Below are 144,179 nucleotides of genomic sequence, written 5' to 3'. Positions count from 1 at the left end.
ACACCAATTTGGAGTGGGCAGGTCTACTGTTGGATCCATCCTGATGGAGGTAAGTCATTGTCTGGGGACAGTCACAGTTTGGGGTGGGGGGAAGGGAGACTGTCAGGAAGGGCAAAGTGGAGTGGGAGTGGGAGGGAGCTCCTCCACTCACCCTGAATTGTTGGGGGGGGTTCTGAGGAGGGGATTCCCGGGAAGGTGAGAGGGAAGGTGTGTGGTGGGTTCTCCTCCTAAGAGATAAGGCACCCCTTCTAACATTTTGTTGTCTGTCTCATTCTGCAGGTGGTGAGGGCCATCAATTCGGAGCTGCTCAACAGGCTCATCTGTCTACCAGATCTGGACAGCGTCATGGCCGGCTTTGCTGCCCTTGGCTTCCCAAATTGTGGAGGCGCGCTCGATGGGACACACATTCCAATCCGTGCACCGCCTCATTGAGCAGCCCAATTCATTAACAGAAAGGGCTACTTTTCTATGGTCCTCCAGGCCCTGGTCGACCATCGTGGCCAGTTTTCTGACATTTGTGTTGGGTGGTCAGGGCGGGCACATGATGCCCGCATCTTCAGGAACTCGTACCTCTACTGGAGGCTTTAGGCAGGAACATTTTTCCCGCATCACGACTTTGCAGTTGGGGATGTGCACATGCCGGTGTGCATAGTGGCTGATGCGGCCTACCCCCTGATGCCGTGGCTGATGAAGCCCTACACCGGCCACCTGGATGCGAGCAAGGAGCAGTTTAATGCTCACCTTAACCGGGCTCGCAACCAGGTGGAATGTGCGTTTGGACGTTTAAAAGGCAGATTCCGGTGCTTGCTCACACGCCTAGACATGGAGGAGAGCAACATCCCTGAGGTGGTGGCTGTGTGTTGCGTTCTCCTTAACCTGGTGGAGAGGAAAGGGGAGGCCTTCCTACCAGGGTGGGGTACAGGTGCTGATGGCCAGGAGAGGCACTTTGCCCAGCCCCGGACAGCTGCCATCCGCCAGGCTCACCGGTCTGCTGTTTGCATACGGGAGGCCCTACGGGAGCAATTCTCAAGTGGAGGCCACTGACTCTACTGAGGGGCTTCTGCCTGGGGACTGGGCCCTGGCCCAAAAGAAGCTTCCCTCCACAACCCATCTCCTGACCCTGTTTGGAGAAATCATTAACACCAAGGTTTGTCTCAAAATAATAAGTTCTGTTTTATTTTTTTAAATATCACTCAAAAAAATAGTATAACTGTTGCAAACATAAAAAAGCTTTTGTTCATTTTTGATGTAGAAAAAACTATGTACAATAAACATTTTGTTGAATACTTTCTTTGTCATTTAACTGGGGTGATGGGGGTGCTTGAAACCTGGAGGGGGGAAGGGGACTTGAAACCTGGAGGGGGGAAGGGGACTTGAAACCTGGAGGGGGGAAGAGGATCAGGTTGCACGGTGCTTGCCTGATCTCAGTCTCCTGCCTGGGCCTCGTGTTCGGGGTCCACCATGGCCACGGGATCGGGTGGTGCACCTTCTTGGTTGGCTGGATAGGGTGCTCTTGGGACGGGGAGGCCTGGGGGAGAGGAGGGCCAGGGGGAGACAGGGGCTGGGGAACTGGGGGGGCTGGGATAGAGGGAGGTCCAAGGGGGGAAAGGGATGCTATTGTGGAAGGGGGGTTTGGTGGGGCGGGGTCATGGGGTGCTGGAGGAGCAGGACCAGGCACAGGAGCAGGCAAGCCGCAGACCTCTCTGAGAGTGGCAGTCAGGGACATGCGCTGCTGGACCAGCTCCTCCATCAGCAGGTCACGCCACCGATCCTCTGCCTCCGCCCTCTCTCGCAGGATGGAGTTGAGCTCCTGCACGGCCTCCACATGCTGCCTCAGGATGTCCGCATACACACGCCTGTGTCTGCGGCTCCCATGTCCCCGAGATGGAGATGGAGGTGGGGCTGGGGTGCTGCGGCCCTCTTGCACGGCTGGTCCGGCTGTGGAGGAAAAGAAGAAGACACAATCAGTCCTAAAAAACTGGACTCTGTAGCACTTAAAATACTAACAGGATGGTTTATTAGGGGATGAGCTTTCGTGGGCCAGACCCACTTCCTCAGATCAGAGTAACACGGCTACATTTCTATCACAATCAGTCATGTGTGCAACAGCTGTCCAAAAGGGCATGCCCTCTCCTTGAGACAGGGGAATCAGACATTCTGAAGGTAACACTGTGTGTGACCTGGGCATCAGCCTGAGCATGACAGGTTTCCCTTGTGCATCACCCAATGTGCACCCACCTACCTCCCCCCCCCCCCCCCGGTGTTACACAACCTCACTGCACTCACCTGCTGCTTCATCTCCTGCGCCAGATGACACCTGGGAGGCCTCTGGGGTCTGGGTGACTGGCTCCAGGGTGAGGGTCGCCGTCTCCTCACTGTCCTCCTCTGGCACCATGTCCCCGTCTCCTGAGTGCTCTGGGTCCTGCTCTGGCACGTCCACCACAGGGTCTGCCAAGCCTGACTGGACGAAACGCCGTGGTGTGCGTGCTTCACCACCACCACCCAGGATCTGGTCCAGCTCACTGTAGTAAGGGCAGTAGTAGGGGGCTGCACCAGAATGGGAGCTCTCCTCCCTGGCCTTGACATATCCTTGGCGCAGCTCTTTAACTTGGGAGCGCACCTGGTCCTGGGTGCGGGGGTAGTGTCCCTTCTGGGCCAGGGCCTCTGCCATGAGGCCATAAATGTCCGCATTTCGCCGCCTGCTTTTGAGGGCTTGTAAGACCTCCTCCTCTCCCCAGAGCTCGAGAAGGGTCTTGATCTCTGGCCCAGACCATGATGGTGCCCGGCGTTTGGAGCCCCTGGCTAGGTACCCAGAAGGCTCTCTGGAAGGGCCAGGAGGGTCTTGGGGCTGGGACATGCTGCACCTAAGTAGCCGTGTGCTCTGGCTCCTTTGCTGCAACAAGTGGCTGTGAGGGTGCCTGTCCCTTTAAGAAATGGCCGCAGACAGGAACCAGAGACATGCAACCCATGCCCCAGATTGTCCACCAGGGCTTCTTCCTGGAGGCCAGTATTTTCGAAAAAATGGCCTCCCCACGTCCACACTCACTTATTTTCGACGGATCTCTGTCGAAAAAGGCGTTCTTCCTCGTGCAATGAGGTTTACCGCCGTCGAAAGAAAAGCCGTGTTCTTTCGATTTAATTTCGAAAGAACGCGGCTGTAGTCTAGACGCAGGTGAAGTTTTTTCGAAAAAAGGCTACTTTTTTCGAAAAAAAACCCTGAGTCTGGACACAGCCCTACTTAGCTAACACCTCAAAATTATAATGCTTGTTATTGGGAGAAAGGGCTGGTAAGTACATAGACTGGCTTGAACCCATCTCTCTTATCTGGCTCACTTGCACAACTACTCATATATAAAATCCAGAACTACTGACATGGGTAGAGGGCAATGTTCTCTCTAATTTTTTCCATCCTTCTCTCCAACTCCCCTCCCCTATAAGGCCTCCCACTGCATCCTTCTTCACACACACTCCTCCTCTGCAACAACACGCACCTTCTGCTCACCACATTTCTCTTCACTGCTCACTGCATCCCATCAGAAGGAGTGGGGCTGAGGAGAATGCAGCGAGCAATGGGTGGCCTTGCAGTGACTGGAGGAGAGGAGGGATGTCGTGAGTAGGAGGTCTCACAGGGACAAGGCAGAGGTAAGGAGGAATGTGGCGAGTGGTGGGGTTCTCTGGGGGTGGGGTGCTAGACTGAAGGAGAAGAGCAAGGAGGGACTCAACAGTCAAGGGGACTTTGAGGATGGAGCAGAGCCTGAGCACAGGTGGGGCCAGTATGGCCCAGTCTCCAACAGCGGGTTGGCAGCAGCTGTGCCAGGAGAGGCTTAGCCTCCTGGGGCCTATTACAGCTGCCACCCATGTCTGTTGCCCAGCCAGGGGCATTCTGTCTTTCCACAGGAAATCTGTATCTCACCCTCTCCTCTGCTGCTCGCCCTTCAGGAAAGAACTTTAAAAAGGTAGATGGCCATTTTTTAAAACATTTGTTTCCTGGATTTTCCCCCCCTCTTCTGCCCTGTTAATATTTATTATTGTTCTTTACAGGAATGTTAGAAACCATAGTCATAGGCCAGGATGCATACTACCGTGTTTGGCTCATTACTTAGTATTATGCATTTGTAAAGACAGAATTATTAATATTTCTGTATAATTTGGCATGAATTTCATATCTTCTAAATGCAAATGATTGGCCCAGTCACCTTCCTATCTTAGTATGTGTTGCTGATACTTTCCCAAGGAGAGCCAACAACTAATAAAAAGACCAAAAAAGGAAGTAAGAAAGGAAGTAAGTGTGCCCTAATTTTAATACTTTTTATGCATATCTCTTTCATAACAGGACAATGTAATGCAAAATCCTTCCTGTTTTCTTCATGTATATATATTAGTCAAATAGACATATGAACATGTTTCAAGCTACTTATCTGTGGCAGAAGTTCATCACCGGTGCAATGTAGCAATTTAAGAACTTTGACCAACAGAGAGAGTGGAAAAAAACCCCACATTCTTAATGCCAGTGAGTTGTATCAAATGTATATAGGTTTTCTTACTACTGGGGTTGGTTCAAAGAGTACTGCTAAACTTTCAGCCTAAAGGGGTCCCCACCAATGCTACTGAGACATTTGCAGGGTGTATTTTGATACCATATTAAATCTTGGGGAAACTACTCCATCTCTTTACACATCACTCCTCCACATACACTCATTCTGAAGGTTTTTGTACACATTAATCACTTTCTGTGGGACTGAGCTATACACCCTCCTCACGTGACAAATTAAGAGTTTAAAGCTAGTTGTAAAAGCTTTGAATAGGGTCTCAAATTCATCTGAACTGATCCTGCAACCTACTCACTTCAGCCCAGAGATCTGGGACATCAAAGGCAGTGCTATAATACTGTTGAATGGACATGGGTGCTCTGGATAAAGGATTTTATGTTGTAAACGCTCAAGTAGTTTAAAACTGAAACTACTTCAGGTTGTGGTAAAATAAAGATCTAACTCCAGACACACTTTTATTTGGGTAATAGACAGCTGGAATGTGGAGTGTAACTACAAACATTGTTCAAGAACATTTGGTACTATTATATAGTTCGTATGATCTCAACAGCAGTTTTCATACAAGGATAGATAGGGTTGTCAGTTACAAGTTTTTTACCTATATTAGAGATTTACATATATTAGAAATTCCAGAAAACTGGGAAAGGGTAAATATAGTGCCCATCTATAAAAAGGGAAATAAACTCAATTCAGGGAATTACAAACCAGTCAGCTTAAATTCCATACTAGGAAAGATAAAGGACCAAATAATTAAGGAATCCATTTGCAAACATCTGGAAGATAATAAGGTGATAAGTAACAGTCAGCATGGATATGTAAAGAACAAATCATGTCAAACCAACCAGACAGCTTTCTTTGGTAAGACAACAAGGCTACATCTACACTGGCACGATTTTCCGGAAATGCTTTTAATGGAAAAGTTTTCCGTTAAAAGCATTTTCAGAAAAGTGTGTCTAGATTGGCAGGATGCTTTTCCGGAAAAGCACTTTTTCCAGAAAAGCGTCCGTGGCCAATCTAGACGAGCTTTTCCGCAAAAAAGAGCCGATCGTCATGTTTGCGATCGGGGCTTTGTTGCGGAAAACACTACTGTGCTGTCTACACTGGCCCTTTTCCAGAACAGTTTTCCAGAAAAAGACTTTTGACCAAACGGGAGCAGCATAGTTTTTCTGGAAAAGCACTGATGATTTTACATTAGATTGTCAGTGTTTTTCCGGAAATTCAAGCGGCCAGTGTAGACAGCTGGCAAGTTTTTCTGGAAAAACGGCTGATTTTCCGGAATAACTTGCCAGTGTAGACACAGGCCAAGGGTAAACATGGGGGCTGTGTCTACACTGACATGAATTTCCGGAACTGCTTAAAACAGCATAATATTCCGTTTTCAGTTTTTCCGGAAAAGGAGCGTCTACATTGGCAGGCTGCTTTTCCAGAAAAGCCCTTTTTCCGGAAAAGCATCTGTGGCCAATGTAGACACACTTTTCCGGAAAAGAGCCCCAATCGCCATTTTCGCGATCGGGGCTTTTTTCCGGAAAAGACTACTGGGCTGTCTACACTGGCCCTTTTCCGGAACAGTGTTCCAGAATAAGGACTTATGTCCAAGCGGGAGCAGAATAGTTTTTCCGGAATAGCGGCTGATTTTGTACAGTAGAGCGTCGTTGCTTTTCCGGAAATTCAAGGGCCAGTGTAGACAGCTCACAGCTTATTCCGGAAAAGCAGCTGATTTTCCGGAATAAGTGGCCCAGTGTAGACACAGCCTAGATGTGTTACATTTAGACTTTAGTAAGGCATTTAGAATAATAGAATCATAGAATACTAGGACTGGAAGGGACCTCGAGAGATCATCGAGTCCAGTCCCCTGCCCTCATGGCAGGATCCAGTACTGTCTAGACCATCCCTGATAGACATTTATCTAACCTGCCCTTAAATATCTCCAGAGATGGAGATTCCGCCACCACCCTAGGTAATTTACTCCAGTGTTTAACCACCTTGACAGTTAGGAACTTTTTCCTAATGTCCAACCTAAACCTCCCTTGCTGCAGTTTAAGCCCATTGCTTCTTGTTCTATCTTCAAAGGCCAAGAAGAACAAGTTTTCTCCCTCCTCCTTGTGACACCCTTTTAGATACCTGAAAATTGCTATCGTGTCCCCTCTCAATTTGATAAAGTCTCACATGATCTTCTTATTAATAAACTAAGGAAATACAACCTAAAGGAAGATAATATGAAATGGGTATACAACTGATGGGATAACCGTTCCCAGAGAGTAATTATTAATGGTTCACAAAGGTATTCTCTTTAAGCTGAGCACTTGAGTGGTCACACAGGAGAGATTCAAAGAGTATGTCTACACTACAAAGTTAATTTGAACTAACAGACGTTTGTTCGAATTAACTTTGATAGGCGCTACACTAGCGCTCCGCTAGTTCGAACTTAATTCGAACTAGCGGAGCGCTTAATTCGAACTAGGTAAACCTCATTTTATGAGGACTAACGCCTAGTTCGAATTAAGGGCTGTGTAGCCACTTAATTCGAACTAGTGGGAGGCTAGCCCTCCCCAGCTTTCCCTGGTGTCCACTATGGCCAACACCAGGGAAACTCTATTGCCCCCTTCCCGGCCCCGGACCCCTTAAAGGGGCACGGGCTGGCTACGGTGCCCGTGCCAGGTGTAAGCCTGCCAGCATCCAGCCAGCAGACCCTGCACCTGGCACGGCTCGAGCCAGCCACCCGCTGCCACCCAGCCCTCCGCCTCTTCCCGGGACCAGGCTGGGTCCTCATCCACGACCTCCGCACTAGGCACAGGAAAGTGGCTGTCTAGGGCAGGATAGCTGCCAGCCTGGCCACCCAGGAGCAGGTGTGCATGAAAATCAAGGTGGTCCACTGAGACCCCCGACCCTGAGCCCTGAGCTTACAATGGCCGTACTGGATCAGACCAAAGGTCCATCTAGCCCAGTCAACAGCGGCCAACACTAGGGACCCTGGAGGGGATGGACCAAAGACAATGACCAAGCCATTTGTCTCGTGCCATCCATCTCCAGCCTTCCACAAACAGAGGCCAGGGACACCATTTCTACCCCCTGGCTAATAGCACTCCATGGACCCAACCTCCATCACTTTATCTAACTTCTCTTTAAACTCTGTTCTAGTTCTAGCCTTCACAGCCTCCTGCAGCAAGGAGTTCCACAGGTTGACTATTTGCTTTGTGAAGAAGAACTTTCTGTTATTAGTTTGAAGCCTGCTACCTATTCATTTCATTTGGTGTCCTCTAGTCCTTCTATTATGGGAACTAATGAAGAACTTTTCTTGATGCACCCTCTCCACAGCCTCTCTTCATATGGGACCTGTTCCAAACCCCTGATATTGTAGTTGCCCTCCCCTCTCCCACCCTCTCTCTTCCCCTCTCCCACCTCCTTTTCCCAGTCTCCCCGAGTTTTGTTCAATAAAGAGAGTTTCTATTTTTGAACACACGTGTCCTTTATTTTGTACATCAGGAAGGGGGGCTAGGGAGGGGTAAGTGAAAGGAGGTGAGGGAGGAAAGGGGTACGCGCCCCCGATGGGGAGGACTGGGGTGGCTCTGCGGGCTTCTCGGGGTGGAAGCTCTCCTGAAGCCCTTGATTGACCCCCCCTCTCCCTCCTGATGGCAGCCTGCGGCAAGTGCAGCCGGGCTGATGGCCGAGTGCTGTGATGTGCCGAGTGTGGGCACTCAGGGCACTCCAAGCCAGGACTGCTTTGCAAGCGGGGAACCCCTGAGAACTGTCTGTCCGGGGTGGGGGTCGGGTCCCTTTAAGCACAGCCCTCGGCTAGCCTGAGGCAGCAGCTCCACATTCTAAGTCCTAATCTGATGCCCTGCTGGCACTGCTAATTCGAACTAATTTTTTAGTCTAGATGCACTAGTTCGAATTAGCTTAGTTCGAATTAACTAATTCGAATTAAGTTAGTTCGAATTAGCGCTGTAGTGTAGACATACCCAAAGCTACAAGTGCTTTGAAGGATAGAATTATAATTCATAATGATTTACACAAACTGGAGAAATGGTATGCAATAAATAGGGTGGAACTCAGTAAAGTGAAATACTTGGAATTTTTCCTAGGAAGGAATAATCAGTTGCACACATACAAAATGGGAAATGATTATTTAGGAAGAAATATTGCGGAAAAGGACCTTGGGGTCATAGTGGGCCACAAGCTAAATATAAGTCAGCAGTGTGACACTGTTGCAAAAAAGCAAACTTGATTCTGGGATCTATTAGTAGGAATGTTTTAAGTAAGACAAAAGATGTAATTCTTCCGCTATACTTTGCACTGATTAGGCCTCATCTGAAGTATGTGTGTCCAATTCTGGGTCCACATTTCAGGAAAGATGTGGACAAATTGGAGAAGAGCAACAAAAATGATTCATGGTCTAGAAAACATGACCTATGTGAGAAGACTGAAAGAAATAAGTTTGTTTACTCTAGAAAAAAGAAGACTGAGAGGGGACATGATAACAGCTTTCAAGTACCTAAAAGGTTGTTTTAAGGAGGAGAGAGAAAAAATATTCTCCTTCACTCCTGATGATAAGACAAGAAGTTTAAACTGCAGCAAGGGAGGTTTGACTGGACATTAGGAAAAACTTCCTAACTTCAGGGTGATTAAGCACTGGAATAAATTGCCTAGGAAAGTTGTGGAATCTCCATCATTGGAGATTTTTTAGAGCAGGTTAGACAAACACTTGTTAGGGATGGTCTATGGTTCTTAGTCCTTTTGTGAATTCAGGGGACTGGACCTGATGACCTCTCATGGTTCCTTCCAGTTATATTATTCTATTATTCTATTTTTTTTTAAATAATAAAGTATAAACTTTCTGTGACAAGTTAGATTTTTTTCATATTGCAGTGATCAAAAGTCAGTGTACATAAGTAATAATACTTAGCATCTCTATTTCACTCTCCATCAGGGATCTCAAAGTACTATGCAAACACTGATCCACCACATCTGGAAGAGATATTTATTTTCCTATCTGCATTTTACAGGTGGAGAAACTGAGGGACAAGGGATCTCTGGCAGAGCTGGCACTAGAAGTTGAGTCTCTGGATTCCTAGTTCCCTTTTTTTAATGAGTAGGCAGGCTGTGCTGTATCCCAATATATCACATTATTAAGCATTACTTAGACCTGGTCTACACTAGGAAATTAGGTTGGTATAACTATGTTGGTCAGAAGTGTAAAAAAAATTCACATCCCCAAGCAATTCAGTTAATTTGGAAAATTCTCCTGTCAGCCTAGTGACCACAGGCACTGTCTTATTTTTCCTGCTGTATTCTCAACCCCTGCTCCCTCTATCCCCCCCAAACACACACACCCAGAGAGGGCAAGACCATTGCCTCCAGGAAGGGAACCCTAGAGTACAGTTCAATAGCACAGCACAAAGGCAATTTTAGAGACTACCAGACTAGGTAAGGGCTTGAGCCTGGAGAGAATCACAGGGAAAGAGAGGACAAATGAGGAGTACTTAGATAGGGTGCCTGTTGGCTGAGTCACCAAAGACCCACCACAAAGAGAGAGAAAATGCTGGCACATGCACTTGGACATGGGGTGTTAATAAGAGGTGACTGCGTCACAGAGTGATACACCAACTTTCTTGAGTGTTGACCTCCAGTCGGTCACATGGCTCCTTTATCACCTGTGAAGTGAAATTTATCCTTTGGTCTGTCAATATGTCCCTGGGGATCCCCTGATATGATTCACACAGATGTTATTGATTTATGTATTGATCATAATGAATTAATGGGGTAAGAATGAATAAGAATAAGTGTGGATGTGGTATGATTATGGAGTGGACAGAAGAGGCCAAAGGCAAAGAGGCAAAACATCAGGTGACCCGATTGCGCAAAGTGACTATGAAACAAACAACATGAAAAAGGCAAGACTAAGGAGAATGACTGTTTGTGTGATACCCAAAGGAAAGTTCAGTGCAGCAGTTTCGGATAAAAAGTTTTACACAGCAGTTTCTCAGTGAATCATCAACAGAGCTACTGATTAGAAGTGTATAAGGGTCCTTCGCTCCGGGGCATCAGTGGAGACGAATCAACAGAGAAGCTGAGGCAGCACATGCACCCAGCCTCTTCCAGCTACTGTCAGGGCTGGCTACCTGATAAGTACCCATCATGATTATCAAGAAGCTGAAAAAAGAAATCACACAGCCTCCTTTATTGCATTCCAGTCCTTTGGCTTCCAAACAGCATGGAAGTGCAGTAAGGTGAGTAGTTATTTAAAAGCTCTTCTAACTATACAAAATGTTCTTCTGAACAAAGGGCCAACTTCACTGCCACATTGCCAGGTCAATATTAAGTTGGATCTTATCCAAAATATGATGCTGCCAGCAAATCCTTTAGCACCTAAAGCTACAGGTTTATTATAAAGAAAGAAAAAGGAGAGTTGTTGAAAGGTAAAGCAATCACATACACAGAAAGACTTAAAATCCATATATCAGGTTTTTAGTACTGCTGAATTTGCTGGCTTGAAAGTCCCCCAGAACACATCCACAGGTTGGATGGACCATTTAGTCCCTTGTTCAGAGATTCAGTTTGTAGAAAAGTTACTCCAAAGATAAGAAGTGGGAATTAAGACCAAACAGAGATGATACAGCTGTCCTCTATTCAGGCAGTCCCCGAGTTACGCGGATCCGACTTCTGTCGGATCCGTACTTATGAACGGGGCTTTTCTCGCCCCGGAGGACGCGGGCGGCGGGACCGCCCAGATGGGCCGGGGTCCCACCACCCGGGTCCTCCATGGCTTTGCTCCGCGTCTCCCTGGTCTGCTGGGGGGCCCCGCCAGCAGACCAGGGAGATGTGGACCGCCCAGACGTGCCGCAGTCCCGCCGCCCTGGTCCTCCGCGGCCTTGCTCCGCGTCTCCCTGGTCTGCAAACCAGGGAGACGTGGCGCAAAGACGCGGAGGATCCAGGCGGGACTGCGGCGTGTCTGGGCGGTCCCGCCGCCCGCATCCTCCGCGGCTTTGCTCCGCGTCTCCCTGGTGTGCTGGGGCCCCGCCCAGCAGACCAGGGAGACATGGAGCAATGCCGCGAAGGACCCGGGCGGCGGCACCACGGCGCGTCTCGGTCCCGCCGCCCGCGTCTCCATGGTCTGCTGGGGGGGGGGGGGGACCGCCGCAGCTAGTGTGCCCCCCCCAGCAGACCAGTCTTTTCTCATGGATGCCTGTAGTAGAGGAGCGGCACTACTGGACCAACCCAGCAGAACCCCAGCTGCTCTGCCCCAGGCGTCCTGAGTCAGCCGCTGCTGAAACTGACCAGGGCTGACTACAGGAAGCCCAAGGCAGAGTTGCTCTGCCCCAGGCTTCCTGGAATCAGCCGCTGATCAGTTTCAGCAGCAGCTGACTTGGGGACACCTGGGGTAGAGCAGCTAGGGTGCTGCTGGGTTGGTCCCTGCAGCGCCGAGGTGCGACGCTGAGGGGACCTACCCAGCAGCGCCCCAGCTGCTCTGTCCCAGGCGTCCAGATTCAGCTGCTGTTGAAACTGATCAGCGGCTGATTCCAGGAAGTCCGGGGCAGAGAAACTCTGCCTCGGGCTTCCTGTAGTCAGCCGCTGGTCAGTTTCAGCAGCGGCTGAAACTGGACGCAAGTTCCGACTTAAGTACAAATTCAACTTAAGTACAAACCTACAGTCCCTATCTTGTACGTAACCCGGGGACTGCCTGTATTCCTTTTACTATGTGGCTTGTACTTTCTCTGTCTCAAACATAAACTTTACAGCATGACATGAAAAAGCCATAGGCTTCATCTAGACTGTCCCCTCTTGTGCAAGAGAATATGCAAATGAAGCGAAGTGGTGAATATCGCTGCACCTCATTTGCATACTTAATGAGCTGCCATTTTGCGCAAGGGGCTTTTGTGCATAAAGGAGCCGTCTACACAGTTCCTTTTTGCGCAAAACCTCCCTCTTGTGCAAAAGCTGTTCTGCCTGAAAAAAAGCAGCAGAACAGCTCTTGCGCAAGAGGGGCGGTTTGCGCAAAAAAGAGCCATATACATGGCTCCTTTTTGCGCAAAAGCCCCTTGCACAAAATGGCAGCTCATTATGTATGCAAATGAGGCACGGCAATATTCACCGCTTCACTTCAGTTGCATATTCTCTTGTGCAAGAGGGGGCAGTCTAGATGTAGCCATAATGTTCTGGCCATAGGAATGCCCCTATATTTCTCACTGACTCACTAGGTATAGTACCTGTCTTTCAATGCGTTTATTGTACAGCTGATGATCTTTGATGGGCCATCAAACAGGCGAGACATTGATGATGCCAACATTTCTATGGGTGTCACCCAGAAACAGCACAAGTTTGAAAATACACAGATCATAAAATATTATTGTTCAAAGATACCTCAGGAGTTCAGCTAGTCCAACTTCCTGCTCAAAGCAGACCAGCCCCAACTAAATCATCCCAGCCAGGGCTTTGTCAAGCCTTAAAAATCTCTAAGGGTGGAGATTCCATCACCTCCCTAGATAACCCATTCCAGTATTTCACCACCAGTGAAATAGGTTTTTTTCCTAATATCCAACCTAGATCTCCTGCACTGCAACTTGAGACCACTGCTCTTTCTTTTGTGATCTGTCATTATTAAGAATAGCCTGGCTCCATCCTCTTTGGAATCCCCCTTAAGGTAGTTGAAGGCTGCTGTCAAATCTCGCTCGTTCTTCTCTTCTGCAGGCTAAATAAGCTCAGTTTCCCCAGCCTCTTCTGAGAAGTCATGCATACCAGCATCCTAATAATTTTCAGTCCCCTCTGCTAGACTCGCTCCAATTTGTCCACATCCTTTCTGCAGTGGGGGATCTGAAACTGGATACAATATTCCAGATGTGGCCTCACCAGTGCCAAATAAAGGAGAATAATCACCTCCCTTGATCTGCTGGTAATGCTGCTACTAATGCAGCCCAATATGCCATTAGCCTTCTTGGCAACAAGGGCACCCTCTTGACTCATAACCAGCTTCTCATCCACTGTAAATCCCCTTTTTTTGTAGAGCAGCTGCTTAGCCAGTCAGTCCCCAGCCTAAAGCTTTGCATGGGATTCTTCCATCCTAAGTGCAGGACTGAGTGAAGCACTATATTAAGTGGATTGGATGAGATGTTAACCTATGCCATTTTATTATTAAAACATTATACTGATTTTGCAGGTGCAACTTCTGTGTCTTGGAGCAAGTCTAAACTATGGAGCAATGTCAAACAAAAGTACGCAACTCCAGCTATGTGAATAGCATAGCTGGAGTCAATGTACCTTAGGTCGAGTTGCTGGGGGGTCTCCACTGCAGGGAAGAAACTCTCCCATTGCACCAGTCTCCAGGTAAATGTAGACCTGCCCTTAGTCAAAATTCCAATGTGGATAATTCTGGCTACATAAACTCTTCCTATTGCTTAAATTAAAAAGGTTAATTTGTTTCACTTATTTATGGATTTTCTGTCTCAGAATGACTGCTTTGCTTCGACATAGATCTGAGTGCATCTGGGGCCATCTCTATATTGGGAATTTGCCAGATTACAGCCAATCAGAAGCCAGCCACTGCTTTAGCTGCATTGCTACAAACCCCTATGTAGACAGCTGATGTTCATATTGACCATTGTGAGGGTACATGGAACAGGAGGTGTAATTTCCAGATTGGTGAGTGTGCCTGCCCCAGCTTTGACTGAGCTAGCATGTTAAAAATAGTGTAGCTGCACAGGTGGTGGGTCAGCTATGTACATGGGGTTTCAGACAGAACTGCACTCAGAGTGGCTAGCCCATCCCAACGTAGCTACAGCTATATTGCTTTTTTAACTGTGCTAACTGAAATAAAGCTAGCATGAACATATCTACCTTCTGGAAATTTCATCTTCAATGTAGACATTCCCACAGTGACAGACAATAACTGAACAGGCCATTTGTCTGATCTGATGTCAGTTCCTATAACAATGACAGTCACAGATACTATAGGCTGGAGGTGAGGTAAGTTTCAGGCAAAAAGAGAAATCTGGAATAAGAATGCAAATAATAGCAATATTAACAATTAAGAGGTTCTGAAACTAAGAGAACGGATGAAAGGAGAAAGGACAGTGACAAAGACACAGGGTTCTGTGAACAAAGGGGAAGTTTCTGAAGAAAGCAGATGTCAAAAGTAAAATTTTGAGAACCAGCCAGTAAGATCCTCTCTAAAGACTTTTCCAGTTTGTATGTACCGTATTTTCCGGCGTATAGGGTGACTGGGCGTATAAGACGACCCCCTATCTTTTTAATTAAAAGATAGGGTTTCATCTTATACCCCAGCGCCCCTCCGCCTCCTTTGCTCCCGGTGTCCCTGGTCTGCTGGAGATGGTCCCCAGCAGACCAGAGGCACCGGGAGCAAAGCCGCCAGGAGCGCCTGGGCTTCCCCCCCCCCCCCCGCCGGAGTCCCTCCGCGGCTTTGAAAGCCTCGGGGGAAGCCGGCGGGGGGGCATCCTAGGCGCGCATGGGCTGCCCCCCCGCCGGAGCCCCTCCGCGGCTTTGAAAGCCTCGGGGGAAGCCGGCGGGGGGGCATCCCAGGCGCGCATGGGCTGCCCCCCCGCTGCTTTGAAAGCCTCGGGGGAAGCCGGCGGCGGGGCATCCCAGGCGCGCCTGGGATGCCCCGCCGCCGGCTTCCCCCGAGGCTTTCAAAGCCGCGGAGGGGCTCCGGCGGCGGGGCATCCGGCGTACAAGACGACCCCCGATTTTTGGGGGATGTTTTTTAACTTCAGAGGTTGTCTTGTACGCCGGAATATACGGTACTCATTCAGCAAAGATCAGGCCATGAGAAAGAATACAGTTCTGGTGCAGCACACAATTAAGGTTTCCACTTGGCAGCCTTCCGATGAGCTATATTCCATATGTGGATTATATCACTGTTGGAAGTATCCTCTTTACTAGTATGTTTTTCAAGTTGATGGGCCCATTTCCACTTTTGGATATACCCATATGAGTTATAATTAGATCCATGGGAGTTATCTGTATCCTCCCCTTCCCCCTCCCCCCCAAAAAACCCACTCTTTGATTTTAAGAAAATGAGCACAGGTGTAGTGACAGTCAACTGTAAACAAAAAATCTGGAAGAACTATGTCAACAAAAATAACTGTCATTAGTATAATTAGCAAATTATATACCATTCTATTGACTGCATGGGCCTGAATCTGATCCTACTTATGCTTGTTTTACTCTAATTTATATTGGCATAAATCAAATTGGCATAATTCAAAGTAGGAATAAGACCCTCCGGAAAAGGGCACTTTTTCCGGAGGATCGGGGCCAGTGTAGACGCTCTTTTCCGGCTTTTTTAAAAGCCGGAAAAAAGCGGCGGACATTTTTATTTAAATGCCGCGGGGGATATTTAAATCCCCCGCGGATTTCCCTACGACGACTGGTGAAATTTACATGCCCCTTCCGGAAAAGGGGCCAGTGTAGACGTAGCCTTACAGATCTTGCTTTAAAAATTCATACTACTGGTTTGCACAATCACGTTGGGTTTGGGGGAAGGAGGCATGTGGCTTACAAAGAGGGAAAGAAAACAGATCTTCTCCATGCACAGCAAATTAAGAACAAGCCAGACCTCAGAACAGAGGAGGACATTACTGTAAATGTTATTTTGATGTACTAGTAATATATCTAGGCAGCACTATTACAGATGTGCCATAAATGTACACAGAAAAGATATACATGCAGTTGTAAGGACTGATTCTGATATTCCCCCAGATGGCAGGGGGGTTAGGGTCTGCTCAGGCAGGTCTACTTGGGGGGCTGGGACCTGCTCGGGAGGGCCTGATCAGGGGACCAGCTCGGAGTGCTGGTGGCCTGCTTGGAGAGCCAGAGGCCTGCTCGGGCAGCTGGGGCTGGCTTGGGGGCGGGGGAGATGGTGGACGGCTTGGGGGGTCAGGGCTGGCTCAAGGGACTGGGGGCCTACCCTGGCAGCTGGAGCCACATGGTAGGGGTCTGTTCTAGTGGCTTGGGCTGGCTCCAACCCTAGCTCTTCCCCAGGGCTTTAGGGTGCAGGAACAAGGAGTGCAGGCTCTGGGAGGTAGCTTGCCCCATCCTGGAGCCCCCTCCTGCACCCAAACTCTTTCCCAGAGTTTGCACTCACCACCCCCACCCCCAGAGTCTGTGAGGCTGCTTCCAAGAGCAGCATGGGGCCAGGCAGGAAGAGATAGCCTTCCGGAGGATTGTGATCAACTGGCAGAGGCTCCAGGATCTATCTGTCAATCACAATCAATGGGTTGGTGACCACTGCTATATTCTATTCATTTAGAAATCAAAATAAGAATATGAACATTCAGATAAAACTTGTGCTGTAGTAATATTATCTATTTTTTCTTTGAATTCTGTACTATACTGTCAATTATGTTACGAATGAAGCTAGTTACCACTGTGTGCCTAGGAAATACAGATTTACTTCAAAGCAACAATGTACATTACCTATTCTTCATCTAAGGCAGGGGTCTCCAAACTACGGCCCGGGGGCCGGATGCGGCCCGCGAGGCCCTCTCATCCGGCCCGTGGAGACCTTTTTGGATTCAAAGGCAGAAGAAGTGAGATTGTTTCAAAACCCATTTGAAGCAGATGTGGCCAGTTGCCCAGATGAACTGCAGCTGGAAGTCATTGAGTTGCAAGCAAATGACCTCCTTAGGGACAAGTTCAAAATAGGACTGGTGGGTTTTTACCAGTTTTTGCCCAAGGAAGACTTTCCTAATGTCAAAACTTTTGCATCAAGGTACCTTTCAATCTTTGGAACAACATACCTGTGTGAACAAACATTTTCAAGAATGAAATACGTGAAGAACAATTTGAGAACAAACTTGTCCGATGATAATCTCAGGTCACTGTTGATGTTAGGGACAACAAATCTAAAGCCAGAAATGTCTGCTATTTTGGCATCCAGGAAACAATTTCACCATTCACACTAATACAGGTGTTCATGTGTAGTGTATGAATGTGTTATTAAATAATAACTGAATAAAATAATATTAAATAAATAATTAAAAACAACATCCATGTTTTGATTGTTTTTTATTTGGACCTCAAGTGTGTAGTCGGCCCCCGAACTGCTGTTTGATAGTTAATGCGGCCCTCGGGCTGAAAAGTTTGGAGACCCCTGATCTAAGGAATGCCTTGCCTCCTGTGATGTCTGCTGCCAAAAGGCCATTTCCCCTCTAGGAACTATGACGGAAGGAAACTTCAGACCTGATTCTCACTAGCCCATGACAAAGTTTGCAGATCTGAAGTTCAAGCAACAAGACTGAGGTCTCCTATATGGATTAGCCCTAATTTCTCATGGAAGAATCTGAGCAAACTCTTCACATAAAATGCCCATTAGACTATAACTTTAACTGAGTCCAGAAGGACTTTTACAAATCAGCAGCCTCACCATCTCTCCAGAGAAATTGACCTAAGACCTTCTTACATGCAGATATATATAATAATCCTTCAACCATGGTAACTATCTTTTTAAAATAAATCTTAAATTAGTTAATGAACAATTGGCTGTAACTATGTATTTGGGTAAAGTCTTTAAAACATTCATTGACTTGGATAATATGTGCTTACCAGATCTTTGTAGATTTGGGGAAAGATTTTAAGTAATCCTCACTCTCTTTGATTTCACTATTTGACTGGGACACAAAGGCTAGATTGCTTGAAGGGAACTCTCTTTTTGGTTTGCTGATAGCTAACAAGTAGTAAAGTATTAAAGAGCTATTTTGTGACCGTATCTGTGAATCTAATTATAAAAATAACCTATCAGTTTGGGGGGATCTTTTGCCCCGTTCTTTATAGTTTGCCATGAGTGAGCACTCAGTGTGGCCCATCCAGTGACTATGGTCACAGATATCTATACACTACACTTTTAAAATAAAATCTCATTCCATTGCTTTCATTCTTGAAGCTTCACTGATGATAACTACAGTGTAACCTCTAGTGCAGACTATATTTAAGCTCTGTGTCAGTTAACTCTGATCAGAGTAGGTCTGGAGGACCCAGTGATGAAAGACTCTGACTGCTGGAAACTATCTGGACTTTCCTATCGCTACTAGCGGCAGAGTTCCACTTGTGATAGCTATGATGCAAATTCTATGAGAAAGTCTTGTATAGAGAACACCAAAATGATGTGTTCCTGTCCAAAATCAGAATTATACTCTACATTTTTTTATGTAGGAGGGCTAAGGATGGCAGAACACAGTGAGGGTATGTCTACACTACCCTCCTATTTCGAACTAGGAGGGTAATGTAGGCATACCGCACTTGCAAATGAAGCCCGGGATTTGAATTTCCCGGGCTTCATTTGCATAAGAGGGGAGCCGCCATTTTTAAAACCCCGCTGGTTCGAACCATTTCACGAGGAGTAACGGTAGTTCGAACTAGGAAGCCTAGTTCGAACTACCTAGTTCGTGCCCCGTGTAGCCGCGCTGCACGGGGTTCGAACCAGCGGGGTTTTAAAAATGGCGGCTCCCCGCTTATGCAAATGAAGCCCGGTAAATTCAAATCCCGGGCTTCATTTGCAAGTGCGGTATGCCTACATTACCCCGCTTGTTTGAACTAGGAGGGTAGTGTAGACATACCCTAACATCCAAACAGATTCTTAATACTCTGGAATGTTTTCAGCCACTTCCATGTACATAAACATAATAGTGGGTCTTGGTTTAGGGAAATTATTTGAGAACTTACTTTCTAAGATCAGAATGAATAAGGGGAGACTATCAGCCTGATTCTGAATGGTTTTAACTTAGCATAACTCCACTGACTTCAGTACAGCTACTCATAAATGAATGACAATGTAAATAAAACCAAAATAGCCTCTCTTTTAATAAATTTATGATATATCAACTGAGCTACTGAAACCAAAGAACTCTGGAAGACAATTCAGGAAACAAGATATTGTGATTAATGAGAACATGTATGCCTGTGTTTAGGTTACAAGTCAGAAGCAATGATTTCTCCATGGTACAAACCAAATAAGTTTTAAACATACCATCACTGCACAATGAAACTTGGCAATATTTTCATAGACTCATAGGACTCAAAGATCTCAAGAGGTCATCTAGTCCAGTCCCCTGCATTCATGTCATATCTAGACCAACAGTTCTAGAACTATGGATCATGGTCCTCTCTGAACAGGACCTCAAGGATGGGGTTAGATTTCCTGGGATCTGGGGCTGACACTTGAGCCCCACTGCCCAAGGCCAAACCCAAGGGCTTCAACCTCTGAGCACAGGACTCAGAGGGGTGACTCAGGATTTGCCCCCTTCCACCCGGGGCAGTGGGCCTTGGGCAGGCTCACTGTTCAGTCCTCTGTCCTGGGGTTGTAAAATAATTTTTGTTGTCAGAAGGGGGTTGGCGTGTAATGAAGGTTGAGAACCCTTGATCTAGACCAGGGGTGTCCAAAATTTTCTCAAAGAGGGCCAGATTTGATGAAGTGAACATGCGTGAGGGCCGACCATTTTGCCTGACATTCTTTGAACCATTAAAATTAAATGCAAATTAACTATTTTATGCAAAGTTTATTGCAAACGGCATACTTTTCATTTCGTCACATGGATGACAAATCTAAACAGGTGTTAAATCACTCTGCCTTTCATATCTGAAGGCCAGATGAAAAAAAAATCCAGGAAGCTGAAATATATGTCAGGAACATTGTAAAGTACATTACATATTATTGGTAATAAAGGTTGTCTGTCAACTTTTAAGTTAAAAAAATATGAACAGGAACATAACACCAAGTATATGTGTTGTGTCCAAATATATTTATAACTGATTTAGACCAACTGACATTAACTGAGATTTTACAATGTATTCATCTCAATACATATGGATTCGTTGGGGGCCATAAAAGATAGATATTGCCAAATTACCTGTGGGGCCGTATTAAACCGGAACACGGGCCGCAATTGGCCCGTGGGCCGGACTTTGGACATGCCTGATCTAGACCATTTGTGACTTGTATATATGACTCTTTCCTTACCTTGAGTAAACAGCTCTGCCTTTATCAGTATGACAGTATAACACAGCTCACAGTAATAAACTTGGTAATTAACTAGCACTAACATCCTGAGTCATTTCCGTAAGCAGAACACAAGCAGCAATACCACTGAGAAAGACTTTCACAATTTCTTCTAGGGAGTATCAGTTTTAAAATTCTCTTTAAAAGTAACATAACTTTTTAAAAATCATTAGGTGACTGTTTAAAAAACATTTAACTTTCCAGATGGAGGGATGTTTACCTGCAATATATTGATAATATCACATCAGAAAAAGATAACTGGCTTTTTGGCAGAAAGGTTTGAAAGTCAAGAGACCAGCATGAAATTTTATTGATGCCACTGATAAAGGTTGGGATAGGAAAATATTTAAACAGGATATCTGTGTATACTTACATATGCATACATGCAATATAGACCTAATAGTCTCAGTTTTAAACAATTTGAAAGGGATGCTTTACAGAAGGCTCAAGTGTTAGAAATCATCTGTTTTCAGGAATACTTCACTATTACCTACATTAATTAGTGATGTTGAAATACGCTAATACACAAGAAGCAGGCAGGAGGCTCCGCATTTAAAAGCTGGATCCCCATGCGTATCAGCTCCCTCCTGCTCCCCCCTGCTGCCTCTGAAGAGGCAGCAGCGCAGGGGGCAAGGAGAGGATGGCTCCGTGGGAGCCAGCACACATAGGGAGTTGACTTAAAAGCCAGCTGCCCGAGCACACGGGGTCCTGCCTCCCTTCTCTGCTGTCTCTGGGTATGTCTACACTACCCCCCTAGTTCGAACTAGCGGGGGTAATGTAGTCATATGGAGTTGCAAATGAAGCCCGGGATTTGAATTTCCCGGGCTTCATTTGCATGAAGCCGGCCGGCGCCATTTTTAAATGCCGGCTAGTTCGGACTGCGTGCCGCGCGACTACACGCAGCACGAACTAGCTAGTTCAGATTAGGCTTCCTAATCCGAACTAGCTGTACACCTCGACTGGTGTCTCCCCATTGGTGATAACAAAAGCGGGAAGCACAGAAGTGCCAGTGGCCGCTATTGTATTTTTATCATGTCACAAAGACCTGTTGTGACCAGGTTTGGATAACAGAATCCTTACGATGCTACAACCACCTACGGTCCTCTTTACAGGGTCCACACTGCATTGGTGCAGTAGGAAAACTATCACATCCACCAAATAGCTCAAACCTAAAATTCTGGAAAAGTCCTAATTCTCAGATCTTACTAGCCTGGAAGTTACACAGTTTTCTAAGAATTAAACTGCTGATTGGTATAGAAAGTACGCTTATTAAGTTTGCAGATGATACCAAGCTGGGAGAGGTTGTGACTAATCTGGAGGATAGGGTCATAATTCAAAATGACCTGGACAAATTGGAGAAATGGTCTGAGGTAAATAGGATGAGTTTAATAAAGACAAATGCAAAGTGCTCCATTTAGGAAGAAACAATCAGTTTCACACATACAGAATGGGAAGCGACTGTCTGGGAAGGAGTACGGCAGAAAGGGATCTAGGGGTTATAGTGGACCACAAGCTGAATATGAGTCAGCAGTGTGATGCTGTTGCAAAGAAAGCAAACATGATTCTGGGATGCATTAACAGGTGTGTTGTGAGCAAGACATGAGGAGTCATTCTTCCGCTCTACTCTGCGCTGGTTAGGCCTCAATTGGAGTATTGTGGTCAGTTCTGGGCACCGCATTTCAAGAAAGATGTGGAGAAATTGGAGAGGGTCCAGAGAAGAGCAACGAGAATGATTAAAGGCCTAGAGAAAATGACTTATGAGGAAAGGCTGAAGGTATTGGGTTTGTTTAGTTTAGAAATGAGAAGATTGAGGGGGGACATGATAGCAATTTTCAGATATCACGTAATGTTTTGCCAGTTTCGCACTCTGTGGCAGCTACTGTCTTTGCAAATGTGTTGTGAAGATAATATGCTTTGAAAGCAGCTATGGTCCCCTTGTCCATGGGTTGGAGAATAGATGTGGTGTTGGGAGGCAGAAACACCACTTTCACGTCGGAATGTAAGTCATTTAGGTACTGAGGGTGACCTGGAGCATTATCCAAAATAAGCAAAATTTGGAAAGGAATTCCTTTCTCCAGAAAATATTACTTGACTTCAGGGATGAAGCAGTTCATGAATCAATCTTCAAAAAGTGCAGGCGTCATCCAGGCTTTCTTATTAGCGCGATAATGGACTGGTAAAGTAGCCTTGCTGATATTCTTGAAGGTTCTAGACTCGAAGCATAACCAAGTACCAACAACACAGCAATCAACAACGAAAAATAGAAACACATGAAAAAAACCACTACTGCAGCAACAGCAAACTTTATTTAACAAACATGAACATGAAATACAAAACACAATGCAGTAATTTAAATACAGTAATGTGAATTGAATTAATTGGATGAGGAATGGGAGGAGTAAAAAACTACAGTAAGAACATCATCAACATCATCAACAGATTCTATTTCAGCAGTTCCTGTGCTTGTAGAAGGCATTGGTTCAGTATGGGAGGCAGCACTGCTGGGGGTTTTCTTTAAAAAAAATATCCATTTTGGACTGGACAATTTGTTTTTTCTTCTCGTTATAAATTTCCTTATAGCAAGCTAGGGCGTCCTGAATTAAATGATCCACATTTGAGGATCTCGCAACATTAGGGTCCATTTTTTCAAACATTTGCATTCCTTCATTTATTTTGCTGAAAGCTACAGCCATTTCTTTCATCACAAAGTTTTTGGGGGCTTCTTCTTCTTCTTGGGCTGTTTCTCTCTCTTCCTCTGCTACCCTCTCCACCTGAAGTTGCATTAAATCTTCATTGCTCAGCTCCTCCCCAACATCCTTAACCAATTGGTGTATGTCTTCATTATCCATTTCCAGATCCACTTTTCGCCAGCTGTACAATGTTATTAGAAATGTCTTCCAGTTCCTTTTCTTTTTCAAACCCTTTGAAACAGTTCACAAATCTTTTTAGGATTTTCTTCCATATGCCATTCGTACATTGTGGAGTGACTTCTTCCCACCCTGCAGCAATGTTCCTTATGAAATGCCAATGAGGGCACCATGCGCTCCTGGCAGGGTGGGAGACTTCATTCACTCCCCTTCCCCAAATCCTGATTGGCCTGGAGGCAGAAGGGGAAGCGCACAAAGTCTCCTCCCACCACCAAGGGCATGGGCGTCTAGGGGGAACCTCAGGGGGGAGCAATGGCACTCCCCTATCCCCAGACCAGTCATGGTCTGTGGGTGGGGAAGCAGGGAAGTACCCTGGTGCCACCCCTTCTGCTGTGGTCTGGGACCACTTCAAAAATTTCTCAAGTGGCCCCCAGCAAAAAATTATTGCCCACCCCTGGGCAACTACAATGAGATCCTAATGTTGATTAAGGCCTTAGGGATCTATGGCAATGAAAGTAGCTGTTGTAAGTGTGTGAATGTGAGAAGAGGTAGCTGTAATAACATTTAAATTTAGTCTTTTACCATACCCTACATTTCCTATTGGAAAGGAGGCTTGAAGGGTCAACCAGTGCTAAGAGGCGATTCTGGAGAAAACCCAAAATGTACAAGTTATACATGCTATGCCGATCTGCAAGGAAAATGTGCTACAACTAAGTGTCAATTTAAAAATTAAAAACAAATCGAGCCCACTTGTAACAGAGTAACACATTTTTCAAAGTCTGAGTTTTCTTTCAGAATTAAAGTGGGATATTTTTCCAGTATAAATTACTCATGAAAAAAAAATCAGGAGAGGTAGTCAAGGATACTAACAATGCCTGCAGTGTTCATGTGGGCTTTTTTCACTCTCCAATGGGGAGTACACATCATTGGGCACTAGCAGAATAACAAAATCAGTCTTTTTTTTATTTTTGGCAGCAAGAAAAAGCCACCATGGCTTAACAACCATGTAAAAGAAGCAGTGAGAGATAAAAAGACACCTTTTAAAAAGTGGAAGTCAGATCCTAGTGAAGTAAATAGAAAGAAGCATAAACACTGCCAAATTCAGTGTAAAAATGTAATAAGAAAAGCCAAAAAGGAGTTTGAAGAACAGCTAGCCAAAAACTCAAAAGGTAATAACAAAATGTTTTTAAAGTACATCAGAAGCAGGAAGCCTGCTAAACAACCAGTGGGGCCCCTGGATGATCGAGATACAAAAGCAGCACTTAAAGACGATAAAATAATTGTGGAGAAATTAAACGCATTCTTTGCTTCAGTCTTCACAGCTGAGGATGTTAGGGAGATTCCCAAACCTGACCCGTCCTTTATAGGTAACAAATCTGAGGACTTGTCACAGATTGAAGTGTCATTAGAGGTGGTTTTGGAATTAATTGATAAACTTAACAGTAACAAGTCACCGGGACCAGATGGCATTCACCCAAGAGTTCTGAAAGAACTCAAATGTGAAATTGCAGAACTATTAACTATGGTTTGTAATCTAACCTTTAAATCAGCTTCTATACCCAATGACTGGAAGATAGCTAATGTAATGCCAATATTTAAAAAGGGCTCTAGAAGCGATCCCGGCAATTACAGTCTAATATCGGTACCGGGCAAATTAGTTGAAACAATAGTAAAGAATAAAATTGTCAGACACATAAAAAGAACATAATTTGTTGGGCAACAGTCAACATGGTTTCTGTAAAGGGAAATCATGTCTTACTAATCTATTAGAATTCTTTGAAGGGGTCAACAAAAATGTAGACAAGGGGGATCCAGTAGAGATAGTGTACTTAGATTTCCAGAAAGCCTTTGACAAAGTTCCTCACTAAAGGCTCTTACGTAAATTAAGATGTCATGGGATAAAAGGGAAGATCCTTTCATGGACTGAGAACTGGTTAAAAGACAGGAAATAAAGGGTAGGAATAAATGGTAAATTTTCAAAACGGAGAGGGGTAACTAGTGGTATTTCCCAAGGGTCAGTCCTAGGACCAATCCTATTCAACATATGCATAAAAGATTTGGAGAAAGGGGTAAACAGTGAGGTAGCAAAGTTTGCAGATGATACTAAACTGCTCACAGTAGTTAAGACCAAAGCAGACTGTGAAGAACTTCAAAAAGATCTCACAAAACTAAGTGATTGGGCAACAAAATGGCAAATGAAATTTAATGTGGATAAATGTAAAGTAATGCATGTTGGAAAAAATAACCCCAACTATACATATAATATGATGCGAGCTAATTTAGCTACAACTAATCAGGAAAGAGATCTTGGAGTCATCATGGATAGTTCTCTGAAGACATCTATGGAGTGTGCAGCGGCAGTCAAAAAAGCAAACAGGATGTTAGGAATCATTAAAAAAGGCATAGAGAATAAGATGGAGAATATCTTATTGCCCTTATATAAAACCATGGTACGCCCACATCTTGAATACTGCATACAGATGTGGTCTCCTCATCTCAAAAAAGATATACATCAGAAAAGGTTCAGAGAAGGGCAACAAAAATGATTAGGGGTTTGGAACAGGTCCCATATGAGGAGAAATTAAAGAGACTAGGACATTTCAGCTTGGAAAGGTGGAGACTAAGGGGAGATATGATAGAGGTATATAAAATCATGAGAAAGTGAATAAGAAAAAGTTATTTACTTGTTCCCATAATATAAGAACTAGGGGCCACCAAATGAAACTAATGGACAGCAGGTTTAAAACAAATAAAAGGAAGTTCTTCTTCACACAGCACATAGTCATTTTGTGGAACTTCTTGCCTGAGGAAGTTGTGAAAGCTAGGACTTTAACAGGGTTTAAAAGAGAAATAAATAAATTCATGGAGGTTAAGTCCATAAATGGCTATTGGCCAGTATGGGTAAGGAATGGTGTCCCCAGCCTCTGTTTGTCAGAGGGTGGAGATGTATGGCAGGAGAGAGATCGATTGATCATTACCTGTTCAGTTCACTACCTCTGGGGCACCTGGCATTGGCTACTGTCGGCAGACAGGGTACTGGGCTGGATGGACCTTTGGTCTGACCCAGTATGGCCGTTCTTATGTTATGTTCTTAAGAAACTGTGAATTATCCATACTCAGTGAATGATTTTTAGTTCCACTAGGTGCCTACTTTTGTGTCATCATGACCAGGAAAAGTGATGTCTGGTCTCACCCATTCTTGAAAAATACTGTGGTGTGTTAGATGTGAGATCTGAATGGACCAGTGAGTGATGCATTTGGAATTTCTGGATAAAATGTGAAGTATCTATTCTAAGAGGGTCCCTGTTCCTCATGTCTTGGGTCTACTACTTTATACATTCAAATTACATCCAAGATGAAAGGATCATGTTTGTTCATCTGTTGCATGTAAACATTTAGGAATCAAAAGCAGTTCTGGGAAAGGTAATGCTCAATGTCTCTGTAAACACACAACAGTTCAAAGCACACAGCTGAAGAAACAGAACTATTAGCTGACTATTTTCTATTCACCTCCATGCCGGATTTTCCAATTAGCACAGGAAGTCTTTTCATAAACTCTCATTGAACTTTTAAACTAAATGTTCTCTGCACAAGAAACCACAAAGCATTTGAAAGTACAATAAAACACTCATGAAAGCACATAAGAATTAGAACTGGCAGAAAAGATTTCCTTGTGGGGGGCAGACAATTTTGGAACAGACATTGGACAACGAGCCTGGACATGAGTAGAATTGTGTTGCAAGAGAGAGACAGGACTGTGAAAGGAGTTTTGAAATCTCATTTACTCATAGAAAAGGAATTCCAGTCTTCCTTGCAGTGACCATCCCTGACTGGCAGTAATAGTATTAAGTCAATAATATTGGCGTAGGACTTGTCTCCATTTTGAGTGATCCTGGGCAAGTGTCTCCCAAGTGTCAATGTCAATGTTGCACTTCTTTAAGTTATTCTTTAGCAGATCCTTATAATGCTTCTTCTGTCCTCCCATGTTACAGTATCCTTCTTTCAGCTGAGAAAATTGGACCTGTTTTAGAAGGCAACAGTCTGGCATCCAAACAAAGTGACCAGTCCAGTGAAATTGCTGACAGATGATCATTGTCTCAATACCAGTGGTCTTTGCCTCTTCCAGAACACTGATGTTAGTGCACCTGTCGTCTCATTTGATCTTTAAGATTTTGCAGAGGCAGAATTCAAGGACTTTCAAGTGATGTCTGTTGGTTGTCCAGGTTTCAGACCCATACAATAGTGTTGGGAGAAAGACGATTTGATAGACAAGAAGTTTGGTGTGTGTTCAAATGTTGTGATCTTCAAAAACCCTGTGCCATAAATGAGCAAAGACTGCACTGGCACTGGCTTCCTGCATTTTGAACTTGCCTGCTGACAAGCTGAGAAGAGGTGCAGGAGGAAGGGGAGACTGGCTTCTAGTCATAGTCAACAGCCTCCTGCTGTACTTGGAAAAATCTGTCCTCACTGTAACAGAACGTGTGGCTCAAGGATTGACCTTATCTGCCACCTGAGGGTCCACAATTCCCATGGAAGATAATCATACTCAGCAACAAGTGATCGCCATCATCATTAAGTAGAAAAACCTTGCTGCTGTCCTAGAGTTAATGTTGCCTCAGTGCTTTTATTGATCGATAGACACCTGAAGACAGAAACAATGGGAATTGCTTTTATGAAAGTATTTTTCTTCCTTCTTCTTAGTGTTTGCATTTGAGGCTGAAAATACACCTGATAAAATTAACCTTTGGACATGGGGAAGGTCTGCGTATAAACCAGTAGAACTACTCTTCAGTTAGGTATCAATAGGTCTGAAATGGAAGTGTCTGGGATATAAATACTCACAGAATTGTCATTTCTGTCTTCAGACACCTTTTTCTTGGATCCCAACACCAAAAAAAATAGTAATCACACACAATATTACAGTATGAAACATCAATCATGAGTTGATTCTTCATGGAATATGTAATTTTCCAGATTTTGGATATCCCGTAAGCTCTGATTTCATGGGTGTAGGCCTCAGATGTAGTCTAAGACACTGGTAGAACAGCCTCTAAATTCAGTCCTATCACAGAGATGGAGAAGAACAGGTAACAGTAGGGGTGACACCAGCCAGAAGGGGACACTGATTCCGAGTGACCAGTAGGAGGTGCCTGTGGTGGTGAGCCATACCCTGTTACATAACCTATTGTTCTCTTGTTAAATGTCTTAATTGGAAGTTTTTAATATTTTAATCAAACCCAACAAACTGTTTTCTAAATAACATGTAAATTTTAATTGCTAGATTTTTTTAAAATGCTGTTCCTATTGCAAATGCAATATTCTTTATACTAGTTGTGCATTCACAGTGCCATTCATTTGGAAATCTCTGCACCAACACCATTAGAGTCCTCATGCCACCATCTATTTACAGTATCTTCTGTGCTTTTGACCCTCAGCTCAGGATCTAGCACAGGGATGGGCAATAAAATGGTGGCGATTCACCAAGGCTAGCACTTAGCAGGCTGGTTGCTGCTATATTTACCTGTGTCTCCACTGGTACGGGTGACTGCAGCTCCTGTTGGCCCGGATCACCATTCCTAGCCAATGGGAGCTGTGGGAAGTGGCATGGAGCAGGAAACCACTTCACATAGCTCCCAGTGGCTTGGAATAGTGATCTGCTGCCAATGGGAGCTACAATTGCCTGTACCTCTAGAGGCGCAAGTAAATATAGGGATGCTGGCCCACCAGGGGCTAACCCAGATGAACCAGATCTGGCCCATAGGCCAGTATTTGTCCACCCCTAGTCTGAATGTACTCAACTAGCCAGGTTTCTTCCTGACTGACGAACACCTGGCACTTCCTTCCTATACCTCTTTATCAGACTGGACTGGGTGGGATAAAGAACCTATCTGGCCAAAGCCAATCAGCTGCCTCTGAGGAATAAACTGGCATATAAATTATCAGAGTGAAGGCTCACTTGTTCACTCCCTTCACTCTGTACCAGGCCTCCACTGTCATTTTGTGCAGTTTTCTTTAGTCCCCTATTTAAAAGTGGCTTTCAATCACCAGGAATAGCTTGCAGTTGGGTCCTTAATAATGTCCCTTTGAAAAACTGCCAACTCTCTTCAGTTGTTTTTCCCCTTAGTCTTGTTTCCCATGGGATCTTACCTACCAGCTCTCTGAGCTTACCAAAATCTGCCTTCCTGAAATCCATTGTCTCTATTTTGCTCTTCTCTCTTCTACCATTCCTTAGAATCATGAACTCTACGATTTCATGATCACTTTCACCCAAGCTGCCTTCCACTTTTAAATTTTCAACCAGTTCCTCCCTATTTCTATAAGTTCCTAACTGTCAGGGTAGTCAAACCCTGGAATAAATTTCCCAGGGTGGTTGTGGAATCTCCATCTCTGGAAACATTTAATAGTAGGTTAGATAAATGTCTATTAGGGATGGTCTAGACAGCATTTGGTCCTGCCATGAGGGCAAGGGACTGGACTTGATGACTTCTCGAGGTCCCTTCCAGTCCCAGTATTCTATGATTCTATTATTCTATTTGTTAAAATCAAATCTAGAACAGCTTCCCCCCTACTAGCTTTTTCAACCTTCTAAAATAAAAAGTTGTCTTCAATGCAATCCAAGAACTTATTGGATAGTCTGTGCTCCCCTGTGTTACTTTCCCAACATATGTCTGGATAGTTGAAGTCCCCCATCACTACCAAATCCTGTTCTTTGGATGATTGTTAGTTGTTTAAATAAAGCTTTGTCCACGTCTTCTATCTGGGTAGGTGGTCTGTAGTAGACCATAATCCTTGATTTTTACCCCTTTTAACCTAACCCAGGGTATGTCTACACTACCCCGCTAGTTCGAACTAGCGGGGTAATGAATGCATACCGAACGTGCAAATGAAGCCCGGGATTTGAATTTCCCGGGCTTCATTTGCATAAGCCGGCCGGCGCCATTTTTAAATGCCGGCTTGTTCGAACCCCGTGCCGCGCGGCTACACGCGGCACGGGCTAGATAGTTCGAACTAGCAAGCCATTCCGAACTATCTGTACACCTCATTCCACGAGGTGTACAGATAGTTCAGAATGGCTTGCTAGTTCGAACTATCTAGCCCGTGCCGCGTGTAGCCGCGCGGCACGGGGTTCGAACAAGCCGGCATTTAAAAATGGCGCCGGCCGGCTTATGCAAATGAAGCCCGGGAAATTCAAATCCCGGGCTTCATTTGCACGTTCGGTATGCATACATTACCCCGCTAGTTCGAACTCGCGGGGTAGTGTAGACATACCCCCAGAGACTCTCAAAACATCTGTCTCCGACGACCATCTCCACCTCGCTCCATATGTATACATTTTTAATATCTATGGATATGTCTACACTTGCAGCCTAATTTGAATTAGGGCTGCAAATGTAGGCATTCGGAATTGCAAATCAAGCCCAGGATTTAAATATCCCGTGCTTGATTTGCATGTCCCTGGCCGAGCGCCATTTTTGAAATTTACAAGCCCAGACTAACTGCCCGTGTTTACACGTGGCGGGGAAACGGGCGTTCGAAATAATGCCCTATTTCGAACTATCTGTTATTTCTCCTGCAATGAATTTTAACAGGTAGTTCGAAATGGCTTTATTTCGAACGCCTTTTTCCCTGCTGTGTGTAGACGCGGGCAGTTAGTCTGGGCTTGTAAATTTCAAAAATGGCGCTCGGCCAGGAACATGCAAATCAAGCGCAGGATATTTAAATCCCGGGCTTGATTTGCAATTCCGAATGCCTACATTTGCAGCCTAAGGCAACACCTCCCTTTTTTCCCCACCTATCTTTCTTTAGTAAGCTGTACTCTTCTATACCAATATTCCAATTGTGTGTATTATCCCACCAAGTTTCTGTAATACCAATGATGTCATACTTGTGTTTATTTATTATTTCAAGTTCTTCCTGCTTATTACCCATAGTTCTTGCATTTGTACACAGGCATCTAAGATATAGATTTTATTTTGCCTCCCAGTTCTGCCTTGTCCCTCCTTTTTCTCTGCTATTACATCCCACATTCTCTCCCATTTCCAACCCATCCCCCAGGTGTCCATGTTCTTCACTTATCTATGGGCTTTGGTCACCTGCCCCTGTCGAACTTAGTTTAAAGCCCTCCTCACCAGAAGCGGCCCGTCCATATAGGCGAACTAGACGGTCACCTAGGGCGCCAAGTTAAATGGAGTGCCAAATGGTGGTGCAATATCATTGAGGGGTTTGGAGGTGGAAGTGCCAATTGCATGTTTTGCCTAGGGCACCAGTTGCTGGCAGCTAGTCTAGGGCTGCCCCTGCTCCTCACTAGGTTAGCCAATCTGCATCCAAATACCGTCTTCCCCTTCTTTGAAAGGTGAACCCCAACCCTGCTTAGCAGTCCATCTTGGAATAGCATCCTGTGGTCGAGGAAGCCAAAGCCCTCCTGGCGACACAATCTTCACAGCCAGGCATTCACCTCCAGGATGCACCTGTCTCTGCCTGGGCTCCTACCTTTGACAGAAAGGACTGAAGAGAAAACTACCCGTGTTCCAAACTCCTTTGCCCGTACTCCCAGAGCCCTGTAGTCACTCTTGATCCACTGTCACATCTTGCAGTATCATTAGTGCCCACATGGATGAATAGCATGGGGTAGTAGTCAGAGGGCTGGATAATCCTTGACAATGCCTCTGTAACATCTCAGATACGGACCCCTGGCAGGCAGCGTACCCCCCGAGATGACATGTCAGGGAGACAGATGGATGCCTCCATCCCCCTCAGAAGAGAGCCTCAGACCACCACTACCCTACAATTCCTCTTCGCAGTGGTGGCACCAGACCTCCCAGCCTTGGGGGTATGAAGCTTCTCCTCCTCAGGTGTAGGGGGTGATTCCTTATCTCCTGTATCAAAAGAGTGTAATGGTTTTCCAGTACCATGGTGGGAGGGTTGGGAGCAGGGGTGAAGCACTGCCTGCTGCCAGAATTGACCAGCTGCCAGTGTCCCCCCAGAGCCATCTCCTCCTCCACCAGTGGTGTGTCAGCAATGGGACAGCTTTTGTAGTGAAACCGCCACTTCAGCTGTCTCAACATGAATACTGTCCAGGAATTGCTCATGGATTTGGATGCTCCTCAGCCTAGGCACCTCCTTCTATAGCTCTCCCACCTGCTTCATGAGAGATTCCACCAGCAGTCACCTTTCACACTGGATGGTCCCCCCAGCCTGGATTTCAGTAAGTGGGAATTGCAAGCCACGGTCCCTGCAAAACCACACCAGGATCTGGGTAGAGGCATCCATGCTCAGGTGTTTTGTCTGGCTACAGGTGCAAGGGAACAAAGGCTCAAACACTCCCAGACACACAATCCCTACTGCCACAATAACTGAAACCGAAATCATCTGAAATCAGAATCAAAATTCAAACAGTCAAGCAAGCTCACTCACACCAAAAGCTAGTACACTCACCTGCTACCCTGCTCGGCAGCAGGATCTCTTGCTTCCCCTGTCTGCAGCCCCCGTCTAATTCACTCCCCTTGTCGCTCTGCCTCTGGTTTTTAAAGCCCGCTCACCTAGGTTAGGCCTACCCCCTCGTTAGCCACACCGGGGAAGGCGGATCCTGAGGCTGATCAACGGCAATCAGTAGAAGATGTAAATCTTCTATTTATTCTCAAAACAAGATAAGGATGATCAGTGCCAAAATGAGGATGCCATTCATGCACAATGCCTCGTCTTTGATCTGAAATGCAATTTGCTGTACTTGCTTGTTTAATTCTAGACCTCTTTACTAAGACTGCCACCAGAAAGGGAAATGCCACAAGAAAGGGAAATGTGTAAAGGCAACAGCTATGCACATGTAATAGGAATAAGCATTAATGTAAGGAGTAGGTTCTCTATGCCACCAGTCAAACAACAGTTTAGCTTTCAAACCACCATAGTGGAAATAAAAGACCCATTATCAATCCCTTGAGCCATCTAGTCGTCTTCTGTGAGATTCATAGGGTAATAAAAGTAAATTATAAATAGAGTGTGCCGTAGTTCTTGATTAGAGTAATTCAATAAAAGATACAAACTACAACAGTATGGTGGCAGATTCCTAAATATATACTTAATTACATTATAAAATATTGAAGAAACACAACAAACTAATGTCTGGTATCAGAATAAACAGAGTCATAGATGGCTTACATAGTTATTGGTGTATAGATGGCGTATCAAGATTAGAGGATTCTGAAAACTGCTTACATATTTTTCTTTTGTTTCCCATGCTAAACTGGAGAATCTGTGACATTTTTAGAAATATAGGGCTTGGGCTTTGCCATCTTACTGGAGTGTTGAATGAGGAGTGAACTTTGGAAGTGGGGTAATTGCTCTCTAGGGCTATGTCTAGACTGCAGGCTTCTTTCGAAAGAGGCTCTTTCGAAAGCATCTTTCGAAAGAGGCTCTTTCGAAAGAGAGCGTTTAGACTGCACGGAGAAATTTCGAAAAAGCGGCTTGCTTTTTCGAAAGAAAGCATCCAGTGAGTCTGGATGCTCTCTTTGGAAGAAGCCCTATTTACATTGAAGAACGCCTTCTTTCGAAAGAGGAACTTTCGAAAGAAGGCGTTCTTCCTCGTGAAATGAGGTTTACCGCCATCGAAAGAAAAGCTGCGTTCTTTCGAATTAATTTCGAAAGAACGCGGCTTGAGTCTGGACGCAGGGGAAGTTTTTTCGAAAAAAGGCTACTTTTTTCGAAAAAACCCCTGAGTCTGGACACAGCCTAGAATATAGTCACATTTATTCAGAAATAAATGTCCAAAGGAAATGAACATCCCAGAAATGAAACATGCTAGAGAAACACTTAGCCTAGGTTTTGCTGGACGTCTCAGTTATGTTTTTAGTTCTCATTAAATTATCACAAAAGAAAGGGTTATGCTACAAGAGATTTACACATGTCAACAGCCATATTAAACAGAATGGGGTTTAGGTTGCTCTCTTCTACAATTCCCATCTGGGGACTGGATTAGCTCAGATTGAAATGTTGATTATGTCTTCAAGGTCAGACAATTAAATGGGCAAATGAGACAATCATATCAGTCCTTTTAAAAGCTCTGAATTGGGCTGCCTGTGTATTTGTAAAAACAAATGTAAGCCACATACAGCATTTAAAACAAACACCCATTCCTTGTTTTAACAAGCATTGGAGGAAAATGTAATCTTTGTTAGCAGTTGTAATTAATTAACTATTATGCTTATCTGGCAGAGAGGTTGAGCTCTTTGGATTTAGTATCAAAGGAGAAACTGTTCTCAATGCATACCTCTTTTTGTCATCACTTACTATTTTTATTACAATAGTGCCAAGAGGCTCCAGAAAGTATCAGAGACCTACTTTGCTAGATGCCATACAACTGCATACAAAGATACTGTCTCCATCATGAATGGCTTACAATCAAAACTATATGCATTATTGAGGACATGCCATTTAAAGTATAGATGTTAGTCACACTTTAAAAAATACGTTCCCTGTTTCTTTGGGGACATATGTGATTGCCCCTTTTACCACGTTTTCTCTTACGGCCTGATCCAAAGCCAACTGAAGTTAATGGAAACATTGGCAATGGGTTTTGGATCAAGTTTTTAGATATCAAGGACTGAGTAGTAGGGAGATGTTCTTTTTTAAAACTATTAACATTTAGATTTTTCAGAAAAATGCAGTCGTTCTATACAGTGGGCAAAAGCAGCAATAACTTTCTCCAAATATTTGTCAAACTTGAGTAACATAAAAACCTGAAAGTACATTAGGCCTGATTCTGGTGCACTTTCACTGTAAGTTAAGAATAACTCCACTGAAGTAAAAAAAAACAACAACAAATGTTCTGGTAGCACTTTATAGACTAACAAAACATGTAGATGGTCTCATGAGCTTTCATGGGCACAGCCCACTTCTTCAGATGACTGGTCATCTGAAGAAGTGGGCTGTGCCCATGAAAGCTCATGAGACCATCTACATGTGTTGTTAGTCTATAAAGTGCTACCAGACCATTTGTTGGTTTTTTTTCTGTAACAGACTAACTCGGCTACCCCTGAATCCACTGAAGTCAATAGAGTTCCACAGTGTGAGTCTGCACAGAAACACTGACTTTATAAAGGTACCCCTCTACAACAGTGGTTCCCAACTTTTTTATACCGGGGACCAGCAAACCCATTCACAAACTTCTGGCGGACCGGTATCATTTTATTTTCATGTTTGCAATATGCAAACATGCAAATAAAATGTAACCTCTATATCAAAAGCCCCAGCCCCCAGAGCCCCATTGCACCAGCTTCCTGCCCTCAGAGCCCCCCAGTGCCAACTCCCCATCCCAAATGCTCAATGCCAGCCCCCTACCCCTTAGAGCCTCCTCACCACACCCCCCAATGCCAGCCTCCTGTTTCCAGATCCCCACTGCACGCAACTCCCCCAGAGCCCTCCCCAGTGGCAGTCCCCAGATTCCCCCAGTGCCAGCCCTGCCTTCACAGCTCCCCACTACTAGCCCTGCCCCTAGAGCCCCCCAGTGCCAGCTCCCAACCCCAGACACCGCAGTGCTCCCCAATGTCAACCCCCATCTCTTGGAGTCCCCCATCCCTTAGAGCTCCCTAGTACTAGTCCTGTCCCAAGAGCCTCCACAGTGAGGGCTGGCCCGAGCCCTTTTGGCACCCTAGGCCCTGGGCACGCGATGCCACTCCCAGGCACACAGCACATGTGCGGGCTCACCCATGGGGCACGGGCCCACCCCCCGAGAGTGTGCGGGCCCACCCCTAGGGTGCACGGCGCATATGCGGGCTGGCCACGGCAACTGGCATGCAGCCTGGGGCCTGCCCCTGGGGCGCACGGTGCATGCACTGCCCAGCCCGGCCTGACCACCGCTGCTGGCGTGCATGCCGGGCCATGCAGGGCCCTGCAGCCGTGGGGGGAAGAATGCTGCTGGTTGGCACCGTGGGGCCGGCGCTGTGGGAGCCGGGCGTACGGCACCTGATGGCAGCTGTAAGGGACGCCGTGCGCCCCTTACAACTGCCATCAGGCGCCCCCCATCGGTTGGCGCCCCGGGCAGCAGCCCGGCTCGCCCATGCCTCAGTCCAGCCCTGTCCACAGTATTAGTTTTGCCCCCAGAACCTCACAGTGCCAGCCCTCCTTCTCTTAGAGCCCCCCACTCCCAAAGACCCCCAGCCTACCCCGCCCCCTCACCTAGTAGCCTTGTGCTGACTCCCAGCCGCCAGCTGCGCGCTGCTGCCCAGGTCGCAGCTGCTCTAAAGCTACCATGCCTGGCTCCACACAGCCATCCTGCCATGCAGCGAACCGCTCTTCCACATCTGGGGAGAGACTCCACCCCTGCCCAGCACTTCTTGGTTGAGAGGTGAGGTAGGACACGCCTCTCCCAACAGACGCAGCAGAAGTGGTGTGCTCCAGCCCCGCCCGAGATGCTGCAGCCCAGCAGCAGAGTTGGGAACCACTGCTCTACAACACAAGTTCAGCCAGCAAATGGGTGTGTCTGTTGAAAAACTAGTAATTTATGGACACATTCTGCAACAGAAGTACAAAACTGATACAAAAGAGAAAAGGAGAAAATTGCTATTCTGCTGCGTTGATGTGATCTCTGGTCCTGTTTTTTTCTTCATCCACAACATCTGCTGTGCTTTGATGGCATTTCTTATTATTAGCTATGCAGGATCTCCTGCCAGGTACCAGTGGAGTGGATTAATCATGACAGATATACAGAACTTCACAGGAACTCTAATACTCATCGCAGTATAGTTCTGGTATTGCTATAGCCACTCAAGGTCACGGGCTATTCCCTTCCTGTGAATGTCCATTGGCTCTTAGCACAACTTTAAGCCTGGCAATGCATTTTGTTCCAAATGGTAATTTCTGTGATACTGGGGGTTTTTGGGGTGCCCCCATGAGCATTGGGAAAGAAAGTACTATAGTGAACACAGGGCTGTTTTAGTGAAATGATCCTATTAGTCACTTTGAACTGTGTGACTTCCCTAGAAGAATGTATTAAAATACTGGGCACGCTGCCACACTGAACCTAATACTGCTTTTTTCATATAGGAATGCCTATTGAAAGGGTTTCCACAATCTTACATGTTAAACCAACTATGCAAGAAGCAGTTTCCAATTTCAACTGCCCTCACACAATCCTATTTGTGTTGCTTCTGAGTAAACTATTTCAAAATAAAGGAAACTGAATTAAATGCAAGAACACATGTAGATATAAACTCCTTTGAACCAAGAAGGTAGCAAAAAGCAATCAAACCATCACAGTTCACATCTGTATTGAGAAACAGATAAAAAGTTGGCAGTTTTGAGTTAGAGGAATGTTTGTCAATATGTTCAGTGTCTGAAACTGTCAACAGTTTTTCTAACAGTACAGTTTCTCATGCGAGAAATGCAGAGATGATTACTGTACCAACAGGAGACAAGAGCAAATCCAGATCAGAAAAATCCCCACATAGTTTCTGCCTTGAGGAGTGCCTGGCTTTCAACTACTAAAATAACAACGGATGATATGAAGCTATGTTTTCAAGATTAAAGGAATAGAGGATGAACTTTAAAAACACGGTATCAGAAGTCACATTCTTGAATAATCAGGAATTTATTTAACTTTGGCCTGCTGAGTTTTAACACTGTGTATGACCAGTGCAAATACAACATGAAATACCTTATATTCATTCTGGATGAAACTTACCCCATTGCAAAGCACTAGTGCAAATTGACTATTCAACTTGCTATAGATATTTGAAGAATTACATGAAAAAAATAGTATTATTTTGTGAATGTATCCTTTATCATCATAATAGTACATCCATTTTTTCCAGTGAGTTCAAACTCTGATTTTTTTGCTTTCTTAATGTAACCTAAAGAAGAAGGACAATCTAGTATAAAAGCACAGGAATAGAAGTCAACAAAATCAAGCCAAGGAGGAAATGTAAAATGGGGGTAATACTTCCATGTCACTGAGTGTTGTGAGGCTAAATTAACTGACAGCTGCAAGATCACAACTTATTTTTTAAACATTATGAAATGGCAAATAAAAGTCCTACATACTTGCTAATAGGTGAGATTCCCAGACATATGCAACACAGAATGAGTGTTTGGAGTCTCTACCTGAGTATGCACCAGATTTAGCATACACTCTACGTGCTGAATAGTCCTCATTCCAATGTAAGCATGTAAGAGAGCAAAAGGTCATCCTCCTGATCCGGGGGAGGCAGCTCAGCCATCAGTTATAATAACTGTCTGTGTTTCATCCACATTGAAAAATATAGGTTGAAGTCTAGCCTCATTGAAATCAACTCCCCTGGACTTCAAGGGGGCCAGAATTTCTTTCACAGAATTTAATAGCTGGCAGTACTGCCAAACCTCAGGCTTTCAAAAAACAAGAGATGGGCTTAAAATCATGATGTTTTAAAAATAGATATATTTAGGATTATTTTTATTTGCTCTTTGAGCCTTTAGGATAGAAGTTAGGGTCCAGGGGCAGACCCTTGGGCAGAGGCATAGTTTGACTTCTATTATGGGGGATCAAGGGCTGGTAGAGCTCAGGCCAGATCTGCACAGCGGGGTCCAGGAAGGGAGCACCGCCTCTACCTCCAGATTCACCTCAGTGGGACACTCCAGGTTGGGGGGGCAGCACAGCCAAAAAATATAACTCAAAAGGGGGGACTCAAAACGTTTGAAAACCGCTCAGGATGCAGGGAAGGAGTAGCTAGGGACCGTGTGCGGGCTGGGAAGTTGCTGTAGGAGCAAGCAAGGGGTAGCTAGGGGCTTTGTAAGGGCAGGGAAGTAGCTCAGGGTGCAGGTAATGGGTGCTTGGGAATGCATGGGCTGGGGACACATAGTTCAGGATGCAAGGAAAAGAACAGCTAAGGGCTGTGTGCTAGGAGGGTTCGCCTGTTGTGGCTGCTACCTGAGGGCCCTGCCAAACTAGAGCTGGGTTCCCCTGAGCCAGGTGCCTGATACTGGTTATGTGAGCAGTTAAACTGGCTGGGAACTGATGAGGAGCCTCAACCCTGGACATCAGCAGCAGGTGGGTGACTGCCACAGCTACCTGCTCTATGGTACCACCAGCTAGGAGAGCAGCTGCCTTGCACAGCCTACTTCCAGCTTTCCACCTACAACCTTGCCAGAAAGGGATGGGGGAGAGGAGGAGGAGAGTTGGGATGGCTTTGCCCACAAACTTCCCCGTTCTGGGTAACGCCCTTGTGGCCCTCCCTCCCTCAATTCTGCCTAGGAGCTCATGGCTTCTACCCATGGGGAGCACCTGGTCTCAGGAATTAACCCCTGTGCAGCTCCCAGCTTGGGCAGCTCCCAGCGAGGGCAGTGGGCTATACCAGCTTCAACCAAGTGCTGCTCCCAGCTTTTTCTGGGGGGATATGTGCCAGCTTGAGCTCCGCGTCACGCCCAGCTTCAGCCCTGCAGCAGGGCACTGGGGCTCAGTGAATCTGGTCTCAGCTATGTGGCCCCACTGTCCTTCTGAAAGGGCTTGGGGACCCCCAGGGGAGCTGAGAAGTGTTGCTTTAGGATACACTCAGGTCATATTTTCAGGCTTTTCTTTGCAAACATACATGACAGCTGGGAACATACTTCCCTTTTTAATGAAAACAGAGATTCCAGGAATTGGAGAGTTAATTAAAAATAATACATTTTGCAAAGCTCATAATAATATTGTAGAAACTGGCAACTAATAGTCGGACACCAGAAATTTTGCTTTTGCCTAACTAGGTGGCCTTTTGCATCCTGTTTCACAGTAGATACAAAGGGCCAAATTTTTGCCTGGCAAGGGGGCAGCAACGGTTGCAGGTCAATATAGAGCCTGGCATGTAGATACACCTTTTAACACATAGGCTACATCTAGACTGGCATGATTTTCCAGAAATGCTTTTAACGGAAAAGTTTTCCGTTAAAAGCATTTTCGGAACGGAGCATCTAGATTGGCACGGACGCTTTTCTGCAAAAGCACTTTTTGCGGAAAAGCGTCCGTGCCAATCTAGAGATGCTTTTCCACAAAAAAGCCCCGATCGCCATTTTTGCAATTAGGGCTTTTTTGCGGAAAACAAATCTGAGCTTTCTACACTGGCTCTTTTGCCTGAACGGGAACAGCATAGTATTTCCACAAGAACACTGACAATCTTACATGAGATCGTCAGTGCTTTTGCGGAAATTCAAGCGGCCAGTGTAGACAGCTGGCAAGTTTTTCCGGAAAAGTGGCTGATTTTCCGGAAAAACTGGCCAGTCTAGACACAGCCATAGGGAAAATTTCTGCCTTAACTTATATGCTTGACTACTCTCCACTGAAAAAGAGGCAGAATTTGACCAAATACAATATTTATGAATAGCTATTGTAGAGTATGTGTCTGCAGAAGGTATCCCTAACCTCTGACTGACAGAAACTGGGATTGGATAAAAGGACCTGTTTTGTTTGTTCCTTCGGAAGTCTCTGGCACCAGTCACTGTCAAAGAAAGGATACTGAGGAATCTAAACCATTGGAATGACCCAGTGTCAGCATTCTTATGTTCTTACTTTTAATTCTTTATAGAAAAACTGTAAGGAAATAAAAATGAAAATAAAATTCTAGAGCATAAAAGCTTTACATAAATGGCTCTTCTCTGTAACCAAAGGGGAAAGATTTCTCCATATAAAGCTCTCTTTAAATGAAGAAACACAGACTGCAGAATTCACAAGGTCATTATCTTGTCATCAAAATATTTACTGCAGAAGACAATCTAATCCCACATATAAAATAAGATTGTTATATAAAGAATGAAAGCTTTCTGCTGGAAAAGTGCAGCTGCATAACGGCATACAATACTGAAATTTAATCTAAAGCAGTGAAGAAAAATTAGAAATTGTGTGGCATATACTGAACCATGATGCAACAAAGGGTTGAATTTAGCTTGGCCTTAAATATTATTTTTAAATGACAAAACAGAACTGACGCTTTAAAAGATTTAATGTGCTGAGCCTGCCAGTAAATGGCAATTAAAACTAATGTGTTTTGTAAACATACAGATACTGACCTGCCCATTCTTCTTGCCATCCTTTTTTCTCCCCTCTTTCTCCTACAGACTCCAAGCACTGGACTTTGTCAAATTCAACTTTGATTCCAGAGGAACAGTCAGCTTCATGCCACAACATATACATGCACATACCCACTCTCATTTTATAGCTTTTTCTATACATAGCGTTGCTGCTATTTGACATTTAGTTGGCACTTTTCAGATCACCAGATATATACAATAGTGAAATACCACAGGCTAAAAGGTCATGCAGACTATTGGAAGGTGGCATGCAGGGAGGAAAGTGCAACAGGGTGTCTAGTAATCACATGCAGCCTAAAGAATTTCTGATTTTTTTTAAGTGAGACTAAGAAGTCCTAATAATAAAAGAGATGGAGAGAAAAGAAGTCAGGGCAACGCAGTGGGGAGATGGATGGGCTTGTGGTTAGGGCTCTAGATGGGGATTCAGAAGATTTTGGTAAAAAGGCTACAGACTTCTTACATAGTTTTGTGCTAGTTACTTATCTTCTCAGCACCTCACCTTTAAAAGTGCTATAATATGTTCTTTCTTTACCATGTTATTATTATGACAATAACTCCAGAAACACTTGAGAAGTATTCAAATACTATGGTGACGAATGATCCATGTCACATTATCATCACAGGAATACAAGAGAGTATGCACAGAAACAGGGATGCTGAACCAATTTGCTAGCGGGAATGCTGAGAGCCTCTGAACCAAACCATGAACTCTTCAGATAATGGAACCCCCATTCAAGGCAGAGGGTAGGTGCAGAAGCATTTCCAGAACCCTTAGTTCCAGAACTTACGCACAGACATTCACCTTCAAAAGTTACACATTTCTAATTTGCTGAACAAAAAACAATTCCTCTAGTTTTGCTGATAATTTATTTGGGCAAGAAATTATTTCCAATAGATGGCATTGGTACACACTAACAAATTAGGGATGTTAAAATTAGATTAATCAACTAATCAAATAGTCAATAGAATTTCCATTAACTATTTGATTAGTCAATAAGGGTACTTCCGCTTTGAAATGTAGCAGGAGTCTGCACAGCTGTTGCTACATTTCAAATGTGGAAGTGCTGCAGGGAGTTCTGCCTTTGAAATATACAAGAACCCATGGGGGGGGACTCTTGTACATTTCAAAGGTGGAACGCCACTGCTGCATCCCTGCCCCCTCCCATGGAGCTGGAACTGGGGGGAACCTGCTTTTAAGCCAGCTCCCTCCAGAGGCCTCTCCTGTTCCCTCCCCTTGCTGCCTCTTTCTGATAGAGGCAGCAAGGGGGGTGGGAAGTGACTAGTTGACTAGTGTGTCAACTATCCAATAAGCTTTTGCTTATCGGATAGTCAACTAGTCGCTAACAGCCTCTCCCCCAGTTACGAACGAGTTACGGACCGAACACTTGGCCATAACTCGATTTGTTTGTAACTTGGACCCCATTGAGTTACATAGCAACCGCACTGTTCGTAAGCGCGTGTTGCGTTCGTAACTCAGGGACCGCCTTTACAGCCGCTCTATGGGAGCTTTGGTCATAAATGTGAACTGTCGTAACTCAACCGTTCGCAACTCAGGGACCGTCTGTACATCCCTATAATGAATTCATTCCAAGTTGTGCACAGCCACAGAATAATGTCATGCAAACCATTTTCTCCAGTTTCATTTTAATGCAGTTTATACTTTCTGCATGTTTGAGTCTGGGGTTTGAATGGACCAAAAATCACAAAAACAGTGAGTAGACCTGTGGCACTTTAGAAACTAACAAAAACATATAGTATCATGAGTTTTCATGGTCAAGATCCACTTCATCAGATGCTCACGTTTTGTTAGTCTCTAAGATGCCACAGGGCTATTATTTTTTTATAGTTACAAACATGGTTTGTAACTCTAATCACAAGAGGATATAAGAAAGAGGAGCAGATCTTTATACAGATATGAGCTACAGGATATATGACAGAGATCGTCAAACTGTGGCTTTGCAGCAACATGCAGCTCTTTTACTGTTAAAACGCAGCTCCTGGAGATCTTTCCCTGCCCCCCTTCACCGACCAGACTGGTTTGGTAGAGTGGGGGCTTTTGCCCATTGCCATGGGGAGAGGGTCCACAGCCCTGAGCCCTAGCAGGTGTGCCCTGCCTCACTATTATATGCAGCTCCCAGGGTCAGTAAGTTTGGCCACTCCAAAATATAACAAGAAAGATATTTCTACCACCTTGGAATCCAGGTACTAACTAGAAGAAAGAAAAAGTTAAAAAAACAAGGAATAGTCTTGCAGCACCATATAAGGGTATGTCTACACTTGCACCCTCTTTTGAGAGAGGGATGCAAATGAAGACATTTGAAATTGCAAATGAAGCCGGGATTTAAATATCCTGCACTTCATTTGCATAGTCGCGTTATGGCGCTATTTCAAAATAGCGCTATTTCGAAATAACAGACGCTGTTAAGACGCGGTTACTTTGAGAGAAAACCCTTCTCTCGAAATAACCCTTATTCCTCATACAGTGAAGTTTACCAATTATTTCAAGAGAAGGATTTTCTCTTGAAGTAACTGCGTCTGTTATTTTGAAATAGCGCTATTTCGAAATAGCGCCATAACGCAATTATGCAAATGAAGTGTGGGATATTTAAATCCTGGCTTCATTTGCAATTTCGAATGTCTTCATTTGCATCCCTCTATTGAAAGAGAGTGCAAGTGTAGACAAACCCTTAGGCTATGTCTAGACTGCAAGCCTCTTTCGAAAGAGGCTTTTTTGAAAGTATCTTTCAAAATAGCCTCTTTCAAAAAAGAACATCTAGACAACAAGCTTTTTCGAAAAAGCGGCTCACTTTTTTGAAAGAGAGTCTAGATGCTCTCTTTCGAAAAAGCGCTGTTTTAATGCAATAGCGCCCGAAAGATGACTTGCAGTAGTCTAGATGCAGGTACAGTTTTTTTTTTAACTTTTTTCCAAAAAAACCTGTAGTTTAGAGATCTTAGAGACTAATAAAACATGTAGGTGGTATCATGAGATTTCGTGGGCACAACCCACTTCTTCAGATGAACTCTTTCTTTAGAAGAAAGAAGACTGCAAAAACAGGCCTCTTCAAATTAACTCTTTTCTCCCCCTGCCCTTTTCTTTGAGGCCGCAAACACTACCTCTGCCCTCTCCCCCCACCCCATAGGATGGGCGCAGGAGCTAAACCACGATGACTGTGCCCCTCTCTAGAACGAAGGTGCTTGGGCGAAGAGGGGTCACCGAAGCGCGGGCTACAGGTTCCCCTGGGAGCCCAGCCTTGCTGAGGACCGAGCCCTCTGCTTGAGGCAGGCAGCTGGCCGGTCTAGAGCAGGGGAAGAGGCTGCGCAGCAGCTCCCCGGAAGGCGCCCTCTTCCGCCAGGCGAGGGAGAAGGGAAGAGCGGGGCAGGGGAGGAGTGTCCCTTCTCCCCCGCCAGGAGCCGGGGTTTTCACTTCTCTGCCGGTGTATAGGCAAAAAGTGAAACCGCTCCGGCCCCGCTCGCTCGTTCCGTTCCCCGGCACCTGGCCGAGGGGAGCGGCGGGGAGCTCCGCACCTCGGCGCGGGACTGAATCACCGCCAGTGACTCAGCCCCAGCCCTCCCCGTCTGCGCCACCCGGCTATAAAGAGCGTCAGTCCCGCCTCCCTGACAAACTTCGCTCGGACAGCGGCAGCGACCGTCCCCTGCAGGCACCTGGACTCGACGCGACGCGAGGGATGGCGAGCGCTTCGGACGCCTTATTCGCAGCCTGGGGCCGGGCGCTGCTCCTGGCCGCGCTGCTCTCCCGGCTGGGTCCCTGCGCAGGTGAGTGTCGCTGCCCAGCGCCGCCCGGTGCCTTCGCCCTCCCTGCCGGGCCAGCAGCTCAGCTGATGCGGCTCGCTCCCCGAGCCCGGGGGCAGTGCCCAGCGGGGCGCCCCGCGGGCCAGTCTGCCCCGCCGCGGAGGGGAGCGGTACAGAGACTTCTGGGGCGCGCCGCTTCCGCGGGGATGCTGTTGGGGTAAAGCCTGGGGGCAATGTCCGGCCCGAGCGCGGGCAGGCGGACGGAGAAACGAGGCTGTAGGAGGGGTTTCGAGGGTAAAAGGCAACATCCAGGAGCCCTCCCTGGGAGCTGCACCTGGGCGCAAGAGCCGTGGCTGGCTTGAGGGCCATAACCCCGCGGCCGAAGGGGCGAGACTGGTGCCATCGGTGTGTCAGAATTCCCAGCGCCACCGAGGCTGGCACGTTTGGCTGGACTTGGGAGCTGTAGAGGTGGGGTCGTGCCGCAAATGGAGCCCGTGGCTCCAGGAAGTACCTATGGAATGAACAGGGCTCTGCTGAAACTTAGACTGACGACAGCAGAGCCCATGAGAGCACCAGGGGGGTTTGCCCATTTCCCTTTCTAGGGAAAGTTACATATTTTGCGCCTCTTTTTCTACAGTTCTAGATTCAGAATTAAGTTTCAGCGTTATAGTTGTTTATGGGTAGGTTGGAGACTGATCTTTTATGTTACTAAATGGTAAAGCGAAGGAGAGAAGGCAGGTAATACATTTATTAAGAATGATGTGCTGTTAGCACCAACATTTTACTGGAATTATTTGGAGTCTCGTTTCAATATCTCCACCTTGGACTGCTCTGATTTTTATATATATATATATTTTAAAAGCATATCAAATGAGTTATATACTTACAGAAGCAAGTGATATTCATACAAGGAAACAGATTATAAAAATTTTAAAACAATTATTTCCATTTTAATATAGTTGTGTGAGGAACGTATGACCTTTTAATGCACTACTCCCTGTGCTTTGACTAGTGTTGTAGGATTTTTCACATACTTCTAGTTCTTTAAACTGAATTTAGACTTCATTAAATTTATGATTGGCAATGTTGAAAATTAATACTAAAGTGTACAATATACATGCACTTTTTCACTTTTATAAAACGAAATTTTGCAGTTATTTGGTGCACAGTTTACTTGTCTCTGTGTGCTTTTTAAAATAAGAAAAAAGTAAGTCAGATCTGCAATTGCTATGGTTGAGAATTCATCTGAATAAGAATCAGGAAACTCAGTTATTGGATTCTATACTATAAATTATTTTTACCTATACTGTATGTAATATATATGAATGGCAAATATGATGCAAAATCTCACATTTCTTTCAAGTCTTTACACGCTCATTATAAAATATGTGTGTTGGCTTAAACTGTAGTAAAACAACAGAAGCAAGCAAAATTCTGAACAGTTCCTAGATGCATCCAGTGGTCTTTCTGCACATTTGGGGCCAACTATGCTGTACTGCAAAAGATTTAGATCATCAAGTGGGAGGAGAGGAACTTTCTTCCCACATTTGCCAATAAAAAAAGAATTTTCCATAGCAGAAGTAAAATGAATATGATGTCTGTGATTTTTTTCTCGCCACAAACCATTATAAATAAAATTTTTACTTCTGCTAAATAGGGAATGTAATAAATCTAGAGCTCTATATAATGTGACTCATCACAACTTTTTTTTCCTGTCTTTAAAGGTAATTCAGAACTGCCAACAGCAGTTAATATAACTTGGTCATCAATCAATTTCAAAACAATACTACAGTGGCAACCCAAGCCAACTAACTATGTCTATACAGTAGAAATATCTGGGTAAGTAGATACAATTATAAGTACCCCTGCCCTTCTGTCCACTGGATTATAATGAATGGCAATTTTAAACAGACATTTGAGATCAAGGCAGAAAAAGTATAGTCATGCTGGCAGAATGATTGAATATCTTGAATCTATTAATGTAATGCACAGAGTCCAAACATGGGAACTTTTAGGAAAGTTATGATCCCTATTTTGGGTTTTGGTTGCTTCCAAATGTATGTGTACCTGATTCCAGTCTCTGAGTCTGCTCATTGTAGAAATGAAATGTATGGATCAGATGCTGGCTCTGGGGTTTCAATACAGGCCACCTGGTACTGGAAAATTTGGCCAAAAATATTTTGCACCGGTTTAGAGCCCTTCATGAAGACTACATTTAAAAAAAATCATAGGTTTCATCTGTTAAAACAGGGGTTCTCAAACTTGTGATACCACTGCTGCATGATACCACCCTCTCAGTTGCTTGTGACCCCCCTCTAAGTTGCTTGCGACCCTCCAGAGGGTTGGGACCCACAGTTTGAGAAACACTGTGTTAAAACAATTCCCTCATTTTAATGCTGAGAGAAAGTAGTTGCAGACATCTCATATATATGACTAATTTTATTCTAATTTAATGATTAATGCATTAGTTAAGTACAGGCAGTCCCCGGGTTACGTACAAGATAGGGACTTAGGTTTGTTCTTAAGTTGAATCTGTATGTAAGTCGGAACTGGCGTGAGCCGCTGCTGAAACTGACCACCAGTTCTGACTTACATACAGAATCAACTTAGAACCCCAAGCGTCCCCAAGTCAGCTGCTGCTGAAACTGATCAGCAGCTGATTCCAGGAAGCCCGGGGCAGAGCAACTCTGCCTCGGGCTTCCAGTAGTCAGCGCTGGTCAGTTTCAGCAGCGGCTAAATCAGGACGCCTGGGGCAGAGCAGCTGGGGTGCTGCTGGGTTGCTCCAGTAGCGCCGCTCCTCGGCACTACTGGACCAACCCAGCAGCACCCCATCTGCTCTGCCCCAGGCGTCCTGATTCAGCCGCTGCTGAAACTGACCAGCAGCGGCTGAATCAGGACCAGAGCAGCTGGGGTGCTCCTGGGTTGGACCAGTAGCGCCCAGAGCAGCGCTGCGGGACCAACCGGCAGCACCCCAGCTGCTCTGCCACAGGTGTCCGGAGAAAAGCCTAGTCTTCTGGGGGGGGGGGGGGGCGTGGCGTACTACCTGCGCACCCCCGCAGACCAGGAAGACACGGGCGGCGGACCGAGACGCACCGCGGTCCCGCCACCTGGGTCCTCCACGGCTTTGCTCCCAGTCTCCCTGGTCTGCTGGAGACCAGCAGACCAGGGAGACGGGGAGCAAAGCCTCTGAGGACGCCAGCAGTGGGACAGCCGCGGGGCGTCTGGGCTGTCCCGCTGCCGGCTTCCCCCGCGGCTTTGCAAAGCCTCGGGGAAGCCGGCAGTGGAGCAGCCCAGGCGCGCCTGGGGTGCCCCGCTGCCCGAGCCCCCCCCTCGGCTTTGCAAAGCCGTGGGGAAGCCGGCAGCGGAGCAGTCCAGGTGCGCCTGGGCTGCCTCGCTGCCCGAGCCCCCCCCCCCCCCCCCCCGGCGGCTTTGCAAGCCGCGGGGGGGGGGGGCTCGGGCAGCGAGGCATCCCAAGCGCACCTGGACTGCTCCGCTGCCGGCTTTCCCGCGGCTTTGCAAAGCTGCGGCTTTGCAAAGTCGGATCCGCGTAAGTTGGGGACTGCCTGTAGTTCAGTGCTATTTAGCCTTGCTGGGTAACTTTAAAAATAATCTCTCCATCTAACTGCCTAAGCTTACTTCAGTTCATGGATTATAGAATTAATAAATGGTCTGGTAGCATTTGACTGGTAAAAACTCCAGTCATCTGAAGAAGTGGGCTGTGCCCACGAAAGCTCATGATACATCTACATGTTTTGTTAGTCTATAAAGTGCTACCAGACCATTTTTTGTTTTTTAAATTTATCCTGACTAACTCGGCTACGCCCTGAAGCTATAGAATTAAGACTATATTAAGATTAATATAGACTTCTTCAAAACACAGGGCTAATAAGAAACAAGCACATATTAAGTGCCTAATTTTATTTTTATTACAAAACTGTGTTGAATATCAAATCTTCACTGTGCATATGGTCTATGAATTATCATGTAAACAATGACTGAACATGCCCCAAAGAGAAAATGAATTATTAACTGTCTGCGCACTAGACTTTTGGAAAGCATTTTATTGTAACAATTTCGGACACGTTCCAGTGTCTACAACTGGAAGCTAAACTTCATGAGCAAAGGGTGAAATATGCAATAACTTTCCTGTATTTTTTTTTCCTGTGAGCTCTGGATGAGGGGCTAAATCAGGAGTGGGCAACAATTTTTGAAGGTGGGAGGTACTTCATGAATTTCAGAAGTGGTTGCAGGACACCCCAGAAGAAGTGGGGCCTCAGGTGGAAGGAATGAAGGCAGAAACTTCACGTGTTCCCCCTCCCACAGACCCTGATTGGCCTGGGGGCGGGGAGCGTATGAAGTCTTTGTCCTCCACCCTGCCAAAGGCGCCCGGTGCCTAGAGAGAACTGCCAGCTGTTTTGAACAGCTAGCAGTTTCCTCTGGTGCTTCCTCCATCCCTAGGTCTTGATTGGCCTGGGGGTGGAGGAGTGGTAGCGCGGCCGTGGGCCAGATCAAAGGGCTTCGCAAGCCAGATCCAGCCTGTGGAGGCTGTCTTGCCCACCCCTGAATTACAAGGTCTGGGAGAGGGTTGTAAACTGGGGCAGGAATTTAGAAGGGGGTGCATGGTCTGAGAGGGGGTTGTAAGCTGGGGCAGGAGTGGGTGCAGGGATTTGGGCTATGACCACGGATAGTGGGATGTGACCTGAGGGTAGCATTGGAGGGTGTACAGTGTCTGGGAAGATGTATGGGGGCTGTAGTGGGGGTGCAGAAGGTTTGGGTTACATGGGATAGGAGTGCAGAAAGGTCCATATGAGCAGCTACAGGGTCCATGAGAGGTGGGGAGGGGTACTTCACATGGTGCCTCTCCTGCAAACAGGCAGCTGCTATTGGCCAGAAACAGAAATTTAGTTAAATTTTTAAAAATAGGAATCAAGCATGTTTGTATGGTATGGATTTTTCCCATCAACTTCACAAAACAGATTACTGGTACAAGCATGATGTGTTCAGAAGAAACTGTAAAAATTGTGGACTTTGATGATTACTAAGAACCATTTTATCCCAGGCATTGTATACAACATGCATGAATGTAGATGCATATGCAGGAAACTTTGTTTAGAAAGTGTTATCAATATTTCATTCTTGGTTCCTTTCAGAATCAACTCAAACTGGGAAAAAGTGTGCATCCACACAGAAGAAACAGAGTGTGATGTTACTGACAAACTGGGGAATGTAAAAGACACCTATACTGCACATATAAAGTCTGAAATGCTTACAAGGTCAGAAAACTTTGAAGAGCCATCTTATGCAATCTCCCCAAAATTCACACCATACAATCAGAGTAAGTAGGATTGTCTAGTAATTCTTTGTTATATCACATCACCTTTTTATATCAGCCCTATCGATTCAGTGGGTCTTGGATTGAGCCTAGAGTTTTTCTATTTAGGTTCTCGTTCTTGTCATTGTGGTGTTTGGCCACCTTCTAGCTATAGCGGAAATCTTTCCCACTCCAGGGGACTTGCACCACTTTATCCCTTAACACCGGATTTTAAGTGGTGCCTAGAGTTTTGTGTGAGCGGTGTACATTGGGTTGAAATGTTAATATGCACATTGCCTGGGCCAGTCACTATGGGTACATCTACACAGCAATGTTATTTTGGATCCGCATCTACACTACAAGCAGTTATTTCAACGTCATAATAATGTCAAGCTGGAGGACTTCTCCGACTCCTGTAACTCTCATTTTACAAGGAGTTAGGGAATTCAAGGAAGAGTGCTCCTTCTCAGATTTCCTGCAGTGTAGAGAGCACCAAAAGTGGAAATAAGCTATTTTGACTTAAGCTACACTATTGATATAGCTCAAGGTGCGTATCTTATTTCAGCTTTAGCTCTGCTGTGTAGAAGTACCATCCGTGACTTAGGCACTGTGTTTAAATCTGGTAAAAGTAGAGAATGTGTATGGATTTTTTTGGGTTTGTTTGGGGGGTTTTTTGGAGAGGCAAAGGTTGAGGTAATAATGGGGAATGTTATGTGAAAATTACCAATAATTTTTTCCTATGCCTGGAATTGAGTCTAAAAATGTTTTTGTATTTGTATTAGCTACAATTGGGAGACCTGGGATTCAAACTTATGAACAAATCAACTCCAAGCTGAAAGTGGTAATTGAAGATCCACTTACACCATACAGATTTTCCAATAAAAGCTTTAAAAGTATCAGAGATATTTTTAAAAATGACCTGGAATACACACTATATTATTGGAAAGATCAAAGTACAGGAAAGGTAAATCCTTATTTTGAACTTCCTATACTTCTAATTTTGTATGTTGTATAGTTACAAATCTTCTGTGCTATTTAAAACTTTTACAAAGAATGTCTTCCTGAAGAAACTGTCATTTTTCCCTTTAAATGCAGAAAGAGGCAACAACAAAAAGTAATCAGTTTGAAATAAATATTGACAAAGGAAAGAACTATTGCTTCAATGTACAGGCAACTGTACTCTCTCGCACAGAGAACCGCAAAAGTCAAGAAAGCAAGGTGAATTGTACCAGTCATCAGAGAGATATCTTGGATGGTATGTATCTGGTGAAACAAGTAAACAGACTATTTGTCTTGCTGTCTCTTGCATTCAACAACTTTTTTGTAATTCTCTGTATAAAGCATTGGGATACATAAGTTTCATTGATTCCAGAAGAAATGGCTTTCTGTTTAAATTACTTTGGGCCCCCTTACCCATTCCATATGAAAAACCCAAGAGAAGAATCTTCATGAGGCAATCATTGAGATTTCTACTGTATCTCAACATTACCATTGACTTCAGTGAGAGAAAGTTAGTTCAACAGTGAGCGCTTTTGAACATCCCACCTTTTCCCACCAACTGCAATTGCCTCTTCACTTAAAAAATGTTTTTCCTCTTTTGGGGGCCGGAACTGATGACTTTTCACTGAGATTTCAGATTTCCTCATCGTTGGGCTTATATTTTTCTTTCCCTTTGATAAATAGTTTACTTATAATGAAAGTTTCCCAGCTAAGCAAGTTTGGTTACAATTTGCAGAAGAATACTTCCCGTTTGTTTACTGTGTTACCTGAAAATGACAACAGGCATTCACATGGCACTGTTATAGCTGGCACTGCAAAACATTTTCTTGCCAGATGCACTAAAGATTTATATGTCCTTTCATATTTCAAATACCACTGCAGAGGACATGTGTCTGTGCTTATGATGGGTTCTGCTTGATAACGATACAAAGCAGTGTGGACTGACGCATGTTCATTTTCACCATTTGAGTCAGATGCCACCAGCAGAATTTGCTTTTTTTGGTGGTTTGGATTCTGTAGCTCCCACAACAGAGTCTCGCTTCTGAAAAGCTTCTGAAAGTGTGCTCCACAACTCTTAGAATTTGGATAACACTTCAGATTCTTAAGCTTTGGTTGCGTGTTGAAGCTATCTTTAGAAATCTCACATTGGTACTTTCTTTGCATTCTGTCAAATCTACTGTGAAATTGTTCTTAAAACAAACATGTACTGGGTCATCATCCGAGATACCTATGGCATGAAATATATGGTAAAGCAGAGCAGAAGTCATACAATTCACCCTCAAGGAGTTCAGTCACAGATTAATACCTTTTTTTTTTTATTTTTTTGTGAAAGAGCATCATCAGCATGGAAGCATGTCTTCTGGGATGGTAGCCAAAGCATGAAGGGGCATACAAATGTTTAGCATATCTGGCAGTAAATACCTTGAAACGCCAGCTACAAAAGCGCCATGTGAATACTTGTTCTCACTTTCTGCTGACATTGTAAATAAGAAGCAGGTAGCTGTATCTCCTGTCAATGTAAACAAACTTATCTGTCTTAGCAATGGCAGAACAAGTAGTAGTATTTAGTAGGCATTTTACTTTGTTTTTTGAGTGCAGTTGTGTAACCAAAAAAAGCCTACATTTTGTGAGTTACACTTTCACAGTAAAGGGACTGCACTTCAGTACTTTAAAGAGATTAAATGAAAAATACTATATCGGTTATCTTTTTACAGTGCATATTTGTAATCAAATATAATATAAAGTGAGCACTGTAACTGTTTGTATTGTGCTGTAATTTAAATCAATATTGAAACTACCCAAAATATCCACAATTATTTAATAAATTTCAGTTGGTATTTTGATCAGTTGGCTGTTTTTAAAAGCATTATTTTCTTCATTGGTATCAAGAGAAACACTTTACTGAAAAAAATATCAGATCGTAATTTAGTGCTGTCTGCTCTCCCTTACAGTCCCTTCTCATTCCCTATAAAGAAAGAATCTGTGCATTTTGTATTCATAAGCAGAAACCATTTCTTTCCCCAAAATTTCATTTCCTCTCCCCATCATACAAAAAACATTCCTGCAATATAGAATATTCAATGTGGTATCACAAAATATTTGAGTTCATTAAATTTTGTCCAAACTGTTTTGGTTTTAACAGTGTAAAACCACAGAATAAGTTTCTGTTAAAGTGTCCAAATCTGTTGCACAATCATTATATTTATGGATATAACTGAATACCTGATCCTTTAAGGTTCAGAGTGCTTCACAGGAAGAGATTGGCTTCAAGGAGACATGAATGGTCTTATCACCTCATGAGAGGTATTCAATACATTTATAGGATTGGGATCCATGTTAGTTACTATGTTAAGATAAAGCAAATAAACATTATATAAAAATCTGTATGCACTGATGAGCTGTTAATTCTTTGCTTGCTTTTTCTCCCCCCTCTCCCCCCAACAGAGTATGGGACCGAAGTTTTTATTATCATAGCAGCTGCAGCCATTGTAATCCTCATTACAATCATTGTCTTGTCTGTGACCCTGTATAAATGCAAGAAAACAAAAGCTGCAAAGGAAAAAGAAACGGTGCCACTTAACGATGTTTAAGGAAAATTACAAGAAGTGTCTTTTGTTACTACTTCAAATGCTGCTGCATACCCAGACAGAAAAGCTTATGGTACTTGGAGGGGGGAAAAAAAACTACTGTCTCTAAATATTAGCCTTTACTTAAGTGTAAAGGAACATTTCCTGTTTCTGTGAAACTTTTTTTATATATTTAAAGCAAAACACTACCCTTTTTAAAACCCTGTTTTGATTTTAATATTAGTAAACGGATGAAATATATATGATGAAATATTAACTCAGAGATGAACACTACGATTCCTTCTGCACTTTTTGGATAAGTCAATTGTAGGTTGGTTTATTCTGTGTATCAGTTGATATAGGTTATAAAAACTAAAAGACTGACTATATGACATCCTAACAAGCGCTCGTGAGGCAGAGAAAGTACCATGTCAAACTAACTTTCAAAACCATAATGCAACAGATCCAAACATCTAATAGTCATTTCAAGAAGAATCTGCTGTCCACAGACACACAGAATTACCTGTCTAGACTTTTGGCCACTCCAGCTGCTAAACTGAGTAGCTTGTTTTATTTGCAATCAATTTAAATCAATAGATAACTAATTTCTTGCACGTATTCAATTGGAAATAGAATTTAGCACTTATACTGATGATTAAACACTTGAGAGAACTATTTTATTTTTATAATGGGGTATATAAATTAACTACTTAGGTGATGTGATTTGGAGATACCACTTGCTATTAGTTTTAATATATTTATGACGTTTTTTTATAAATTGGAATAATATTTATACTGGTGATATTTGTATATATTGTGATAATTTATTTAATATACTTTCTTACTGAAATAAAGGTGAATGGGAAAAGATTCATTTTTGCAGATCAATATTCATTTTCGCAATAAAGATAGACATAGATCTAAGAAATGTGGAGCAGAATTTGGCCTCTTTTAGAAAGCCAGGCCCCAGATTATTGCTTTATAAAACAAAACACAGTCAACTACCCCATAGAAAGGAAAAACACGCCGTGAGAGTCTGTAATTCTTGAACTGAACAAAAAGTCATGAAGTGGCCTAGATTGATATTACTTTTATATTTAATTCCTGAGTAATTCCACTTTGTATGTTACTAGTGTAGCCTGACTTACTCTAGAGCTATAAAAATATATACTGTACTTATGCTTAGTGCTCTTCAGCAATCGATCCCAAAACATTTTAATTGTCCTATTGAATAACTATTAATATCAGTTAATTGAATAGTTGAGTAACCTCATGAATTCTTATCGGTTACTCGACTACAGGCAGTCCCCGGGTTACATACAAGATAGGGACTGTAGGTTTGTTCTTAAGTTGAATCTTAAGTTGAATCTGTATGTAAGTCGGAACTGGCATCCAGATTCAGCCGCTGCTGAAACTGATCAGTTTCAACAGTGGCTGAATCTGGACACCAGTTCTGACTTACAGATTCAACTTAAGAACTCCAGGCATCCCCAAGTCAGCTGCTGCTGAAACTGATCAGCAGCTGATTCCAGGAAGCCCGGGGCCGGGGCTTCCTGTAGTCAGCCACTGGTCAGTTTCAGCAGCGGCTGACTTGGGGACGCCTGGGGCAGAGCAGTTGGGGTGCTGCTGGGTTGGTCCAGTAGCGCCACCGCTCCTCGGCAGACCAGGGACACGGGGAGCAAAGCCGCAGCGGCAAAGCCTCAGAGGCGCGGGACCCCTCTGCCTCCCCGGCTTTGCTCCAGGTGTCCCTAGTCTGCTGGAGACGGTCCCCAGCAGACCAGAGGCACCGGTAGCAAAGCGGCAGCGGAGTCCCGCGAACTCCCTGGCTTTGCCACAGCAAAGCCTCAGAGGCGTGGGACCCCTCCGCCTCCCCCGGCTTTGCTCCGGGTGTCCCTGGTCTGCTGGAGACAGTCCCCAGCAGACCAGGGGCACCCGGAGCAGCTTTTCTCGCCCCGGAGGTCGAGGTGGCAGGACCTCTGCGCTCTGGGCGGTCCCGCTGCCTGCGAGCTCCGGGGTGAGAAAGCCCCGTTTGTAAGTGCGGATCCGACATAAGTCGGATCCGCGTAACTCGGGGACTGCCTGTATTCTATAGTCCCCGGGGACAGGACTGGCAGCTACTGCAGTCCAGCCCCAGCCCCAAGGAGCACCCTCTCACTCTGTGCTGCTGATTCTGATACAGAGGTAGCAGCGCAGGCGTGCCAGGTAGGAGCTGATCTGCAAAGGGAGCCAGTTTAAAAACCAGCTCCCCTCGCAGACCAGTTCCTTGTCGCCCCGTGCTGCTGCCTCTGATGGGCGGCTTTAGACTAGTTGCCAGCAACTGGCGCCCTAGGCGAACCATACAATTGGCGCCCCCACCTCCAAACCCCTCAACGATATTGTGCCACCATTTAGCCCCATTTAACTTGGTGCCCTAGGCGACTGCCTAGTTTGCCTATATGCACGGGCCCCCCCTGCCTCTGATACAGGGGTGGCGGCAGCCCCTTTCTTGGGGGAAGTGTGGGTGGTCTATGCTTCTGGACCCAGCATGAGCCAGAACTGTGCCAGGCTGCCTGCCCGTCTACCACCTAATACACTTTAAAAGCAGAGCCGCAGCAGGGATAGGTCCTGGACCCGTCGAAAGCCAGGACTGAGGTAGGCCAACCTGCTAAAAAATTTACTGGGAGGAGGGGGGGGAGGAAATGCATGTAGTCTATAGCATTAACCTACAAGCTTTTGCTTATAGGTTAATCGACTACACTATTACATCCTTACAACCAAACAGTCCTATTGAATTTATTAGGGAATGAATACTATCCTGAAGCATTTTTATACCAACCTATAGCAGACACATCCCACTCAATTAAATTCTATGAACTTTTAGAGCAATTTATCTAGAACTCTATTGGGATAATCTCTCATAGCAAATCCTGCATAATGCAATAGAGAAGGTAAAGCACTGTTAAGTATCTGTATACCCAGGGCTCAACAAATAATACAATCTACTCACCACGGGCGAGTAGATTGTAACCCGGAAGAGCCGGGTTCGGGCGATCTGCGCATGCGCAGATCGCTGGACAGTGCGGCTGGTGAGCGGGGCTTGCCGCGGTTAGGCGAGCCCTTTGTATACCTATCCTATTCAATAAATGGGACAGATGAATCACTGAGATATTTTATAACTTGGTTAAGCCAACACAGCAAACTAGTGATTAGGAATAAAACCACTTTTCCTACCTTAGTCCTCTAATCTATCCCAATAGAGTGTAAACTCGGGAGGGGGGGAGGATGATACATAATAAGAGTTCACCCCGGAAGTGGTATTGCAGAAGACCATCTCTTCCAGAATTTCATACTCATAGCAATGCCTGACAAACACAATGAGCTGATCCATTTCTTTTCTTGGCACTTTTTATGTCATCATTATCTGTGCACTGCTAATTAGATTGTGCATTCAACCAAACTGAAGGTTATGCCAGAAGGTGGAGGGGAACACAAAGATGAAACTATTCATTCAGTTTAGTGTTACAGCATGACTCACTCAAGATTGCAGGCTCTCAACTCTTACTGTATATGTTGTTGGTTTACTTTTTAATATTAATCAGATGACTTTTCAAATTAATAAGAATCATTAATTTTCAAGGTTGAGAAGACTTACTGTAGTCATAAATGTTATCAAATTGTTGAAAATAAGCCAGCCTGTGTTTTTATTTGTTTTTTTAAACGGGCAAAAGGCCAAAGTTTCACATCCCACCAGAGAAACTCTTATCCCCCAGCCCCAGCCAGGGTGGTTGTCCCCTAGGATGCACACTATTAGTGTAGACAAAGTCTGACATAACTCAGCAAAGCGAAGTGGGGAATATCAGAGTCCTAAATGCATCTCAAAGCTGTGCATGGAGTACTAAAAGGACAGGAACTGATGTGTTAGGCAGAGGATGTAAAAAGAATAGGAGTCCTTGAAGCACAAAGGTCTGAGTTAAAGCATTTCTAGCCCACGTCTAGCCAGCCCTAACATTGCACCATTTTTAATTAAAAAAAATTATCTAGAGAATCCTTCTGTGGGGAAAGATAGGGACACATCCAATATGCCTGTGCTCCTTCAGACATCACTAGTCTCCTCTTATGTATACAGTTCCTTAGGCAATTACTAATGCAACAAGGTTTTTATTGTGATGCCCACTGAAGTCCGTAGTTTATTAAAATATTTTTTGTTTTAAATCCTCTCAATATTATGTACTAGCTGTTAATGACAACATGTACTTAAGTTAGAAATAAAATCAATTTAACATAGCACACTAAAGTCTAATGAAACTTTAGAGATCTATGCTAGGTGCAACAAAAACCAAGCAAAATATACATTTCACTTCTAGTATTGCAAACTCAGCTCTTTGTAATGGCAAGTCTGCTGCTAAGAAAAATAATGAAAGGAAAATAATGTGATTATGAGCTTAGCTTGGATCACTACTCATATGACAACTCTGGACAAACAGCTTATGGCATTGCATAAGTGACAAACTTAGCAAGATTACACAGCTGCATTTTTGTAATACTGATTATTGTTTCGCCTGGTAGCACAATTCCAGAGCCTTGCAACATGAGACTATTATAATTGTACCGAAGAAAATTTCATAGCAGATTAAAATAAGCAGAGGACTACAGTATGTTCTCACTTGTTCCTGCCCAACTGCACTGCTTTCAAGGAGCTTGTCTGGGTATACAGTATCAGAAATTAGGGTTTGGAACATAGTTTTCAATTTAATCAAGTGTGATTGATTAGTTAGGAACATGCACGTAGCCCTCCTTCATGCATGGGTGGTTCACTGAATTAATTAGGATAGAGTGTGTGTAAGCAAGTGAAGTAAGCTGGAGCACACCCAGAAAAAGGTATTGAACACACCTAATTTTATTTAGCATAATTAGCTCAATTAATATCTTCCTTGTCTCATCCTATCAACCTACTCCTTGTGAGTAGTTCAGCACACTCACCCTCTTAATTAATAGCTGTGCAGAAAGAAATACTATCCTTTACTTTTTTGTGATTCATTGTGTACACTTAAAGTATGTCTAGACTGCATCACTCTGTCGGCAGAGGAATGAAGAATTAGGCAGGCCGACATTGCAAATGAGGCAGGGATTTAAATATCCCGTGCCTAATTTGCATAAAATGGCCACCATGTTTGGCCGACTCAGAACTTTGTTGGCAAAAAGCAGCAGTCTAGAGGGGAATCTGTCAAGAAAGCCTTTTTCGACAAATCCCTTATGCCTCCTGCAAGAAGGTTTACAGGAAAGGTTTACAAGCAAGTAAGTGGTCCCCCTCATGCCCAGATGCCCACACTCCTCTCAACCTCCCCCCTCACCAAAATCCTGCACCCCCAGCCCACTCCCCCCCCGTCCCCTGGCCAAACACCCTGCCCCCAGCCTGCTCCTGCCTCCTCCCTTGCTCCTGCCTCCTCCCCCTAGGGGTATGTCTACACTACCCCGCTAGTTCGAACTAGCGGGGTAATGTAGGCATACTGCACTTGCAAATGAAGCCCGGGATTTGAATTTCCCGGGCTTCATTAGCATAAGCGGGGCGCCGCCATTTTTAAAACCCCGCTTGTTCGAACCCCGTGCAGAGCGGCTACATGGGGCACGAACTAGGTAGTTCGAACTAGGCTTCCTAGTTCGAACTACCTAGTTCATACCCCGTGTAGCCGCGCTGCACGGGGTTCGAACGAGCGGGGTTTTAAAAATGGCGGCGCCCCGCTTATGCAAATGAAGCCCAGGAAATTCAAATCCCGGGCTTCATTTGCAAGTGCGGTATACCTACATTACCCTCCTAGTTCGAACTGGGAGGGTAGTGTAGACATACCCTAGCACCCTATTCCCAGCCTGCCCCTGCACCCAAACTCCCACCCAGACCTCGCACTTTCACCCCCTACTACACCTCACTGCGTACCCAGATCCTCGCTCCCATCCCTATCCCACTCATGGCAGCCTTGGTCTTAACCCTTTGTTTTTTGCCTCACCCCAGAGCCTAGGGAGCCCACAAAATCTACTAACCCTGGAGCCCCAGAAGACTCCTGGAGCACCAGGGGAGTGAGGTGTTTCAGTTGGGGATTTGGGGGGGGGGGGTTGTTTTGTATTTTGCTCACTTATGTGGTCCACAACTGATTTTTCTGTGGGTCAGTGGCCCCAACCCAAAAAAGATTCCTCAACCCACCATAAATAAAGACAATGTTGAAACCTTTTCTGCTGGACATATTATTTGACTTTATTTAAAATGAAACCCCTATCTGGCCTCAGTGTCATAGCACTTCTGAACCTCCCCTCATGCACCAACCCTGAGCCCATCATACGCGTGAACTCCCTACCCCTCATATCCTCACATTCCCAAACTCCTGCACTTCCACATCCACAGTTCCCTGCATGTGTTCAACTGCCCCTCCCACCACCTTACTCCATCTTGCAGCAGAGCTGCTCCCAGGACTCTCCTGCTAGTTGTGCAGAGAAGGATTGGGGTGAACAACAAGAGGGGGATACTGATGTCTGGGTGTGTGTCTGTCCCTGTATCCCATCTCCGCAGAGCAGGGGTTGGGAAAGAGACACAAAGAAGCACTTTTCCTAAGATTCCTCCAGCAACCATCTGTCTCTCTCTCATTGGATCCTCCCAAATAAGACACTAGCAGCATTTCCCAGCTTTCTATAGCTTCTCCTGAATGCCCAAATTAAACATTTATACAAAATAATGGCAAATTAACCCTAATTTTCCTTAGACTAAACTTTTACAATAAACCCTACTGAAAGTGGATTATGCTCCGATTTTTTTTAAGTCCCTACTTCAGCATATACAACAGCATTTTCATATGATTATTTCTGATCCATTGTTCACTAGAGCTAATATAACCAACTTAAAACCCAAGAGGACTTGCTTTTCCAGTTCTTTCTTACTCTTGGTGATGTAAATTTCATGCTTGTATTTTATTCAATCATATTACACAGTGAAATATTTAAAACAAATTTACTTGAACATTAGTCATCTTATAAAGAGAATCTGTGCTCACTTTTGCACTCAAATATTTCACCAACAGACCAACTAAATTAAAGCCCTTCTTCACCTTGGTGGAAAAATTAACATTTTCCATTGAGATTGCATAAAACATTTCTCATTCATTCTTTCAAAAGTAAATCATAGTGCCAGAATTAATTTCACAATTTTTAAAATTATGTCAGTACAGTGTACAGTAGTTAAGCAATATCAGAGCGTATGAGAGCATTTTAAAAATATGAACAAAATATTAAATTTATTTAACTTAATAGCTTTTACCCGACGTGATGATGTCCTGCATACTTTTTTCTCTATTCAGATCACATCACAGATACTTTTGTTGCAATAAAAATAGCAGTTGATTTGGTTTCTTGCCTCTCCATTTTATTCACATTTAATTTATTTCTGCATAACATCAAGAGTAGAGCCAGCTCCCTTCCTTGTACGGCCACTTGGGTAACATAGCCATAGATCAGGGCTACTGAACTTTAGAAGCCGCAGGGGCCACAATAATACTCACGCTGTGGTGGGCCAGTTAACTGGTTAACCATATAGTTTAACCAGTTCACATTTTAAACAGGATTTTACATCCATATTGCCTATCCCAACATGGTATAAAAATAATGCAGAGGGGCTGTGATTCACAGATGGCTCTGTTGTACTAATCGATGTGTTACTCAACACTGCTTTACATACAAAGTTGCACCACAAAATAGCTATTCACTTAATCTTTCTGAGCACTGGGAGCTCAATTTGGTACCTTACCAAAGAAACGAATCTAAATGACTTAAAGATTGCTCATTCCTTTCACTGTTAAAATGATACATAATTATAAGTCAAACAAAATATAAGATCCCACTAAGACAGAAATGAAATCCATGAAATATGAAAACATGTTGCTGGGACTGCAGAGGAGGCAATAAAAAAAAATAGTACCACAGTAGTGTAAAATCAAGCTGAACATGATAGCATGTAGATTAGAAAAGCAACAGCATAAAATGTATGAATTAAAGAACAACATTTTCTGGAACACATATAGGCTAGGTCTATACTATACCCCTCTGTCAGCAGAGCTATGTAAATAAAGCATATCGAAAGTGCTAATGAAACGGGGATTTAAATATCCCGTGCTTCATTTGCATAATCATGTTCTGGCGCTGTTTTGAAATGGCGCTTGTTCAAAACTGAAACCATGGTTTAGTCATGGTTCTGCCGACAGCGGGGTGGTTTTTTGACAGATCCTGCCTGTACTCCTCATTTTTTGAGTACAGGCTCTGTGAAAAAATCACCCCACTGTCGGCAGAACCGTGTCTAAACCATGGTTTCAGTTTCGAAATGACGCTTATTCAAAACAGCGCCAGAACGTGATTATGCAAATGAAGCACGGGATATTTAAATCTCTGCTTCATTTGCACTTCCGATGTGTTTTCTTTACATCCCTCTGCCAACAGAGCGGTATAGTGTAGACCTAGCTATACAGTGAGACTTGTCTAGAGTAACAAAAATTGGTTGCTACCTGATGGTGATCTTCTAATACAGATGCAGCAGAACTTGTCTGTTACATTTGAACCAATCTCCTACTATGAGAAGTTGCCTAATCTCTTGAGCCAGTCTCACTATAAACTGAAACATCGAAGATAACAGATTACTTTGAAGATAACAGATTCCATTACTTTGCTAACCTCCAAAATCTGACTATTTTGGGGGAAAAAGTTGTATGGCCCTACTCCTGCACCCAATATATTTTGACAGCAAAATCTCTCATTGAAAACAATTTGCAAAAATCACACTTTAATGTTTGCCTGAACTTCTTACTATAATGCTAAGATTAATGGATTTTTTAAAGATGAGTCAATTTAATAACCATTGTATAAAGAATTCCCTAGAATTCTTCTGAACATACTAATGAAAGTTAATCACCTATTACACAAACTATAACCACACTAGCTACAGCTAGAGGATGTAAGATCCTACTAATCAGTCTTCAATCTCCAGAAAATATCCTGCACTACTTCCTTTATCATAACTTAAAATATTCTATTTGACCATTTGTAAACCTTACATTTGATAAATTTATTTTTAGATAGATAGATAGATTTCACTTTTTAGAGGAATAACTTTTTCCCCCAAGCAAAGTATCCGCTGCCTGCTTAACCTTTTGCCCTCTCAACTAGGATGAGGTCATTACATTTTCAAAACTAATCATTCTTATACTTCTAAGTGCTTTAGTTTTATTAACTATGGAAAAGACAAGTAAAATGTTGTCACTTAGCACCTTAAAATGTGTCCACACTAAGAAGTGGGGCTTTAATTCTCTTTGGAGAAAGTGAAAAATCAACTGAAATATATATTTACAAATAGATTATAAAAAGTTAATAAATTAAGATGTCTGAGCATGCTACAGACATGAGTAATATGTGCTAGAGGTAATTTATCTGCACAGTAGAAGGCATTTCAACAATATGATTTATACACCATTTATAAACAAATTACTGACTTCTGTAGTCAAATCATTTATAACAACTGTTTAACTGCTTACTAAGACATTTATTAATCCTGTATAAGCCATTCATAAATGCACATAAATATAAAAGTATGGTCAATTAATTCTTGGAAGATGTACCAATCACCATGGTATTTAGGCAAATGGCTATCTTGGTTTTGTGATCTACAACCACATAACAGTCATCTGCATAAAAAAATTGTATCAGACATGGAAATTGAAATTAGTATTTAAAACAGTCAAGGGTGCGAAACAATGCTTATTTATCTCCTTAGCACAGCTGTCTGCAACGTGTTAAACAGACCCTGGCTGATATCTTTGGAAAACTTCTACTTGGGTAATTACATGTGCCCAAATCCTAGCTACCTGTACAATACCTGAATAACCAGATCTTGTAAAGCTCAACTCTGCTGACCAGGAGAGGTAGAATTATCTCCTCAGGACGTGAAATATTGTATCAGTAGCTGTAGCTGCTACATTCCTCCTTCCTTTGCTGAGATTTTACATAGGTGGATCATCATACTATAGCTAGTCTCGTTGTGGCCCATTTTCCCACTCTTAAGACTGCTTGGCACTGGTATGAAGAGCTGATTCTCACATGGCTGGTGAGTTACATGGACCTGTGGTGCCCATGCTATATCAATATTCAAACTTTTAGGGTTTTTGCTTCAGATGGTGGAAAAATATACATCTAGCAAGCAAGTTTCTGAGATGGTAGCTTGAAATCGCAGCCAGATCACAAGTCTGGTCTTTGAAAGATATTTTGATTGGAACAGATCTTTCCTTCTCCAAGGTGAGTGTTTTAGGACACCCATATCTTACATTTCATCAGAATATCAATTGTATGAGCACTCTCACACTGCACTATTTCTTACTGAAATACTGGCACCAAATCCTTCCTTTATGAGGAATTTGTACCCACAAAAACGTCACCAGCTCTTTGGAAACAGGGTTTCAGCTTACAGTTGAAATAAAAAAATTGTGTGACTGAGATTCAAGTCTCCTTTGAATCAAGGCCTCCTGCATCTGAGAGCTTTTTGGGTGTTTTATCTGGCTGTACTCCTACTCCAAGCAGAGGATGTTGCAGCGTTTAAAAAAATCACTGGATAGCTTAAGGGATAACATTTATCTAACAGGAAGAAATAAAATGAAATGTAAACACAACATTGCTGTTGATAATATAGCCTGGTTTTATTCCATCTCAGTATCTGCAACTGGCTGTGTGTGTGCTGGAGGCAGAATATGAGCATGTCAACACAAAGTGTACAACACCACATGTTGTTCTACACAAGATGTGTCAGCATTTTTAAATTTCCAGGTGAAGTTTAATGTGACAATCTACTTTTGCGGAGGATGAGTGGGAATCTGTCCTTTTATAAAATCTGTAGAAAAAGAAACAAGTGGCAGACTGCCATTTATTCATTTTAAATAATCTAATAAATAAGGAAATGCTGCACACAGTACATTAAGGTGAACTATTCATTTTAAAGTTATCTGTTAATTATTACAGTCTCACTAGCAGCAACATGTAGAATAATTGCTAAGCACATTCATCTACAGGCAGTCCCCGAGTTACGCGGATCCGACTTATGTCGGATCCGCAGTTACGGACGGGGTTCCTCTCCCTGGTCTCCAGCAGACCAGGGAGAGGAAGCAAAGCAGCGGAACACGTGGGCAGCAGACAGGGCTGTCCGCTGCCCACGCGCTCCGAGGCTTGGCTCTGCTTTGCCCCCCCCCCCCCCCCGTCCCCCTGGTCTGCATCTGGGCTGTCAGCTGATCACGCGCTCCGCGGCTTGGCTCTGCTTGGCTCTGCTTTGCCCCCCCCCTCCCCCTGGTCTGCAGACCAGGGGGACGGGGGGGGGAGGGAACGGGGGCAAAGCAGAGCCAAGCAGAGCCAAGCCGCGGAGCGCATGGTCAGCTGACAGCCCAGACGCGTCTGGGCTGGCAGCTGGCAGCGCGCTCCGCGGCTTGGCTCTGCTTTGCCCCCCCCCCCATCCCCCTGGTCTGCAGACCAGGAGGACGGGGGGGGGGGGGGGGAAACCAGAGCAAAGCTGCGGAGCACGCGGGCAGCGGACAGCCATGGCGCGTCTGGGCTGTCCCGCTGCCTCCGTGCTCCGTGGCTTTGCTCCAGACACCTGTGGTACAGCAGCTGGACACCTGAATCAGCGCCGCTCTGGGCGCTACTGGACCAACCGGGCAGCACCCCAGCTGTTCTGCCCCAGGCGTCCTGATTCAGCCACTGCTGGTCAGATTCAGCAGCGGCTGAATCAGGACGCCTGTGGCAAAGCAGCTTGGGTGCTGCTGGGTTGGTCCAGTAGCGCCGAGGAGCGGCGGCGCTACTGGACCATCCCAGCAGCACCCCAGCTGCTCTGCCCCAGGCATCCCCAAGTCAGCCGCTGCTGAAACTGACCAGTGGCTGACTACAGGAAGCCCCTGCCCCGGGCTTCCTGGAATCAGCCGCTGATCAGTTTCAGCAGCAGCTGACTTGGGGATGCCTGGGGTGCTTACGTTGAATCTGTATGTAAGTCAGAACTGGCGTCCAGATTCAGCCGCTGTTGAAACTGATCAGTTTCAGCAGCGGCTGAATCTGGACGCCAGTTCCGACTTCCACACAGATTCAACTTAAGAACAAACCTACAGTCCCTATCTTGTACGTAACCCGGGGACTGCCTGTATTTTCCAGCATGCTGTCACTGTCTTACAGAGAAGGAGTTCATGTGTCTTCAAAAGCAAGTATGATCCTATGAGCAGGAAGGATAATGTGATCCAGCACAGACAAGCTTTCATCATCGTAGTCCTTCATGCCCACTGGCGTACAGGGCAGCTAGAAAGATCCTCCACTTCTGTCTGTCTCTGGCCAGCTTCTCAGTAGTGCCCCAAGTGTAATTCATGCTCTTCATTTCTACTTCAACGGTCCGGCGCCATGTTGTCTTGGGTCGTCCTCGTTTTTGCTTCCCTTCAGGTGTCCAGTGCACAGCAATCTTTGTGATGGAGCTTCCATCTTTTCATGACGACGGTTGCCATGTCATCTCGTTTACACCACGCAAAAAGGTCCTGATTTGAAATTATTTTTGGCCAAAAATTACGGAGGATCCTCCGAAGACTTCTGGTGTGAAAAGTTGACAATTTATTGAGGTCATACTCTGTCATCCGCCAGCATTCTGATCCATATAATAGTGTTAATAAACCACAGCTCTGATAAAACTTCAGTTTGTTATGGATGCTATATTGTGATGACCTCCATACAGCATTCATACTCATGAAGACATTTCTGGCTTTACTAAGTCTGCTCTGGATATCACTTCTGATGCCTCCATCTTGTCTGATAATACTACCCAAGTATGTAAAGCTCTCTGTGATTGGTAGGTCGTGGCCATCGATCTTAATTGATGCTGGTGCCTCAATATTTAGGGTCATGTCTTCTGTCTTCTTCTGGCTAACTCTTAGTCCAACCTGTTTTCCAAAGGTGCAGAGTCGATTTGTCTTCTCTTGCATATTACGATGCATATGGGAGAGCAGCACGAGGTCATCAGCAAAATCAAGGTCCTCTAATGTGGAGAAGACGGTCCATCTGATGCCTCTTGGCTCATCTTCTGTTGTATGCCACATAACCCAGTCTATGACTAAGTTAAAGAGCATCTGAGACATGACGCATCCCTGCCTTACTCCAGTCTTAACTTTGAAGCCTAGATCATTGTTCCCCAGGCTCCATGTGAAATTGTTATAAAAGCTCTTACTGAGCTGTACTACTTGTTGTGGTATTCCATATGCTCAGAATACGCCAATGACTATCCCTATGAATGCTATCAAGGGCTTTTTCGAAATCAATAAAATCGATGTACAACTACCTCTGCCATTTAATACACTGCTCAATGATGCTACGCAGTACAAAAAATTGATCTATACATCCCCTTCCTTTACGAAAGCCAGCTACAGACAAGCTTTGGTAGTTAGAAACTCATTTCCGTGGAAGCTCTCCACAAGGAAAATTTGAGGGAACCACTTTGAATTAACCAGATTTGAAAAACTGATCAGGGAAATTTTAAATTTCTCAGCAGTATACACTGCAAATTTCTTTATTACATTACTCACTTCCAACTGTATTTCCCTCTCAGTGACTTTTCGGCATGTCTCATGAAGACATTTTACAGGAAAAATAAACAAACTAAAAATAGTCTCAAATACACTGATTGAAAAGAGCCTCAAGAAATGGGTTGGTTTAGAATATAACCCAGGGTTTTATTTCACATAGCTATAAATCTACTTACCTTAGTATTTCTAGAACACCCACCGCCATATTTGGACACTGATAACACAGTTGTATGAGAAAATTATTTTGATATTTCAGAAGAAATGGAGATGAATCAGAGCTATACAAGTTGTTTCAGACTATGGAAATAATTAGTACAACAAATGTGAAAAACTGTAAAGCTGCTGAGAAGCAACAGTGACATTGTCAAGAAAGATGTACATTACATTGAACTATGAAAGACATTGTCTATATTACTTACAGACGATGATACACACTATTAGAATTTAAGATATACATTTATCCAGTTTATATCTCTTATCTTCAATCAGATCTTCAGTGTACTGGACCCACAATACCTACCACTGAAATTGGGTGTGTAAGGAATATGGGATCTGGCACACACAACATTTTTTGTTGCTCATCTATTAGTTTAATCTGAATAAGGACCATCTCAAATTTTTGGTACTGCACCTTTCCAGTTCTTCTCTGGAAAAAAAGACTGGTGAAGATTTAGTCACTTACTGATCCTTTGTACAGATTTAAGTGTAATTCCTTTATTAAATAAATGAATCAAAATAGCATATTATGGAAAAAGGCATTTTGAGAAGGTACTTTTACAGCTAGATTTGGAAAACATATGCCAATCATCCAGCAAATGAATAAATAGTAACAGTGGTTTATAAAATGTGCAGACCCATGAAAACAATAGTAAAGCTATTTTGGTTATGGCACCATCTATAGCTTATGAATAATATTACACAACTGAACAATATACTTAGTATATGCAATATAGTAGTAGCTCCTGTCAGCCCCAGGATATTAGAAAGACAAGATGGGTGAGGTAATCTTTTATTGGACCAACATCCTTTGGCAAGAGCTACACACTAGGAATACAAAAAACCCCCAAAAAACCCTGGAAAAGTTATATGAAGATGAAAGGAAGAGACACAAAAACATGCAAAAAAAAATCAGATGTTTATTATAAAAAGAAAGACAACATTTGGTAGAGAAAAAAATCAGTGAGATCAAGAAAGAAGCGCAAACTCAAGATACTTTCATAGAAGAGTATGATACCAGATGTTACTAGAATAGTAAAAAGTCATCAGGAGACAGTGTGTGGGGATAGAGGAAAATAAAAGAAGGAAATGAAGCAATAATTCATACATTACTAGAAATTAGTAGGCGGCAGAAGGAGAAATTAAATGAGGAATAGAAATTAATAGTGGACAATTTGAAAAATTCACCATCTAATTTTACCACCCTTCTTTTTGCATTCTTAACCTGCACTAAGATTATCTGCCAACATCTTTCAGCAAAAGAATACATTTCCAAACATGCAGGAATTTTTAGACATGAAATTAGACTTTTTCTTGACCAGGGTTTTGCTTTAATTACAGTCTCCGAAGAAACTGTACCAGCACAACCCCTTTGCACTTGCGGCTTTACCTTCAGGCTTTCAAAGCCAAATAAACCCCGTGGATCCAATTACTGGTTTTGTCTGGCTACTCTGCACCAAGCTACACCTACGGTTGGCAGCAGGTAAAACCCCAGTTTAGATAAGGCCTCAGAGTAGTTAGGCATGGGCTCCAAGCCCAGTGAGAGGAGCACTGTGCGCTCTCCCTACTTGGAGCCCCCCATCAGGGAAGAAGAGCTAGAAACCTTCAGTAACCTGCCTAAAGACATTTACCCCCTATCAATTGCTTGTGTCTTCTTCCACACAAGGTGTGGGGTGGAACCCACCTGTTGCTCTCCCCAAATCAGCCTGCTATTTCCATGCCCCCACACAAAAGAGGCCTCAACTGATCTGCCCTTCCTCTCTACAAACCGCCCAACTGAATTAATCTGCTGCATAACTCCGCCGCGCACACAGAGTCTGCCTCATTAGTGAATTGGCTGCCCCCTCACCCGCTCCAGCAGTGGGTTGGCAAACACACCTCTTCACATGCTGCTGCTCCGCCTGGTACTAGCTGTGGCGGGGACGGGTAACGAGAGTCACCAACGCGCGGGTTTTTTTCTCCCCCACGCTAGCACACAACAACATCGGGGGCTGGGCAATCTCCCTAGCACGAGCCAGGAGCATTCCAGTGCCTTTCCCAGGAGGGAACGCTGCCTAGTGCCTGCTGCTCCTCTAGCTGCTATGAGAAGCTGTCTGTTCTCCCCCCCCCCCCCCCCTTCCGAGAGGTCTCTCCGGGGCTGCCTTTCCACGGCTGGTGGGAAAAGTTAGCTAATCAGAGGATTTTACTGCGTAAGCCCTTATTTTTCCCTTCTTCCCTAAAGCTACAGAAGGTCTAAGGGACAAATCTAGAGTGGTGAACTTTCAAAGGGAGGAAAACTCTTTGAGAGACCACACAAGGGACCTGCACAAATAGCTGTGTATTACTGTGCAGTTTAATGTAAGATTGAATAAAATCACACTGGAAGGCTTGGCGATGCCTTAAAGTGGTTATTTAAGAGTGACCTTGCAGACAAAGAAGTCCCCTCACCCCTTATTTTTTCTTGGTTTCTCTATGCTGTTTAAACAAGGTCTGAAAAAGGTTGTTTTTAAACAAAGCCTTTTCCCCTTCTGCTTGTTTTTCATTCTGGAAATTGAAGTCTAGCCTCTGCACACTCCTCCCTCCAGAAGTTTCTATGGATCACTGGAAGAATACAAACACTTGTCAGCAAAGTCTGATTACTACAGAGGGGAAGTGATGTATAGAACTTAAAACTCTGATTTATTTATTGATTGACAGCACTTTCTGAGGACATACTCCTAATTATGTCACTGCCAAAATTTTAATTTACCTTCAGTGGGAACTGTAGCAAGGTCTTATGCCTTCAGCAGGCACAAAATCTAGGCTTTAAAAAAAACTAGACAAACCTTTGTGCTCTGCTAAAATGATAACTTCTGAAAATTTTATAAGTTGAAAGCAAGAGCAGCTGGTCTAGTATGCCAATGTCTTATAAGTTGTAGCTTCCTGCTTCATTTCTGAATGCCACACTAGGAACACTAAAGATGCAGCATGCTCAGACCTGAGGTATAAGGGAGGAGAGTGAGTCTCTCTTGCTTTTCCTATCTGGGGTAGCTCTAGCAAAACAGGCATTCAAAGGGAATTAAATTCATCCCTCTGTAGCGGGCCAAATGAGAATGGTCCTAGAAGCATGATTTAAGTGATGCATAGCTGTTATTTACTCCTAGGAGAGGGTCAGTATTTAACACAGGAATCACTGAACTTATCTATCCTCTCCTTCCATTTTCAGGGCTTGGGGCAATTATTCCCTCTTTCTGGACATAATCACTGTGTAGAGGTGAAAATGCCCTATGGCTCTGAGTGGAAGTAGTGGCCTAAAGCAGTTTTTCTCAACTTTTTTTTTTTAAATCAAGTAGCCCTTTAAATATAAATATATATAAAGTACCCCCCTAGTACCTACAGTTTTCAGACCCACCACATGTTTTCTACCATTGCAACACATTTGTTTAAACAACTTAACTGTAGCCAGGCAGGCAATGAAATTTTTGGGTGTAAAAAGGACAAAAATAATAAATTGCTGTAAAACTTAAAACAAAAATTCAGTTTTCTCCAAATTTCAGTTGTGTTGATGTACCCCGCCCTTCCCCCCCAGACTTCCTCAAGTACCCCTAACGGTACTCATATCACTGGTTGAGAAACACTGGTCTAAAGCATTATTGCCACTGAAGTGGAAAGGACAATGAAGGGGTAGCTTATGCTGGGCACAAGAGTTCCTCCTGAAGGGAATTACAGAAATAGGAAGACACAATGAGTGTCATCATTCTCTCACCACTCTACTTCACATTACAGGCAGTCCCCGGGTTACATACAAGATAGGGACTGTAGGTTTGTTCTTAAGTTGAATCTGTATGTAAGTCGGAACTGGCATCAGCCGCTGCTGAAACTGATCAGTTTCAACCACGGCTGAATCTGGATGCCAGTTCTGACTTACATACAGATTCAACTTAAGAAACCCACGCATCCCCAAGTCAGCTGCTGCTGAAACTGATCAGCAACTCTGCCTGGGCTTCCTGTAGTCAGCCGCTGGTCAGTTTCAGCAGCGGCTGACTTGGGGACGCCTGGGACAGAGCAGCTGGGGTGCTGCTGGGTTGCTCCAGTAGCGCAGCTCCTCGGCGCTATTGGAGCAACCCAGCAGCACCCCAGCTGCTCTGCCCCAGGCGTCCTGATTCAGCCACTGCTGAAACTGACCAGCAGCGGCTGAATCAGAACGCCTGGGGCAGAGCAGCTGGTGCTGCCGGGTTGGTCCGAGCGGCGCTGCGGGACCAACCCAGCAGCCCCCAGCTGCTCTACCCCAGGGGTAGGAGAGAAAAGACTGGTCTGCTGGGGGGGGGGGGGGGGACTAGCTGCCCCCCCACCCCCCCCAACAGACCAGGGAGACTGGGGTGGCAGGACCGCCCAAGTCCTCCACGGCTTTGCTCCGTCTCCCTGGTCTGCTGACCTGGGAGATGCGGAGCAAAGCCACAGAGCACGCGGGCAGCGGGACAGTCCAGGCGCGCTGCGTCTGTCCCGCTGCAGGCGTGCTCCAAGACTTTGCTCCCCGTCTCCCTGCAGACCAGGGAGACGGAGAGCAAAGCCAAGGAGCGCGCCCGGGCTGTCCCGCTGTGGGCGTGCTCTGTGGCTTTGCTCCTGTCCCCCTGGTCTGTTGGGGGGGGGGTGCAGCTAGTCCCCCAGGCGGCGGCTTTGCTCGGGTGTCCCTGGTCTGCTGGGGGGGGGGTCCAGCGGCTTTGCTGGACCTCCCAGCAGACCAGGGAGACCGCGAGAAGCTTTTCTCGCCCCGGAGGACACGGGTGGCGACCCGCCGCCCGTGAGCTCCGGGGCGAGAAAAGCCCCGTTCGTAAGTGCGGATCCGACGTAAGTCGGGGACTGCCTGTACATAGCAATGAGTGTAGGGGAGTGGACTTGATGACCTCTCAAGGTTCCTTCCCATTCTAGTATTCTATGATTTGTATTTAAATAGTGTAATACTACCTTACTACCTTAAAGTAATAACTATGGGAATTTGACATTTTCCTTTAAAAACCTATACACGGAACACTTTTCCTACGTTTCCCTACTATTTCAGTAGTATTTGAAGACCTGGCAGTATTGCATTAAGCAACAGAATTTGCTCTCCTCTCCCTTGAGGAAAAATTGTGTATGGCTGGTTTGTTTTTGGAAGGAGGGGGGGGGGGGGGGCTCCTTTGGCACCGAAAGGCAGAAGAGGGTGAAGATTTCCTTAGTTCCTATTGGAGTTCAATAGAGTCTGAGAGTAGCTGTTGAATAGGTGCTAACTTGCACAGTCAAGCTATAAATCTTATCATAGAAAGTTCCGCGGTGCCTTGAAGAGCAGGGTTGTAGTCTATGCTCTGAACCTTGGAGCTTGCAGCAGTCTTTTAGATACTTAGCCCAGGCTGCTGGAGTATGACGGGAGAAGATAAACTGATTCTTGAAAATCAACTTAATATTGTGAAACTAGATCTCATTGTGCACGAGGTCAAATGGAGCAAGACTAAGAGAAAATTACTTCAATGGGTTAAATCAGACAATTCTACAAAAGCAAAAAGTAGTATTTGGTATCAAAATCCATATTGTGTATAAAATATATTACTTACATTAAAAAAATTAAAGCTGCCACCATAACCACATCTCCTCTGGAGAAATTCCTAGCAGGAACCAATGTGAATTTCCTTTACATAGACATAGCCTATTAACTTTATATTACTGAGGGGATAGATTTGCTCACAAGATTATGAGGAAGAAATTACATTGCTCACTGTGTCGCCCGAGGCATGTAGATTAAGCTACCAGGCACAGGAAAATGAAACGGCGATTTAAATAATCGCCGCTTCATTTAAATTTACATGGCTGCCACGCTGAGCCGATCAGCTGTTTGTCGGTTCAGCGCGGTAGTGTGGACACACGGGTGTCGACATCAAAGGCATTTGTCGACCACCCAGGTATGCCTCCTGGGATGAGGTATACCTGTGTGGTCGACAAATGCCTTTGATGTCGACAGCCGCGCGTCCAGACTACAGCTGTTTGTCGGCTCAGCGCAGCAGCCATGTAAATTTAAATGAAGCGGCGATTATTTAAATCGACGCTTCATTTTCCTATGCCTGGTAGCCTAATCTACATGCCTCTGGCGACAGAGGCATGTAGTCTAGACGTACCCTTAGCCATGTCTGGGTCAAAATTTGAACAAATGACTATCTGACGGTCGGGTAAACGCATACCTGAAGTGAGTTGGTTGTTTCCGGCTCACTCTATGCTAGGAAAATGATCAAGTGCGGACAATGTTTTTCAGCCATTTGTTCCTTGGCCCTCAATCAGATGACGTTGAAAATGGTTACTGCTAGCTTAAGAAGGGAAAATTCCATTTATCACTGCCAATAGACAAAGCATACTTCAGGCCATATTCAACAAGGTCTCAACTGTAATTTATGTAATGGTGATTAACTTGTAATGTAGATGGTGCCAAGATCATATTAAACTACCTTCAACATGAGCTGGAATCCCTGGTAAAAATGTTAGGTGCCAAAGAATGACAGCTACCTGAATCCTAACGGCAATCATTTCAAAACACAAGTCAGGCACAAGTGAAAAGTAGTTTGGGAAAGTTGCACTGGTGCTGTCTGTCCATACTTTTTCAACAAAAATGCTCAATTTCCAATGTTGCCATTCTGGCAGTTTTCATAAATATTAGCATTGGCTTTAAAAAAAAAATCAAGTCCTATTATCCAGGCAGCACAATTCACATGGCTATCTGCTACAGGGACTTAGCACTGGGTGACACAGCCTATCTTGGGTAGCTATTTACAAACAGATCACAAGGTCTATACTGAAGCTATTCAATGGTCCATGAGTAGAGCTTCTAGGTGCTACTGCAACAACAACAAACAATAAATCACCTTTTATTGTCTTCGATTCTGATCCTGCAGTGAGATTAATTCACATGGACTTCTGTGACTATGCAAAGCTTCGTTAATTTAAAGAGGACAATGCAGGGGTCAGTTTGCAACTTCAAGATATTAGTTATGGTTAACTGGTGATCTCTAAGGGTTGTCTCTAGGAATCAAGTTTTCAGCTGCTTTGCATTGCAGTTCTGTAATATCACGTCAAATATGAGAACTCAATCCTGCAATCTGAAATAAAATGTACAATCTCACTTCTCTGATCGCTGCAGCAGAGTCCAATTCCAGTGTTACCCTCAGTACTGTATATTTTCACTAAGACAATAAAAAACAACACCATTATAGGGGAATGCAGCAACACCACAAAAATATTAGTCTTTTATTTGAGCAGTGTTTATCATATATTGGCTGTAATAGATTTTGTATCTAGCGGTAACATTATTTACTCAACAACTGAAATTTATAAACAAACTAGAAGATTTACCCCACATTGTTTGGGTCCTTAATTCAGTTTTTCTTTTGTGGGAAATTAAATGAAGCTTGTACATTTTTCATTTTAATCATTGCTGTGGGATGGGCCTGGGGAGAAGGGATTCAGTATGCAGGCTGCCCTGGGGAGAGAGGACTACCCCAGCAGCTTGGGGCCAGGTAAAAAGCACCTCTTCATGGCCACTGCAGCTCCAGTTGATGCAACTCCAGGACAATGCATATCCTCCAGCTGGGGCAGGCCCAGTTTCATCTGCCCCTATGCCCCTCTGGCAAAGTGAGGAATGCAGCAAACTATGCACTTCACCTCACTCCCTGATGAAGTAGAACAGCCAGCAAAGTTCCCCTATGAATCTGGACAGGGAGCTTCAGCTCTCCCTAAGGGGTGCTGAGGGGACAGGGGGGAGGCTTGGGGTTGGGGCAGTTACACCATTAACAAATGTAAAAAGCCTAATGCAACTTTCTCTTCCAATTTATTATTCCAGAGGCACTTAAATGTTTTACATTTATATAGCGCCTTTCTTTTCACAGCACTTTACAAACTATAGTATGTGCACAAACATGAATATCTCCCCAAATCACTGAAATGCAATCATCTCCAACTATCACTAATGCTATTTTGAAATGTTCACTCACTTGAGACTCCATACTTGAGGATATGAAGATGCTTTATCAATATATTCATTATAATGTATTTTCAAAATTTTAGCCTGAGCAATTAAAAAACTACAACCAAAATATGCCACAGCTCCATTTAATAATTGAACAAAGATTCAATCATTTAAACCAGATTTAAAATCTCTTCATTGATTGACAATAAAAGTTTATATTTTAAAGTACTTTTATTTAATCCATTAAAGAACAGTAGTCAAAAGTCATCTTCCAAATTGTTTTTAGTATATGTTCTTAATTGCTCACTGGGTTATCCAGTGATTCTTTATTTTATCCACAATGTAATTTAGAACTTATACGAGATGACCTTTGATGCTCAACCTGACTTCCATACAATACAGGAACAGGCCCATTTCTCCTGGTTTATAATGCCAGATCTGGTTTAGTATTTAAAGGTATAATTGAAAAAGTTTGTGCTCAGTGCTGTTACTAATCAATTTTCAATTGTCGGCCTCTTTGAACTTGCTGTAGAGGATGACATACAAATGCACTCTAAGTATATTCTGCTTGTTACTGTCAAAAATTCATGACATTTTAAAAATATCCCAAATCCATTACTTTACATTACTGCAAATTTTTCTCTAGCCAAAAAAATAGAAACAGATATTGGTATGTAGAGAAATAGTCTTTGTTTTGTTTCTCTAAAAAAAGCTACTAAATCATTTATTTTTTAAAAAGTTGCAACTGGATAACACTTTCATAAAACAGCTATTATGGCAAGATCTGAAAATATAGGCCTATAACGAAAACACTACAATCTCACCTATAGCAGCATCACTTGCATCATTATAAATTAGTCTGATAATAGTGTTTTAAGAATTTGAACTAAAAGCTGGTTTAAAAAAAGCTAACAGCCATCTTGCAGAATGAACATTTATTTTGGTGTCAGGTGATCAATGGATGAAGCTAAGCTTCAAACAAATGCCTTTTGGAGTTTTGCTCATGCTGTTGAATATGTCTCCTATGCCAGTGGGTAACTGTGTACTAAGACATGAATTCACTGGTATTTCTTCTGTTACATGAGAGTGAGAGAGAGAGTGAGAGTGTGAGAGTGAGAGTGTGTGTGTGTCTGTGTGGAGAGAGAGAGAAAGAATGAATATGGGCAAGAGACGCAATAACCTGAAGTTTTAAAGATAAAAGGGAAAAAAAGTAACCATCTTAATATAAAAGATGGTGTTCAGTATTCACAGAGCTGAATTAGTCACTCAGAGGAAGATATACACCCAAGTGTATATTGTTTACACAAAAATAAAATGTTGTTTACACAAAAATAAAATTTACAGAGATCACATTTATTGTGTATTTAGTGCATGTCTTCATGTAGTGCATTCCTATGTTACATCACGTGTGCAACACTACAGAGCCACCAGAATGTATGGCAGGGATTTTTTCCCCACAGTGTGGACAACACAGGTCTCATGGACCACAAGTCTCCAATTCCTGATCACACAAACCATCTTTTTGCATTTGTGATCTCTTTAAAATCATGTGGCAACTACACTGACTGTTTACATGGAAAAGTAATATTAGGAAAAGCATCTAATGTATTTGTAGCTGTCCTTTAATGAGGTTTGACAGTTGGAATACAAAAATTAAAAAAAAAAAAAATCAGCAATCCACAGACTAGTGATCCATGTACCTCTGTTTGAGGACCGTTAATGATGATTTACTAATCTACATTAAAATTGCCTAAAAAAGCGCTCGGGAAGTGAAGTCAACTTTTAATTAATTTTGAGATGTGGCATCCCCGACATCACATAAAACGGTGGAAAGCAAAACAGAGGCTACCATCATCACACCTTCTTAAAACCAAAACTTATACAGCAGCTGAACGGCATACAGCCTATGTTAACAAGAGGGACAAAGAGACTCGGATGGTCGATCATCACCACATCCCAGTAATGGGAGCAAAGAGGACAGTTTAAAGTCTGCTTCTGAGCAACAGAAAGTTTTCAAGGAGGGATACCAAGCATTTTAGGAGGATACACTTTGCACACAATGCTGGAGCCCATTAATGTTGGTGGCAAAACTTCTTTGACTTCAACAGGCAGATTGGTCTTTTAATCATTTTCCCTCTTCCACCATTGCTGTGGGAACTAAAATCATACTCCGATTTCCTAGAGCTGTCATGGGAGCCTACACAACCCCAAATGAAAAATATTCAAGCACCCTGACCCCTGAAATACCTTTTTTACTACTATCATTTTTGTTGAGTTCCCTTCCATCTCAATTTCTTCCCAACTCTCTCCACTTGCCTCCTCTTCCTTCCTCAGAAAAGGAAAAGAACACAGTGCAGCATTGCTTTTGTTGAAAGGGTGAAGAATGGGAGAGAGACACACAGAGGAGATCTGAGGACAGACAGGCTGAAAGGGCCAAGGGATCCAACAGGAGATGAGGCCTAATCTCTTCAATAGCAGATGGAATTAGGCCCCTGCCAACTTGGATTCAGCCCACCTTGCACCAGAAATGCTGCACATACAAACACCCATCACAAAGCTTGGCCTCTACCCAGGTCTGGCACTGTACAGGATAGCAGGATGTAGCTATTAAAATAGGAGGGCATCGTGCACCATATGGGATAGTTCAGAAGTATGCATAGAGAAGACAGTGAAAATCCACAGTTGTTGCCAGAAACAGGAGGGGTAGCAACCCTAATTTTTGACAGAGTTCTTCACTGAAGGAAAGGAAGGCCCATAAAAGTCAAATCAGCTGACTTCAAATGGTTTACATCCCAGGATGAATCAGGTTACATTGATTTAAGCCCAATTTAATTTAGGCAGGTTGTTAACCACAAGAATAAGGACATTCTTAGTACATATTAATAATTAAACCAACATATACACAATTAGCAATATCCTACATAATAATAAATGCTTAACAGCTTGCTTTGGGTTATCCTCTAACTAGTTAATTTGTTTAAAAACAAGCCAAGTAGTTTTAGTTACTATGTATTTTTCCTTTCTACATGTTCTCTGTAATTATCAGTCTCTGTTGTTGTTGCAGCTTTATAGATTTTAAGATCCAAATTCAACTGTGTCTTCAGTTATCTTCTTGAACTCATAGTTTCCTCTACCATCCATGTGCAGGTAAAACTGTGGAATGAATCAGCAACCAAGAGACAAAAATATATTGTGGTATTAGCTTTGTCATCATAACAAAACAGTATAAGGACATTTATTAAAGAACAAAAATTAAACCCCCTATTTCAACTGATCAGAATAGGATCTCTTATCACAAAGCTTAGTCAATTCAACTGCCTCTGAGGAATGACATGATTTTTTGCATATGTCCTGTCTCCATCATCTGCTAGTTGGTCATACTGCTCATCACTGGGAATTGGTTAGTTGTGACAAATGCCTAATTTGCATACTTAATTATAATTTGTAGAAACCTTGTACATATAGTGAGTCACTTAATCCAAATAGCAGATTTGAAGAAATTAGTGCATAAATAAGGTATGAAATTGTGGATATTTTTGCATACACAATAGGGATGTAAAAGGTTAACTGGTTACCCAGTAAGCATATTGGCCTGCTCAGAAGGTAACCAGTTAACCAACCCTGCCAGCTGGATCCCACTAGGGATATTAAATATCAGTTAATTAAAATGTTGATTAACCTCATGAATTCTTATCAGTTAATCAACCATTTTAAAGTCCCTGTGGTGGAGCCAGCAGCCAGTGCAATCCAAACCCCACTCCCGAGGAGCCCCTTGCCACTGTTACCAGAGGCAGCAGTACAGGGTGCCAAGCAGGAACAGGTCCAGGAGAGAGAGTTTAAAAACCCAGCTCCCGTAGCAGACTGGCTGCCTATCACCCCGCACTGCTGCCTCTGATACAGAGGCAGCAGCCTGTCCAGGGTAGGGGTGTGACCTCTTAGACCCAATGTGAGCTGGAACTGTGACCGGCAGCCTGCCTGCCCCCTAATACACTTTAAACACAGAGTTGCAGCAGGGGTAGGTCCCAGTCCCAACACAAGCCAGGACTGAGCTGTGCTGCTGGCCAGCCTGCTAAAAAAGTTACTGGCGAGAGGTGGGGGGTTGAAATGCGTGCAGTCTATAGCATTAACCTATACACTTTTGCTTATTGGTTAATCAGTTTATTGACTATACTATTACATACCTACATCCCACCCACAGCAGTCCCAGACAGCTGCAGTCCCCCCTGCCCCTCAACGTCAGAGAGCCTGGGACTTGAGCCATTGCCCACTACTGCAGCGGGGCTAGGGTCTGAGCAGCCCATCACCCCCGGGCCAGTCTTTTGTGGGTGGTTTTTACATCTCTAAAACAGAAACTAGACATAAGCTATTTGAAAATTAAGCTTGTTAAATGAATATTGATTTAAGATATGTCTGGTGCTGGGGGATGAAAATTAGCAAAAACATATCCCCACAGAGCTTCAAATGTTACCTATATTCTAAGGTATCATCCACAAAAGGCTTCTTGCGCAAAAACCCTGCAGTGTAGAAGAGATCTTCAGCAAAAACTTCTTGTGCAAAAGCGTATCCAGACTTCAAAGCGCATTGCAAAAGCAATGTGCTTTTGCGCAAGAGAGCATCCACACTGCATGGACACTCTTGCACAAGAAATGGCCATCAGAGCACCTGTGCTTTTTCTGATACAAGTTTCTTGCACAAAAACCCATCCAGAGCATCCACACCTGCCTTTTTGCATAAGAGCTGTAGTGCAAAAAGGAGTTATTCCTCGTGGGGAAAGAAATCTCTACCAGCAAAAGCCCTCTATTCTGCCAATTTACTTGCACAAAAATGTGCTTGAAGTGGAGACGCTGTGCCATTTTTGCACAAAAACCTCGTAGTGTAGTTCTAGCCTAAGATTAAATTTATCTGTTAAATTATTATTTATTACAATCCTCACCCACTTCAGCAATATGATAACAGATGAAATAACGAGAAAGAACTTTGTGTAAAATTTTCTCCACCTTTAAAATGTTTGACATGCCTTTTCCCAAATATCTGCATGAACCTATTTTATACTCCCCACCTATGGGGTAATCATATCTTATTGTAATTGGAAGTGAAAACATTTGCCATAACCATTTTAGAGGACTATAAGCCATACATACTTCAGCTGCTCTCTTCATTGTCCCTCATTGCATACTAACAAAATTTACATTCTCAACAATATCAAAATGTACTTCGTTATAGAGCATAAAGGGCTAGCCCCTCATTAAAAATACATCTTGCATTGGGCAAAGGCCCTTTTTAAACATGTGCATTGGCACCTTAATCAGAAAAGTTATACACATTTGTTTAGCTACAGGACCTTTTAAAATCTGTATCCACTGAAAGAAACACTAATCTGTGAATACTGCATATGAATACTACCGAATACATTTAGGACAATCAATTTCTTTGATTTTCATAACAGCTTTTTGTGACTCCTTCAAATACTACTGCTGGACTATGAAAATATTTATGATACACTCTTTTCAAAAAAAAAAGTGTCTGGTTGGAAATCAAGACGTTTGAATATAACTGAACTCAAAGTCCCTTTAATACCCACAAAAAGGCTAAATGCATAATCAACAACAATAAAAATGACATACATCGTGGTGTTTCCAGAGAGACTTCCTGTGGGATACAGTGAAGAGAGTGATACCAACCTGCAATAAGAAAAGAATAAAAACATTAAGACAAACTCAACTAATTCCCTTAATCTCTCATTCTTAATATTTTAAAAAGTGAAACTAAAAGCTTATATCAATCAACACAAATACTTTAATGTCTTAACTCATTTATACTATGCGTATATAGCCTCAGTATTGCACATATTAGAGGAAACACAAAATAGGTTTAGTCAGAGAAGTAGCTGTGTTAGTCTGATCTTGGTAAAACAAAAAAGCAGTCATGTAGCACTTTAAAGACTAACAAAATAGTTTATTAGGTGATGAGCTTTCATGGGGCAGACCCACTTCTTCAGATCATATTCTGAAAGTGAGTAGGCATGACCATTTTAAAACAGAGGGATACAATGAAAGCAGGTAAAAAAATTACAAACTGACAAATCAGCTACACAGAACAGAAGGTGGAGGTGAACTTTTATTTATGCTAAAATTCCATGTTGTGAATGGGCCTTAATCGAGATGATAATTATCTTACACATTATCAAAAGGTGGGGAGGCTGTCTTTGTATTCATGATGACCCCAGATTAGCCACTTATTTGACTCTTACAGTAAGGAATTTCCTCTTTTCTTGTCATTTCTCCCCCTCACCACCATACTTGTGGCAGCTTCAGGCGTGCACGCGCCCTCCTCCCAACCTGTCCAGCTAGCCAGCTTAAGCTGGCTCTGTCAGAGGGCAGCTAGCCCACTTATCTGCCTGCCGCACAGGATGGCTCTGCAGCTCAGGGGTAGGGAGAGAGAAAGGGTTACTAGGCGTTCCCAAGGAGGCAAGGGTTGGTTGCCACAGTTTTTTCCAGATAGGAGACAGAGGCAGAACAGTAAGTTCGAGCATCCAGCACATTCAATTAACTGGCAATCCCCATTTTCAATGAATGCTAGATAACAAAACTTTTACTTTTTTATTGTTCTGAAAGAGACAGCTGTCAAGGGGGTTGATTTTCCAGAGGATGCATTATCATCCACTTTGCAACAGTAAGCCCTCAAAATACCAAGCAGTATAATCTGGCACCCAAATGTTAACAACATAATTTAAAAATAAATATTTAGGTTGCTTTAAAAAATAACAATGCCATAAGATGTTTCCTTATTAGCATGTATTATTTATGATAGAAGTACTTAAACAGTGAAATACCTGCTGCTCTTTCACAGAGAGCCCGTCCAGTGTCAAAATTAACTACTACAAAAGGCTCTTCAGGCCTACTCCTACTCCCAACAAAGGCATTTGTATAAAGGTTTCAGTACCTGCAGGAGCTTCTGCTTCCTTTCTAAGGATACCACTGTTCTATTGTTAAATTTAAAGTGAGTTTCCTATTATAAGCTCTATTTTCAAGCTCTTCCTCTCTTTCCCCAGAAATAAATCAACCCCGTTGATATTTCTCACACCACATCTCACATGAGGGTAAGTTGTTAGCTTTATTTATTTATGGAGAATTCTGGGGACAGGGTAGGTAATAGAAAATAAATTAAAACTTCATGTTTTTTAAAACACTTTTTTCATATGTTTGAAAGTTCACCTAGCACCTCTGACTCCTATCTCCAAAACAGGCCCACTTAAAAGTCCCTTTTTTGGGGGGGAAACGCGAGTTTTGCTGAGAATGCTTTTTTCCATAGGGAAAGTGTAGGATTATTTTTCAGTGTTAGCTAGATTCCATTTTAGTAAAGTTTTGGAAATATATGTTATAATATCTAATATTGTTTCTGCACTTAGTTATCAAATTGATATTTTTCAAATTAAAAATTACATTCACAAAGTGTATTTCAACACTATCTAGAAAAAGCAGAAGCAAAACAAACTTACTTTTCGACAATGACTGTAAATGTAGCCTTCTACATCAACACTAACAGCACTTGTACATTCATCCAGAATTGCAAACTGAGGTTTATGATAAAATAACCTTGCCATCTGGAGGCAAAACAATACACCATTTGTGAATAGAAAGCACAAGCACAAAGCAAGTTTCTTCATCTTTATAACAGTGTAGCATATCATCTATATGAGCATTTAAGAGATGGAATTACTGCAATTACTGGAAATATAGAACTTTTTAACAAATGGTTGGAAATATTTATACAGTTGCTCAAATACTTCGGTTTTGGTGCACCATTGCCTCTCTCTCCAAAAAGGCACACATGGAAAATATGGTATTTCAGTTTACAACTAAAAATGGAGATAAAATATTTGAAATGTAAAGACATTTTAGGATGATTCCATTCCATCACTCTTAGTTGTTCAGATACAGTAATATGTACATTACCATGCAATATTCAGAGATCTGAGTAATACTGAAGCACAGTGGATTACAGCTAGTGTGCAATGAAAGTTTCCTTTGCAGTCTTGTCAGTTTGTGTTCTAGCAGAGAATTAGGCAGATCACAGTCAATATGAATACTTAAAAACAGTAATAGTTTGTTATACAATAAATCTTAAGTGTATGAGTAACATATGGACTGCTTTCCACATGTATGTGGTTACTTATTAATCCAGAAATGTTGAGTATGTGCTGCCATATCATCATCATTCTGGTTTGATTTTTGCTAGAGGAAAAAGGATGAATGCCAAAATATTTACAAATATAATGGTAAATGCTGTTAGGAGAAAGTGTTCTCAACTATCAGAATTAAAACTGTAGCCTTGAACGTTTTAACCAGAAATTGACTTAAAATTAAAAGGAAAAAGAATTTAGCCATAATTTACTGAACATCACTGAAATCTGAACACTGTATAGTATTCTTTGTACACTTTCCAAGGGTAAGAAATCAATATTTTACAACATCTGCTTATATAACAAAAGAGAATGTGTAGAACTGATAAGAAAGCATTCAGAAATCTGTATTACAAACAATACCTACCTGTTGTAATTTAAGTTATTTTCATAAGCACTAAAATTTTAAAAACCTTATATTACTTCTTTAAAGAACAAACAATAGAAAAAAATCACTGATATCACTTAAGTTTTAGATTACTTATTCTAATCTATTGTATTTTTTTTTAAGTACATATAAGATTGAGACGCACTGCCATTCTCTGTTTCTCTCCTCCGCTCAGCACATCCATCCAGTCCTGAACACTATCCCAGCCTCCTTCACGTTCCAGGATTTGACCCAACTGGACATTATCCAGATACTCCTTCAGCACCTTTAAACAACAAAAAAAATACTTACAGATACACCTAAACATACTTTATGTTGCAAGAAGTCAGATTAGTATAGTAGGCTATAATACTACAAAATACTAAAATCCTTTTATCTCACAAGATATCAGTACCAAAGTAACATTTCAAAATGTAAACAAATGTAATGTTCTTACTTGCTACACCACTGCAGTTAAAAATGAACGATACTTTTGAAAAATTTAAATGAACAGTGAAATTTGACCAGTCCTCAATTTTAAACCTCTGCTTAAACATATAGCCTCTATGCCAAACAATCTCAAACATTCTATAAAAGATCAACAATTTACACTACAGGCTGAACCATCCTGGTCCGGCACCCTTGGGACCTGTACAAGGGAATTTCTGGACCTGGGGAGGTCAGGTGTCCGGGATCTCCTGGGGCTCCCCTCCTGGCTCCTACCCTGCCTGTACGTATCATCTCACACTACAAAGAATTGGGGAAAGTAATGGCTGTAAATAATGGTTATTGCACAGAATGCCTTTTTTACCTGGTCAGATATCCCCTTCTTCCTCTGGTCTTCTACAGTATCTGGATATATTACTTGGTCTCTGAGAGATCCTAGTGTCATATATGGTCTCTGGGATTAAATTGCAAATGATTATTACAGCATTACTGAAAAGTGTAACAGTCATCAAACAAAGTGGAAACAAAAAAATGCACGTATCAATTACTACTATGGTATGTTGCTTTACCTGAGGGACATAGAAAAGCTTTCCTCTTTCAGGCTTGGTTAGACATCCACCAAACAGAGGCCACAACTGCAACAAGAAAACAAAAGTCACAAAGTGGAAATGTCTCAAGAAATTAGAGACAGAGGGAGTATGTTTAAATTTCATTTCAGTATTTCCTTACCTCACCAAGAACACGAAAAAGAGAACTCTTCCCACATCCGTTTGGCCCACAAATCAAAACATTTGCACCAGACCGAACCTAAAATATAAAGCAATTATAAAATACAAATATCAAACAATAGGAAAATTTGCACTGCTGTAGAGATGCCAGTATCCCGATAAGACTAGAAGTCATCCTTTGCACAAACATTAAATTTAGCCTCAACTAATCAGTCTATTTGAAGTTTTCCCTATTTCCATGCTTTTCTAGCAATCTTCTTGTGAAAACTACAATAAAGACGTTGTTAAGCACCTCTACCATTTCCACATTTTCTGTTGTTTTTCTCTCTTCGTTGAGCAAGAGACCTACCCGGTCTTTGGTCGCCTGCCTGCTTCTAATATATTTGCAGAATGTTTATCCTGTATGTATCTAGTTATTTAGAGCTTGTTTTGTGCCTTCATCTTTCTAATTTTGCCTTTACATACTTATGTTATTTGTTTATATTCAGCCTTTGTAATCGGACCTAGTTTCTACTTTGCATAGACTCTTGATTTTTAGATCATTCCAGACCTCCTGGTTAGCCAGGGTGGTCTCTTGTCACACTTCCTATCTTTCTATGCAGTAGAATAGGTTACACTTCTGCCCTTAATATCTTTTTGAAAAATTGCCAACTGTCTTCAATTTTCCTCTTAGACTTGCCTCCCATGGGATCTTACCTACTAATTCCTTGAGTTTGCCAATGTCTGCCTTCTTTAAACCCATTTTCTCTATTTTACTGTTTTCCTCCTCCTATTTCTTAGAATCGTGAATGATCATTTCATGATCATTTTCATCCAACCTACCTTTCACTTTCAAAATTGTTATCCAGTTGTTCCCTACTTGTTATAATCAAATCAAGCAGCCCTAATTGCTTTCCCCACCTTCCAAAATAAAAAAAACTGTCTTAAATACATTCTAAGAACTTGTTGGATAATCTCTGCCCCGCTGTACTATTTCCCCAGCAGATGTGTGGATAGCTGAAGTCCTCCATCACCACCTAGTCCTGCACTTTGGATGATTTTGTTAGTAGTTCAAAAAAGCCTGACCCACTTCTTCTTTCTGGTTAGATGGTCTGCAGTAGATCCCAATTATGACATCACCATTGTTCTTTACCCCTTTAACTTTACCCAGAGTCTCTCAAAAGTGTTCTATTTCCATCTCAACCTTAGTTCAAGTGTATACATTAACATATAAAGGCAACACGTCCTCCGTTTTTCCTTGCCTGATCTTCCTGAGCAAGTTGTACCCTTTTATACCAGTATTCTATCATGTGTATTATCCCACCAAGTCTCTGTGATGCCAGCTATGTAATAGTTGTGTTTATTTACTAGCATTATGGAGTTCTTACTGCTTATTCCCTATACTGCTCACATTATTATATAGACAACTAAGGTAATCATTTGATTTTCCCCACACCCCCAATTCTGTCTCTCCTTTATCCCTGCTATTACAGCTCCCCACCCCCAATTTCTGATCCCTCTCCCATGAGCTATCTTATTAGCTTTCCAAATACTCAAGAACAACAACAGAATTCAAAAAGTTTTTTGCTCATGAAATACAAAATATGTTTTTAAAGCATCCTGAAGAACTTGCAGGCACTTGTTCTGTCCATTTTTACATCTGTCTATAGGCAAATACAAAAATAGTAAATGGGGACTTAAAATCTTAGAGAGAAAGAATTATGTTCTTCTTTGGCCTATAATCCCTTTAGGCAATTTGTCTTGCCCTTCTCACTTCCTCCTCAAATCATACTTTTTTCAAGAGTCCTTGCAGCCTTAATGCTCCCCTCAAAGAACTGTCTTATTAAATAAGTAACATCTGACCAATCCCATCGCCTTCTACAGAACCAAATATGTGCCAATCAACTACATTTATCAACTTACTTTTTAAAATCCCTTCTCTACTTTTGCCTGCTTGGAAGGCTAGCCCGTCAGTGCTTAGACCATATTGCCTACCCTGACTGTAGCACTAATAACAGAAGACAAGTACTACATAATAACATCAAGATTCAGGTCAAATCACTAAAGTTTAAAATTTAAATGGGCAAACCTGTTACAACATTTGTGAGATTAGGCATAGACATGTAATCATTTTGTTTATCAAACATTATGTACCAGTATAACAAATATTCTTAATTTAAACAAGTGTACCCTAAAGTAGAATTATGCCAAGACTTAATCTTAAAAACTGAAAACACTAGAGCTCTTAGCAAAGATAAAGATAGTTGTATTTTTTAAAGGGTGAAATTTTAAAAAAAATCATAAAGCTAGGTCCCAGGGCTGCTGCTACACTTCAAAGGTGAAAGCACTGCAAGAAGCATGAGGCCAGCAGGGGATTCCCATCTGGCCCCAGGCTGCACATGGCATTACAAAGCACCAGCCCTGCATGAAGCCCAGGGGTTAGGCCCCTGGGCTCCACGTAGCCCTGCTGCTTTGAAGCACCACTTTCTCTCTCCACCCTGTCTCTTTCTGATCGAGGCAGTAAGGGGCGGGGAAGTGACTAGTCGTTCACATCCCTACTCTTTTCTACTCATGTAGATTTTTTTTTTAAATTACTGTATATATTCATCACTTTTGTACTGTTTGTGCCATATATAATGGTGTAGCACTGGCATTTGAACAATTATCAGATAAATTCCCAAAGAGGTAAAATCAATGGTTCTCTGAACAATAAAAGTTGAACTACACATACACAGTTAAAGACAAGTTTTGTGTATGGGTATAGTACCACAACATCCTGCTACTGTAGGAGAGCCCATAGTGAAATAGATTTTATTTTTCAGTGCCAATGGCAAGCTAAGTGTTAAAAATGATATACATATAAAGCAAGCATTAACTGTAAAAAAGAAATATTTTTAAAATATACCTTATAAACCCAGTATGTTAACATAGTTAATTAAAAAATATAACCAGCACACAGACAGTATCCTACACAAATCCTTTGTCTTATTCTCGATTGTTTTGTTTGTTCTTAACACAGAATGAGTTTATAGGAAATAGTCACCTTCATTTTTGAAGCGTTATATGAAGATTTATATCTTCACTTACCTCAAAATTAAGGTCTCGAATCAAAATGTCTCCATTAGGTGTTGCTAATGGAACATGATCAAACCTATGGATAAAATTGAAACATTACTACTTCTATTATGTATAATTTTTACCAGCTAGATCTACTCAGTAGAAGAAAGGGATACTAAAACAGAAGCGGGTGCTATAAAGATACAGAGTTGCATGTGGAAAGCTGCTTCTTGGATTGTTTTTCTTTAAATTTAATAAAAGAATAGAAGGTAGCACAACACCATTAACTGAAAGCTTCTTCTATGCATATGTAGGGTTGTAAAAGTCTAACGGTCTAAAAGTTGCTGACCGGGTTGTAAAAAACACAAGAACAATTATATAGGCAAGCCATAGCTGTCAAGCGACTCCAAAATGAAGTGGATTGACATGTAAATAGAGAATATTAGAAAGGAAGGGATGTGGTTTAACTGATGGAAGAGAATCATTTGGGTAGTCAGATTGCAGAGGCAGCAGGACAGATCAGAAGAGAGACTGGTTCTGGAGAATAGGTGGTATCAGTATTCCACAGCAGAGTACACTAAGGTTGTAGAATATGCAGTGAGGATTATGAGAAAAAATCTGCAGACCTTATACAGAAGGAAATGGATATAAAATATCTTTATATATAACAAATTGTATTAAAATGATATACAGAAATAATAAAAAGCAGGTTTACATTGTAATTATTACAGAAAGTAACTACTACTGTACATACTTGATAAGATTATCAGTGTTGATAATTTCTCCAGTCCCAGGTATTAAGGGAATAGTTTGAGTTCTATCTCCATCTTAAATTTAAGAAAAGAAACAAGAATTAGGAGACTGGATTTGTGTCTGTCAAGGTGTGACTACTGTACATTAAACTTCTGTCATAATTACCTTTTTCTTGTTGCGATACCATAGTACGCTGATATTTTCCCCGGTTTAAGTCCTTCAATACTTGCATTAATTCTGTAATTCGCGCTGTGAAGCTAAAGATACATTAAGAATTAATTTTAAGAAACATTTTAAAGATTTCATTGTTATACAGAAACATAAAATTTTAATAGGTACCCTAAAAATTGTCAAAATTTAAATCATAGTAAGGAAGAACTAGAATCACATTTTTGCACTTTTAGAGCACAAACTGTTTCAAAACACGTGTTTATTTCTTGTTATATGTCTTGGGCTGGATACCTTAAGCATTTGGCTATTGCAAAATTGCAATATAATCAGTTTTGCTCCAGAACTGAATTAAGAGCCTCCTAATTCTAATAAATGTTTCTCCTAACTTCTACAGTTTACAAAGCTGGCCCTTAGTGTGAAATGGTGAAATATTTAATACTTTAGAAAGTTAAGCTTTAAGATAAAAAACGCTCATATTAAAATTTTCTCTAAACAATATTACATTAAGATGTATAATGTTTTATTTCCATATTGCCCATCACTGTTGAACTCACATTCAAATATCTGCAGCTAATAGCCTCAGAAATTACTAGTGTAATTGAAAACATTAGTTTTCCCTAATATTCTCTCAGTAAAATGCTTACTAATGTCTATATTGTTGCTACACTGGCAATATGGGTAACAGATTCTATTTATAAATAAAAGCTATGGGAGAGAGAGTGTGTGTGTTTATATATGTTTTTCCCTGTATGTTAACAGCGTGATGTCATTATGTCACTCTGCATCCCGCAGCCTCCTCCCCCCTTTCAGACAACCAGCCTCCTCCCCTCCCTCCCTCACCTGTGCTGAGGGCCCTGGCCACACGGCCTTCCCAGTCTCTCCAGAGATTTGGGTGTCAAGGGGGTCCGAGAGCTGCACGGCCTCCCCCACCCTGGCCAGGAAGTGGAGTGGGGGGAGAACTGGGAATGACCAGGCCTCAGCTGTTATCACTGGGGGGGGGGGGGGGGGGCAAAGTAGCAGGGAGAGTCAAGGGCTGGGGCAACTTCAGCCTCTGGGGGTGAAAGGTAAGAGCTGAGGCAGCCTTGGACTCTCCCTGATGGCTGGAGGGAGAGAGCCAGGCTAGCCTTGGCCCAGCCCAACCCCACAGTAGCCAGAGGGAGTGAGCTGAGCAGGCCAGTCTCGGCCCCACCCAAGCCCCCAGCAGCCGAGGCCGGAGAGAAGCCACGCCTGCCACTCTTCAGCCTGGGTCTTCTGGGAGACTGGGGGGAAGCCAGGGGCTGCCTACCCCAGAGAGGGGGGTTGGGTGAGTGTAGAGAGCTGGGCTGTGAATACCAGTTACCAAGCTTACCCAGCCAATCTGGTCATTTCACGGCCTGCGAGGACTATTCTACCCAGCGCTTGAGACATTCTCAATAACATTCTTCCGCTTTGGTAGTAATCCTTAAATAGCAAAATACAACCATGTTTACTTATGTAAAACAACAGAATTCAACCAATTACTATATTTTACTTATATCTACTCTGCATTACTTGCCTCCAGAAGTTCGGAATGGGTACTGTTTTGATGGCGAGGATGAGCCAGGTTCAGAAATGGACGACTAACGACCAGATAACCAACCACAGTAGCTAGGTCTGCAATATTTAAAAGTAAATGTTTTCTAGCAAGAAAAGTTAAATCCCAACATAAAATGAACACTCACTAAAATAGTTGCAAAACTACCTCAACTATAAATAGCAATCCACAACGTGGGGAAAACACTTACATTTGGCTATGATAGTGTCTATGAAGCCCATAGAAAACCGAAACAAGATGAAATTATGCAAATGTTCCACCTGAAAAAAATAGACATGAAAAAAATGTAGTGTACACAGATACTTTCCATGCTCCATGCAATTAAAATAGAGAGGCAAATTTAATTCTAAACAAATTTATTTTGCAGTAAATTACAAAGACTCCAGTAAAGATGGTGTTCTAATTGTTTTAGGTACTGAGCAAATCCAGATATATGAAGTCCCTACCCAAAGTGCTAACAATGTCATCAGAAACACACAAACAACAGTAAATAAGAATTTACAAAATAAAGTTTGCAAATGGTAGAAAGGGTGTGGGTAGTAAACTAAAGGTCGCTGTTGAATAGCTTATCTACAGTTTCAAATAATCAGGAAGTGAAAATATATTAAATAAAATCAGCTGAACCTAACTGCTAAAACACTTAGCTGTACTGTAAAAACAATGAGCACTCCTGTGGCACCTTATTAAAAATATTACGGTATATCATGAGCTTTCATGGATAAAATGCACTTCATCAGATGAGTTAGAGTGGAAATCACAGAAACACAGGTTACTCACCTGATGCAGTAACTGGAATTCTTTGAGATGAGTGTCCCCGTGGACGTTTGATTGGTGCTGTCCTGGCACCAGAGTCAGAGATTCTGAAGCAGTCCTTGCACAGGCTGCACGTGCACACTGCCAAGCAGTGCATGATGTGCCAGTAGGTCCTGCATATTTACAGGCCAAGCACTCCAGTTCCTTCCCTGCCCTGGAGTCCCTCCAAGTCCAAAGCAGAGGGCAGGAGGATGGGTCGTGGAGCATCCACAGGGACATTCATCTCAAATTGTTCAAGTTACTGCACCAAATTAATAACCTTCATGTCTTCTAGATGTGTCTCCGTGGATGATCCACGTTTGGTGATTAACGAGCAGTTTCTGTCTGTGGTGGCTGGAGCTTCAGAATATTGCGGAAGGCCGATGACGGAACTGCAGAGTCCATCGAAGTGTTAACTGTGACCCCATAGAAAGTGCATAGTACTTATCTTTGCTAAGTTGTGATGCCCAAGTGGTTGACTTGTAAATGTCCATGAGTGGCACACTGTGTGGATATGCAGTGGAAGAAGATGCAGCTCTGGTAGAATGAGCTGTCCATCGTAAAGGTGGTTGTAGGCCTTTGAGAATGTAGCAAAGTTTTATACAGTTGGTGATCCATTTGGACATCCTGTTTCAATAGGCTTGTCCTTAACCCGCTCAAACAATGTAAGTAAGGGGTGAGGGGTTCGCCTGAAGGGCTTAGCATTCTACTTACAAAGTACTAACACTTGCCTGTCATCCAGCGTATGCATGGAAGTCTTGAATGTGTTTGCATGTGGCTTCAGGAAAAATACAGGTAAATTCACTGGTTCATTTATATGGAATGATGAAGCAACTTTAGGTAAGTATTTTGGGTGCATGTGAAGGGTGAGTTTATCCAAATAGAATATTGTAAAAGGTGGGTCAGCCACGAGTGCCGCCATATCTCCCATGCAGCAAGCCAATGTGATGGCAACCAGCAATGCAACCTTCACATAGAGGTGTGAAAGAGAGCAAGAGGCTCAAAGGGTGGTTTGTTCAGGGTTCGCAGTAACAGCCTGAGGTCCCAGGAAAATACAGGTTGTATGATATCAGGATGAAGGAGATGCTGCCCTTAGGAACCTTTAAATTGTAGAGTGAGTAAAACCGGACCATCTCAATTTTGTGGTGGAAGGATGTAATGGCTGCTAGGTGTACCTTGATAGAACTGAATAAAGACAATGATTACTTAAGAGTTAGGAGATAGTCCAGGATAAAATATAGGAGCACTAACGTTGGATGCACCCTTTTGAGGTGCACCATGTTGAGAAGCGCTTCCACTTGTAGGTGCAGGAGGCACAGGTGGAATCCTTACAACTCTGGAGGAGGACTGCACATACCTGCTCCAAAAGCCCTAGTTAAGAGTGCGAGAAACACGGAAAAGCCATGCTGTTAGACGCAGCTTACGTAGGTCCAGGTAGGTTTGTTTTGTCCAACCCAGAGTGATGAGATTATGCTGGAGAGGGAGAGTGATGGGTGGGCGAATTGACATCCTGAGCATACCATGGTTGTCTTGGCCAGGCAAGGCTTTTAGTACGACGTTAGCCTCATCTGTCCTGATCTTTAGAATGACTTTGGCAACAAGTGGTATTGGGGAAAGGAATAAGAGTGTATGATTCCATGGAATGAGGAAGGCGTCTTCAAGAGATCCTTTCCTGATGCTCACTCTGGAACAAAACCATATGCATTTGGTATTGTGAAGTGTTGCAAACAGGTCTAACAATGGGCGACCCATTTGCAGAACAGGGAGCATACTACTGGGGAGTTGAATACCCATTCGTGATGCTGAGGGAAATTTCTGCTGAGAGCATCCACCATTACATTGTAATATCTGATATGTGAACTACCAAAAAGTGGATTTTGTGGTTGATGCAAAAATTCCACAGCTTTATGACCTCGATGCACATGGATCGAGACCTGGCTCGTCCTTGCCTGTTATAGAATACTCAGGCAATGTTGTCTGTAAGGACATACACATTTGTTGGTAATGGAAAGCAGGAAATTCCTGCAAGCATTGCACACAGCGTGCAGCTCCAACAGGTTTATGTGCAAGCACATCTCAAGTAGATCAGAGGCCCTGAGTGATCTGGTCATGGAGATTAGCATCCCAGCCATGCATGAAGCATCTATAGTGATTGTTCATGAGGGGCAATGTTGGAGAAATGGAACCTCCCATGCAAAGATTGGTTGGGGAGATGTCTTGACCTAGTGAAGTATAGTAAGCAGGAGAAACACGGGGTGTCTTAGAGGCTTATATGTCAAGCTTGAATACCCAGGGTGTGAAGGTTGGCACGAGAGTCCTTCACAGTATTGAGGACTTAGTTTTGCCCACAAACAACCTTGCCCCATCAAAGGGCAAATCCTCAACAATGGATTGTATTTGGCATGGGAACATAGCAGGAGAGAACCAAGAGGCCCTGCGCACGACAATAGTGGTTGCTGTGGTGCTAGCCACTGTGTCTACGGCATCAAACACGACCTGGAAGGCAACACAGGAAATAACCTGCCCATCCACTAGACTTACTATAAACTGAGGTGTCTCTGCCTCCAGAACGTCATCCGCAAAGTCCATGAGCTCATAATAATTTCTAAAATCATACTTTGCCAACAGGGGCCGCATAGTTTGAGATCCTGAACTTTACAATTCAGGACATCTAGACCTTATAAACAAAGAGATATATCTTACTATTCTTGTCTGATGGAGTGATGGGAAGAGATCTTGCTTCATCCATTGGTGTGCAGCTTCTACCCCTAAGTTCAGTGACAGATGGGTAAAGAGAAACTCCAGGCTCTTAGCGGGTACATAGTATTTTTTAATCAGCTCTCTTGCACATAGGTGGTATCGGTGCAAGAGTTTGCCAATTCATGCTGGCAGAGTCCAGAATGGCTGGATTGATAGGGAGGGCTATTTTGGATGATGGGTTGGAGGATGTTATTGTGAGCTCGTGCTGAGGTTCTACAGTAATTTTGAGTTCAGGTGTCAAATCTCTTAAAAGCTCATTAAAGTGCGCAAAGTCATCCACGGTTGAAGGTGAGGAGGCATCACAGCCCCATCAGGTGAAAACAAGGAGTTTGTCAGAGGTGATATATCAAGGGGTGGTTCCTCCATACCCTGAGCCTCTTGAGGTTCTGTATTGAGAGGCTTTTGCACAGATGAAGTTGTGCATAGTATATAAAAACTAGCTTGTTTGTAGGGACTAAGTCTGGAAACTATGGTGTCTCCTATAGGAACCCCAAGGGCTCCATTGTGTAGGATGCAGCACCAGTGGAGGCATCCAGTGGTGACCATACCACGGGGGAAATCCCCGGAGGTCATAACACAGCTTGTAGTACTTCACTGGAAGACTACGGTGTGGAGAGGAAGTGGCCTGTAAGCCTTCCTCTTCATCATTGGAGAACAGTTACGGTACCAGGGACACCACCTGAGAATTCATGGGTCTAAGAGATGCATCTATGCTGAAAAGAGGTGACTGCGGGGCAGACGTCACCCCCAGATCTGCATGCCGCATATATGGCAGTGGTGATGTAAGTATCCAGTGCTGGAGTCTGCAGCATTGGTCTATGTGATGCCAATGACATGGTCGGTACAGAAGGTAGTGACCGTTGGTACACTGGTGGTACCAAGTATCTAATCGGTGCTGCTAATTTGGTCGGTGCCATCAGATTCATCGGCAGTGCCGATGGTAGTAGTAGGGCCATTGGTTTCAGTACCCTTGCAGTCGTCGTTACCAATGTTGTGGACTGTGGCACCAGTGTAGTCATCGGTACCACAGCGATTACCAGTGCCGCTTTAGGGCATTGTTTGGACCCTTTATGGTTGGCACCAGCAGCAGCCGACAGTGCCGCAGTGCCTGAGGCGCATGGAGACTCACAGATACTGATGTATGACCTCTGTACTGATTGACTGCCAGGGGACCATTTCTTACAGGAGGGTTCATGATGAGGCACTGAGGAACTTCTCTTTGGTGCCTTTTTGCCCTGATGGGAACCTGGGAGTGATCATACCTCCCTAGATTGTGATCCTGGGTCCGAGGCAGGGTGCATATTTTTCTCAAGTAGAATTAGCTTTTAGCAAAGGTCTCTGTCTTGAAAGCCCTGGCCTTAAGTTTGGCACAGAGAGAGCAGTCCTAAGGTGAATGATGTTTTCACAGACATATGACATTGAAAATGTCCATCAGAAACTGGCATTGCCTCTCTACAGGAAGCACAGTGTTTAAAACTGGAGAACCAGGCATGGTGAAAGAAAGTTTCTTCTTTTTTTAAAAATGACTATCAATCAATCAATCTATCTAACTAACTATGAAAAACTATTCCAGAAATGTCAGAGAGAGCAGAGAACTGAGGACCTCGGTCTCAGGATGAGGACAGCTGAGAAGGAACTGGAGGGTTCAGGTTGTACATGTGCAGTGGCTACTGGCATGCGCAGCCCATGCAGGAACTGCTTCAAAATCTCCGATCCAGGCACTGGGACGGCACCAAGACCAAACGTGGAGCATCCACTGAGGCAGCTCTCAAAGAAAAATCCAGAGTATATATAACAGTTTCTTATAAGTGGAACATCTTCTTTGAATTAGTCTGTGAAATCATTAACCACTTCATCAAATGCCTCCTCCAAACTCACTTCTGTTAAGACACCTTCAAAAAATATGAACAAGGTCCCACAATTGAGGATATGACGACAAGGCAAGATTCCAAATACTGAGATTCTCATATGGGCAGAAATTCCAAGCATCCATACTCTGTTGATGAAATCGCAGATGAGATGGGCAAACCAGGGCACCAGAACATCAGACGAGCAATTGCTAAAGATCTTTTATGGTGAGCTAAAGGAGGGAAAGTGCTCTCAGGGAGGCCAGAAGAAATGTTTCAAAGACTCCCTTAAGTTATCCTTGAGTTGTTTCAACACTGCCCCAGGACTCTAGAAAGATCTCACTCATGACTGTTTCACCTAACAAACTGTCATCCATACTTGACTTAGTCTATGAGGAGAAGAGAACAACTGAAGCGAAGCGGAAATACCAGCAGCATAAATCTCACAACAGGAGCATGTCCATTGTTAAGAAACCCATAGCATCTCTTGTTCAGTGTGCCACAGATAGTTCAAAACTCAAATTGGCTGAATCAATCATTCACATGGTCACAAAAAGCTAAGCCAATATGTGAAGTCATGGTTACCTTCAAACTTGAAGGACAAACACCACCACCAACTTTTAAGAAGTTCAGAATTCAACAAAACTCATTAGAAATCCAGGAAATCTAAGAGTTAAATTTCTAAGCATATGTCTGGATAAGGATTTAAAACTCACAGCTGGCCAGGGCCAGATGACTTAGGCTCATAGAGCTAGGGCCCTGGGGTTGGAAAAAAAAAATCACTCTGTAGATGTTCAAACTTGGACAGTAGCTTGAGCTCTAGGCCCTTCCACCCTTGCAAGGTCCCAAAGCTCAGGCTCCAGCCCAAGTCTAAATGTCTACACAGCAATATTTACCTCTGCAGCTCAAGTCACCTGTCCCAGGTCAACAGTGGCCGTGCCAGTCTTTTATCCCTGTGCAGACATACCTTAAGAAGCTACGATTAATTTAGTGCATGTTTGCTGGACTACAGTAAGATTTATTCCTCTCATAATACAGTTTTGAATTGAAGGAAAGACTGAGGCAAAAAACAAAGAGACTAGAATAAATTACGCATCATGAACCACCATGACAATATTACTTAGTTTGGTTAAGTGAAAATTTAGCATTTAAGCTACTATCTAGTATTTTATGTTCGCTTACCAGTTTATGAAAGGTTTTGTGAATCGTCTGTTTTTCCCTTAAATTCCCATTATAAAAAGCAATTTCTTCACTAAAAAAAGACAATGCATTAAAAAGTTAGCTATAAAAATGAAACTAATAAAAGACATTATTTTAAATTACCTTCTCATCAAAGATGAGATTACAATATTTTCCACAAGACAAAATGAGTAAATAATGCAGCTAGGAGTTATGAAATAATTAGGCCACAAAATTAGAAACATTTTTCTCAAAATTAATTCACTAAGTTTTTAAGAGTTCATTTGAATAAGGATTCTTCTACCTACCTTGCAATATTACAAAGATTTTGTTTACAGTTTAACAAATAAATTCATACCTGTTTGTAATGAGCCGTGAATTGACATATCTGTACTCCCCTTCATATTTTTGTTCTGTGATTGTCATCTTACCAATGGGTCTCCTTAGACGTGTAAGGAAAAACCCTGAAACTATTAAGTAGGCCATCATGCTAGCGGGACCCTGTGAATATTAAAGAAAAATATAAGACTATAAAAACTAGAACTTGTAACGCTGATAGGTCATACACACTGCACCCACCTAGCATCCCTATATTCCTCCAGCCCCGCAGGTTCCTGTATGCCGCTCTTCCCTGCTCTTCTATTTTAGGAACCCCTGTCACCTTATCCACGACACCATTTTTCCTACTCCTTCTCCATGGCAAGAGCTCTGTGCACCCCATTCCTTTTTCCACCTCATACCTGGTACTCGTTTTCCCTCAACGCTCCTCCTCTACAGATCCCTGCTTCTGTGTGCACCTACCTACCTAAATTTCCATATCTCTGTTCCCTTTATCACCTACCATTCCAAATCCTTTACAAGTTCTATGGGAGGAGGGGTGTATATTGCTCCCCCTATGGTCACCAAGACCACTGCCCTCCAGATCCCTGCTTTTCCCACAACCATGAGACCCTACTCCTCTTTGGATCTATGCCTCTTTCCCCACCACCACCATTGCTCTATAATGCTAGTCCTTGCTGCTTCACCCCTACCTTCCTCCCCCTCTCTCCCCCCCACACTTTTTCTCCATCTGTTCTCAGGCTTCCTTTCTTGTAACTATGTCCTATTTTCAATTCAGACTTAATTTTGTGCATGGGAAAAGTGTAATACGTTGCTACTCTGATCTATGTAAGCAGCAGCCATGGGTAGCAGGGAGATAACTCCACCTGAAGCACTAGGAAGCCTTGGTATTCCTGAGAATCAAGGAATAGTATTCCAATTTGCATCAAGAGACACTCTTGTGCTATAGATTCCTAGAACATTCTCTGGAATTTTTAATTTATTGGACAAAACATTCAAAAATTATGGTATTGCGGATAAATGCCATCAAGTATTTGACCTTGCATTTCTTTTTAGCAATACTTTTACAACGTCAAAGTCTTTGAGAAAATCACATCACAGTGATGAAGGATTAAACTATGATTTCAATTCAAAGCTAGAACCTGGATATTTTAATAGGTGCTTATGTAACATGTAACTTTCAGAGTGCCATGCTACATACATTGACGTTTGGATTTACTAATTATTTTAAAATCAAATTTCTTATCAGTACTGCTCCATTACCATAGACTTACTAAATTATGTAACCATCTAAAAACAGCAAGAATGTATTTGGTTTATTTGAAAATAAATGTTCTGTTAACACTGGGACATAAGTTTGCTACAATTAGTCAAAAGATCTGCCACTTAACTAGCTTGCTGGCCCTTACCAAACCTGGCACTACACATGCTAGTTACTTGCTGCTACATTTTGTCAATGTACAAAGTTTGTAAGATTGGAAAACACTTTAATGATAAGGAAGATAAGGTATTTCTTAATATCACAGTAGTATTATGTATTTTTGTCAGTCTCCCTGCATTAGTGGCTTCAGGTGAATGCACTTTCAATTGTTAAAACAAGTAAAGAACTATCATCATTCTACAATGGGACAAGATCGTTGGAATAGGCTCACAATGCTTAATATTAATAGTGATGTTGCACATAAATTAGATATTTTTTCAATTATAAATGAGCTTTCACACAAAGCCAGAAACGCATTTCTAAAATGAAGAGTTTTGCTTGCAGTGGAAACTCACAATTGATTTTTAATATACATGCTATTGATATAACAACTTAATTGTTAATAAATAAATGTCTCATGTTCATTTTCATATATTCTTTTGGTTTTAGTATGACCCTGTAGATGAGAAGTTAGCTACCTCAGGGGGCTGGGGCCTCTAAACTCAAAGTGGCCCAGGCCTCTGTCATTCTCTGAGCGTGCCTGTTCAAGGATGATCTAGACTGTGCTTGGTCCCGCCATGAGGGCAAGGGACTGGATTTGATGATCTCTTGTGGTCCGTTCCAGTTCTAGTACTCTGATTTTATAATAGTAGAATGGAAATAGAGCAATGGGAATATTAATTTTGCTATTTTGACATTTTTATTTTTAGGTTTGTTAGAACTTTAGCATCACTAAAACAGTTACCCCAAAGGGAAAAAAAACCTTTCATTTTCTTCATATGGTAAAATTACAATACATAGCATTCACTCTTAACGAGTCAACATTGAAAGCAGTGGCATAATGGAATCCAAGATGATATCATTTTGCTATCTAAATACTGTACTGAGATATAAATGTGTTCTCTCAAACGTAACTGAGAAGAAACTCATCTAGTTGAACTTAAGATCACATGTTGAAATTTAATAATTATGCATAGTTTTTAAAGATAACTCTATACATTCTTCCCTCTTGAAGCACATACAACCTATCTATGCATAATCTGGTGCAAACTTCAATATGAAATCAGTGAACAATCGTTATCCAGGGGAAAAGAAAGTGACATGCTCTAAACAAGTATGCCTTGAATAAGAATTAGGCTTCCATTGTAAAGCATATCTTCTTTTATCTTTCTACAACTCATGAAGAGAGACAAGACTAGCAAATAGTAACAAAGCAAGAATTTGACAGAAAAGAACTGACCTGTAATGAGAACTTTATTTTCCCCGCCGAGAAGGTAAAGCAAATAATTTAAAAGCATGTACTGACTATGTTTCATAGTAAGTCTGGGATGTTGCTTCATGCATTTCTATCTTATGAAATGTCCCAAATCCTGTGCAACAAACATCTCCCTTTTAGTGTAGTAGGTTTTATAAAAATCGGAAACATTTTTTGCAGAGTGTAAACTACCTTGTTACAGGATATAATCCAACCTGAAAACTTACTGCACAAAGAGAGGCTTTAATGCAATAAGATGAAAGGAAAACATGAATCTAGAGCTCTTTCTAGAAGTCAGACATTCTCTTGAAAATTCTCCAAATTCTCTATCAGTTTTTTTTTTTTTTTTACTTTGCTTGCTTTAAAATAGTAAGCTTTTATTGAACTTCATAACTGGTATGAAAACAGATGCTTTAAAAAAAAAAAAAAGGGACACAGGATATTTAAACGTAGCTGACTGATTTTCTCAGTCTCCAAACGGATACAATAACCAAGATACATAAATTAAACACTTCAGTAATTCAAGCACAGTAAATTTAAATTTTAAAAAACAGATTTACCTGAGCTCCTATTGCATTTGTCAGCTTGAAGATATACAAAACTATATCCAGAAATGGCTACAAAAAAAAAGTTAGTATTAGACGACAAAAGAAAACATGGATATAAAAAGTCAAAATAATCAGATTTTGTAGCAGGAACTATAGAAACTTACTTCATAGTAACTATATCTTAAGAAAAGATGTAACAATTATGTGACTTTCTTTCTAATGAAAGAAAACATTTAATAGTTTTGGGGGTTTTTTTTTTAGGTTTGTTATATTCACCACTGGTGACAATTTTCCAAATATTTTCAACATTATTTGTTCATTTTGTTTATTTCAGTCAGCTGGGTCAAGCAAATATCAGTGGACAAAGGTCATATATATTCGACCAGTACAGTACAATGAACACCTATTGTCTGACTACATATACATGAATATTTCATTTTACTCTATAGTCAATTTCTAATATTTGGACTGAAATACGTAAGAGAATGTCCTATAAAATTATTCTGGTGCTTTTAAATAAAAATGCATATTTCATAAAAAAAATCTGTAAAACAGATTAGATTAATCTGTTCAATTTTTATAAGTCTTCTGCTTCATCAAATCAGATCTTAAAGAAACTTGCTAGACTAGATGCTGCTATTACAAAACTGTGAAACTTAAGGAAATCTAGTATTATCCCATCAGAGTCTCTTGCAGGAGTAATTTCAAGGACAGTTATCCTAATAAGTATTTTTAAACTTGCTAGCTTTGCTCACTTACCCACCCAATTACTTCCCCAAATAGAGAACTTCTAGCCACTTCAATAGCAGAAACTACTTCACAAAATTACAACACTGACTGCAGGATAAGGTACTTCCCTGCTTTCAAGTTAGGAAACACACTGCAATCGTTAAAGAAGAAATTTCCTTATTCATCCCACCCCACCCCACCCTTGAAACAAAAACCACTTTCATATTAAATCAAAGAGAAAAGACAAATAAGAATGAGATTTTTTTTCCCTTGACATAATTGAACTCACTAAATATGAAGTAGACAATCCTAAACAGTAATTCCTAAATGAAAATTGATCTTCCCAAACTGACAAGATTTATCACCCATACATTTATTCAATGCTATTTAGTCTCAGAGGGGTAGCTGTGTTCATCTGTAACTTTAAAAACGAGTACTCCTGTGGTACCTTGGAGATTAACAAAAATATAAACAGTATTATGTGCTTTCATGGGCAAAACCTACTTCTGAAGATGAAATGGAGCGGGGAAAAAAGACAATGCTATTTGCATACCTTGACTCTTGTAAAAGTTTGCACAGAGTTTAATGATTCAAAATGACAACTATTAATAAATAATTAAAAGTTTTATTACAGGAACTCACCTTACTAAGGTTTGAGTAGAGGTCCACAACACTGTTACAGAATTTTTCCACATCCTGTGTCAGCAGTTGATCTGGATTAGCTATTCTGTTATCCAGATTTCCCATTTTATAATATGTATAAGCCCTAAAACATCAACAAAACAGTGACTGAGCAACCTCTGTCATGTTGTACCTAAAATGAATCAAATTATTCAAGTAGTATCAAGTGAGTACCTGAAAGCCATTTCAAGACTTTTATAAAATCCACAAACAATCCCATCTCTTGTTTGATATTTACTTGGATTTATTTTATAGTTGATATATTATACTGCACTTTAAATATTTTAAGTATTAAAAAGTTATGACTTACTGTAGATATTCCTCATAGAGGTATTTGGTAAGTCTTACTCTGAAACAAAGTTTAAGTTCATTTAGCCCGTACTTCAAAAAGTTATTCACCAGAGAGATCTATGAATAAATTATAGTAATACAAGTTAATACAAACAAACCAAAACAGTTTGATTTAGTATACCATATATTAGTTTTGTACTTAACCAATTTAAACAAAATTTTACCTAGTCAGAACTTGTATATAAATTGATTTAAATTAACAAAGACCCAGATTTTGCAAATGTAGTCTATTGGCAACAGGGATTTTAAATTACTTAATGGCAACTGACAAACCTACCAGTCTAAAAGAAATGAAAGGCAAGTCAATTTTGCTCAATCAACAGGCAGCCAATAGAGAAACCGTAACTCAAATATTTCCCTACTTCTTGCAACCAGAAAATGAAATAAAACCACACATTATAAAAACAGTTTATTTCTAAAAGTTCCAAGAAACTTATTTGGAATCTGTTTATTTTTTCTCAATTTATATTTTAAACTACTTTTACCAAAAAGACGGCAAGAAAAAAAAAGCACTTACTGCAGGCATGGCAGCGATGAAATTGAACAAGTACTTCTTGAAATCTTTTCTGCTGCGACCAATGATAGCACTGCAAACCACCAGATGATACATGTTAGTTGCAAGTAAGTCAATACTATGCACACCAGTATTCCTCTGGAGGGTAGGTCTGTGGACCTGATTAGTTCAGGAGAGCAGGGATAACAAGGTATAAAAAAGTACTGCAGTCAAAAACTGCAGTACCAATTTGTTGCATCAGTAATATCTTCTAGTAAAGTGGAAGGTTGCTCACTGAAAGCCACTTGCCTTCTCTCCTTGTTCTTTTTGTGGCCCCTAACATAAAAGGGTACAGGAGGAGCTCACATACACTTTTCTCTGTTTCCATTGCACTTAGTAACCTTGTGTGTAACAAACAGATACCACTCACCCCAGGAGCATACACCCTTTGAGAGCGGGGGGAAGAGGGGAGAGGAAATAATGGAAGGTTCAAGGTGAAAAATTAAGTTAGCAAAAATATGTAAAAGAAGAGGGGAAAAAACACAGATAACATAACAAAAAAGGAAAAAACACAACAGACAAGATGAAATGAGAGAAAACAAATAAGACAGGAAAAGACTATGAGTACATGCAACTATGTGAGAACATGGTGTTAAGACAGGATAGGCCTTCTGCCAACCCACTGCAATGGGAGGAGGAGAGTACTGGAATCCCAGATCCAAGTTGGCTATGGTCTGGAGCAGAAGTTACCCAAGACAGTTCTTTAAGCTTATATACAGACCAAAGCAACAAAATGTTCCAGATTTCATAAGTCTTTAATGGCATTTTAGAACTATATTTAGTACCTGAAAAATCTGTCTCAGCTAGAAATTATTCAGGGTATAAAAAGTCTTATACATAATAGATAACTGTAAAGCAGTGGTCACAAACAAGTAGATCGGGATCTGCCAGTACATATTGGAGCCTCTGACAGATGATCCTGACTGGTTTGGCCAGAAAGCTATCTAGTGCTGGCACTCCAGTTGCCCCTCCACCCACTAACATACTGCTCCTACCCTCTGCCTTGGAGCTACTCTCCTGGGAGCCTCCTGCTTGCTGTGCAGGTTCAAGGGAGAAAAAAGAGGGGCACCGATGTCAGGGTGTCCATCCTCCCCGCACTCCTGTACTTCATCTCCACCCAAAAAGAAGGGGATGGAGGGAACTTGCAATACAATTCTGTCATTGAGACACTGTGTGTGTCTGTCATTCCCACAAACTCACACTGTCCTTCAATCTCATCTCCTGACCCAATACATATGTGAGGGGCTGTTGTTACTTCTGTTACTGCTTGCAAAGTGTGTTATTTTTGACTTTTGGTGGGTCTGTTTTCATTTCTCTCTTACACTTAAATTTAATTCTTTGAGTAGTGAGTTCTCAAATCCTAACCTGTCACGGCTGGAGTAATTATCCTTATGGTAACTGGTGCTCCTGGATGTGTCTGGAATGTCCCTGCAACTCCTGAGAGAGGCAGAGCAAGGAGTCTCCACATGCTGTCCTTGCCTGCAGACACCACTCTTGCAGCTCCCACTGATCAATAACAAGAAACTGTGGCCAGTAAAAGCTGTGGGCTCAGTATCTGTAGATGAGGGGCAACACATGGCTCCATGAAGCCATTGCTGTACATGCCAGCTGCTTTCAGGAGTGGTGCAGGGCCAGCACAGGAGTAAGCCTGCCTTAACCCCACTGCTTCATCACCCGGAAACCCTCTCAGTTAATTGGAGCTCAACCAGAGCCTGCATCCTGAATCATTGTCCCAGCCGTGAACCTTCTCCTATACCAAACCTCCTGTCCCAGAGGTGTGTCTCCCTGCACCCAAACTCTTCCCAGAGCTTGCATTGAGACCCCCTCCTGGATCCCAATGCCCTGCCCTGAGCCCCTCCCACACTCCAAACTTCTTTGCCTAAGACCAGAGCCTGCACTCAACCCCCCAGCCAAGCCTGCAGAAAAGTATGTGAGGGTGGAGAAGAAAGGAGGATGGAGTGGATGGAGGCCTTGAAGGGGTGGAGCAGGGGCAGGGGCTTTAAGAAGGGACAGGAAGGAAGTGGGGCAAGGGTATTTGGGTTTGAGGTAGATCTTACATTGCACTTAAAACTGATCTTGTCGATAAAAAAATTGGAGACCACTGCTGAAAAGCAAAAAAAAATGTGAAAGGACTACTCCCTCCCCCCCCCCCCCCGCCCATTTAATACTCGCTTATAATGTGTTTTCTAATGCTCACACGCAAAAAACCTTCACTCAAAAAGCAATTACAAATTAAGGTATGAAAATGGCTTCTAACAAACAGAGAAGAAATAAAATATTTTTTTCTTCTCTGCTATTCACCTTTATTATGACACACTACTGAAATCTAACGCATCCTTTATATTGAGGTAACTGTTGCAGGAAAAGCTACTCTTTATAATAGTTTCCTTGATACTAGAAGACTATTAGAACACAGTCTTAGGGCAGAACAAAGTAGTACCCATTTGGCTCCTTCATATCTTAGCTTGTAATAAAAAATTATCACTGTTGCTTTGATAAACTATTTAGAAAGGAAAGGTGACAAGAAGATGAAATTAAATGATGGAACATTTATTTAATTTATCAACAAAAATACATGTTTTATTAAACCAATTTAAAATTGCAAATTTATTTTTAGGCAAGCATTTAAACTACATTCACAATCGAGATCTATTTTTCTTCATCTGTTGAAAGACTAGATTTTTATTTTCAGAGAGATGGCAGGCAAGAATAAAGAATCAGTGTCACTATTTAATTTAATTACCATAGTGTGAACAGATTTTGAAGGAAAAACAAACATGGAAACATAGGAGCAATGGAGATTTAAAAAAAAAAAAAAAAAAAAAAAGATTGAGCAATTTCAGCTATTAAGGAAAAAACTTCGAGAGGAAAAGCAAATTGCTTCAGCACTGCACTGCTCTATAAAACATTTAGCATCAGTAGAGCGTGTGAATGCTATTATTTTACCAAGTTTACCAAGTGAGATTGAAGCTATAAATGTTAAAAAAAAAACCTGAAGTGCCTTTTCTTCCTTATAATTGCATCGCAAGAAAAATTAAATCGTACATGTTTCATCAACTGAATACGTTTCTAATTATAGAACCATAAAAATGACTTCTTGAGGTCTCTTCCAGCTACACATCTAGTCTAGGCCACTACACTGAAGAAAGACTAAGTAAACCTTCAGGGCTCACCCCCAGGGCCAGATTAACACTTCTGAGGGGAGCCAGGACTAGTAGATTTTGTGGGTTGCCTCTAGGCTCAAGGGTGGAGCCAAAAATGAGGGCTTCTGTGTACTGGAGGCGGCTGCCAGGGAGCGGATTGTGGGTAGAAGGCAGAGTGCAGGAATGGGCTGGGGATATGGGATCTAAGAGAAAGGGAAAGAGTGGTGAGGAGGTGAGGTCTGGGAGGGATGGAAGATGTGGGAGGAGCAAGGGTTTGGGGTGCCTACCTGGCACAGCTCCCAGAGAGGCACAGATGGCTCCATGTGGCCCTGAGCTTACAGTCAATGCCCCACCCTACCCATTGGTCCCACTGGCTGCAATTCCCAGGCAATGGGAATGACCAGGAACAATGACTGCAGGGAGCACTTCCCTGCGGCAAAGTGGCTTCCTATCCCCTGCCAGGCAGAACCTGAGGGCTAAACATGGCCTTTGTCTTGTCTTGATTGGATCTGTGAGGCTTGAGGGTCAGGTCACCCCCGCAGCAGGGACCCGGCAACCCCCACATGACTGGAGTACTAGCACCAGTTCAACCTTCTGTGGGGGGAGGGGGGAGCGTGGAGAGGGGTGTCCAAGCCTTGTGGGCCGGATCCCCATCCCTGCTCTAACCTTTTCTTAAAAACTTCAAATAATGGGGATAGGCTTCCAGTGGAGGTGGTGTATCTGCCCTAATAGTTACAAAGTTTTTCCTAATACCTTGCTGCCTGTTAAGCCCATTACTTCTTGTCTTGCCTTCAATGGATTTGGATAACAGAACATAATGTTGCTTTAATTATTGGATAACTATTCAGTTCCAAAGCACTGTAAAATACATTATTACTATAGAGTACAAAAGTTAAATTGATTTTCATCTGCTAAAAAGAACACTATCTTGGTATTGCATTCTGGAGGGACAGTTAATTTCTCTCTCATGAGCGAATAATACCCTCAAAGACACCAATATCCACGAGCGAAGAAAGAGGAAATAATAATATCTACAGTATGAAGAGCTAACTTCAAATTTAAATATATATATATATATATATCCCACTTCAGAATCATGTAACTAAGAGGTATCCTATTTCCACCCTCAAAGTTAACTGAGGGGGCATATATACTAAGATTGAACAGTGGTCTGTAATAAACATATTGACTAGTTCTAGTCCCAGCAATCATATAAATAGTAGCCCAATGTCTGAGACTCTTTAACGCTGAAATGCTGGCTATTCCCTCTGGGCAGCACTGTTGCCTCCCGCCATGGCACTCGGCTGACTTCTGTGCTGCTCTGCCAGGCTGCCATGCGGGAGCAAGCGGCGCAAGCAGCTGTTTGGGGTCCCCGCTCCCGATGCAGCACAGGACTGCTGCATAGGGAACGCGGAGCCCAAACGGCCACTTGTGCCGCTTGCTCCCGCACGGCGGACCGGCTGAGCGGCACAGAAGTCAGCCAAGCACCACGGCGGGAGGCAACAGCGCTGCCCAGAAGGAACAGCCAGGGGGTGGGGCCTGGACGAATGGGCTTCTCTGACGTCAGGAAAGGGTGCCGGATTCAAAAGAAGGAAAGTGAAGCAGATGTGGAGGAGACAGAGGAGAATGGAGTAGGTGGCGGACAGCAAGAGAGAGAGACACGCAGCAGGAGAAGAGAAACACAGAGTGAGAGGCGGGAGGGGAAGAAGAGAAAGAAAGAGAAGGAGAGAGAGGCAGGAGGCGGACTAGAGCTGAGAGAGAGAGAGGGCGAGGCAGTAGGAGAAAAGAGAGAGAGGCCATTTGCGCCACTTGCTCCCTTGCGGCAGCCCGGATGAGCGACGCAGAACTCAGCCGAGCGCCACGACGGGAGGTGAAGGTGGCGGGGCAGTGACGTACACACCCAAGGGGCAGAGCCTGGACGAGCGTGCATCCCCGACTGAGAAAGAGGTGAGCAGATAGAGTGGGAGGCAGGAGGGGGAGAGAGACGGAGAGAGAAGCAGAAGGCAGAGGAGAGCGGAGGGGGAGGAGGGAGGCAGTAGGAGGGAGGCAGGGAGAGGGAGAGGGAGGCAGGGAGAGGGAGAGGGAGAGCGCGCGAGCGGAGGCTCAGGAGAGAAGACCGACGTGGAGGAGAGACCTGAAAATTCCGTCTCATGATGGGCTAATTGGCTAGTTACTTGAATAGTGGAATGGAAAGTATGCTCATAAAATCTGCAGTTAACACAAAGCTAAGAGGGGTTCCTAGAATTTTAGAAGACTAGATTAAATCAGAAATCAAAATGGCAAATTGGACAGTTGGTCTGAAATCAAAAAGAGGGGAAATTCAATAGAGGCAAGCACAAAGTTCTACCCCCAGGAAAAAAATAGAAAGCACAACTACAAAATTAGGAACAACAAGGTTAGGTGGTAATACTGCTGAAAAGTGTCAGTTTCTGACTCTGGGAGATGCAGGGCTGGAGCAGTAACAAAAAAAAATTAATGAATGCGTAGCACCCACCTGCAGCTAGCTCTCCCTCTCCTCTCTAGCAGTTCCTGCCTGCCAGCAAATCAATTCCTCCCTCCTAAAGACTTCAACCCACTGCAATAAGCTGTTCTGTGGTACACAAGAAGCTCTGGGAGGTAGGTGGAGGAGCAGTGAGTAGGTGCATTCAGGGGAGGAAAGAGGCAGGGCAGGAAGAGGCAGGACCGGGTAAGGACTTGAGCGAAGGGATCAGGAGATGGTGTAGCTTGGGGCAGAGTGGGGGGTTGTCCAGACAAAGATGGCACCTATGATAAGTATAGTTTTATGTTTTTCTTTTAAAAGTATTATCATTTAAACAGTGTTGCAGATATTCATATACAATGTTATTTCATATTATTTTGCTTAGACATTTCATGTTTATCAAAAAACTTGCCTTTCACTACCATCATAACATTGAACAAAGAAACAAGATATTTAAAAATAGCTACATAAATAATTTACCTTTCAATGACTGTTCCATTTTGAATCATCCAAATATCACAATATGTGCGTACTATCAGCATAACAGCAATAAGCATCAAATAACCTGTCTAATACAAATTAAGCAAAGCAATTATTCAATGTTTAGTAATGACAACACAAAAATTAAAAGCTCACCTAATGAAAAATTATCAGGTAGGAAGAAATTTCCCACTCCTTTTCAAGGGAAATAATTTTGTTCAATTTATAGAACAGATTCTAATATGTTAAATGTTTTTATAACAAAAGTCAATTACTACACTTATCAGGAAGATCTCTTGTGGAAGAGGTTACTTTTCAGCTTTCTAAAAGCTACTATACGTTACTACTTTTATCCAACTGAAAGCTGTACACCACACATGGCATAAGTATACTGTACTAACAAAATGAAAGAAAACGTAGCAGTGTCAAGGAACAAGTTTATGTACCAAATTTAAGAAGTTAGTGCAGGGGTAGGTAAATTACAGCCTGAGGGTTGCATCTAGTCCATTAGGGCTTTTAATCCTGCCTTTCAGATTACCAGTCCAGTGGCACAGAGGGGCTAAGGCAGACTACCCCCTCCCGTGACCCTCTGCCACTCCTGAACAGGGCAGGTGGGGATAGAGGGCTCTGCACGTGGCTATCACCAGCAGGCACCATACTCGCAGCTCCTTTAGCTGTGAATGGGGTGCCTGCAGACAAGAGCAGCACACTGAGCCACTTGCCCCACCCCTCCATACCCAGAAGCTACTGCCAAACATGCTAGCCACTTCCAACAGTGGCACAGGACAAAACCAGGGAGGGGGGAAAACATGTTTTAGCCCTGCTGCACTGCTGCCAAGGAAAGAGGTATATGGCCAGGGCCCACACTTCAAATCCCTCCTGCACCCCAACTCTAAGTCCCTTCTAGCACTCCAACCCTCTACCCCAAACCCTACATTGGTGGCCTGCCATATAATTACCCTATCCTGATTTAGGGACAACTGAAGCCTAGAAAGCCAAATGATACAATTTGTAATCAGTCTCCAATTTCTGTACTTCAGTACTTTCATCCCAAAAATATCTTCAGATGTTTACAGAACATACAAGTTTGATGTCTGGCAATTCACAACTGGTGCATACAAAGAGTTTTATCTTGAAAATTCTAGTCTAAACAATTTTCCTAGGAAGACACCTATTGATTTTGACCAAAATGGCACTCTAGTAGGCAGAGCTCGGCCACCAAAAGCTAGCCCACAATTCACAGTGAAGGTTATCATTGGAAGGAATTGTCAAGAAAGGTAATCAATTCTCCACCATATATAGTAAATCAACACCAGCATTCCCTCTAAAAGATACTCTATGACTCAACCACAAATTACTGGGCTCAGTGCAGAAGTTACTAAGTGAAGCTCAATGGCTTGTGTTTTAATGATCATACTAAATAACTATTTAATTTTAAAATTATGTAACTGTGAACCTGAATTTCTAAAATTTCATAAAAAATCATTAGGCTTTTATTTTTCTAGTTCAATACAAGTCAGAGAACAATTATTCTGTGTTTTCAGAGCTATCATTACAACGAAGAGCTACATCAGAAGTTTGATCATTTTTATTTGTAACAGCATGGCATGCTTACCTCTTTACAAAATGTTTTAGGGACCATTATTTTCAAGATTCGACATATTCTTACAACAAATACTCTGTCCACCACTGCTCGCTCTTTCTTCACTTCTTTCTACAAAGCATGTACAACATGAGACAAAAAAATGTACATCATTTGTATGAAGTTAAGCAGATATGCTACAATGTACCTGAAGTACATGCCATGATTTATAAAATTGTTGTTCAATACTTCATATAGCTAAGAGTAATTTTAAAAAGTAAAGAATAGGCCTCACATTTGTCATCTCGAAACTGCTAGATTCTAATAGACAGCATCACCTTGATCATACAGTATTTTTTAAAAATACAGTCCCTCTTGTCAAAGAGTTAGAGAAAAAACAATAGTTTATGTGAATACTGATCCTTCACGCTGGGCTCCATTAGTGTCAGACCAGTTTATCTGTTTTTTTTTTAAGTTACTTTAAGATTAAAATGGATGATATAGAGCAAAAGATACTAACAAAAAGGTTCATTTCAAGACTCACCCGAAATGAGTACAAATTACATCTGTCAAATGTAAAATAACAAAAGCCATTTGGAAAATAAACTATTAACTATTTTCAATCTTTTTAGAGTGTATGACAGAAACTATAATTAAGTTTAAGTCTATATAAAATACTCAGGCTCATTAAATCACAAAGAAAAAATATTGTCAATGTGCAGCATGGAATCAGTTTTAGTTATGTTAATAAAATAAGTATTTTTATCTAAATTAGCAACAAATCTGTCTAAAAATCAAGCAAATATAATAATAGTAAAGCCCTGATTCTGTTCTATAGGACATTTTGCATGTAAGAAGTCAATGCAGATACTGTGGTATATAAATTTAAGCATGCACACAAATGTCTGCAGCATTGTGGCTTACAAATACAGTGAACAGACAAGGCAACAAGCAATTTATCTTGGATAACTGGCTTCACCACAGGGCTTCTCTAGAGTTGGTAAGTAAACTGATAGCATCACATACAAATAGTTCATTGTGTCTATACTAGCCATGCACTATTACGTTAACAGCTCTTGCAGGTTTGAATCACATCTACATTTGGAGATTTCTAAAAGATAACTGCACTGAAACATTCAGAGGACTGCTTGAGTTTCATTAGCCTGTGTCCATACCATCACTTTCAATGGTGCAAGCATCGTATACAGCCCTGCTGTATGGAAGTACCAGCCAAACAATATTTAGCACATTTGTTAGACTGTCTGAAAGCATTTACACATGGATACAGAACAAATTGCAAGCAGACCAGAACCAAACACTTTTTAGCATGGTAAATTTCTCTACTGTACACAGATCTAGATGTATGTTGCAAAAATTATGTATGACAATTGCTTTTTGTGAAATGTTTAATTTTTCTGGAAACATTTTTAACTATTTACATTGCATTAAAAAATTCAAGGTGACCTTCAAATAATTGAAAATTTAATTGAATTTAAAAATTGGGCTTGTGCTCTGTTTCTTTATAATGTAGGAAAGGGGCACCAAAGTTGTTTCTTGTTTTGTGTTTTATCTTCTCTGTTTACTTTTCAGTTCAAAGTATCAGAAATGTCAAGCCCAGGGGTGGAAGTAGCTTAAATTTCTTACAGGTACTGTACTATCACAACCTGCCCCCTCCCCTTTGGGAGGGCTACGGGTGCGGTGGCCATAGGAGAGTACCTGTAAGAAATTTATGAGTGAAGTGGAGTGGGGGTTCAGGGCAGAGGATTTGGGTGTGCGAGTTAGGACTGGGGATGCAGGAGTCAAGGTTAGGGGAAATGAGTGGGGGCTCAGGGCAGCAGATTGGAGTGGGGGGGGTTCAGAAGTCAGGGTTTGAATATACGAGGGGCTATGGCAGCAGGATTTGAGAAGAGGGCTCAGGGCAGGGGGTATGCGAAGGCAGCTCAGGTCAGAGAGTTGTGTGAGTGCAGGGGGGGGGGGGAAGAGAGAGGGAGGAGACCAAAGGCAGGTTAGAAAGGCTGGTGGGAAGACACACATCTGGGACTGGCCAGCCTGGAGCCCCCTGCCACCATTTCAGGGGGTGGGGGCCTGCAACCACACTTACACCAGTTGCTGAGGGTTTTTTTAATTTTTTGCTGACTAGGCAGTGAGGCAAAGTTCACAGCCTGTGCCCTCCCTCCTCTGCCCTCCTGGGTAGTTGTGAGGGAGAGCAGGCTATTTACTAGGGAGCGAGAGTAAAGTTAACAAAAAGAACAAAAAAAACCTCAGCAACCTAGGTAAGTGCAGCTGAAACCTCCCCTCTATTCCAACCCTCTCCCTCCACCACAACCCCTTTAACTGCCTGCTTCGAGTGCAAAAACCTACAAAAAGCCCAAGGAACAGACTGGGAAAACTTTGCCTTTTCCTCCTGCAGGTAAGTGCCCCAGATGGTCAATTTTTTTTTCAGAGCAGTGCACCAGCTTTCTTTCATCTGGTCAAGTCTTCTCTGGTTCTGATGGAGGATATGCCATATGCTAAATCATGTTTATCATAAATTCTCATATACTAATTGAAGATACGGAAGAAAAACATTGAAGACATACATTCTCACTGAAGTGTTATTAACTGAAATATACTATTCGTAAAAAGGCCAAACAGTGACGAAAATGTCACTTCCCAGCTCTAACTTTACTTGCTTTGTTCTTAAAATGTCAATTTTACTAAGTCTCCAGTGAAAGAATCTTTCAAAGATAGAAAGGACACAAATTTCTAATATTAAAACCAAGCAGAACCCAAACTCCCTCCCCCCCCTCCCCACACACAACTTCAGGCCTTGACATTTACTTAGTAAGTTTTATGCTAGTTTCAGCAACTCTTACAAACTCATCTTAATTTACATTGTACTTGAAGATCAAACACACACATTTTGACTTAAAAAGGTACAGGGCAGAAGGGGCAAGGTGCCAGCAGCCCACTGGGGAAACACCTCCGTGCAGCCCGTGGGACTAGCAGGGGAGCTGGAACTGGCAATAGGGTTTGGGCCCGTCCCTGCACTCATCAGCAGTGGCAGAGAAAAACAATAATATGGTCCTGGCTCGCTCTGCTCCTCGAGCCATGTTGCTAAGGGAAAGGGGCAGGACTGCTCCCCAACACTCACCAACAGGAAGCAAAGCAGCCAGGAGCCAGGGGCAGAGGCTGTGTTCCACTGTCACTGAATGTGGAGGGGAAGTTGTCAACTCCTGCTGCTGGTGCAATTCACCCACTAATCCCCTGAGCCCCATCGCTCCAGGGAAGAGGCGAAGCAGAGGAGGGGTCCTGCAATGGAGAGGGGGTTATTCTGATTGTCCCCCAGGCTAGTGGTGGCATTGGGAGGAATCACAACGGGGGTTAAGTGGCCACTCTTTCCTCTGCCCCCCCCCCCCATGTCCTTTGTCAGCAGTTACCCCTGGTGAAAATTATGAACTTTCAAGGGGATTTTGTCTTTTAAAAAGTATTATTATTATGTCATTTTTTCACACTGAAAATTGAAAGAAAATTAGTGATGATCGCTTTAAATATCAAGTGTACTAAGTTTATAGGCAGGGTTGTTAAAGGAATGTGGCCAAACTTGTAATGCTGGTTCAACTTTGGAAAGCACTTTGATAGGAAAAGGTCATCATTTTACAATCTGCTTCTACCCCACAAAATGTGATATTGCAGTAACTTAAAAGCTAATGGTATTACACTGGATTTACAATAATGTAAACAAGACAAAGATCTGTCCCCAGCTATCAAGAGCAAAGGCATTTTTCTCAGGTCATAAAATGTATTCATGGTAAAGCAGCTGGATCCTGCTCCCGCTGTAGTCAATTCAACAAGACTGGGTCCAGAATCTTTCTAGCCATTCCTTTGCTATAGCTAGATTATCTATTGCACAATTTAAAAACATCACAATAGAAAAGTTTAATAAATTATCTCATCTTATGGTACAAGATGATCTTGGATCCAATGCATACATCTCAGCCCTAACGGTCAAGGTCACACATATATAGACCTTATATTTGTTAAAGAGTTTCAAAAACAGAGATGGTGAAGCTTTTTTCGGTTGGGGGCCGCTGACCCCCCAGGCAAATAGATTTTGTGTGCTGCAGCCCCGCGGTAGAGGGGATAGCAGGAGCGCCAGCACAAACTCCCCAATACTGGGGGCCAGCTGCAGGCAAGCCAGGGACCACAGGTTCCTCACCCCAGATCTAAAATGTGCTTCTGCCTCTCCATCACCCTGGCTGCTCCTGAATACTGCATTAACAACCTGAAGAAGTCTCCCGCACTTTCAAAAAAAATCGTTAAAAAAATTCAAATATCAAGTCTGGTAATTCCACAGTTTTACTTGTGTACTTTCTTTATATTTCAGGGTGAATCTACATTTGAAAAAAAATAAAAATACAATTAAACTGATCTAACAACTTAAGATAAATTTATTTAAACAGGATATAAAACAATGTATGCGCTTTAAGGCTTTGCACTAAGTTAATTGTTTTAAAATTCATTTTGTTAATCCTGCAACCATAGGCGTGTGCACAGGGTGTGCTGGGTGTGCCCAGGCACACCCTAATGTCTCGGGCAGCTGCTGGAGGAGGAGAGGGATTTGTGATGGGGCGCTGCAGCCCCTCACTTTAAATTCCCCACGGCCATCTACGGGGCACTGTGGGGCAGAGAGAGCGCATGCGCGGCATGCTCAAACACCGAGCAACAGGTGAGAGGGGAGACGCCTGGGCGTGGCGTGATGTCATGGCCCAGGACTTTAAATCCACATGGCCCAGCTCCAGAAGCAGCTGGGGCTCAACTACAAACACTGGCCGGCCCGAGCCATTTTTGTGCCCTGGGCCCCGCCTGTCCCAGCAGTACCGCATGGCGCCCCAGGGGTGCTCCACCCGGCCCGGCAGCACTGCGCAGCACCCCGGTGGAGTGCTGGGCTAGGACCTGGCCAGCCTGTAGCTTGGGATGGCTCTGACTCCAGCCCCGCGATTTGGAAGGCAGAAGCTGAAGGTAAGAGAGGGGAGGGGCTTGTGCTGAGGGGAGGGGGGCAGGTCAGGAGAAGAAAGGGGAAGGGTAGAGAAGAGACATGCCAGGGGCCCAAGTGGAGACAATGAGGGAAAGGGCAAGAGGTGAGGTGTCAGTAGGAGGGGGGACAGGGTGATGCTGGGAGAGGAGAGGGTAGGGGCATTGGGATTGCGGTTGGGGGGGGAGGTGCTGGGAGAAGGCTTGAAAGAAGGGGTGAGCATGAGGTAGGCAGGGACGGAGCAAGGCATGTGTGAGGACACAGGGGCATGAGGGTTGTGAGGGAGTGGGCATCACGGAAAAAGAGGGCAAAAGGGGCGGGGGCAGGGGCAGTGAGGGAAGGGGGAGGCACCAGGAGGGTGCAGGGGTAAGGGAAGGTGCAGGTGCCAGGGGATTCTGGGGGTGAAGCAGAAGGGCAGACACCTGCAGGGGAGGGACCAGCACCAGAGAAAAGAGGCAGGGCAGGTGTGTAGAGGAAGGTGTTAGGAGAGGGGATGAGGAGGGGTAGCTCACATGATCAGAATGGGGCTACTGGAGGAGTGGCACAAGGGGGAGAGAAGGGCTGGTAGAGGAGGGCAGGTCTCAGGAAGGCTGAGGGCAGGAGTCAGGGCAGCAGAGGAGGGTGAGGGTTTGGGGGGGCAGCAGGCACCAGGGGAGCCGATGGAGCAAGGGAAGGAGACATGGCAGCAGAGGGAAAAGGTAGAGGTTTATGAGATATTTATTAATAACTAGGGTGCCACAGTGGCACATCCAAACAAGCCACATGAACTCAGTACTGGTGCACAACACAAAATTCATTGTGCTCATGGGAGGAAATTCTTAGAAGGAACACTTCCCCCAGCCTCTCCGCCCCCAAGTTAATGTCACATACATTGGGGTAATGCAACTGCAGGATAGTTGCATGAGGGGAAGCTGGGGATGGGGGGGCAAACTAATCCCTATTGGTAGGAGGATGGTGGGAAAAGTCCTTAGAGGGGGGTCACATGACACCTTTTACTTCTGGTCATGTGTCCCTCTTGCCCAGAGAGTGTTACCTCCAGAGGTGTGATCAATGGGAGTCAGGGGCATGGTTAACAGGGGGTCAGAGGTGTGGCTAATGGGGTCAAAGGACATTTAAAAAAAATTCTTTGGGTGCACACCCTAATGAAATGTGCTGTGCATGCCTATGCCTGCAACATTGCACTTTACTACCCATTGATAATATGCTAAGATAGTCTGCCCTAGAAATAGGGGAAAGAGTGTCATTTTACTCTTCTAATTAGTGAAGTTTTTTGGTAAACATGCTTAATCTGTAAACATTTAATAGACATTAAAATTTTACAGGAGCTAAGAAACTCCTTTCTCTCTCAGGCTACGTCTAAACTACACCCCTCTATCAGCAGAGGGCTGTAAATTAGACATATCGAAAGTGCAAATGAAGCTGAGATTTAAATATCCCGTGCTTAATTTGCATAATGGCAGCCGCCGCTTTCTCGAAACGGGGCTTTTCGAAAAACATAGCAGTTTAAATGACAGGATCAGTAGAAAACACCACGTTTAAACTACCAGGGTGTTTGGTTTTTTCGTTTTCTTTTCCGAAAAGCCCTGTTTCAAAAAAAGCGGCGGCCGCCATTATGCAAATGAAGTGGGGGATATTTAAATCCCAGCTTTATTTGCACTTTCAATACGTCTAATTTACATCCCTCTGCTGACAGAGGGATGTAGTTTAGATGCAACTTCAGTTTTTCTTTTCTTATTATAATTTCACTACTTCAGTGATTATAGTTTTCCCAAGCACACAAGATCTGAATATCTAATAAAAGACATAAATAAATCAACCAACCAGCCTTTCAGGACATGCTTATATACCTTCATGAAAGCAAAAAGGCATAAATATTTTTTCCCCTTTGAAAAAATCAACTTTAAAGGATCTGAAGGCATTGAAGTCTGGTAGTTTCAGTACTTAAAAGCCAAAAATATCCAGTAATCAAATCTAGAAACCAATCACCACTACGCATCCTCCTAAACTGCACTAGTTGTACAACTGCTATCACTCAGATTTGGAAAGAGTACAAAGAGTTCATTTTTTGGAAGAAGAGGATTAATTAAATTTAAACCACATTTTATTGGTATTATTTAAAATACAAAAATAACGAGAAATAATTACCTCATTGTTCTGCAACGTTGGTTTTTCATTTTTCGTACTGTGGAGGAAGAGAGGATTTTATTTAGCTTTTCTCTAACATTTTTTATATTTAATTTTGCAAAATCTTGGCCTCTTTAGAAAGTTCTAATAAGCAACGGGATTCTCAAAATAGCATTTATGTAGTACAATACATACATTTTACAGTAAAGCATCTTATGAAATATGAGAGTTGTAATTGTAGTTTATGCACCTATACCATAATCTAGCTCAGAATTTCTGGTCAGTTTGTTTATACTTAGGCATAGATAGAACTAAACAAGCAGTAACAAGTCTCATCTGATGCTGTTATCTTTTAGAAAGATTAAGGGAATTGTGTTTTTGCCTATGTTACAAAAGTCTGATTAACAGCTTTAACGAATACTAGACATTAATCTTTTAATTTGTATCACATAATTACCAAATTAAATTGACTAATTTGCTGAATCTATTAGTCCAGATTTCCAAGATTCTAAGCACATTTCCATTAATTTTCTATATTTATACCTGTAAATCTTAAAAGTATTACCAACTATACTATTGGAAAAACTTAAAAAAAAATGAATAGTCCTGAAGCACTTTAGAGACTAACAAAAAATGTAGATGGTATCATGAGCTTTCATGGGCACAGCCCACTTCTTCAGATGGAGTAAAGGGGTCCAGGTTGCAAATAAATAGAGAAAGAGAGGGGATGTGGAGGGAAAGAGAAGGGGAAAAATTGAGAAAAAAAATGTTTGTCAATTAGTGTCCATGCTAAATGAGCCTAATAGAGTTGGCTGTAAGTATTATAAGTATTTATTCTTGGATCTGGACTTTTAATACTCCAATCATCTGAAAAAGTGGGTTTTTGCCCAAGAAAGCTCTTGATACCATCTACATGTTTTGTTAGTCTTTAAGGTGCTACTAGACTACAGGCAGTCCCCGGGTTACATGGATCCGACTTACATCGGATCCCTACTTACAAACAGGGTGAGGCAACCCTGCACTAGCTGCTTCCCCCCAGCAGACCAGGGAGACGCGAAGCTAGCGCCCCCCCCCCCCCCCCCCAGCAGACCAGGCAGATGCAGAGCGGCTTTTCTCAGCAGACACCTCAGCTTGAGAATAAAGGACTGAGGGAAGTGAGATGTGGGAGAATAAAACTGAGCTCTGGAGAAATGTTTGGCTAGAGTTTCCCCTACAATATGTACCAGTTCCGACTTACATACAAATTCAACTTAAGAACAAATCTACAGTCCCTATCTTGTACGTAACCCGGGGACTGCCTGTATTCGGGGTTTTTTTTTTTTTTTACGTTTTTCCAGTTATAGACTAACTCGGCTAGCCCTCTAAAGCTTTTATATTACTGGAGAACATCAAGCTAAGCATTTACCTGGCATTCCCATCACTATAGTATCTTAGTACCCTAGACCTATTAATAGATCCATCTTCTGAACCACCGTTAAGGGATGGGAAGTGTTGTTATCCTCCATTTTAGAGGGAGATGGAACTGAGGCACAGAAAGATTAACTGGCTTACCTAAGGGACACTTATGGCAAAGCTGGAAACTGAATTCTATTTTCTCAGAACCACTGCCTTAGCCATGAGAACACCCTTCATCTCAAAATAAAAACATTACAACTTTTTTCACTTTAGGATACTAAACCTGGGACTTTATAGTATAGAAAACAACATAGAACATACATTGCTGGGATCTTTGTCTAACAAATGAAGACTCTTCAAGCATATCTGCAGTTGCTCCACTAAGACTGAAAGATATGTGCCCAAGCACAAGTAAAAAATCCAGTCATTTTAGCCTTGATGTTTCACTCCATATACAGTAGCTGAACCAACATGTTTTGTATGGTATTTGACAATTTTATTATACTAGAGATTATTATTTTAGATAAACCTTTTATGGAAGCAATTAGATTTCTTGAAACCAGATTTCTGAAGAACTTTTTTCCCCTCAAAATAGTTTATAAAACTTGTGCGCTAACAACAGTCCTTCATTTAAAGTACAAAGTCACTCCCTCTCCCATATTTCTAGAACAGACTACTTTGGCATATAAAAATATTAAGTTACTGGCAAAGAAGAAAGATGGCAAGCATCCAGAAAGCACACACGAAACAAACACAATAAAGGAAACATTCAAGTACACACAAAGTTCAGAGCATAAACACAAATTAAGGTAGTTTTCATTTCTCAATAAATTCATTAGTCCCAAAACACATTTTTTGCAGAGGCCCTGAGTTTGTGACAGCCTGTATTTGCAGATAGGACCTCAGGAACTCAAAATGAGATATTAGAAGTAGCAGGCAAAAAGAGGATGGAAGGGAGGCACAAACAGCAGCACCAATGTTCTGTTGGGTGGCTATTAAAGTGGCTATAATGTATCCAACCATCCTGCCAAGGCTACAGCAGCACTCCTTCCTCTCCCAACACTTGCACTTGAAAGCTCTGGGTTCGTTGCAATGAAATAGGGCCCAGAACTAAATGTAAGTTGTAAAAAATCTTTAATGCAAGGATCCATGTGTGTCATCATGGGCCAAACAGAAGAAAAAGAACTCAACTTCAGAAAAGGGAAGGTCAGAGGAAAAGGGAAGTTAAAAATTAAGGTAATGGAAATCTGCAAATCAGAGCAGGGAGAACTAGACAGCCTTAAACAACAAGGAGTCTGGTGGCTTTGCCTTTTTAATTATACCAATACCTGGTCCAGTGACACAGGAGAGATGAAACAGTGATAAGTTAAGGTTCAGTGTTTCACAAGTCATGCATTCCATGAACATTACAGCAATGACAAGAAAATGTTCATTTCATAACCAACCCATAAAATGAAAAACACCCAGGGAAATGTAAATTTCATTAAATAATAAAAAGAAACTGACCCAACAGAAATAAATGAATCCATTGTCATTTTAACTAGTAAAAGTTTTGGGTCTTAGATATAGGGGAATTCTGTTGAGGATGAAAAGCTGTGTTTCTGGAAGTCTATTACAAACTTACCTCTAAAGCAGGGGTGGACAATAGCCTCTCAGTGGGCAGATCCAGCCTGACTAGGGCTTTGATCCGGCCCACGAGGCAGTTCCAGGCCCCACCCCCAGCACATTGCCTAGGAGCCAGAGACGTGAGAGCCCTTTTAACTGGTTCTATTTAAAGGGCTCGCACCTTTCTTGTGCCTGTCGGGCAACATGTTGCCTGGCAGCTTCAGGAAACACAAGAGCCCTTTAAATAGGAGCAGTTAAAAGGGCTCACACGTCCTGTCTCCCAGGCAATGTGCTAGAGGTGCTGGGAGCTGTGCTGCTTGGCAAACACCTGGCAGGCACAAGCCCTTTAAACAGAAGCAATTGAAAGGGCTCTCGGTCCATTGGCCCATTGCCTGGGAGTTGCCCGGGAGGCGTGATCCCTTTCAACTGCTTCTGTTCAAAGGGCTTGTGCCTGCTGGGTAACTGCCAGGCAACAGGTTAGCAGCGGGGGCCAGGAGCTGCGAGCCCTGTTATGTGAATTCTAAGCCTCCACTTCAGACAACTCTGTAAAGGAGGCTAGCCCACAGCATCCTCCCATCTGTTCCAGGTCCGTTCCATTGGCCAGAAGTCAGGGGCAGGGACCCCCCCAGGCCAAGCAAAGTTCCTGGTAGGGTAGCTCTCAACTCTGCCCCTTCCGGGTTGGCCCACAGCCACTTGTGAAATTTGTGATGTAGCCCCTCTTCAAAAATTATTGCCCACTCCTGTTCTCAAGGCTGACTGCTATAGGGTTGCTTTGTTTCTTTATTCTCCCCTCCTTAACAGCCTCATTTCTTCAGCTTGGTACACACTGGCACTAACCCAAGTTCTACTATTCTATTGTAAAGCTTTCTGTGGGAACTGTGGTTACATGCTCAGTGGCTTCAAAGACCAAAGAATACCCTGAAAATCAGTCATCAAGACTGGTGGTTGTAAGCAATACTGTATTACATTGTGACAAAGTATATTTGGGTTTAGAAAAATATTGTTTTCCACTATTCCAAGACTACCTCTTGCATTCAAAGAGGATCATAGATATAGTTGCTCATGTCAAAACGGCGTGCATAAATGAAAATGACTTTTCAGATTTAAGGGCTATCAAAGAGGTACCCAGAAGACAGAATATTAGTTCAGCTGACCCCAGAAACTGAGAGCATGCAGATGAGGCTGCAAAAGTTGTGACAGTGAAATCAGACAGGGAGCAGAAAAACCACAAAGACTTGGATGCAAGTAAAATCATGATAGTGATGTAAAAAACATCTTGACAGAAGAACATGAATACTTTGCAACTTCTGCAGGCCAGGCTAACTGCACACAGCAGTGGCTTTTTGCTTTCCTCCATTCCTCATCACCTCAATAGTCCTATGGATGGGACTGGAACATGCAATAACAAAGGTTGGACATCTCCACTCCCATACTAACCATGTCAATGGGAGCCATGAGAAGTGAAAACAGCAGCCTGCTTCACCCCACCGTCATATCCCAACCTGATGTGCTCAACTTCACTGTGGCAGCGGCAAGCAGAGAAACCTCAGGGGAACAGGCTGGGGCTCTCTCCTTCCCACTGCTGCAGTGGGAGACAGGCAGAGTAGGTCCAGCTCCTGCTGCTGTGGCAAGTGTGGGGCCCAGGAGGAAGCAAGTTCTGTGTCTGCCCCACTCCAGGCCCCTCCAAGTAATCCCCTGGGTCACATGTCTCAGGGGAAGGGTGCAGTGGGGGCAGGAGGGATGTTTGGAAGAGAGGGTGGAGCCTGGGGCAGGGGGACTGCATCGAGTCACGCATTCCCTTTAGGGACGGTCCTGGGTGCCATCCTCCCATTCACTCTTATTTCATGGATGCACTCCTACTCACTCCATGTCAAGTGCTCTGTATGCCCCTTATCTCCCCATCTATGCCAGGGGCTTTGTACTCCCCTACCATTATCAGCCATTTCCCTCCCATGCCAAAGGCTATACATGCTTCCCTGTTTCTCTTCTAACACGGTCCCACATTCTTCCCTGATCAGAGGTTCAGAGGAACCCCCATTACCATTTTTGTTTCTGTGCGGGAGACAAGTCCATTATACATTTTAAACTGTAATGTGAGGCTGTATAGAGCTCCATGGGAGATATTTTTATGCTGGAATGTGTTGTTAGCTGCCATCAACAAGTTAAAGAGAATTACAGAGGTTCCCGAAGATGCTGATGCTGCCAAATACAAGGGCTGTGTGTTCCCCCATTTTCCCCTTTCACTTTCTCCAGTTTGCACTAAAATCAACAGATTTCTGATCACTGATTTCTAGAATTCCCTGAAATTTTGCACTCATATTACCATAGGGTCAGAAGGGACTGGAAGGATCATCTAGTCTAACCTCTGCCAAGATTCAGGATGTGTTATGTATGGGCAGCTCTACCTTGGAATTAGTCAGCATTCAAAAGTTAATACATTACAGACAGACCAACTGAAAGATCTATGCCATCACACTGAATTTAGGACTTTGCTTTGTTCAGCCAAAGCATTACAGGCAGTCCCCGGGTTACGTACAAGATAGGGACTGTAGGTTTGTTCTTAAGTTGAATCTGTATGTAAGTCGGAACTGGCGTCCAGATTCAGCCGCTGCTGAAACTGACCGCCAGTTCTGACTTACGTACAGATTCAACTTAAGAACCCCAAGCTTCCCCAAGTCAGCTGCTGCTGAAACTGATGAGTGCTGATTCCAGGAAGCCTGGTGCAGAGCAACTCTGCCTCGGGCTTCCTGTAGTCAGCGCTGGTCAGTTTCAGCAGGGGCTGACTTGGGGACGCCTGGGGCAGAGCAACTGGGGTGCTGCTGGGTTGCTCCAGTAGCACCCCTCGGCGCTACTGGACCAACCCAGCAGCACCCCAGCTGCTCTGCCCCAGGCGTCCTGATTCAGCCACTGCTGAAACTGACCAGCAGCGGCTGAATCAGGACCTGGGGCAGAGCAGCTGGGATGCTGCCGGGTTGGTCCAGTAGTGCCCAGAGCGGGTGCTGCGGGACCAATCCGCAGCGCCCCAGCTGCTCTGCTCCAGCGTCCAAAACAAAAGCCTGGTCTGCTGGGGGGGGGCACACTATCCGCGCCCCCCCCAGCAGACCAGGGACACGGGGAGCAGAGCAGCAGCGGCAGCGGGGTGCCGCGCCTCTGAGGCTTTGCTCTGGCAAAGTCTCAGAGGCACGGGACCCCTCTCCCCCGCGGCTGCGGCTTCAGTCCCGGTGCCTGTGGTCTGCTGGGGACCGTTCCCAGCAGACCACAGGCACCGGGACCCAAGCGGCAGCAGGGGGCGGGTTCCCGCGCTTCTGAGGCTTTGCCAGAGCAAAGCCTCAGAAGCGCGGGAACCGCCGCTGCTGCCGCTTGAAACCCGGTGCCTGTGGTCTGCTGGGGACCGTCCCCAGCAGACCACAGGCACCGGGACCCAAGCGGCAGCAGCGGCGGTTCCCGCGCTTCTGAGGCTTTGCTCTGGCAAAGCCTCAGAAGCGCGGGAACCCGCCCGGTGCCCCTGGTCTGCTGGAGACGGTCTCCAGCAGACCAGGGGCACCGGAGCAGCTTATGAATGGGGCTCTCTCGCCCCGGAGCTCGCAGGTAGCAATCCGCTACCTCGACCTCCGGGGCGAGAAAGCCCCGTTCGTAAGTGCGGATCCGACGTAAGTCGGATCCGCGTAAGTCGGGGACTGCCTGTATACCGAAAAGTGTTAAGATTGCAAGGAGAAGAAAAAAAAGTAAGTTATATATGTCAGGAGACTCAGTTGTGGCTTTCCTATCTTTTTAATGTTTGGCTTTGCAAGTCGAACCTACTTCAGTACAGGCAGTCCCCGGGTTACATGGATCCAACTTACATTGGATCCCTACTTACAAACAGGGTGAGGCAACCCTGCACTAGCTGCTTCCCCCCAGCAGACCAGGGAGACGCGAAGCTAGTGCCCGCCCCCCCCCCAGCAGACCAGGGAGACGCAGAGCGGCTTTTCTCAGCAGACACCTCATCTTGAGAATAAAGGACTGAGGGAAGTGAGGTGTGGAAGAATAAAACTGAGCTCTGGATAAATGTTTGGCTAGTTTCCCCTACAATATGTACCAGTTCCGACTTCCATACAAATTCAACTTAAGAACAAACCTACAGTCCCTATCTTGCACGTAACCCGGGGACTGCCTGTATTTTTCTATTAAAATGTCTTAGTTAATTTTTTTAACAGAACCCTAATGATTCAGAATAGTTGCAGAGATAACCTTGAAAAGACTGGACAGAAATTGTTATAATGACATCTGTCTCAGTGCAGGTCTATACAGAAAAGTTAGGTCAACTCAGCTGTGTTACTCAGGGGTGTGAAAAATCCACACCCAAGTGATACAGTTAAAACAACTTAATCCCTAGTGTAGACAGTACTAGATGGATAGAAGAATTCTCACCAGGTGGATTAAATTACAACAGGGGTGGGGAACTCAACCCACAGGTTGCCTTGATTCAGCCTGTGAGTCTGAGGCTAAGGTGCTCCTTCCCCCCAGCACAGCAAACTGGTGCTGGTGTTCCAGCCTTCTACGGGAGTGGATATGGTAGGTTAAATATTGGTTAATTGAATAGTCGAGTAACCTCATGAATTCTTATCTGTCAACTATTCTATAGTCCCCAGGGGCAGGGCCAGCAGCCTCTCTCTCTATCAGAGGCAGCAGTGCAGGGTGCCAGGCGGGAACTGGTCCACAAGGGGAGCCAGTTTAAAAACAGCTCCCCTTGTGGACTAGCTGCCTGTCACCCAGTGCTGCTACCTCTGATAAACAGGAAACAGCATGGGGTTGCAGCAGCCCCTGTGTAAGGGGGGAGGGGGAGGGAGGCAATCTGAGCTCCCCGACCTGGCGCAAGCTGGAACTGAGCCAGACTGCAGGCCAGCCTGCTAAAATAATTTACTGGCATGGGTGGGAAGAGGGTAGTCTATATCATTAACCGATAAGCTTTTGCTTAGCGATTCATTGTTTAATGGGTTACACTATTACATCCCTAGAGTGGATGGATCCCAGAGCCTCACAGGTCTGATCAAGGCAACAGCAGGCTTGGCCTGGCAGAGAGGAGGAAGCAACACGGAAATGCTTCCAGCAGGCAGTGCCCTCTCCCCCACATTGCTCCCATTGGCTAATGGAAGTGCTGGGAGGAGAGTGGAGGGAGCATTGTAAAGCTACACAAAGACAGCTGTGCCTAGTAGGTACCCCAATCTTTTGCTCCCACCACTCCTGCAGCCTTCCTCACAGAACCTGCAACCCTATCTGCAGCCTGTTCCTGACCCCTCTTTTCCACCAGACCCCACACACACACCCTAAGAGTACAAGAGAACAAGTCAAGCCATCATCTCACTTTTTACAAAGCAAGGTGCAACATACATATAAACAAAAAACTTATCTAAACAATAATTATAAGGAATTCACTCATTCTACTCTGCAGAGAGCGGTCAAATGGCTAGAGAAGGAGAGCCTCTAGCTTCTTGATATAAGGTAGAGGCAAGCAATTATTGTGAGGTGCCCGGTTTTTTGGTAACGAGTGCCACAATAAATGTTGGTAACACAAAAGCATCAAAAATCACTAAGTACAGTTACAGTTGCTTAGGGCAAACACCACCCACTTCAAAACTAAAACAATCAGGAAGTATGGAATAAAGCCATAAAACAATTCAAACCACCTTCAAAAATGGATACACCCTGATAGTATTTACTGCAAAAAAGTAGTCAATAGTTATTGCAATAATGGATGTGGAACCATCTATGCAACTTTAACTCTGCCCTGTGTAGAATGATGCTATACAACCCAGTTTGTAAGTGGTTTGATTTGGGTGATGTTTGTCCTTTAGGCTCAGGTCCAGACGGAACATTAAACAAAGGCCATCTACTCAGGCCTCGTATTAGGCAGAGTAGCCACAGTTTAGCTCCAACTCTGGTTCAGAGTGCAACAGAAAAGTTAAAAAGTTCAACCTAGTTGCAGGCAGTGCAGAAACAATTCAGCCTAGGCTATGAGGAGGGAAAGACTGCCACCCACGAGCTGGATGGCAGGAGGAGTGCAGACCCACTTGCTCTACTATGCCCCAACCCAGGGAGACTGGTTTGCCACCTAGTCAGCAGGAGTCCACATCACATCACAACATGCTAATTCACTCCTGATCATTAGGGAATCTTCACCGCAACACACTGATGCCCCTCAGATGGCAAAATGGCTAGCCTCGGGGCCTTGCTGATCCTGGGCCACACATACTCCTCTAGGCATACCTGTGGTCTCGAGATTGTCCTGATCAGTATGGAGGGTCCTGATAACACAAACAGCTTCTCAGGATCTAAGTCTGTCTGGGGTCCAGGCAATCCTGACAAATCATCAGCTTCTTCTGGGTCAGTGGTCTAGGCAGTCCAAGCCAATCATTGTCCTTCTTCAGGTTGGCAACAATCTCCCCATACAGGAGACTGGGAGGAGCATCGGTCTCCTTCAGTGGTGGGCTCTAACTGAGCCCTCATCTTCATCCTTTATATTTCTAGCTATGCCTCTCTGCTTTGGAAGGGGAGCACGGTAAGAGCAGTGTGGGCCCTCTGCCCACCAGGGTACAGTAAGGCAGCCTTCTCCTTCCAGATCAGAGAGATGCCAACCCACCTCACTACAGTGGGCCAGACAGTATGAGCTCCACAGAGCATTCTGCTTCCATGCTGCCTCCAGGAGTTGACTCTGCTTGTCCCTCTCACTACAGTGTCACTGGTCACTACAACTCTCTCAAGATGGTTGCTTTTCTGACCTCAAAATTAACTTCCAGCTCTCCACTGCTTCTATTTGGGGGACAGGAAGTCTGCAATGAGATCTCCAAACATATCACCCTGAGTTTACTGTTTCTCCACCCTCTGGATATTCAGCTGCTCAGCCACTGGTAAATGCCCTGTCCTTAACTATGGTGACTGGAGATGCCAAGGCTGGGAGAGTATGGAAAAAAAACCAAGTGGTTATTGTTTTCCAGAGAGGCAAAAATGCATTTTTAACATGGATTTTTGATTTCCCTCCCTGAGATAGGTAAATGGGTGTGTGTTCTTCACGTCAGGGGTTTGTAGAAAAGTAGATGGTCATAGCTAAAACTGCATGTTTGTCATGGCGGAAAACGTCACAGACAGCATGATTTGCCTGTTTGTCTCTTTTTTGGTGTGTCTGTGACTCACCCGGAAGCAGCTCTTGCTTCACAGAAACTAGGTCCAGCTTGCTGTGTGTTGTGGCAGAGAGCATACCAGTTCACAGTGCAACTCAAATTAGACCCATCTGACCCTGCATTAGAATAGGGAAAACAGGGTCAAACATGAGCAATGCTACAACCTCACATGCCAAGTCATAACACGTGGTGCTGCTGTTGCAGGGTCAGCAAAGCTGTGAGATGAGCGCAAGCTAGGCTTGTTCTCTGGTCCCCCACCCCCTCTGTCTGCACAGAGCTGAAGTGTCAAAAGAGAAAAGTACTTACTGCTGCAAGTCAGTGCCCTTAGATATCACACGCAGGAGGGCATTTTAATATAAAAAAAATCAGGGAGCAGTCATAGGAAATATAACTACTGGTGGAGGGAAAGGAAAAGAGGGCAGCGTCCACAATATCCTTGGGTACAGTAGTGGTCTAATGGTATAAAACCCTGTCCACCTCAAAAAATGGACAGTTATATATGCGGGACTGGGCTCGATGACCTCTCGAGGTCCCTTCCAGTTCTAGTGTTCTATGTCCAGTGTCAGTCAGTTTCCTACCATCTCTGGTTTTAATGTAAGTTCTTGTCAGCTGTTTGATATTTATCTGGCACTGAAAGGCATCCTGGTTGTAACCCCTCTTGGGCAAATGTCTAGCTCCAGCAATGTCCACAAATCCATCCTTATTTTGATAGCTGGGCCCAAGATGGTTGCTTCTCCCCCGATTGCAATGATATCTAGGATCTCAGAGCAGCTCTAAGCAACTAAACAAGACATGTTATAATGAGTGTTAAAGTAATATTAAACAAATGAGCCAATCCTGTGACTTAGCCAGCTTTTAAACGGGAAAGGGACCATCTGGACAGCTTGGCACCAGAGCAATGGAGGGTACACAGGTAAACAGACAGCTGTCTCCATCTCCAATAACTATGAAGCAGCAGGGATAGATGCTGGAGAACTGCCAAAGTAGCATACAGCAGCAGCACATCCATATAAACAACAGACTGATCTAGCTCAATGCACACCAAATTTAGTTCTCCTTGAATGAGAACTCCAATGTACACAATAAATACAGAAAGAGCTCTTTGCTAGGCTATGTTTACACAGATATTAAACGACTAGACCAATTAAGTTAGTGTGCACTAAATCCCCATGTAGCACAAAGTTTAAACTAATTTGTAAAATTCTCTAACAGTTAATCAATAGATATTAGGGATGTGAACAACTAATCAACTATCTGAAAAGCAAATGCTTATGGGATAGTCGACAGGCTACTCGACTAGTCACTTCTGATAGAGGCAGCAAGGGGGGAGGAAGAGAAGGGAGTACTTTAAAGAGACAGTGCTGCGTGGAGCCCAGGATCAGCTGGAGACTCCCCTGCTGATCCCAGACTCTATGCGGCGCTGCCACTTTGAAATGCTGCAAGAAGCCTGACACCGGGCTCTCTGCAGTGTTTCACAGTGGCAGCGCTGCATGGAACCTGGGGTCAACAGGGGAATCCCCAGCTGATTCCGGGCTCCACAGGCCATTGCCACTTTGAAATGCCACAAGGAGCCTGACACCAGGCTCCCCATGGCATTTCAAAGCAGCAGTGCCACCTGGCACCAGGGGGGAAGTACCCAGCTGACCCCAGACTCCATGCTGTTGCTACACTTCAAAGGCAAAAGCGCCCTATCGAGTAATCGAATAGTTGATGCAAAAATGCATTGACTATTCAATTAGTCAGTTACTCAATATTTAACATCCCTAGTAGATAAGTATTTTCTTGTAAACAAGACCTCTGTTTTACTACTAAAAAGTACCATTGGTAACACTAATTTCCAAAGAGCATTCACAGGAGATAGTTATGTATTTTATATGTAAGCTAGAAAAGCTAAATATAGTGCACAATTCTAGGGCTTTGTACTAAGTACCATATTATAGGCTGAGGCTCTTTCATCCAGGATTTAGCAACATCCATGGTCCAAGCAAGACCAAGAAGGCTGCTGGACCAGAGAGCGCCAGCCGCAGAGGTTGCCAACAGCTCGGTGGCAGATCAGGAGCCTGCAGGGAGCCCAGTGAGCAGTGCAGCCAGTGGATGTGAATGGAGCACCAGCAACAGAGCTCCGTCAGGAGCAGGGAGCCCTGGCCGGTAGCCAGGAGCAGATCCCCACAAGTGGGCCAGCACTAGAGCATCGCTGAGGGTAGAGAGCCCGGCTGGCAGCCAGGAACAGAGCACCACCAAGTGGCAATAAGCAGTCCACTGGGCTAGCTGGCAGAGTCAGATCCCCACCAGCACACCAGAAGCAGTGGAGCCTGGCAGGCAGGCTGGGGCAATGCGCTGGCCAGAGCTGGTGAGCCAGGAGGGGAGTTCCAGAGGCTTGACCTACTCTGGTCCTGCAAACTCACTTGCTCAGGACCACTCAGTTCCAGAGGTTATTGGGCCAGGAAGGTCAAACTTGAATCTACATTTGTACAAAGCAAATCAACTGTTAGCACTCAGTAAGTAAAATGTATTGCTTTTGCTGTTTTTACTCAAAGTTTTAGAATACACTGACACATAAAATGCACTAGAGTGGAAATTACAGAAACAGGCATAAATATGAGAACTGGGTAATTTATTGTGAAATATTCCACTATATGGATATTTCAGTCAGAGGCATTCATAAAGAACACCAATATATTAGTTCCAGTAAAAGATTGTTTTGTGTCACTTTTTCCCCCCCAATAACTTCTGTGAGATTTGGATAGGAGAATGCATTACAATGCAAAAGAACATATGCTCCTAAATGAGACTACAGGCTGAACCTCTCTAATCCAGAACTGTCTGGTCTGGAAACATCTATCGTCCAGAATTATTCCGATTAGCCAGATGTCCACTTTCTATGGGTGTGGCCAAGTTTCCTATGCTCCCATAGAGTTTGTTTACAGCCACCAGTCCTAGCTCTGTGTTCTGTACTGTTATTTAGCTCTAATTTACCCCTAAATGTCTTCTAACAGTCCAATAAGCAGTGGAAGTGTTGGTAATTCTGCTAGACAATGTAGAGGCACATCCAGCTGTAAGGTAGTAAAGTGACCTTTTCCCTACTAAGATATACAATATACTATTATTGCATCACTTAAGGAACTTGTATATTAATTACTACATGACTTGAGTCATACTTTACATTGCCCTTAATCCCAAAGGCATCAGAAAAGCAGGTCAAAGTTGGAAGAGAAGTTACATTTTTTGCAAATACTCTGCATAAATCAATATTAGGAAAGGTACCATGATACTTTGTGCAAGACACATGTGTTCCAAATCTCTCCAATAAACAACTCTTTGATTTACTTAAGAAAATATTTTTCTAAGTTTTATTTTATTCTTAAATGAGGGCAGGCAACACCTGCACTATCCTTCACGAAAGTCATTAAAACAGAATTTCAAAGTCCAAACACTTTTAAAAGTGAAATTTATCTTTCCCTGCACCAACGGATCACAGGCAGAGAAGTTACAAAGCGGAAAGAATTCCACCACAAAAAAAGAATACTCTATAGGCTGGACTAGAGACTACAACTTCTCCACACACCTTGCTCAGTTACCCAACTAAATCCAGCAGGTGAAGAAATACTGAGAGGAAGGTGACATGATCAAAGTGACAAGCAATGAAAATTATTTTAGCAGAAGCATTTGGATTAGATTCGAGGACAGCAAGGTTGCACAATCAAAGTGCAACAACTTAACAACTCGTCCAAGCAAACAAAAGAATTAACTACAAAAATCCTATCTTAGCCCAAACCCTTTAATTTGGAAGCAAAGGTTTGCCTTTTCACTTCAAATTGCTTTGGCATATTTTGTTGAATTAAAATAAATCTTAAGAAATACTATCCTTACTTGTCATTCTGACAAACTGACTACTTCCTACAACAGTAGTCATTGTTACTGTTGCTGTCGCTGTGCAACACATCATCATGAAGCAGTTTTCAGAACCTGCCTTATTGGAGCTGCATCAGTGTTTAATATCGTGACATGTTTATGACAGTTTGTATGAAAGACACTATCAAAATGAAAAAGTTATTACTCAAACATTGCTAAATTCTTACTTAAATCTGCTATTTACAGCTAGTACAGTGTATCTTTTTACAAACCATTTCATCTTCCAGAGAAGTGAGGAACCTTTTTTGGGTCAGGGCCACTGACCCACAGAAAAGTCAGTTGAGGGCCACACACAAGGGAGAAGCCAAAAAAAAAACCCCAACAAAAAAAAAAAACCTCACTGACATAGCTCCCAAATGAGGCGAAAGACACTCCCCATATTCCCCTTGCACACTAGAGCCTGGGGGGGGGGGGGGGCAGCCTAGTAGATTTTGTGCTTCCAGCCCCACCGTGGGGCAACAGGGGGTCAGGAGCAGCAGCAAGGGCTTCCCAATGCTGGGGGTGGCCCTGAGCTTCAGAGGACTGCAACTAGGCAAGTAGGGGGCCACATCAGGCTACTGGGCCTGAGGTTCCCCACCCCTGTTCTAGAGATCCACCATCCTGATTTATTTATGTTTGTGCAACACTCAGAAGTGTTGTGTGTGTTAAGTATGCACTAAGTATGCCTGTAATACATTGTCAATTAGTCAGTGACAGCAAAGAATAGGTTGTATTTAATTATAGATTGCTAACATATCACGCACCTCCCCCACTACTTCCTAACAGGAACAGCTTCATCACAAAACTCACTCTTCAGTTACACCAATTAGCTAACCCAATGACATAGGAAAACAAATATACCAAAATTCAGATGCTCCGCTGCCCTGAATTTCTTATTGATACAACATACTCTGCTATCACAACAGACGACATAGAACAGAGCTACATCACTCACAGCCCAATCTCCGTTCCATGCAACAAGACCCACTCTGGGTGAAGGATGAAGATAATTTGCCTTCACTCTCCAAGTTGGGTGGCTGTGAATTCTCTCTCCAGCAGCACTTACCAGGCTGAGGGAGAGTGAATGGCGAGGGAGAAAGCCAGCTCTGTCTCCTGAACAGAAGGGTTTTCTTGGCAGAACATGTCATGCCCGGGGGGGGGGGGGGGGGGTGTCACATTGCCAGGCCGGGCCTAGAGGCGGTGGGCGACCAGCAGGGCTCTCCACAACTTACTTTCCGCCCATCTCCCCCTCTCTCACACCCCAAACATCCCTCACCCCGCCCCTGCCCAGCCCTCCGCCACCCGCCTCTTCCCCCATCCAAACCACCGCTGCCCCTCCAGCCCCTTCTACTCTAACCCTGCCCCGCCCTCTCTATCCCCTCCCCTTCGGCCCCCACTCCTGCCCCGCCTCCCCCAGCTCCGTCCCTTCCCCCCACTCCCGGAACCGGGGCTGCCCTTTACCCGCGCTGGGCGGCCGCTCTCCGGCGCTTGTTGAGGAGGCAAAGCAGGACGCAGGCGGCCGCGCCGGCCACCACGGAGTGGCGCGCGGTCAGGTACTTGCTGTAGGCGGCCATGGCGCGAGCGCGGCGGCCGGGGGAAATGAGCGGATCCGAGCCCAGTCAGAGGCTGACGCGGGGAATGCCGGGAACTGACGGAGCTGCTGGTGCTCAGCCCCGCCCCCTCAGGCCGGCTCGGGTAAAGCGGCCTCGGCTCCTCCTGTCACTCAAGGTGTGGAGGAAAGGTCGGTGGGGTCCCGGGCAAGCCGCGGGCGCTCCGGCACGCGAGCTGCCGTTACGGCCCGGGGCCCTCCGCCGCGTGCGCAGCCCTGCCCGTGTGTCCTGCGCTGAGGGACCGAGTGGCGGGTCCCTGCCCCGGGCCGTGCCCTGCAGCTCCCCTCTAACCCAGAGAGACCTGGCAGCTATGGCTGGGTGCGGCTGTTTGCAGTAGATTAGAGGCTGTGTTTAGACTGGCAAGTTAGCTGCTTTTGCGGAAAAACTTGCCAGCTGTCTACACTGGCGGCTTGAATTTCCGCAAGAACACTGATGATCTCATGTAAGAAATCAGTGCTTCTTGCGGAACTACTGTGCTGCGCCCGTTCGGGCAAAAGTCCTTTTGCACAAAAGCTTTTGCGCAAAAGGGCCAGTGTAGACAGCTCAGATTTGTTTTGCACAAAAAAGCCCCAATCGCGAAAATGGCGATCGGGGCTTTTTTGTGCAAACGCAAGTCTAGATTGGCACGGACGCTTTTCCGCAAAAGTGCTTTTGCAGAAAAACGTCCGTGCCAATCTAGACGCTCTTTTCCGCAAATGCTTTTAACAGAAAATTTTTCTGTTAAAAGCATGTGCGGAAAATCATGCCAGTCTAGACGTAGCCAGAGAGTGTGAGGGGAGGGTTCCAGTGCCATCTTGCAGGGCTAGCCTCTGCCCCTGCTTGAAGGCCTCCTCAGTTACTTCACTCCCCTGCCTCTGCTCCTTCACCTCCCTCAGTCCCTGCTTCTGCACTTCCTCCAGTCTAAATCTCCCAGAGAGTGCACCTCCTGGTGCCTCCACTTCTGCACATCCTCAGTTCCTGCACCTCACTGAGTCCCTGCATCCCCTGAACCTCTAATTCTGCACCTCATCATGCTGGTGCAGGGCAGTACTAGATTTATGCCAGAGCAAGAGACTGGAACAGCATAGAGGGGCCAGATTTTCACACCTTCATACACACGCTGAACATTGTTTTAATACTCTGTGTACAAACTGGCTACGTCTACACTGGCATGATTTTCCGGAAATACTTTTAACAGAAAAGTTTTCTGTTAAAAGCATTTTCGGAAAAGCGCGTCTAGATTGGCAGGACGCTTTTCCGCAAAAGCACTTTATGCGGAAAAGTGTCCGTGGCCAATCTAGACGCGCTTTTCCACAAAAAAGCCCCAATCGCCATTTTCGCGATCAGGGCTTTTTTGCGGAAAACAAATCTCTGCTGTCTACACTGGCCCTTTTGTGCAAAAGTCTTTCGGAAAAAGACTTTTGCCCGAACGGGAGCAGCACAGTACCGTATTTTCCGGCGTATAATGCGACTGGGCGCATAAGACGACACCCTAATTTTTTAGTTAAAAGATAGGGTTTCGTCTTATACCCCAGCGCCCCTCCGCCTCCGCTCCCGGTGTCCCTGGTCTGCTGGAGACGGTCCCCAGCAGACCAGAGGCACCGGGAGCAAAGCCGCAGCAGCGGCGGGGTCCCGTGCCTCTGAGGCTTTGCCAGAGCAAAGCCTCAGAAGCGCGGCACCCCGCCGCCACTTCGGCTTTGCTCCCGGTGCCTCTGGTCTGCTGGGGACCGTCTCCAGCAGACTAGGGACACCAGGAGCAAAGCCTCTGAGGACGCCCCGGCAGCAGGACAGCCCCGGCGCACCTGGGCTGCCCCACCGCCGGAGCCCCTCCGCAGCTTTGCAAAGCCTCAGGGGAAGCCGGCGACAGGGCATCCCAGGCGTGCCTGAGCTGCCCCGCCACTGGCTTCCCCCCGAGGCTTTGCAAAGCCGTGGAGGGGCTCCGGTGGCAGGGCAGCTCAGGCGCACCTGGGATGCCCTGCCACCGGCTTCCCCCGAGGCTTTGCAAAGCCGCATACCCGGCGTATAAGACGACCCCCGATTTTGGGGGGATGTTTTTTAACATCAAAAGTCGTCTTATACGCCGGAAAATACGGTATTTCCGCAAAAACACTGACAATCTTACATGAGATCGTCAGTGCTTTTGTGGAAATTCAAGCGGCCAGTGTAGACAGCTGGCAAGTTTTTCCACAAAAGCAGATGATTTTGCGGAAAAACTTGCCAGTCTAGACACAGCCACTATGTTTTGTTAGGTTTCATTTGAAAACTAACAGTTCACTGGCCAACATTATTATGAGCATATTACATTATATGAACATTAGCTGAAATTATGACTGTGTTTCCCAGACAAGGGAGAGGGTAAACCTGTTTCTCAACCGACAAGCTAAGGCCCCCAGCCATCATCAAAGCTGATTGGCAATCACCTATCAAGTGTTTCTTTTGCAAGGAATGAGGGCAGGAACAGGTGGAGCTGCATTTTAGCAAGAAACAACATGGAACCTCTTTTACCATGAAACTTGGTCTCCTTCCTGTGGGATGGAACTTTATCTAGGGCAGGGTTACTCAACTTTGGAAGCTCTGGGGGCCACAATGATACAGCACATGCTGAGGGCCACAAATTAAGTGTGGTTGCATATGCATTCAAATATATGCAAATAGCTTCTTTCACACTGATGGTCATGAATACAAAGATGAAGCCTTAAGCCGCAGTGCCAGATCCAAATGTGGCCAGTGTGAGCCAGTCAGCACGTCTCAGGCTCCGCTCATAAGGCTTAGCAGCCTGCACTTCCCACAATGCCCCGGCACTCCTGGCACCTCCTCCCTGGGGGCTAGAAACACCAACAGCCTGTACCCATCTGTTCCAACTAGCCTGTCCGCTTGCATCTTTCAGTTCTCACCCTGCCTGGGAGATGCCTCGCCTTTGTGGAGTGTGTTTCCAGTGGAGGCCATGTTCAAAGTATCCCACCTGTCTGCGAGTTGAGCCCTGTGTAAACCAAAACTGCACCACAGACCTCAAACAAATGGCCATGGGCCGTGTGCTGAGTAGCCCCGATGTAGGGAAAACTTTCAGGAAAATGCCTTTCGAAAGATGATCAGAGTACAAAAGGAAGGGGTAAAATCCCCCAGGTGTTCCCTTGCTCCATTTCATCTAAGAAGAAAAAGGAACCAGCCCTTTGATTCTGAGGTGGTTGCTGATCTGAGAGCTTAGTTAACAATGTTGCTGAGAACTTGTAATAAGGATTTACCTTGAAACAAGTCTAGTTTGGTAAGTTTTAGCTAATAGAAAGTGTTCTAACTTTATTTCTTTTGTAACATTTGTAATCTCAGATAATATCTGCTCATGAAGCTTCCAAATTACTCATCAAGTTTTTTCTCTCTTTTCCCTTAGAGCTTGTGGTATTTAAACTATGGTCACCAGTGTAATATTTTATCATCTTACATTAAAATATTTTTTTCCTTTTTTATTGGGGGGGATTTTGTTAAGCAATGAGAAAGTTATCTTAAATTTACATTTTGTTCTGAAATGCATTTTCTAGTTCTTACTCCAATTACTATTTTAATCTTCCAATGTCAACCTCTCTGTGGCATTATTTGCATATTAAGAACCTGTCTAAATGTGGAGTTGCACAAATTTAAAATGCAAACTACATATGACAGTTTTCACCCCACTATCAGCCTCAGCCTGGACCAGTCTACACAAGAGATCCACTTCCTGGACACTACAGTATGAATGGTCACATAAACACCACCGTATACCAAAAACGTACTGACTGCTATGCTTACCTACATGCCTCCAGCTTCCATCCCGGACACACCACACAATCCATTGTCTACAGTGAAGCACTAAGGTACAACTGCATTTGCTCCAACTCCTCAGACAGAGACAAACACCTACAAGATCTTCACCAAGCATTCTTAAAACTACAATACGCACCCAAGGAAGTGAGGAAACAGATGGACAGAGCCAGACGTGTACCCAGAAGCCTCCTGCTATAAGACAGGCCCAACAAAGAAAATAACAGAACACCACTGGCCATCACCTACAGTCTCCAGCTAAAACCTCTCCAATGCATCATTAGTGATCTACAATCCATGCTGGATAATGATCCCTCACTCTCATAGACCTTGGGAGGCAGGCTAGTCCTCGCCTACAGACAGCCCGCCAACCTGAAGCAAATTCTCACCAACAAGTATACACCACACCATAGTAACTCCAACTCAGGAACCAATCTCTGCAACAATCCTCGGTGCCAACTCTGTCCACATATCTACACCAGCGACACCATCAAAGAACCTAACCACATCAGCCACACCAACACTGGCTCATTCACCTGGACATCTATCAATGTAATATATGCCATCATGTGCCAACAGTGCCCCTCTGCCATATACATTGGCCAAACTGGACAGTCCCTATGTAAAAGAATAAATGGACACAAATCAGATATCAGGAATGGTAACATACAAAAACTTGATGAGAATACTTACATTTCCTTGGGCACACAGTAGCAGATTTAAAAGTAGCCAGCCTGTGAGAAAAAAACTTCAGAAACAGACTTCAAAGAGAAACTGCAGCGCTACAATTCATTTGCAAATTTGACACTACCAATTTAGAATTAAACAAAGACGTTGTGTCTAGACTGGCAAGTTTTTCCGCCAAATCATTTGCTTTTGCGGAAAAACTTGCCAGCTGTCTACACTGGCCGCTTGAATTTCCGCAAGAACGCTGACAATCTCATGTAAGATCGTCAGTGTTCTTGCGGAAATACTATGCTGCTCCCGTTCGGGCAAAAGTCTTTTTCCGAAAGACTTTTGCACAAGAGGGCCAGTGTAGACAGCACACTACTCTTTTGCGCAAAAAAGCCCCGATGGCTAAATTGGCGATCGGGGCTTTTTTGCGCAAAAGCACATCTGGATTGGCACGGACGCTTTTCTGCAAAACGTGCTTTTGCGGGAAAGTGTCCGTGCCAATCTAGATGCTCTTTTCCGAAAATGCTTTTAACGGAAAACTTTTCCGTTAAAAGCATTTCCGGAAAATCATGCCAGTGTAGACGTAGCCAGACTGTGAATGCCCAGCCAACTACAAAAGCAGTTTCTTCTCTGTTGGTGTTCACACCTCCATATCAGCTGCTAAAAGTGGGCCACATCCTCCCTGACTGAATTGACCTCGTTACCTCTGGCTGTCCTCTTGATTGGTACTCCTTTCTTTTCATGTGCCTGTATATTTATACCTGCCTCTGGAATTTCCACTTCATGCATCTGACAAAGTGGGTCTTTGCCCACAAAAATTTATGCTCCAATAAATCTGTTCGTCTATAAGGTACCACAGGACTTCTCGTTGTTTATGAAGATTCAGACTAACATGGCTATCCCCTCTGATACTTGTAATAGTATAATTATAACAGCATAAAGCCAGTTATATACTAAAAAGCATTTGCTGGCATACCTGTGTCTGCAAAACCTCCTTGTGTAGGCCTAGTTTGCCAGCAAAAATGTGCTTTTGCTGATATAACAAGGACTGTTTTTGGCAAGCAAAATAAATTGTATTGTCAAAACAGCTTTCATGCTGGTATAAGTAACTACATCTACACCAAGGATTTGTTAGTAATAAAAGTATTGGGGGAAGGGAGGAGAAATAATCACACCAATGCCAGGTTTACATTACAGAACCTTAGCCTGTATAGCAGTGGTCACCAACCAGTAGATCAGGATCTACTGGTAGATCTTGGAGCCTCTGACAGGGAATCTTGACTGGTTTGGCCAAGAGGCTACCAAGTGCCAGCACTTCAGCTGCCCCTCTCTGCACTGCCTGCACCTAGAACCCCCTCCTACATCCCAACTGTCTGCCCCAAGGTGAGGTCAGAGACTCTCTCGCACTCCAAATCCCTTAATCCAAGACCAGAGCTAGCACCCCAACTCGCTGCCCCTGCCTGGTAAAAGGGAGGGAGGATGGGGAAAGAAGGGAGATTGGAGTGAGCAGGGGAGGGGTCTCGGGGGAGGGTCACAAAGGAGGCGGGGCAAAGGTATCTGGGTTTGAGGTAGATCTTGGATTGCACTTAAATTAAAAAAGTGATCTCATGCTTAAAAAGGTTGGAGACCACTGCTGTATAGCTATGCTGGCAAAGCTGACTAGTGCTGAATCATCATAAACTGGCAGAAGATCAGCTGGCATAAGCCCTTCATTTTCCCAAATGTTGGACTGTTGGACTGTGTGTAGACCAAGCTTTAAATTAGCAGAGCAGCCCAATAGATTGAACATTTATATATTGATAAAAAGGTGCCTAGCAGCTATATTTAAACTAATATAGTTAAACTGATACAAAAACTATGTGTACCCATCCTTGATTATCAGACTCTCTCCTCACCTAAAAGTTACTGTATTTTCTCTTTGCCAGTAATCCCTTTCTTCTCTATTCCTGCTCAAGTTCTCGATGTTTATCTTCACTATTTTGTGCCCAGGGTGGTGCTTTGCATACCTGTTGTCAGTTTTATCATGTTCCTAGCTGGTCTGCTATATTTGACTGGCTGTGTCAGGTAAGGTAGAGAGTGCCATATTGTCATTTTTATTCTCTTCAGCAGGGGTGGACAATAATTTTTAAGGCGGGGGAGCCACAGGGTCTGAGATTGCAGGTGGAGTATAGAAGGGAGCTTGGGATAGAAGACTGGGGTGCAGGAGGGAGTGTGGGGTCTGAGAGGGAGTTTTGGTGAAGGAGGAGGTTATGATCTGGGGTAGGGACTTGGGATGCAGGGTCCAGGAGGGGTATTGAGTGCAGGAAAGGATTCTGGCCAGGGGAGAGGTACAGGAGGGTGTGTCTGGGAGAGAGTCATAACCTGGAGGAGGTGGGGAGATGGCAAACAGAGGGTTTGGGCCATGGCCTGAGGCAGGTAGTTAGGGAGGAGTGGGACAAAAGGAGCCATTTTTAGCTTACAACCTAAAGCTTCTTTAAAGCATCAGACCCAGAAGCTCTCATACTTCTGCTGGGATTCCAGTGTGTTCACTGACTATTACTTGGTTTTCTTGTTGGATTTTTTTCTTTTGCCCCTCTCTCTGTTCTCAATTACTGTATGTTCTGTCTTCCCTCACATGCAAGCATATACCCCAACGTGGTGATTACAACCAGAACCACTTGCCCTCCTGTTGCTAGTGTACACTGAAAATGTGGATTGACCTACATATGTCAAACTTTAAAAACAACAAATAGTCTAGTAGCACTTTAAAGACTAACTAAAGTATTTGGGTTTTTTTAAGGTTTTCCTCTTACAGACTAATTTGGCCACCCTTCTGAAGCTACCTATGTCAGTCAGGGATGTGAAAAAGTTCACACCCCTCAGCACAGGGGTTGGCAACTTTATCAAACCAAAGAGCCAAACTACATCAAAATTCAGAACAAGTGGTTGACACATAAGAATGCCCATTTGCATGACTGAAAATATACAACTTAATATTATTGATAATATTATTGATAATTGACATAATGATTAGTAATAGCATAAATGAAATGAAACACTGTACTCACAGACTTTATTTAAGGGGACTCCTGCATCTTTCCTTGAAGTTTACATCATAAGTGGTCAAATCCAGTTTCATGCACACATTCAGGCTGTCTGTCAGGGATGTGGAGCGTATGAGTGGCTCAGAGTGTTTGCCAGAATGGGGGCTGCACTGCAGGTCCTGAGACAGGCTACTGCCTGATTATGGCCTTGTTGGCCATAGCTCCATCACACAGAGCAAGCCACCTGCCATGCAGCCCACCCAGAGAGCAGCTACCACCAGCTTCCTCAGGGCTGGAGCTGCAGCCTGGACTCCAGCTCTTCCACATGACCAGGCTGGCCCATACCCTGCCTCTTCTGGGGGTGGGGAGTGGTCTCCTTCCTACCTTGCTCTGAAGCCCATGGTGGCCCTGCTGGGTGTGGAGGGAGTCTGCAGGAGCTGTCTTGGTGAGTGTGTCTGAGAGAAATAGGGGAAGCCATCCACTTTGGGCAATGAGGAAAGCCTCTAGGCAACATATCTGTATTCTGGTGGGGGCTTTCTTTTCCCACCAGCAGGAAGATGGTGCTGGTTCTTCAACCTCTGTGTGTGTGGGGAGAGGGGAAGAAAGAAAGGAGAGAACAGGCATGGGTGGGATTCAAACTCATAGTCCCAGACACTACAGGCTGATGCCTTACCCATTAGGCCACTGGGACCCACCTCCTGACAGTCAGCTGATCCCTTACCTATCAGGCCACCCTCCCCACCACCACCTTCAGCCCACTCCTGCATCCAGTGGGGCTGACTGGGTCAATTTAATCATAGTCTTCAAGTGAGCTCTCAGCATTGCTTCGTTACCAGCCTGTTGCTCACTCTTAAAAGTGGTACTCAGGTTTTAGCCAAGCAGTACCAGTTACAAACAATCTTTTCCTCTCGCACTGCTGCTTAGTCGGTGAAGTCATCATAAGGACACTGTGCCCTTTCAAAGGCAGTGCCACGCAGCTCAGCAAGGAAACCAGCTCAGACATTTTGTTGCTGTTTCATTGAATGTTCTTCCCTTGTCTACAAGTGTAGGTCAGTGGGTACTGGGGCCACTCTGGACGGGAGGTCTCCAGGACTGCAGCAGGGCGCTGGCCAGCTGCTGATGTGCCTGCAAGGAACAGGAGCCCAGTGAGGTTTGCAGCCCCAGTGTGTGGGCCCAATACATGCATGGGGGTGTGGCTGGGCTCAGCCCACAGGGTGGGAAGCGGGTCTGGGCACAGAGAGCTTGTAGGACCCAGCACCAGGGGCTCAGACTCAGCTTTACTTCATCTGCATCAGAAGTTCTAACACAGTGGTCTCCAACCTTTTTACACCCAAGATCACTTTTTAAATGACAGAACAAGCCAAGATCTACCGCCTTGCCCTTTCTTTGAAGCCCCTCCTCTCTATTCTCCTCCTCTCCATCACTTGCTATCCCTAACCCTTATACTGCTGCTTTTTTCCCAATTTTTCTGTAGGAAGAGGTTTTTCCAACATTTGGCCTGTCTAGACTGGACCAAATGTCAGAAAAAACCCTTCTTTTGGAAGCCACCTTATTCTTCGTGAAAAGAGGACTATAGGGGTGATCGAAAGATCATGTTTGCTCTTCCACTAAAAGAAGCAGAAGAACAAATGCATTCATGGATGCAGAAGAGTTTTTCTGGGATATCTCCGGAATCCTGAAAAACTCCTGCAGTCTAGCCGTACCCTTGCTGGGTTGAGACAGGATGTGTAGGCTCTGGGGTGGGAATGAGGGATTTGGGTGTGAGAAGGGGTGAGGTGCAAGCTCTGGGAGGAAACCTGGATGAAGGAGGAGGTGGATAAGGGGACGCTGGCTTGGGGAGGGGTCTCCAGGCTGGGCAGTGTTGGGGTCAGATGTAGGGTTAGGGTACTAAGCAAGCCACAGACTTCTAGATGTGAGGGTTCAGGAATTTGGGTGGGATATGTGAGGCGCTCAGGGCAGGGGGTTCCAGTGTACGATAGGCTCAGATGTAGGGTCTGGGGGAAAGTGGAGTGCAGGAGGGTTATGATGCTGTGGCCAGATGGGGGCTTGGCCCCAATTGGGGGTTTGTTGGCCAGGCTTCATTTTTAAATAAAATGCTGTGTCAAACACAAAAAGTTTCTGCATTGTCTTTATTTCTGAGAAAGACAGGGAACCTTTTTTGAGTCAGGGATCACTGACCCACAGAAAAGTCAGTTGGGGCCACACCAGTGAGATGCAAAAAAAACCTTCTCCAACCCCCCCTCCCCAAACTTCACTAATGTGGCCCCAACTCTGTTGATGGGAGTAGGGGACATGGTACTGGGGAAGGGTGCTAGTGGGTGCTTTGGCAGGGGACAAGGTGCCAGTGGGGACTGAGTTCTGTAGCTGAGGGAAGGGGAGAGGGAACAGGGTGCCGGGACGGGAGAGGACAGGGTTCTGCAGCTGGGGACAGGGTGCCACTGGGGACAGGGTTCTGTGGGTAGGGACAGAGGAACGGGGACAGAGTTCTGTGGCTGGGGAATGGGAAGAGGGGGCAGGGAACAGGGGGCAGGGAGGGAATAGGGAACGGGGACAGGGAATGGGGGCACAGGAGGGCAGGGAGTCTTCTGCATCCACCTCCTCCCAGGATTCCCCCCCCCCCAGAGGGAAGCCGGCATGCACCTTCTCTGGGCACGACTCCCCCTCCTGCGGCGAGGGAAACCCCTGCGCGCGC

At 43.8% G+C, this 144,179-nt stretch overlaps 3 protein-coding genes and 1 non-coding gene across 5 annotated transcripts; 1 reads left to right on the top strand and 3 right to left on the bottom strand.

Annotated features, from left to right (window-relative positions):
* Positions 1 to 871: 871 nt before the first annotated feature.
* On the bottom strand, positions 872 to 2,671 carry LOC142830639 (uncharacterized). The gene is made up of 3 exons (XM_089780670.1): positions 2,287 to 2,671; positions 1,672 to 1,938; positions 872 to 876 (listed from the first exon to the last, which is right to left on the bottom strand). Exons 1-3 carry the CDS (start codon positions 2,669 to 2,671, stop codon positions 872 to 874), a joined length of 657 nt encoding a protein of 218 aa, XP_089636796.1.
* A 42,130-nt stretch (positions 2,672 to 44,801) lies between these two features.
* On the top strand, positions 44,802 to 54,944 carry F3 (coagulation factor III, tissue factor). Its single transcript, XM_075936567.2, has 6 exons — positions 44,802 to 45,221; positions 46,922 to 47,036; positions 50,348 to 50,532; positions 51,291 to 51,472; positions 51,604 to 51,763; positions 53,953 to 54,944. Exons 1-6 carry the CDS (start codon positions 45,134 to 45,136, stop codon positions 54,096 to 54,098), a joined length of 876 nt encoding a protein of 291 aa, XP_075792682.2. The 5' UTR covers positions 44,802 to 45,133; the 3' UTR covers positions 54,099 to 54,944.
* A 22,215-nt stretch (positions 54,945 to 77,159) lies between these two features.
* ABCD3 (ATP binding cassette subfamily D member 3) lies at positions 77,160 to 134,074 on the bottom strand. 2 transcript variants are annotated; one of them, XM_075936566.2, is made up of 23 exons: positions 133,870 to 134,074; positions 118,382 to 118,418; positions 111,256 to 111,354; positions 109,641 to 109,729; positions 103,503 to 103,572; positions 102,945 to 103,042; positions 102,596 to 102,719; positions 101,237 to 101,293; positions 98,021 to 98,163; positions 97,666 to 97,735; positions 91,275 to 91,344; positions 91,046 to 91,143; positions 90,860 to 90,951; positions 89,506 to 89,597; positions 89,342 to 89,414; positions 88,618 to 88,681; positions 85,553 to 85,630; positions 85,393 to 85,458; positions 85,188 to 85,277; positions 84,543 to 84,662; positions 83,326 to 83,430; positions 81,452 to 81,508; positions 77,160 to 78,980 (listed from the first exon to the last, which is right to left on the bottom strand). In XM_075936566.2, exons 1-23 carry the CDS (start codon positions 133,980 to 133,982, stop codon positions 78,903 to 78,905), a joined length of 1,983 nt encoding a protein of 660 aa, XP_075792681.2. In that variant the 5' UTR covers positions 133,983 to 134,074; the 3' UTR covers positions 77,160 to 78,902. The 2 variants fall into 2 exon arrangements, with proteins under 2 accessions (XP_075792681.2, XP_025036003.2); XM_025180218.3 differs by lacking the exon at positions 133,870 to 134,074 and adding an exon at positions 133,475 to 133,566.
* Positions 134,075 to 142,322: 8,248 nt separating this feature from the next.
* Positions 142,323 to 142,457, bottom strand: LOC112544287 (small nucleolar RNA SNORA76). Its single transcript, XR_003087618.3, has one exon. It is a non-coding gene; the product is annotated as a small nucleolar RNA SNORA76 (small nucleolar RNA).
* Positions 142,458 to 144,179: the final 1,722 nt, after the last annotated feature.

Source organism: Pelodiscus sinensis, chromosome 9, assembly GCF_052426305.1.
Source record: "Pelodiscus sinensis isolate ZL-2025 chromosome 9, ASM5242630v1, whole genome shotgun sequence".
In the NCBI taxonomy this organism is placed as follows: domain Eukaryota; kingdom Metazoa; phylum Chordata; order Testudines; family Trionychidae; genus Pelodiscus; species Pelodiscus sinensis.
Note: the sequence above shows the minus strand (reverse complement) of the source record. Positions and strands in the feature narration are given on the sequence as shown.

Bases quoted from the DNA above. Each gene is read 5' to 3' on its own strand.
- LOC142830639 (XM_089780670.1), bottom strand. From the start codon at position 2,671: ATGGCAGAGGCCCTGGCCCAGAAGGGACACTACCCCCGCACCCAGGAC. The intron at 1,939-2,286 runs GTGAGTGCAGTG...TTTCCTCCACAG, and splicing joins CGCAGGAGATGAAGCAGCAG to CCGGACCAGCCGTGCAAGAG.
- F3 (XM_075936567.2), top strand. From the start codon at position 45,134: ATGGCGAGCGCTTCGGACGCCTTATTCGCAGCCTGGGGCCGGGCGCTG. The intron at 47,037-50,347 runs GTAAGTAGATAC...GGTTCCTTTCAG, and splicing joins TATACAGTAGAAATATCTGG to AATCAACTCAAACTGGGAAA. The intron at 51,473-51,603 runs GTAAATCCTTAT...CTTTAAATGCAG, and splicing joins AAGATCAAAGTACAGGAAAG to AAAGAGGCAACAACAAAAAG.
- ABCD3 (XM_075936566.2), bottom strand. From the start codon at position 133,982: ATGGCCGCCTACAGCAAGTACCTGACCGCGCGCCACTCCGTGGTGGCC. The intron at 118,419-133,869 runs GTAAAGGGCAGC...CTTCCTCCACAG, and splicing joins AGAGCGGCCGCCCAGCGCGG to TACGAAAAATGAAAAACCAA. The intron at 89,598-90,859 runs GTAAGCTTGGTA...ATGTATCTTTAG, and splicing joins GAAATGACCAGATTGGCTGG to CTTCACAGCGCGAATTACAG.